The sequence below is a fragment of the Elgaria multicarinata genome, chromosome 15, assembly GCF_023053635.1.
Source record: "Elgaria multicarinata webbii isolate HBS135686 ecotype San Diego chromosome 15, rElgMul1.1.pri, whole genome shotgun sequence".
In the NCBI taxonomy this organism is placed as follows: Eukaryota; Metazoa; Chordata; class Lepidosauria; order Squamata; family Anguidae; genus Elgaria; species Elgaria multicarinata.
The window spans coordinates 26643405-26768894 of NC_086185.1; the positions used below are offsets into that span (position 1 = coordinate 26643405).

The 125490-nt window shown below is 46.2% G+C and overlaps 1 protein-coding gene and 1 non-coding gene across 4 annotated transcripts; one reads left to right on the forward strand and one right to left on the reverse strand.

Annotated features, from left to right (window-relative positions):
- Positions 1 to 12083: 12083 nt before the first annotated feature.
- MBNL3 (muscleblind like splicing regulator 3) lies at positions 12084 to 121482 on the reverse strand. 3 transcript variants are annotated; one of them, XM_063141592.1, is made up of 11 exons: positions 121173 to 121482; positions 82266 to 83492; positions 46757 to 46921; positions 40067 to 40267; positions 36740 to 36976; positions 30941 to 30994; positions 25165 to 25315; positions 21036 to 21071; positions 17970 to 18061; positions 14283 to 14356; positions 12084 to 12997 (listed from the first exon to the last, which is right to left on the reverse strand). In XM_063141592.1, exons 2-10 carry the CDS (start codon positions 82437 to 82439, stop codon positions 14300 to 14302), a joined length of 1167 nt encoding a protein of 388 aa, XP_062997662.1. In that variant the 5' UTR covers positions 82440 to 83492; positions 121173 to 121482; the 3' UTR covers positions 12084 to 12997; positions 14283 to 14299. The 3 variants fall into 3 exon arrangements, with proteins under 3 accessions (XP_062997662.1, XP_062997660.1, XP_062997661.1); XM_063141590.1 differs by lacking the exon at positions 21036 to 21071 and having other exon boundaries at positions 121173 to 121475; XM_063141591.1 differs by lacking the exons at positions 21036 to 21071; positions 30941 to 30994 and having other exon boundaries at positions 121173 to 121469.
- Positions 31745 to 31817, forward strand: TRNAA-GGC (transfer RNA alanine (anticodon GGC)). The gene has a single exon. It is a non-coding gene; the product is annotated as a tRNA-Ala (tRNA).
- Positions 121483 to 125490: the final 4008 nt, after the last annotated feature.

Consider the following 125490-nt stretch of genomic DNA (forward strand, 5'->3'; position numbering starts at 1 on the left):
ACAAGGAGGTGGGATTGTGCGCCACACCTCCTGTGATCCTCAGAATGGTCTAGGACCATGGGGAAAATCAGGATAACTGGGCAACCAGTTATTCCACGAAAATGGAGGGGTCATCCCTGGGATCCCCTGTGCATCATTTTCCCCCTGGAACAAAGTCTGGTGTAGACATGCCCACTGTTTGAAATTGGTTTAATATCCTGGTTTGTCCAAACCTAATAACCAAAGTTTCATGTTTCAGTATAGGGATGTTGGAGGAATGCGGTTGTGGCATGGAACATGATGATCTTTCATCAGATCGGCCCCTTGGATTTCGATCGTCTTTCCTCTACCTGACCCGGCTCAGCTTGCAGCAAGTTGGGACTGCTAGTGGATTTTTGGTGTTCTTTAATTTGCGTGAACTATGCAAATTTCGGCCATAATTTGTGCAAATCCTTACAGCCGACACAAAAAATGTAAGGAAAACATCTCTGGCGCTCGGGAAAAACCTGCAGCTTGGTCTTAAACACAACTCCTTTGCAGAAACTTCACTTGGAATCCTTGGGGTCGACTTCTAATATATACAGTATTTAATGCAACCTTAGACACAGCGAAGGTTGCATTTGATGAGTAAGTTGGTGACTTAGCCAACAAGGTATGGTTAATAAATTGCAGTCAATGCATCACAAAACGATTAAGGTCACTGTACAGACCCACATAATTTTAGCGAGCTTGTTGTGGAAAATGCACTTATTGCAGCCAAGTGGCTGTGCACAGTGTTGATTGGCTGTGGCTCTGTGTCAATCATCAAAGCCCCTCCTGGCCTCCTTGGAGCAGTTTTCCAGATGTTGAACTGAATCTTCTATATATCTATATAGCAGTGAATAAATGTTTGACCCAATACACACACACACACACACACACACACACACACACGGCGCTTCAGATGAGCAACAGCTCGAACATCAACCAATAAGATCTAAGGATGACTGGACTGGAATTTTGGCACTAGAGCAACTTCTCTAAAGATTCAGTGCATAAGAGAAACAACTTACACAGCATCCACAAAGTTGTGTTGTTGTTTCAATTTTATTTTCTAAAATACAAATTTATTTTGTGTGTGAGTAATTTCGGCACGACAAGCCTAAAAAGGAATCCAATCAAACAGGCCCCATGGAAGTTCAGATTCCAAAATACTGAAGACTGTCTCTCTCCTGCCCACCCCAGAAAGAAATGTACGTCTCAAGGATTTAGAACATTGATTCAACGTTGCCATTTAATTAAACTTTCTTCGCACCAGAGAACTATTTCAGGGTTGTAACTAATCAACCAGAGACTTAAAAAGTAAACTCCTATTTATTAAATGTGTCGATATGGGTTCATAAAAAACATAAAGAGATAATTTTATACACTTTATTAAAAGATCCAGAAAAATAATAATAAACAATAACAATATAGAAGTAACATAGGAAAATGAGTTGCATTATGCATGGTTCTAAAAAGCACTACAGCAATATAAATGTGGCAAAAATGAAAAGAAAGTCAAAGCATACACCCTGTCAATAGCAGCTGAGGGAATGATCTGTTACCAGCCTGGAACTAAGATATAGGAGTAATCCAAATTTGTATCATAATGGAACTATGACCCTAAACATCTACATTGGATGTTAGTTGCAATGATATCCATAGCATGGCTTCCCGTTTAAGTGCATGTAAGATTATGGCCAGACTTTTATGCAGTGTCTGCTGCTTCTCGCAGAAACTCATAGAGAGGGGAATCCTTGCACGCACAGCCTTGAAGAGTGTGTCATTTTAAAATTCTGTGGTACACCGATTACATTTAAAAGATTAAAGCCATTTCTTTAACATTATTCACGACTAATACTTTTTGTGTCAATGGAGGGGGGGAAATGTTGGATTACCTTGTTTAAACAATCCCTAGTAAAATTAAGAAAGTTTTTTTAAAAAAATGGGAACACAGTCTTCTTGATTTTAAATTTTCATAGCTGGGGTCCAAATAAATCAGAATGCATACTTTGTAAATTCAAATTTGGGATCAGGACCCCTTATTCGTCATGTGTGAAAGTTTGAAGTACGAATTTGAAATCTGGCCGAATTGGTGCGTGGGCTTCTTTTCGATGGATTTCTGCTGCTGCTGCTGCTGGAATGTTTTGTAGCAGAATTCAAATATAAATAGGGAAAATCAATCAGGAGTTTTGTCCCCCAAAATTCAATTTGGAGCCCAAAAATCATCTCCCTTAAATTGCCAACATTTCTACAGCTCCCAGTTTAATCTCCTAGCTGTGAATTTGCGGTTTTAATTGGCTTCTGAATTTTGACAGAACTTTGCGCTATCTCGATACCTCCTAGGCCACTCTTGGGGTTTGTGACTTTAAAGAAAAAGGCGAATTTGAACAAAAATATCGCCCACCCCATTACCGTTTGACGAACGGCCATATCATCCCCTCAGCTGCTAAGTTACAAGAGCCATGGCAACAAAATCATTTGGCTTCCACCACTATCAAATAGCATCTGTGTACAGTAATAAAGATCTGGAACCTTGTAAATTCTGTGTCAGGTAATTTCCCTCTGTTGTGTGTTTGGAAAAGACCACTTTGTTTTTGTCATTTCAATTGTTGCGTTGTTGTTGGTTTTGTTGGTTTGTCGGCATGTTTGGCTGCCTTCTTTCAGGAGGCGTGTGCCTTTCTGATTGTGGAAAATATGGCTGTGAAGGTCACTAGCAAAGGTTTTATTCTATGTGTTTGTTATGACGATCCCAGAACTTTTTCCCTTGAACACGGGCTCCATGGTTTTTATAGGCTCAATTTCAGATGATTATCAAAAACACCTCCAGAGAGTGCCCTCCTTAAATTTTCTCCCACACTTTTTTTTTTTTTTTAAATTAACAGAACTCTTACAGCATTTTTGCTGGAGGTTTTCACACACAGTCAGCAGTGTTGCATGTGTGAACACATGACAATTCAACACTTCACCCAAACCTCTAGAGTCTTATGCAAAGAGGGAGTTCGTGCATCACCCCCACAGGGAAATGTTCATTGTGTTGATACTGGAACTGCTTAGCCATTTTCCTCCAAGATCTCCCACAGAGAGAGAAGCATGAATTCTCTCTCCTCATGAGGCGCTATTGACTTGTGCACTCCTTTTTCACACATCCGTGTCATGTGCAAATTCACTTTGGGGGGCTGTTTCCATGTCACTTCAGGATGGTTAGGGGATTTGATGAAGGCCTTGCTCACACGCGGCTCTTTGAAGACGCATCTTTGTGAATAGATTACACCAAATTCTGTCACTCTTCTTTCTTTTTATGTGCTATATGACACTATTCTATTGGTTTATGGAGGATTGGCACTTAACTTTGCCTGGCTGACAGACTTGCTTTTGCTTAAGTGTGAATACAGACAACCATCTGCCAACTCAAGAGGCTGGACCTCACTAGCACCTGCCAACACTGAGAGAAGAATTTTACCTCAGAAATCCAAGGAAGCAAGAGAAGGGTCAAATTCTCCTCAATGCTTGCTTAGATGCTATAGCCGTCCAGTTCACTACACAGCTGAACATCTGCCTCAGCAAGTGACTACCTGGAAATTGGTTGCCTGCATTTACCTCAGGTCACTTCAAAATGGCCTAGAATATAGTGAACCCACTCTGCAAGCTTCCTGATACAGTTTCCCCTATAGAAATGTCTCCAATACCCCTCCAGTTTGTAGGAAACCAGTAATCGGGCAGCCTCCTCAGTTTTACTCCTCTCATTCTCAACTTGGAATCTCTGTAGCAATAGAAATGCTACCTGAGAATAGGGTGAGCAGTTCAGCCATCAGGACAGATGTGCCTATGACACTACTGCTGGATCTATGGGGATCCTCTACAGATAGCCAAGGGTATTTTTAAGTCCGAATATCCAATGGGTGGAGAACTGGAATTTAGCTTTGATTTGGAGAGTTGGGAGCTTGGGAGATGGGTCTTGTCAAAGGCCATTAGCCATGATGATTTATTGAGTCACCAAATTCAGAAGTGGTGTGCCACTGAGTACAAATTACCAATGGAGGCTGGTGGCTCCAAAGCCAGTGTGGTGCTGAATCCGTTCCGGGTTTCAGTCAGAACTTTAAAGGAGCTCTCCAAGGTGCAAAGCACCTTGGGGAGATCCTTTAGATTTTCTGGCAGGCTCTGACTGAAACTTGGAGTGGATTCACCACTGAGGGACAAACAATGCAAGACAGGTTGACGCTTTTGTGCCCATCTTGTACTCTGGATGGTGTCCTGAGCAGGCTTTTGGTCTAATTGAGCAGTGCTATTGTTATGTTCTTATATCCAATTTAGATTGGTGACAAAGCACATAGGGGGGAAAACCCTTTGCTGGTGACCTTGCTTTTTAAATTAAGCATTTGCTTCCCTTAAGTGATTTTCTTCTTTTTCTGAGCTGCAGGTTGAAGGTGACCCGGTATCATTCCGCTGTATTGTAAGCTATATGGCAAACTACAAAGCTTGTACAATAGCAATGCAACATCATGCGTTCAGATAAGTTTTATAGCAAAAAATCTCTTCCTTTTCAAAGCCTTAGTAATCTCTTTTACAAACTTTTCCTTGTATTATTACAGACTTTTTTTTTTTAATATATTCAAAATAAGTTCCAAGGATTTCTTTCGTGGACTATGTACATAAGTGCAAAAAGATGTGTCTCACACATTCGTACACTAACTGAATCAGTTTAACTGCAGCATATTGGTATCTTCAACACTGTTATAGGGTCATTCCACAATATTTTTTTCCTCTTATTTACAGGTTATTCTTTCTCTCCCCGCCCCTCAGTTCTGTTTTTGACATAATAACATAAAGGCTTCTAATGATAGAAATGTGATGTTTGGCTTTTACAGTAACAAAAACATTTTGTTACGAATTTACTAGTTTTGAAAACAGATAAAAGTGCACAGTTCAGAATTTGATTAATTTCCTGTATTCAAAACATGAATAACTTTAAGTATGCAAAACTCTGTTTCTGGGAGTTTGACTCACTGGGTTTTGCCTTGAGAAATCTTATGGGGCAATAAAAATTGAGGGCCAGTGCAAAATTCTAAGCAAATGTTACCTGCAACAAGTCCTATTGAAAGCAACAGTATGGAGTTTAGTCATGACTAACATTTGCTGAATTGTGCCTTTAAGACAATTTTGGAAATTGTGTCAATTGCTCATCAAATTTTGAATTGAGATTTCCTACATTTGTTTCAGCTTTATAGTATATGGAAATGAAACCAAACCTCATCTGTCTTGAGGCAGCCTTTATATCATCTAGGATAAAAAAAAATACTGTGGAATAACCCGACCCACACAACAATTTCTACAAGCTATAAAACCTGACTCTAAATCCATGTGTTGTAAACTTTTTGACTGAAAAAGTGACATAAAAGACACAAATCCAGCGTTCACATGGGACTTTGGGATTTTAAAAATATTCAGTCATATCTTTCTCTGACAGTATCGAACTGTACCTTAAACAAACCCATACTGTTACACATTACTTTTTTAAATTTACATGTGAAAATTTCACAAATAATGTATACAAAGGTAGCCATGTTGTAGTTTTGTTGCCATAGCAACAACAACTTAATATAATTAGTTAACAATGAATCTATCATTGTAGGAGTTACATACAAAGTTAATTCTGTTTTGTTTGTTTGTTCTTAAACTGTAAACTATACAAACTAGTTATGGACTGTATTTTGTTTTCTATATCTTGACATGCGCTTCAGTGTTGTTTTAGAAGATAACTAAATGAGTTGAATACATGTATTTAAAAATCTTAAACATTCTCTAACTCTCCTTCAAAAATTAAATTCATTAGTTACTAAAGATATAATTATATATATATATATATATATATATATATATATATGTATATATATATATATAAAAGCAATAATGAAAAAAAAATCTTTTAAAACTAACAATAAAAGAAATGGAAAATAATGCAACATGAATTAACGTGTTGTAGCCTAGTAACAATGTATTTTTTTTAAACTCTATTTACAATTATTTTAGGCTATCAACTAATAGGTTTTTTTTCTTTAAAAAAGTTATTACAGTCTTTAACATACAATATATTCTAAGGCCTTTATCAGGCACGTGGTAAAAATCAGATCATTAGCATTTTACATCCTTTCAGAAGGAAGGGGAAATTAGATTTTCCTCATAAATTTCACTTTTTTCTTCTTCAGTTGTATGCGTGTGAAATGTATTCGGGATTAAAAATGACGAGGGATCCAGATTCCTAACCCACTTTGTGTACTAAAGAGTGCTAGAGATTACGCTCAGATTAAGTAATAGGCCAAGTTGAGAATATACAGGAGAAGGTGAGCATATATCTCCTTACAAAATCTGATGCACCTACAACATTCAATATAGGTCATTCGGTTTGATGTAGCTAGCTAGCATATGAAAAAGGCCATTTTTACCAGGCTGTACTAGGCAACTAGAGCTGCAATCCCAAAACGCATCTACTAGGACGCACGTCCCACTGAACACAGTGAGATTTACTCCTGAGTAAACATGCATAGGATTGTGCTATTCACAGGGTGTTACTTCCTTACACGCCCCCCTTTAAAGAAACGGGAATTGTTCAGGTGGAACAGTGGCTAAATTGCCCTCGAAAGCAAACTCCCTCAAGGCCCACTTTTTACTACGTTTTCTCCTTGGGCCTGCATGGGCTTCCCCAAGTATTTTAGCCTGTGCCTAAATGTATGAGGAAATATCACTGCCTGAGGCTGCAATGCTAGGCACTATCCTGTGAGCACGCCCCATTCAAAACAGCAGCACTTACTTTCTGAATAAACAGCCCTAAGTCTGTGCTGTGAACCAGCGACCCTAACCCAATTCTGGGATGAAAAGCCTCCCAACAACTTCCCTAGAATTCCCAGATCTGCTGGTGAACCAGTTAGCGCTAGGATCAAACAGAGCGGAATGGAATTTGGACGTGCCTGAAGGGGGGCTCAGGCCCGTTTTTCTACAATAACAGCCCCACCCCACGCCACATTTCAAGCTGATTCAGAAACTGAGTTTCAAAGGAGTTGTTGACGTGGTGTGGGGGTGGAGGTGGGGAGTGCTATACTGCGTGTCTGGCCTTCGAAGGAAAACATATATCTGCAAAATTCCCACGATGGTGTGCACTCAAAATAGCTCTCCGGATTCCAGCCTGTGTGCATTTATTTTCTCAGTCAAGATGCAAGTGCACGTGCATTTGGAGGGAGGGGGGGAGGGTGACCCGCATGATGTGAAAACGTAGCGCCGGGAGTCCTTAAGCCTCAATGGTAAATATGAGCTTCTTTTGCTTCACCAAAGGTAGAACCAGGCAGCCACGTCGGTCCACGAGCGAACACTCAAAGTGCAGCATGCAGTACATGGCAGATTTAAGAAGATTGTTTGGGAGTGTCCGAAAGTGGAGCGGAGTGGACTGGCAGGGGTGTGGGAGGAGGAAAAAAATGTATTTATCTCAAATGCAAAAATCACACTATAAAAATTGGAACCCATTTCATACTTAACCAGAGAGAGGTAACCCTGTGCCTTGCAGATGTCTGGGATTACAACTCCCATTATCCCTGCCAATTGGCCATACTGGCTGGGATTTATGGGAGTTTTAGTTCAAAACACCTGGGGGGACAAATAGTTACCTACCTCTGTACTAAACGAATAATTAAAAAAATGTTTCGTGGCTGATAATGAAAAATGTGTTCCAATGCACAGGAATACTATTTTTTTCAAATGCTTCTCCTTTTAAGAATCCTTGTATTTTAAATCCCTCTTTCACTAGTTGTGTATGTACATTAACAATTTAGTAACATTTTTTTTAAAGATGTTTTTATTTCTTTTCATGGATTCTTTTCACTACCAATCTTCCCCTCCTCGAAACTGATCTATCAGCTTTTTAAATTTTCCCTCTGCAATGACCCGTTTTACTCAAGTTTCAGCATTTCTTGCATATTGTTTGCATAAGGCTGAGAGGAAATGGGCACACATACACCAATTATATTAAAAAAAAGAGTGCATGCGTGTTGCACGCAAGAGAAAGAACTTTGGATAAATTAAAAAGAATATTTCGGTTTGTCGAACTTGGGAAGCTTATAAAAAAGTTGCTAAAATTATACTGATTCGAATAAACTTTACATACATCTCTGTAGTCAAATAAAAGTTGAATCTGAGTTTGTGACATTTCATTTAGAGTCACCAAGCAGCTCAGTGACTTTGTAAATAGAACATACCTATTTAGGATTTTATAGTCTGTCGACTGTGTTTTCTTTCTTTCTTGAATAAAGAAGTCATTGCACAACAAGCTTTAAATAGTGCTACCCTCACAATGGCATTTTTAAAATCCCCACCCACCCACCCCCAACCCCTTTCTGTTGAATTTGGTGATGTCCCCAGTGCTTCAAGCTTTGCTTTTTCCTCAAAACACGTTTCTTACAAACAAACGTTAAATTTGCCAACTATTACTTTAAAAAAAATGGTTGTGGCACCTAAAAAACCGTTCTACCCTGAACATGTATTCCTGGACCTCCATATATTTGAGTGTGTGTGTGTGTGTGTGTGTGTGTGTGTGCATATATATGGGTTAAGTTGATGTGTAGTGTGTTTCAGGGGGTGCAAAAATTCCAGGCACACAGTAGCCCTTGGCGTCTTGTGCCTGACAATACACACCTGGTTTGCTGCAAGAGCCACGAGGCAGTCTTCTTCTGCTCTCTAGCGCCTTACGTTTTGCAAAACAAAAGTTGCACCCCTGATGTGTTACCTCTTCAGTGCTTTGAGACTGTGAAATGAATGCTGTGGGGACATTTTAGGCTTACATTCTATGCACATCTATGCACGATGTCATTGTTTTTAAGTATCAAACAAAACAGGAGGGAGGTTATGTCAAAGTGGCAAGATTACACGAAAAACCCATTATAGCACTGAAAACAAACACTCAACCTCCCTTAAAACCATAAAGCTAACACAAGCATATATATTTATATACATGTGTGTATATAAATATATACACACACATGTCCTTTCTGACTAGAGGAGATCAGGTATGTTCTCTGTAGAGGCACTGCCACAGGTTGTACAAAAGCCATCATTATTATTTTTTTAAATATACAAACATTTTCACCTAGGAAGTACTCAAATCCATTTTTCCCACTAACAATGTTACAAAACTGGGAAACAGAAAGCCAGTGCAGAGCAAAGATGGATCAGCTGTACGGTTGTTCTTTTTTGTTTTTGTTTTTTTAAAAAAGCAGGCAGGGATCTTGAATTTAAACTACCTGGGAATAGGCAAAGATAACACACACCTGTATTTTAAAGAAGGTAATTTGATGACATAACTTAAAACAACTTTTCCACTTCTCCCTGGCATATGGCCCTACAGGCCATTAACGACCCTGCAAAGTAGCACCAAAGTAACATTTTTCCTTCTTGTTCAAATACTTGTCTCCATATTTCCTACAAATTGTAATGTGATTTTTCCAGATATAGTCTGATTTCGTGGGGTTCAAACTTTTGATGATGAATCTCAGGTCATGGCTGATAATAAAAACAAACCAGGACTTTGATTCTTTGGAATTATCTACTGGGAGCAAAAACAAACATTTACAGTAAAATAAAGGGAATTATAAAATGTGAACGTCGGAGTTTGATTTCAGTGAATTTTCATTCAGTGTATTTTGTGAATTCTTATTCAGTTTGGAAAATGTATTTATCTCTGGACAGGTTTCTATTGACTTATTTATTTATTTATTTATTGCATTTCTATACCGCCCAATAGCCGAAGCTATTGGGCGGTAACTTGCATTTAGTTATCTGAAATTCCCACAAAATTGGTGATGTTCCAAAACATCTTTTTCAGAGATCCCCTACCACACATATACAACTAGAGAGTATTTTGCTTATGTTGATGGGAGTCTTTAAATCCACAGGGCAAAGCCAGCAGGAAAGTCACTGATTCAAAAGGAAGGAGCTGATTAAGAGTGGAAATTAATCAGAATCTAAGGCAGGACTTGAATTACCCACCTGTAACACAGGTGAGGAACTTGAAGATTGAGTTGTCTGTCCACATCAAGCTAGTCTGAGGATATTCCTCAATGGCTTACTTTTTGCAGACCACTTTCGGTGAAAGGCCTGTGACAACACAAAGATGTTTTCTGTGGAATGATCACATGCTGCTATTTCCCTCTGTAGCTTTGCCCTGCGTGCTCCCCTAATGTTGGCTGGTTTGTTTTGCCTGCATATAACGTATGCCCTTCTGCTCTTCCAAAGATTCTACTCATTCAAAGAGTGGAACGTTTCTTAGGCCACTCACAAGAAGTTCTATCAATATGGCGTTTGGGCACTGTTTTGTAGAACAGAGCCAGGGTATCACAATACTGTTGAAATGTCACTCTTCCAATGAGAGATAAGGAGCCAGGATCAATGCAATGGGGATGGACCATCTCTCTATTAGGACACTGAAATCTTCTCTTGGCCAGTACAGACCTATTCCCATTGTAAAATGCTTCCAGTAGTTATAATAACTCCAAATTCTCTGGAGAAGCTATTCAGTCTTGGAATTCTAGCTATACTACTACTCTTCTCTGTACTTTCTAGTATTAATGGCAGCCAATATATTGTTTTGTGTGCTGGGCCACTATTCTAGTTTGCTCTTTCTTTGTGGATCACCACATTACATTATGTCTTACTGCCACTGTGTGGGAGTCCTGTTGACTGATCTTCAGCCCTGAATAGCTGGATGTCAACTCCACTAGTAAGCAATGTTTCCTCTCCCTTTTCACTCTACATTTCTGTACTTAGCATGCAGAAGGCCCAAGGTTCAATCTCTGGATTCTCTAGGCAGAGCTAGGAAAATTCCGCCTGAAACTCTGGAAGAGCCACTGCCAGTGGCTGTCGACAATACTGCACTAGATGGACCCAGGGTCTGGGGCTGTCTATATGCCTTCAAAGGCCCGTGGTGGCTGAGAATTGGCGCTGCATCGGTTATACAATGCAGCTGCTGATTCGCAGCCACCATGAGGCTTTTCCCCAAAGCTGAGGTGTAAAAAAGTCAGGACTTACCCTGACTTTTTCTTTGGCAGTGAGGTCACCACGGCTCTTCTGCTGCGTAACCTCGCTCCGGAGTCGATCCAGGGGGGCTTCTGGGGCAGGTGGCAACCCTGATAGATCATCAGATGCTGGGAAGAGCATGGAGGGCAGGATCCAGTGCCCAGACACCCCACATTCCCTGCTGGCATGGGGATTTCCCACCCCCAGCAGTGATAAGATGGGGTTTCAGAAGCAAAGAGTAGCGAAGAGGCGCTGCGAAGACAGGGCCTCTGACTCAGTAGAAGGCGGCTTCCTATGTTCTATTGGAGGGCAGAAGGAGCTATATTTCAGTTGGGCATTTGTGTACTCCGAAAAAGACCCTTCAGCATATTCCTCACATCACTTTTTATCCTAGTCTCATGGACCAATTCAAAATACACCATGGACCAATGAGTTGAGGGACTGATGGATCCACTTCCCCCTCCTCTAATTCTTCTTCTTCTTCTCCTCTGATACACTTTATCATTCAGAGGATGCCAAATTGGCCAGATTGAAACACACAGGATCCTATACTGGCTCTCTGTGTTAGTCAACTCAAAATAACTAAATATTGTACTCACAAGTACAATGGATTAGAATCTTAACTCCATTCCTAAATTGCATTGCAAAGACCTTAAATCATGATTCTGGGTATATACCTGAAACAGCAAAATCTTTGGAGGAAAGTTTTAGCTCAACTATTCTGTACCTTGATTCTTTTGGTAAAGCAGCTTAAGGAAAGCAGTAAAATGGCTGCTCTTCAAAGAGTTTTTTTTTTTTTTAAGCTGCAAGGATAGTAATGAATGGAGAACCAAGACTCTTTTTGGTGCTACTTTCCTGGGTTAAAGCACAGGATGTGAGTGTGGGTCAGGTACATTTTTAGTGGAAAATGGATGATTTTCACTCCCAGTTCTGAATCCAGCACAGCAGAGTACTTTGATCTCAATGGCAAGTCCTCATTTTCAATGAATCGGCCATATATCTTGCTGTGATTTCTTTAAAACTGGGTCGCTAAAATATCAAGAAGCGTTGTGCGCCATTTGCAGCAGAAAATGGCACTTGAATGCAGAAATCTCTCGTATTTCCTGCCTGCCCTCTGAGTGAAAATCCTCTTGCCCTTGAAGGTTTGATCCGTTTCACACTCCGGCCCCTCCCTGGATCAAGGACTGCCCCTTCCCATAACTTGCAACTAATGTTTGAAGACTCCATTTTGAAAGTGGAATCAAGTTTTCAGATAGAGGCTTCTAAAAACGTCTGAACATTCTTTTGTCTTGCTTTCTGAAGCACACAATTCCTGTTTCCCACTATAACATTCTTAGCTTGTCATATTATTTTTAAAAAAGAAAAGAAAGAAGAGAAGAAAAACCCATAACAACCGCAGTATATGAAAATGTAAGACATTATGATAATGAAAAAAAAAAAAGGTGTTGAGTATACTTGATAATGATGTACAACTTTTCTCTCTCTCTCTCCGAACAAATCAATATAGACTAGGATGTAAACAAAACAGTAAGATAACATTTCGAAAACAGACGAACATTTATCCATCGACAATAGAACAATAAACCAATTAAGTCCATCGTGCAGAAGCACTTTGTCTTGATGGTAGTCAGGAAAAAAATGTTTTTTTTAAAAGTGTGTTAAAGTAAGGTGTTAGAAAAGTCTACTGTTACAGTTCTCTACTTCTATGTCTTGTATAACAGAGCGCTGTTTTGTTAATTGTTTTTCTATAGTGCTGTTTAAAAAAAAATGTTTGACATTCCCACGGATCAGTTTTTGGTTAACATGTAGGCTGCAAACGGCTTACTGTAGATGTTGGAGAGGATGGGCTTATAGATACAGAGAGCCCGGCAGCAGCTTCCAACCAAGAGAGAAAAGTCCAGGTAACTCCATGATTTCAGGTTCAGAATTTCAACATGGTTTGCTGGAAGAAGGAAAAACGGGAAAAAAGAAAGAAAAAAGAAAGACAAAGAAGACAGTGAAGAAAGAGAACAGTTGTGGACAACCAGCTGCCTCCATGATCAGGACAGCCTCCATAAACAGCCTTCCCTTGCTGTTGTGTCCAACAACTAATATTCAGTGGTACAAGCAGCTCGTGCAACAAAACAGTACAGTGTGGAGTGCTTCTATTCAGGGTTCTAGCCAGCCATGACCTCTTCTAGGATGCTCTATTCCATTCCTTCTCCCCCTGGGTTCTTTCTTCAACTCGTCAACACAAATTTAGTATTATTTGGTCAATGAGCATGCTTAATCCTCCTTGGGCTGTTTTGGGGAGAAGGGCGGTTGTCAGTTCCCCCTCGAACGATTTTTTTGTACTTCTAAATCTTGTTTCCCACTGGTCCTATTTTGGCTACATGGCCTTCAACACTCACCACCACAGCTTGCTATTAAAGGGTTACTGCTACTGCTTCTGAATATGGAGGACTTATTTAGCTATCATAGCCAGCAATTGCTGTGATTCTAAACCCTCCCACCAAAATGTGAGACAACAAATAGATTTGCTGTGCAACCTACAAAGTCTTTATTCAGTAAAAAATACCTGTTCCCACCTGAAGAGACTGTGAAAGCTAGGAGCTATCCTCTAAGCTTAATTGGCTAAACAAAGCAAAGCAGCTGTTTATCAACGAAATAGATTGCTGTGCTTGGCAAGACCTTCAAGGAAGGTCTTCTTGACCCAACTTCAAACATGTATCTAGTCTGGTGGACCGCCTCCCACCTCCTCTCAACTTCACCCACTTGACCCTGCAGCAAACTCTGGGATCTATCAATTCCAGTGCTTCCTCCCTCTCCGACAAAAGCTCAGTTCTGGGGGGAGGGAAAAGATGATCTCTGAACTTGAGCTTCCTGCTCGAAAAGCTCCTGGGAAGATTCCTCCCTGACTCCTGGAATTTCTTTCCCTGTCTTAGGTAAGCTTCTTCTACTTCTGCTTCCAAGTCTGACTCAGCATCTGAAACCAAACCAAAGAGACTGAGCCCCATCCTAAAATAGAATTCTCAACCCAACAACAAACCACGACTTCTCTTCCCGGGTTGTTTGTGGTTAACAAACCATGGTTTGTTAATGTGGCTGAGTTTTCACAACACAGCAACCCATAATTCAACTACCCATATCATGGGTTAGTGTTACGTACAAACCCAGGCTCAGACGGATAGTCATTCCCTCCCCTTTAACAAAATCATCACTGGGGTCAATACTTAAAAGGAACTTACTGTTCTGTTGCTTGCTTCTACATTTGTGAGACAAACATGCTACTGTTTAGTTCATCTACTGACAACTGGGATATCTGCAGTGAAAAATGGGGAGAAGAAAGGTTTCCCACAAAAATGTTCCCTTGATGTTCATGGTATTCACTTCAATGCCTATCAACAGTTATCTGGGAGCTCACTTGAAGTCAATGCTATAAGGACCCCTCTAATCCCCCCAAAATGTCAGGGGGCACTTAGAAGATTGTTTTTTCTTCTCTGGCAGAAGCCAGAAAGGGGTCAGTGGCTGTTGAGCTACATGGGGGTCATCTACACTAAGCAGGATATTCCACTATGAAAGCAGCATGAGAGCGGTATATAATAAGCAGGAGTGCACTGCAGGATCTACACTACTGCTTTATAGTGGTGCTGAAGTGCACTGACAACTGCTGTGGCCCATTGACACATCTACACCAAGCAGGATATAACACTATGAAAGTGGTATATGGTATGTGTCAATGCCTCTCCCCTCCAGTTGTCAATGCACTTTAATACCACTATAAAGCAGTCGTGCGTGGCTCCCGCCTTTTATATACCGCTTTCAGAGTGGAATATCCTACTTGGTGTAGATGAGCCCATGGTTGCTAAATCTGGAGAAGCCACTCTCCTGAACTTGCTGCGTATCACTTTTACCACATGGGTACACAGCCATAGTAGAAAATTTACATCCTATGTGGATTGGCACTGTATCAATTTAGTTTAAAAAGAACAACCAATTTTTAAACAACAACAACAACAAAACCCTGAACGTTTTAACAAAATAAATTCACGCCACAGCTAGACCGAAGGTTTATCCCGGGATCATCCAGGGTTTGCCCCTGCCTGAGCGCTGGATCCCGTGTGTCATCTAGATGAACAGGTTTGACCCCTGGACGATCCAGGGATAAACCTTAGGCCTAGCTGTGGCCTCAGCGAGCCTAATTAAAGCAAGATTTCTTTAGGGAGCATTACGTGAAACCACAAGGAAAAAAAAATCTTGCTTACCAGCAACGCTGGAAATCCACCCCACCCCCACCCCGGTCCAACATTGGTACTTCTGTTGATTTAAAGCCAGAAGTGTTGTGCGGCTGTTGGCACTAGAGAAAGGGGATGTTTGCTTGTTTGTGTACAGCCATTCCAGATGTGATGCTCCCGAATCACAACGTGCATCACCACTGCCCTAGTTATGTTTGTGTATCTACAAATGCTGCATTTGCAATCTCATCTTCCCCATCAAATTTAGTTATTCAATTGTATTTCTAAAAACAACAATTTTATTTTATTTATGTATTTGTTTCATTTCTATACCGCCCAATAGCTGAAGCTCTCTGGGCGGTTCACAATAGCAGCAAACTGGTGTAGAAGCAGGAGCCTTTAGAATCATAGAATCATAGAATAGCAGAGTTGGAAGGGGCCTACAAGGCCATCTAGTCCAACCCCCTGCTCAATGCAGGAATCCACCCTAAAGCATTCCTGACAGATGGTTGTCCAGCTGCCTCTTGAAGGCCTCTAGTGTGGGAGAGCCCACCACCTCCCTAGGTAACTGATTCCACCATCGCACTGCTCTAACAGTCAGGAAATTTTTCCTGATGTCCAGCTGGAATCTGGCTTCCTTTAACTTGAGCCTGTTATTCCATGTCCTGCACTCTGGGAGGATCAAGAAGAGATCCTGGCCCTCCTCTGTGTGACAACCTTTTAAGTATTTGAAGACTGCTATCATGTCTCCCCTCAATTATGCCTTGATGTTTTGTCTCAAAGTTTATTTCTGAGGCAGAAATGTGGTTGTAGCCAAAGACTCCAAAATACTTCTTATAATCTCATAATAGGAAAGCAAACAAAAACTTCCTAGCAACACAATTCACGGCCACAGTGTGTGAACGGCCCTTGAAACAAGCTACAATATCGCCCCCACCCCCTTAGGATCCAATCTTTTCTTTTAATTAACTAAATATCTTGTGCTTTTCACTTCTGCTTTCTTTCCAAGGCAGAGGAAACTGAAACACTTCAAGGAAGAGATACTTGATGTGATATTTCTGTTGCAGCAAAGAAAGCAGAAGTGACACATCTGATTCTCTCAAGGTTTAAAAACAAATACGAAACCACAACGTTGTCCGAGCCGTTTCACAGCATGGTTGGGATGTTCTGGCAGTGTTTCTCACTGATGGACTAGACCTTTAATGGGTCCGCATTCACCCATCTTCTACATTGAGCAGGGGGTTGGACTCAATGGCCTTATAGGCCCCTTCCAACTCTACTATTCTATGATTCTACATCCAGAACCACACACATACACACAAAAGCCATGCTCTAAAACCAATCCCAAATATAGAGAAGTTGCTTTTTTCCAAAGGACTCCATCCTTCATGGGGCACAGTGCTGACCACCCTTCAAGGCTGATGAAGTGAGTATGAGCATGTGTGTTGTGCCAGAACTCAGAGACGAAGCACACATTACATCTGCCACTGGATGCCACCAGTGAAGTCTGGTAGCTCTGATGTCACTGGAGTGGATTCACCACCCCACTGACATTGGAGCCACCTGCCTCTACTGGATGCCACTGGAAATGGTCAACATGTAACGAATAATCTGTGGCTGTCCTGTGTCTAGTTACTTCTCACATGCGTCTCCACATCTATTATATTATTATTATTATTGTTGTTGTTGTTGTTATTATTATTATTATTTTCACAATTTATAAACCGCTCTATTGCTAAAAAGATCCCCAAGCAGCGAACAATACAGGGAAAAAAGAATAAAAATCAAAATACAGAGGAATAAGAATATTTAAAATTCAAGTTATGCTAATAAAACTGCAACTGGTTATTCTGGGGGGGAAAAACTTGTTTAAATAGAACAAAGCAATGTTGGTGCCTGCTTGACATCAACAAGCAGGGAGTTCCGGAGAGAGGAAGCCAGTCCACTCAAAGTTCTACTCTGAGCAGACCGCAGGTCCATGCAGAACCACCAGGAGCTCCTCATCAGATGACCTCAGTGGCCAGGCAAGCTGATAAAGGAGAAGAATGCTAGGGCCTTTTTGAGGGTTCCTGGGCAAGGCCCCATCCATGTCCCCCTCCCTTCATGAGTTACCTTCTCACCCCCATTGTCACCAGGTGCATTTGCTCCTCCTCTTTTTTCTCATCCTTGCATCCTTAACAAGCAAAGAGCCAGGGAGCAAGTAGGCCATGGCATCTCCTCCTCCTCCTTCTTCTCACCACCACCATTATCTGGACCAGAGCGAGAAGCAGGTGAACAAGCAGGTGGCCATGGTGAGGAGGAGGAGCAAGTTCAGGGGACTCTTGGTAGCGGACCCCTGCTGGGCTGTGGGCCCTGGGCATTTGCCCAACCATGCCTTACCCTTGACGCCAGCCATGAGGCACACCGTCAAACATCTTATGAACATCAGGTCTCATACCAAGAGAATAGTGATACCTATGGAGATGATGGCTGCGATCTCCTACGGTAGCTTAATTTTACACGAATGGCCAAGATGGGGCTCATCTTTCAGGCACAGGAGATGAGCCCCATTTTTGGTGGCACCTTAAGGGTGCGATGAGTGTTCTAACCTCTATATACAACCAATGGCAAAAGACACTCCGCCCCTTATGGGATGAGGATCCACCACAGTGCCCAGCACATCTAAACATTGCGAAATAAAAGCTATTGAAAGGGCCAAACCTGATTGGCTGTAGCAGTTGCAGCGAAAGGAACGCTGGTGGCAGGTGTCGTTGTAGAGACAGTGGTGGGCGTAGCACCGTGCATCATGGGAACTTTTCAGTAGGGAGCCATGGAAGCGACATAACGGGAAGGCGGAGCGTGTATGGAACCATGGCAACACGTGGTGGGGGCGTGGCAGGATTCACAGCAACAAGCCATTGTGACATCATGGAAGGATACACCAGGGCGCGGCATGCATCCCCGATGCAAAGCAAAACGGCATCCGGGGTGGGGGTGGGGAAATAAAAAAGAGGGAAAAAAAGGGGGGGGAAGCCAATTACAATTATAATTAAGGAAAAGTAACTAAAATATTCTCAACAGTAAACATTTATAAGCAGAACAATGATGCATAAGACTTGAGGGGCCAAGTGTCCAAAGTTGGGGGCGAGGGAGGGAGGACACCCCCTCAACAGCCAAAGAGACCTCTCACTGGTGTGGGCAACAGTGGCCGTGACCTGAGTTGGGCCATCCAAATGAAGGTTCCTCTGGTGGGCAGACATGGGTGCCACATTGGTCCCCCCCCCTCCACCGACCGCTCCGAAAGATTGCTCCCCACTTAGGAATCCGAAGTACACGGTGCAACTCTAAGCAAGCGTTCAGACGAGACACTGTTGCTGCTTACAACTGTTCCACAGCGCCTCATGGCTGACAGCTGCAAAATCCCCTTCCGTGCGTGTTCCTTCTTGCTGCGCTACAGTTCTGTGAGAGGGACAGCGTGAGGACGGTGTCAGCAAATTTCGTCCGCCTGGTTCCTTTTGCAGGGCACGCCCCAATTTCTCCCCAAAATGGAGGAGGGGGTCAAGGAAGAGAGCATTTCCTTCGACATTTTGACACTTCCAGAAAATAACAGATGGAACGTGCGGGACGGGGATAGACTGAGGGGAGAGAAACCAAGAGCAATTCCACAAGGGGCCTGCTTGGAAGACTCAGAGGAACTCTGAGCCTTGACAGAATGTGGCCGTTCGAAAGCAGCATTATTAGTCAAGGGGGGAGGAGGGGGCAGTGATGTCCCAGGCCTCCTGATCAAAGCCCTGCTGGGTTCACAAGCTTGAGGCTGTGAGAAATAAAAGCCAAAGAGGCAGTGGTTTGAGTCTCTCTTGCACAAACGTTTAATTTTCACAATTGGTGGAACCGGGGAAAGCCCAAGCCCACGAGCTTCGACAGTTGTGATTATTATTTTTTTAATCCAGTGGATTAAACGAGCGTGTGACAATTTGTACCGAGAGAGCAGGGCAGGGTTGTGAAGTCTAGAATACAAACCTCAATAACAGGAAGTACTGCAAACTCTAAACTCTTGGTGCTTATTTCTCACTGAGGTCCTGAACTTATTTTTATTTATTTATTTATTTATTTAGTTTCTATGCTGGCCAATAGCCAAAGGTCTCTGGGTGTTTATAACAATTAAAGCCATGAAAATATAGCACGACGAGACGTCCTATAACACTTTTAAAAAGTCTTAAAACTTGAGTTTTGGCTCATCACAGTTTAGTCCAGGGGGACGGAATCTCTTTCAACCTAACGGGCATTTTGGAGAATTCCACACTTCAGTGGAAATACCAGCATATTTTAGCTTAAAACTCTTTCTGCTAGTAACGGAGGCCCTTTCTACACCTAAGGATTATCCAAGGAAAATGGAGGGGTTGTCCCTGCCTGCTCCCGGGATCCCCTGTGTGTCATTTGCATGCACAGGGATGATCCCGGGAAGATCCCTGGAAAAAAGGCAGGTGTAGAAACGGCCTAAGTCTGAGGAGAGGGATTTCTCTCTCTTGTGTGTGGGTGTAAATTGCACAAAATCCAGGAAACCACTAACTGATAAGTGGTTGGGGGAACATAAGAAGAGCCATATTGGATCAATTCAGAGGTCTATCTAGGCTAGCACTGTTTGCACAGTGGTCAACCAGGTCTTAACCAGAGACCAACAAAGCCAAACATGGAGCAACAGCACCCTCCCGCCCATGTTCCCCAGCAACTGGTGCACACAGGTAATTGGAGGCGGCACATAGTCATCAGGGCTAGTTAGCCACTAACAGCCTTCTCCTCCAAGAATTTATCCCGACCCCCTTTTAAAGCCATCCAAATTGGTGGCCATCACTACGTCTTGCGGTAGTGAATTCCATAGTTTAATTCTGCACTGTGTGAATAAATTTGGGTGTGTGTGGCTATCTTGGGAAACCCAAAGGCCTAGATTTTGCTTTTGCTTCTGGGCCTGAGGATTGGCACCCCTGGTTTAATGTGTGTGTGTGTGTGTGTGTGTGAGAGAGAGAGAGAGAGAGAGGGCTGCTCCATATAAAACAATCCTTGCACACAGAAATGTAGCATGGCAGAGAGCAGGGTAGGCTAGACACACTGATGTGTTCATTTTCTATATGCATGGAGGTGTGTGTGTGTGTTTAGCAGCATTGTCATATCATAGAAATCCCTATTGACAATCTCATCCAATTAATTATTTCAAACATTTCTCTCCCACCTTATCCTGAAACATTGTTCAAGGAGGCCTACAGCACATTCGCCAAACCCATCATCAACTAATAAATAGCAACATTAAAACGTATTCCCTAAAACGGCCATCCATCGTCGGTGAGGCCAAAAGGTGAATGGAGAGCGAGGGCAATGCTTCCAAGGGGAGCCCAGCCAATCGGGGATCCCATAGTGAACAGCATGACATCATGCTGCTATGTAGCCCAACCGATTTGGCTATGGAATGAGGGGGCAGGGGGTCAACAAAGCCAATTGAGAGACACACCAGCAGGGCAATGTGAATGAACAGGTGAACATTTTCGTGGGCATTCATTGCCGAAAACATGTCAAAAGAGGGGGTGCTTTTTGACACTAGTTTCAGCTCAGTGCTACTAATCAGTCATCAAATTTGCCCCCCTGCAGAGACATGAAAAGGGGTCTGGCACTCTCAGCCTGGACGACGACAACACTGGGTTTCAAGCATGGCGCCCCCCCTTCCACCTCCACCTCCACCACCAACGACACAACGTCTCATTCAGATTAGGAAGAAGTTTGTGGAGATAAACCTACCAACGCTTGCTGTGGGAGTCATGCACAGCACAGACCCTGCGCACCATGCAGTGAAGCGTGGAAAGATGAACAGAAGGGACATTTCATTAGTGAAGCAATTAACGTGTTAACAGATAAACACTCTTTTAATTAAAAGAAAAAGGAGATTATTTAGTTGTTGCTGCTGCAGCATCCATTGCGAAGGCACATGCAAAATTCAGATTTGGCATAATTGAATCAGACTTTATCTTGAAGATCATGGCAAATTAGAATAATTCTTGGATTCTTGGCATCAAGCTTTGTTTGAATGAGATTTGAACACACACACACACCGCTCCTAATTAACTTGGCCCACTTCATATTTAGTGCATTTTTGTGTGACTTACTGTCACAGGACCCTGGAGATATCTGCTGACCCCGATTCCGAATCAGAGCCGGAACAGCTGGATCAGAAAATGGGGGAGGAGCCTCCCCCAGAGCTCCCAGGCATTGGGAAGTATTCTTCACCCCCACCCCCCACTGTGGGGACCCAACTTTCCAAGGAGGAGGAAGAGGAACGTGACTTGAAAGACGCAAGAGCGTGTCACAAGTTGAAGTGGTGGAGTCAGGGATGGGGCTAAGATGGTCTGCCAGGATAGCTACTCTTAGAAGCCCTAAGGGATGGGCGTTGTTGGGAGGCAGGCTTGATCACTGGTGTCCATGGGAAAACTGATGGTGTCCACGGACAAATGGACAGCAACTTCATTACCCCCATGGATTGTCTTCTCAAATAGAGATCTTAGAATAGTCTTTCAGAGCCTGGGGAAGTTTGAGAGCTTCCTTGAATCCACATTATGGGAAGGCTTTTCTTTAGCATAATAAAGTCGTAATAGCTTGAAGCTTTGAGTCTCTGTTTAGTTGGCTGCCAAGGGGGAGGATGATCAAACACAACACACACACACACACACACACACATGAGATTTTGCAAACTTCTGCCACAGTCCAAAGTTGTACACAGGAAACACTGTGCAGCTAGAGTCTTCCCTGCCCAACTCCATGGGAAGGGATGTTCTGAGGGCACGTGAGCATTGCCTGGCCTCCGTGGGGCAGCCTTTCTTCATGCAAAACTTTGGCTGTGCACTTGGGGACTCTGCCAGGTTTTGGGGCTGCAAGCTGGCATACTTTTGTAAAGCGCCCAGAGAGCTTCAGCTATGGGGCGGTATAGAAATGTAATAAATAAATAAATAAAATACAGTTAGATGGCTCTCTCAGTCTGGAATGGCACGTTTCACTTGATTTGGGGCTGTTGTCTGAAATAACAGTAGCTAACCCTTAGGAGGGGGATTCCAACCTTTTAGAATGGGGAAAAATAGTGCAAATGCCAGGAAACCACTAAACTCTTCGTGGTTAGGGGAAAAGAGCATGGAATTGGGACCCCAGGAGGGCCCAATTTTGACCCTGAGGTTCTCTACTTACAAGTGCAGTTTTAAGAATCCAGGCCATAGCTCTGTGGGAGAGACCTTGCTTTTCATGCAGAAAGTCTCAGGTTTGATCCAGGTAGGGCTGGAAAAACTCCTGCCGGAAACCCTGGACAGCTGTTGCTGCCAGTCAGTGTCCACAATATTGGGCTAGATTCATCAATGGGCTAGATGGACCCATGGCAGCTTCCTCTGCACCCAGCCCTGGTAAAGCTTTCCTGTGATCACTGGTTATTTTTTGTGAACCGCCCAGAGAGCTCCGGCTATTGGGCGGTCTAGAAATGTAATAAATAAATAAATAAATAAATAAAATATTTTAAAATGTAGAATGGAAAGGTTACAACCCACATTTGAGTGTAAACAGCAGCTTTCAGGCACTGCATATTATTATTATTATTATTATTATTATTATTATTATTATTATTATTTTATTTATATTTATTTATATTTATTTATAGCCCGCCTTTTTCCCAGTACTGGGACTCAAGGCGCTTTACAAGATTAAAACATGTACAATTAAAATATATAAATATAAATTACAAAAGTTTAAATAGAATTAAACCTACAGTAAAATTAAAAACATGTTAATTTTTTAAAACATCTGTAAAAGTTTAAGAGGGGGGAGGATCCAATACATTAACACAGGTCCAGTATAGTTCCAAAAGCCTGCTGAAACTAAAAACTTTTTGCTTGCCTCCAAAACTGTAGCCCAGAGGGCTAATACAGGCATGTTTAGAGAAGCAGGTTATTATGAATTTGTAGTGGCGAGTGTCTTTTGGGGACTTGTATGCATGCCCTTTCCATGGAGTTAAGCGCTCATAATTCTGTGCTTTGTTTGTAGCCAAGATATAATTTTAAGCAATCACACCCTGGTAGCTAGCAAAGAATCCAGGAATCGGTTTGCGATGAATTTAGCAGAACCCCAAAGGGAGAAAGACAAGGCGAGAACTGGAGAAAAGATGTGGGAGCAGCAGTTCCATATGCCGTGTCTTAACAGCTCCTGCAAAGGAAACGTTAGAAGGCAAAAGCACCTTGGCTTTTATTCAGTGAAGGGATCAAAAGCCGCAAGGAAAGGAAGAGAAAACAGGCCTGGAAGGAACACCATTCAAAAGTTACCGAACGTATGTTCTGCCAAGTTCTCTACGTATGGGCTTCCTAAAAGCACAACAGTACACCTTGTCATTTCAGGCTTTAGGCTTATTTCGAGGGATATTTTTTAAAAAGAAAATAAATAAATCGACATGCATGCACTAAGCTTGGACAAACCAGTAAGATCTCTAAAGGAGTGTGTGCGCGCACATGTGGATGCGTGCAAGTGAGAGAGTGCATCTCCTAGGAACATCTCCAGCCATCTCTCATTGCAAGAACTATAGCAGAAGGGTGCAAAACCTCCAGCTGAGTCGCCAAAACCGGCCCAGCTGGAAACCCACTCTGGCTCTCTGGGGTTATTCGGAAGGCTCCACCCCCTTCTCCCGGTCCCGCCCCTTCCCACCACCACCAAAGGTTGGGTGGTTCCCCGGCTACTGTGCAGTTTTTCTGCCGTTCTAACAGGTTGAAATGTCTCTCCTATGTCTTTCTTAGTTTAACAGGGATGTCCGTCACTAGGAAATCCAGCCTTTTGGGGCTTGCCGGATTTCCACGGCGTCCCTGACTTGACCTACATTTGTGAGTCGTGGGTTTCTTTCCGAAACCCGGGAAGTTTTTCAGTTTTTTTTTTATTTGCATAAAAAGTGACTTGCATGAACTGCACCTGCGATTTATGCAAATAACGTTAGAAATTTGCGCAAATTCATTTTAGCACAATTCTTTAAAAAAAGGGAAACCCGCAAACTGGCCTGATCCAATGCAGATTGAGTTGGGCCAGTTCGTGGAGAAGCAAGACCAAGTCCAGGGGGCCGAGCTGATGAAAGCTCACCCTGCCTGCCCCTCCGAATGGATTCGTCTGACATCCCTACTTAGGACTCGATGGCCTTATAGGCCCCTTCCAACTCTACTATTCTACGATTCTATGAATTGGCAGTTCAGAGCTTTAAAATGTGTGGGTTCTTTGGCCCTGCTGCTCTGGCCTCGTCGCTTTCACCTTCTGCTCTGCTTACCGAGAGCTTCTCTGACAGGGCTTTGACACCCCCTGGAAACTTAACGGTACTTTTGGGTTCAACTGCAATACTTTTCTTTTTTTAAAAAAAAGAAGACGATCAAGGCTTGCACAAAGAGATGTTTCCAGGACTGCACGCCACTCACAATCTCAATTGTCTTTGAGGACCGAGAGCGGTCTTCCATTCTCAGCCTCTTGATCATCTCTGCAAGGTGACGAGGAGGTGAATTCCACACTGTCCTTCACCTCTTTGTGGTGACGCCATCTCCTCCTCCTCCTCCTCCTCCTCCCGAACTCAACGCCTGAAACCCCTGGGGGAATCTCCTGATTGCGCGCACCTGTCGCCATGCAACACCTGTGCAGAGCAGCAAATTGGCCTCTACCTCAGTTCAGCAGGGAGGGGAATTGTGCCAGCGCAGCTCGTTCCGGAAAAAGCAACCTGCTCAGCAAACAGCAAAGGCTGGGCGGCGAAGTCGCCGAGAGCAAGGGCAGACTGTGGTGTGTGTGGGGGGGAGGGCGTTTCGTGGTGGTGCACACCTCCCTGAACCCGGCATTTTCTCTCCCGTTAAGCAAAAGGAAAGAGCCCAAGATAACATACCTGTAGGGATAAACGTAGGTTGTTGCAACTGCATGTTTGCGAGGGCCTGTTGGTAGTGGAAAACACTTGGGTTGAAGACTGTAGTGGCACCATTGTTCTTTTCAAGTGTTGGCCTCTTTGGTAAAGGTTGAAGTGCACCAGGCGGCAAAGCCTGCAGAAGGGAAGAGCGGTAACCAAAGGCAAGGGCATGGGGTGGGGTGAACGAATGGGAGGGGGAGAGAGAGAGACAGAGAGAGAGAGAGAGAGAAAAAAAGAGAACTGATTTTAGACAAAGCAACGTTCAAACGAGACATGCTGTGTGGTCTGCAAATCACCTGCAACTGGGTTGGATCAAAAATGAGGCGGGAAATAGGCAAAACGTTATCCGGATAAGAGACAGAATTCGGAACTTCATGGGAGAAGCAGTTAGTGCGGATGGAGAAAATGAAATTGTGCCAATAAAAAGGAACAGGCGAATGAATGAGCGAGTGAATAAATAGGCCGGGCGAGTGCTCGAAAGGGCCCTGTCTTCACTACAAATTCAAACCAGGTTTTAAAGCAAATTTAACTGTCAGGGCCCCAATCGTAGGAAAGAAATGAGGACTCTTTCATGGAAGGAATTCTTGGCACCACCTCACTCTGCCAGAATCCTGCAACTCCCAGAGGTCTCTGGAAAAAAAACCAAGGCAGTTAAGTCAGTTTCAAATCGGTTTACATTTGTAGTGAAACGGTGCCCCAAACGGCAAAACATCTTGATTTGCCTGATATTAAAAAGAAAGGGCGACGGGCAAAAAGAAGAAGGAAAACAAAACAAAACAGGAATAATTTGTACTTTTGTCAGGGCAGTTGCAGGCAACAAGCATTAAAAAAAAAGGAACAACCCACAAAAAAGATTACCAGCTAAGAAAGGAAGGAAGAAAGGAAGGAGAGACAGCTATTAAAATGAGAAGATTAGCATGAGAAACAAGCGTAAACCGAAATGTCAATGGTGCTAGCTTTAGTTAAAGCCCACACATGTAAACATTGACCCACTTCGTGTGCCAGCAATTCATTCTTGGGATGTTGTGCAGCTGATGCACAACTGCTCCAGTTGCATTAGTGCTCCAGGACGCTATGCAAGAGCTATAGGTGTATGGCTCAGTCCAAATCTATTTCCCATATATGTTTGCAGGTATGTATGTCCACACTGCCCATGGATGAATGCCCTTTAATGGTTCTCTTATACTGAATGGTTTTACATTTTAGAATGTGACCTGGTTTGCACATGATAGCCCATGGTTCATTTAAGCAAGGGTTGTTGAAGCTTGGGTTGTTGCACAAGGAGATCCCAGCTGCGGTAACAAGCCATGGTTTGCTAACCTCAAACAACTCAGAAAGAGGAGCCATGGTTTGTTGTTGGGTTGGGAACTCTGGGTTGTTTTAAACCATGGGTTATGTGCAAACCCAGAACCATGGGTTGTTTCGCCAGGCTACAGAGGTGGCGGGCAAGAATAGTAAAAACAAAAAAAACAGCCATTCTATTTGCAATACTCTAGTTCCACAAAGGCATTTGGGATACAGTGAGTTAGCAAGGGAACAACCAACCTAGAGATTGAGAAAACAAACCGTGGTTTATTTGGTTGGCTGCCAGACAAACCCTGGATAAGACAACGAACCATGGGTTAACTGTGGCTTAAATAAACTATGGGTTAGTGTTATGTGTAGACCAGGTCTATATGTGTGCCATGTACATGCTAACATAGGGCATGTCTACACCAGCCATTTATCCCGGGATCGTCCCAGGATCATCCCTGTACATGCAAATAACACACAGGAGATCCTGGGAGCAGGTAGGGATGACCCCTCCATTTTCCTGGGATAATCCTTAGGTGTAGAAAGGACCAGAGTTCATCCAGCACTTGGGCTATTGTGGAACTGTGAGGATAACAGTGAAATTGTGTGTGCTTGTGGACCGTGGATTAAACAGAACAGGAAAAATGTGTTTCTGCTCCAAACTGGCCCTAAAGGAAAGTAAGGCCACAGCTAGACCTAAGGTTTATCCTGGGATCCTCCAGGGTTCGCCCCTGCCTGAGCACTGGATCCCCTGTGTGTCACCTAGATGAACAGGTTTGACCCCTGGACGATCCAGGGATAAACCTTAGGTCTAGCTATGGCCTAAGTCTCCTCTTCCTGTCATGAATTTACACCTGGTGTAGTTTCAGAGTTACTCCAGAATTATTATTATTATTCTTTAACAACCTCTTTCATAAAAGGAACCAAATATTCTCAGTATGAGGCTTAAGCAAAACAGTGTCCTGTTTTGGGCCGGCTTTAAGGAGGCAACCAGGAATGGGGAGGCAGATAGAGGTATGTGGTTAAGCTGGAACGGGACGGAAGAGGTTTAGCAAATTTTGTGATGTCGAGCCATTTTTTAATTAGAAAAATGCAGCATAAACTGCTGCCTTCCTTGAGCTCTTGAGATAGTCCAGGTCCAAATTTCGTCCTTTCTTTATTTGATTTGTACCCTACAAAGAAAAAATGGCACTCAAGGAGGCGATTTGTCAGTAGGCAAACATATGTGCAAGCCTTTGCATGTTTACCCAGGAGCAAATGTTCACCCAGGAGCAAAGGGAAGCCAATTACTGCAAGCAACACCTCCCCACTGTTAATCAGACAAAATGAGGAACGTGGGTTTTTTATTGGTCTTTTTTTTTTTTTTTTGCACCAATGCGTTTGGTCTAAGAATTGTGTAACAGACAAGAGTCTAACTCAATGCAGCCCTTTTGGCTGAACTGGATTGTGCATTAGGTTTTAAGTCTCAATGGCTAATTTCATCTGTTAGGGTGCAGGGCTATGCATAGGGTGACCACAGGGCTATGCATGTTTAGATAGAAAAGAAAAGAAAAGAAAAAAATAGAAATACTTTTTTTCCTGCCTAAACATGCATAGGCTTGCACCTTTAATTTCCTGTTGTGTGCATATGTGTGTGTGTGTCTACCATGTGATGCTATGAATCCCCCCCCACCAAAGTGGGTATCTTGGGTGTTTTTTTCTTTTCCCCTTGCTGGCTCTTCTTTTTCCCCTCCTGCAAGCAAATCTTCTCTTTTAGGCCTGTCACATCACAGTTGTCTAGTCAGTCAAACCTGTTTCACCATCTGATTCAGAGGGGGAAAGAATGCTTCCAGCCCCGCCTGTTACTCATCTCCCAAAAGAACGTGTCTCAACAGCAGTGCTGAAAGTCAAGGAGCCAGGGACGTTCCTTAACATGAATTGCACAATTGCATTGTGTAGATGACAGTCTCGCCTTCCTCCCCTGCCCGCCCACCCCCAAGCCTGCTCAAACTTTCATTTATCTTAACGCTTACAAACTTTGGGGCTCCAGTGAGAGAAAAATACAGAGCTGGGGTTCTCAGACAGAGAGGTGGCTGTCCTAAGTAGGGCAAGGCCACTTCCAGAGACATGGGCGCGCATGAGCGTCCCGAAGTGAAATATCCACTGTGAAATATCTACAGCTGGGTACACACCAACTCATTGAGTTGATTGGCAGCGCTGATAACCAGTAGAACAACGTCACCGCTTCCTTGGGGCCTTGTCCCTCCTTCTTTTTGCACTTGGTAAAAAGGTCTGGCCAGATTTTATGGCAGACCTGACCCTAAATCTGATGCATTTCCAAGTTACCCTTGGAACCTGAGAACCCTTGACATATATACAGGCGTTTAGAATGAGCAGTTCTTTGGCTGCCTGTCTGTATTTTACATGCAAGTTAGTGAAACCCCAGGCCTGTATGCTTAAAGGAACAGGCTAACGTAGACAACCTGGAACGAATTGGTTCCCCCACCCACCCCTTTCGTCTAAACACTTCATACGTTAAGGCTGTGCACAGAGTACAAAACCAAGGCCTTACACGAGGGGAAAACAGTTGCCAAGATGTCGTGAATGGGAATGCACGGAAGGAGCGTAAACTTCAAACAGTTTATGTAGAAACAGGTTTCACTTCAGTTTTCACAGGCCACAGGAGACTGCGCATCAGAGGAAACGGATGCTCCGTTCGGTTGGAGCTAGATGGGCGATGGCTTGGTTTTGTTTCTGGTTCTCAAATAACCAATTGTTACAGATTTGGTTGGGCAGATTTATTATATGCAACCTCCACTGACACAGACAGGATGCAGCGTGGAAAAAATTGGGGGCTTGGAGAATCCATTTGGCAGCGTGCGGTCAAAGTGCTTTGAGGTCAGGCTTTGTGTGTGTGTGTGTGTGTGTGTGTGTGTGTGAGAGAGAGAGAGAGAGAGAGAGAGAGAGAAAGTGGAGTTCTCAGCACATAGGTCCCAGCACAACCAGTGCTCTGTTGTCACTCTAAGTCTGGCTGACTGAGCTCTATGCTTGGATTTTAGCTCTTAGGGCCGAGGCAGGTGGGAATTACAGTCCAAAACATATGGAGGGCACCAGGTTGGGAAAGATTGCTGCAGACCACCACTCCCTAACAGGGTTCCCCCGGTGCGCAGCTGCAAAAAACGGAAGCGCCTTACCTCAGGCGCAGAGGAGAAAAGACCCCAGGGGCCAACATTTCAAACTGTCAGAAGTTTGGCCCAAATTTGGGTTGGTGGGGCAGGAAATCATGTAAGCAGGTATTGAGAACTGCATCTTGTCTTTCACATTTGGGCCCTTTTCAGGGAAGGAACTTACTAAAGCTTCTTACTCTGATGGGCTAGCAGCTGCGTCGCTCTCCCCAACCCATTTCCAGCATGCCCAATTCAGGGGGTGTCTCCCAGCTAACTGGAGCAAGAAAGGTCCATGCAGTTGCTCCAACTGATAATCTCACATACACACACACACACACACACACACAGCCTCTTTCCCGAAAATAACAGAAAAGTCTCCCTCAGTGTTGCATCCTGCAAATGAGGCCATGAACTTATGCGATGGAGGACAGCCTCAATCACAGGTCTGATCCCTAGCCTGCCCAGGAGACAGGTTTGGTAAAGAGTCCTCCTGGGAAAAAAACCCCCGAAGAGGCATTTATTGATTTGCTTTGAACCCTGTTTTTCTTCCTATCCAAAAAGTTCAGGACTGCATACTCTTCTTTTTTTTTTGTATTCTCCTTTCATCGACAGTGACCCTATTTTTAGACATAATAACAGAGAGGTTCTAGGGCCCAGGCCTGCCGTTTAAACCATACCAAACAAGCCAGAAGCCGCGTGCTCAAGCGGGGTGGGTGGGAACGCCGCACACCCACTGAAGTGTGGGTTGGGCTGTTGCTTCCATGCCTCTGGAACACCTTGAAGGTTTCCTCTGAGGCATTTCAGACCAAAGGTGTGAAACGGACCCCGCTGGGCTCCCTGTCGGGAACCTCCCTCCCCGCCCCCCCGAAAACGCAAACCCTGCAGCTGTCACTGTTTGAAAACGGCCTGATTGAAAAACGGTGATAATTATATTTGCTCCAAAGCTGCATCTGGTCTTTTGGGGGGAGGTGACGGTGTGGTGGTGGTGGTGGTGGTGGTGGTGAAGGCATCTGCTGTGATCGAAAACAGTTTCCAATTAAACGGGAGGGTTGCATCCTTGTTCTTGCAGGGCGGGGGGAAAGGAAGAAAGCCAATCGCGGTGCTGGAATGGAGAAGGTGACATTTCCGCCATCCAATGGGCAGTCTCCGTAGGTCATGCACAAAATAGAACAGATGATGAGAAGAAGAAGAAGAAGAAGAAGAAGAAGAAGAAGAAGAAGAAGAAGAAGAAGAAGAAGAAGAAGAAGAAGAAAGGAAATGTCTCCCATGCAATCTAAAGATGGTTACATGCAAAGCAAGAAGGTGAGAGGTCAAAGTACCAGGTCAAAGGTTGCCTCGAGGGGTCGCTTCATTGATCGGACAGTTGGCGGAGTCTTAATTAGCAGGCAGCGAGCACATGATGGTAATGAGCCAAGGAAGGGGGGAAGCACAACAACAGAAAACAGCAAGCAGAAGTGCGTCAAAAAGGAGAGCGACATTGTGGAGGTGAAGAGAAAAAAAAATAAAAATAATAATGAATGCATTATACCATATATTAAAAACAGATGTGACATGCACAATGCAGGGGCCTGAGACAATCCACTGGACAAATACTAGGAGGTCAGTTCCCTTGCTCCGTTTTAGGGGGAAGTCTACTCTGTCGGCAGAGCAGCGAACATAAGAAGAGCCCGGCTGGATCAGACCGAGGGTCCCTCTAGTCCAGCACTCTGTTGGCCAGGGACCCACAAACAGGACATGGAGGTCGCGCACGGCAAGATTTTCCTAGGAAGTTTGAGAACATGAGTGTTTCAAAGCTTACTGCAACCTTTTTTTCTTGTTTCTTTTTGGGGGCTATAATGCACACCTATGTTTCTAGTCCTCATGGAAGAGTGAGGGGTGTGTGTGTGTTTCTATGCTGTGTCCCGCCCCCATCTTAACTCTACCTTTCAGGGAAATTCCCTCCAAGCTATTTCCAAACCTAAAACCAGGGAAATGAAATGGCGCGAAATGGCACAAAAGCACACGATATGTGGAACGGCGTAATTTTGATGGCGTGGGGGTGGGGGGTGGCAGAGCTCGGAAGGGAGGATATGTCCCCTGCCTGTCTTGCCCTTTCCCCAAGCAAATAGGCTTGGGAAAAGGGAGGGGCTCGTAGCTCAGTGGCAGAGCTCCTGCTTGGCATGCAGAAGGTCCCAGGTTCGATTCCCGGCAGCTCCAGGTAGGGCTGGAAAAACTCCTGCCTGAAACCCTGGAGAGATGCTGCTGCCGGTCAGTGTCAGCAGTGCTGAACTAGATGGACCCATGGTCTGACTCAGTATAAGGCAGCTTCCTATGTTCCTAGTATCTGGAGGGTGAGGGGAAAAACCACAAGAAAATTCACAAGCCCTTCAAACAATAGCAAGAAATAAGGCAATTGGGAATTCCAGGCTTTTACGCTGAGCTTTTCATTGTTATTTTATTTTTTCTTTCTACGTTTGGGGGAGCTCTTTTTGCAGAGCCTTGCTTGCCAAAGATGCTCTGTGCCAGTCTTTGCCCATTTGCTGCCCTCCAGATGTCTTGGACTACAACTCCCAGAATTCCTGCCTATTAGGCATGCTGGCTGGGGCTGATGACAGAGCCCTTGCTTTGCATGTGGAAGGTCCCAGCATCTCCAGGCAGGGCTAGGAAATATTCATGCCTGAAACCCTGGAGAGCTGCTGCTGCTGCTGCCAGTCTGTGTTGGTAATACAGGGGTTGACTTGACTCTATATGAGGCATCTTCCTAGGTTATTCATCGGCTTTAACAGAAAGGTTTCCCTGAGCAATGGGCAGAGGCAATTTTTCGTGGCTTGAGTGCAGTGCACAGAGACTTCTTGCACAAGCAGTGATCCTCCCCCAGAAGTGTCCCCACATTTTGAAAAGCCTAACCAGCACTGGGAGGAAGCGATTTTCCATGGGGAAATCATAGTGCATGTGAAAGGGACGGCTCCCCAGCAGTGAGTCCCCCCTGAAAATGCTGCATGGGTGAGGGTGGGGAAAAGGGGAGGCCACAGACCAGATGGGGAGACCCCGCAGCTTATATCTGGCCCGTGGGCCCCGGGTTTTCCATTCCTGGTCCAGAGGGTTATAGCTTTAATTATCCTTGGTTACCATTTTTTACCTGGTGCTAAAAGCAGAGCTAACAAACGTCAGATGGGCTGTGTTTTGCATTCCTTTAATTGTATGTGTGTGTCTGTGTGTATTGGGGGGTGGGGGATATTTTAAAAATAAACAGCGCAACGTGTGTCCAGAATTGACCATTAAGCAAAAGTTTCAAGCCAAATGCTTCTTTCGTTATTCGTGCCCACCTTTCTGCTCCCAAAATTTATCAGGGAAGGGAGCAACCACTTCTTCAATCGCAGATTATTCTTAAACTATTTAGCCCAACTTCCTGGGTGTTTTCGAGATTTTAATCCTATTACATGTCTATCCTGCCTTTTTTTCCATTCAAAGGGGGGTTTAGATGGAGGAGTTTCCCAGGATGTCAATGGGCATTTGGACATTGACCAGACTCAGACCTCCTTAGCTTCAGCAAGCCTCTTCAGGATTGGTACATAAGAGATTCAAATGGGTGTCTACCAGGAAAAGCTGTGGAATGTGATTCCCAGAGAGGTTTTCCTGGCACCTACATTGAGCCGGTTTCAGCACCAGATGAAGACCTTTTTATTGTCCCAGGCATTTTAGTTTTTCAGTTTGATTTTATCTGGTATTGTAATTTAAATTTTTGCACCACTGATTATTTTGATATAGTAGTTTTAAACTTTTACACTTTCATGTTGTATTTTATCATCTGTATTTTATTGATTTGGCATTCTATGGTTTTAATTGTTGTGAACCAATTGGTTTTAATTGGGGGGGGGCATAAAAATGTAATAAATGAATTCATAAAAATAATAATAAAGAAATGCAACTTCTGCCCAGATGTGTTAGTATGATTGAGGCTTAAATTTTGAGGGAAAAATAGGACTTGTCCTTTTAATCTTTGATTTCAAGCATACGCACAAACCAGGTAAAGGACTTATGAGAAAAATGTGTCAGATTGTTTTTGAACAGGGGGCTGTCTTCATGGCACCGGGTTGGCACCACCTCCCTCTCAAACCCCACACTTTCCTTCTCCCGGGAGGGCGGTGGGTCATCCAGATGCTGAGAAAGGAGCACAGGGTTTCCGGGTGGCCATCCGGGTCCCGGAGTTGCCCCTGTCCTCTTCCTGGTGGAAGGCAACCAATCGCTGGTCACTGTCCACCAGGCTCCGCCCCCAGGTTGACCCCAGAGCGATGTCACAGCAGAAGCGCCATATTGACATCTCTCTGAAAAAGTCGGGGTAAATTCCCAACATTTTCAAATTGCAGCATTGCAGAGAAGCCCTGCTGTGACTGTGCAGCTGCGCTCGTGTGGTCTAACTGGCCTGCTGCACATCCGCATCCACTGCGGGCCTTTCCCTGCATACGGACCGCCCCCAGGACCGAAGACAGCCTTGAATGCAATTTGCAGTCAAAGCCTGTTTATGTCTGAGCTTGCAATGTGATTCGTCGGCCAAACCCACCCACCCCCCGTGTTCGACAGCATGTCTACGTTTGAAAAAATGCATATGAAAAAAGTGCTGAAACATGCTTTAATCAGTGGGAGAAGAATGCGTCAATTTTTAAAAGTGCACCCGAATTTTCATGCGAAAAGAACAAAAATTGCCATTTGATATGGATATGAAACAGAAAGAGCGTCAAAGTGGAAGTTCTGAAGCTCATTCTGTGAACCGCCCAGGGAGCTTCGGCTATAAAATGTATTTATTTATAAAAATGCAATAAATAAATAAATAAATTTGGGGAACTCTGATGAACTTCAGTTTTGCTTATACATACATCTCTCAAACCAGCTTTGTAAATAGCCGCTCGCCTATAATCACGTGGGGCGAATCAGAATTGCATTTGGGCAATACGTTTTAATTTCTTTCTCCCCCTTTCTTTCTCCACTTTGGCTACCAATGTGCCATCAATGGCTAATCCACAGGCACATCTGGGCAGACGGGGGCTTGTTTTTGGTCGTCTTGCAACGCCTGTGGACTTATTTCCAAGTCTGCCTCCAGACTCAAGAGGTCCAATGCAAGCATGACGCCTTGCAAAAAGAAAGAGAGAGAGAGAAGTTAATGAATAATGCAAGGCGATTTGCGTGGCAAAGCCTTGGTGACAAACGATCGATAAATATTTTAAGCAGGCTGGTAATAAGACAAGTTAAGTTGATGCCGGAAAGGGACGGCATGAATTAAAGATGCACTAAAGGCTGCCAATGTTAAGATGTCAGGAATTACGCCTGATTAACAAAGAGCCTGACAGCGGATTGCTCCAAAGGTACATTTCTGGGTAAAAGGGCTCCGACTCAAGCGTAGGTCATTAAGAAATGATCCTTTTGAAGACGAGAGGTGCCGTGGCGATATGGTCCTCGCTGAACACCTTGCTGATAACCAGGGGCGGTGTCGAAGTGAGTATTGCGTCACAAATCGGCTCAAGGGACCACCCGGCACTTGCTTTCTCTTACACGGATTGAATTGTTTTTAGATTTGCCTTTTTGCATCGATACGTTTTGTAACTAATTGTTTTCTCCGTCTCTAAGGTGGCCTTTCGATAAGTTAATGTTTATCGTGAGCTGCTCTGCGTAGAGTTTACTTAGGAAAGCGGCGTCTCAATACACCGATTAAATAAACAGTGTTTCTTTTTGTTAGTCCTCAAACTAACACCAGATGACCCTGAATTCTAGACTAATGAGGGTGAAAAATACATCTTTCTCCACGTGCCATTTTATAAACCTTTCGTTATGCACCCTCCCTTCGTTGCCTTTCCCCCTCAACTTCAAAAGCCCCCAAACCGTAGCCTTTTCTTGCATGGAAGAAGCCCCCTTACAAGAAAGGGCTTCATCCCACGGGCAACTGGCTGGCCCCATGCAAACTGAATGCTGGACAAAATCAGCCTTGGGTCTCATCCAGCAGGGCTCTTCTTACATTCGTGAACTCTCTGGGCGTTATGGATTCTTTGGGGAGGAATGGCAGTTTTATTTATTTTCCAACTCCAGCCTCTATTGCCTGACGGGTAATTATTTAGGCTGACTTCCTTTAAGCAGCTATGGCTGAGCAAGGAAGGCTTCCCTGGTCCATGGGCCTTGAAAGCATAATGTACTGGAGTTGAAGCAGGGCTTTAGGGCTGCAGCCCTGTGTCACCTGCACACAAATCCCCCTAAAAGCCACATTCGGGCAACAGCTTTATTAGGACCAACAAGAATGTCCCGAAAGCATGAGCAAACGCCTGAGTTTTCGGGAAATCTATTTAAGCGAAGCAATAAAAAAAGTGGGAGATCCAGAGGAGGCGGCATGATGGGAACCCCCCCCCCCCCAGGGGGGCAAATTTAATTTTAATATGGAGGGCAGGAGATGTTATGTGGACGAGGGATGCAATCCTATATATGTTGAGATAGAAAAAAAGTCCTATAACTGCCAAAGCCCTGCAAAAGTCCAGGTTGGCTGGGGAATGTTGGAACTGTAGAATGGTGGGGGTCTGTAGGGCATTTTGCTGAGGCTAGGGCTGCACCTTGAATTAGATTGGACTGTCCTAGGTGCAAGGGAGATTTCAGGTTGCACCGAGGGCTGGTAGGACAAAGGAGGATGTCTACTGTTACAGCCACAAAGCGCTGCGCAGTAATCCCGTCATTTCCTTTTCTTAATGGATTTTCTGCAGTAAAGAAGACGGAAGAAGCGGTGACTCTTCTGGAAGCTGATCTTGGAAACCCTTGAACCCTGCAGGACTTTCTTCCGAGTAAGCATGCGTACGATGGGGCTGTTCCTGACGGGATGGGACGGATCGTTCTAAACTTTACCATCCAGTGGCCATCTTCCACGGCCAGGTGACCTTCAGAGGTAGTAAGACTGCAACTCCTATCATTCCCAGTCAGCATGGCAGCGGCATTGGGATGATGGGAAGTGAAGTCCAACCCTTCCGGAGGGCACCGGGTTGGGGAAAGCTGTTCAAAGGCTATTAGGAAGGGGAGAAGAGGGGTTCATGAGCCTTCTCGCTTTCTTCCTTTGTGGGGCAAAAACACACAGTACTTAGCAATACCTTTGCTGGAGGCTGTTCTCTTACCATTGCGGCTGCAGCACTTTGATTCACCTGGTGTTGAGCTGCCTTGATTTTGGCTTGCAGGTGAGCAGGTGGATGGAAGTACTTGCATTTCTCCCTAGAACACCGCCCTTTGATGTAATCCATGCAAACTGTAACAGTGTTCTCGTTTGTGTCTATCATGGCAATATCTATCGGATGAGCGTAACGGCAATCGTTCTCACCACGCGTGCAGTTCCCGCGCTGGAACTCTCGGCAAACCTTGAAAGAAAGCCACGTTATTCAAACAGGGAACTCCAGCCAACCCACGCCCTGCGTTTCCCCCTCAGTGGGGGCCTGTTCAGACAACCCGCTAAGCCATGGTTAGGCCGCTAACCCTTTTGCAGCAAATGGTTAGTGAGCGTGTTTAAACCACGGTTATATAGCCACTGTGTTTAGGAATGGTTCACACAACCCGCTAAGTCATGGTTCACACAACCCGCTAAGCCATGATGTTTAGCTCAAAATGCTTAACCACCGTGGCTTAGCATGTGGTCTGAACAGGATCACTGTCAACACAAAGACGTCAGGAAAGGACAGGGGGACACTGAATCACAGGCCCCTGACTTATCCAAGGGTCACTTTTCGTCTCATGGTGAGAGCTAGTGTGGTGTAGCAGATAGAATATTGGATCGGGACTCGGGAGATCCGGGTTCTAGTCCCCACTTGGCCATGGAGCTCACTGGGTGACTTTGGGCCAGTCACTGACTCTCAGCCTACGTCACAGGGTTGTTGTGAGGATAAAATGAAGAGAAGGAACATATAAGCCACCTTGGCTTCCTGGCAAAGGAAAAAAGGGGGATATGAATGTTGTAATAATAATAATAATAATAATAATAATAATAATAATAATAATAATGGTGTCGCCATTCCAGATCTTATTTATTTATTGGAATGGGGGAGAGCGCTCTCTCTTTCCAAGGTTCCTGACCTTAAAGGCCTCCTTAAAGTAAATAGCAGTGATAGTCCTATTCAGACAGATGGGATTTCTGCTTATGGTCTTAGCTGGTGTTGATCCAAAATTTCATTGTGTTTGATTTATTTACTTTATAAATTTTATTTATTTTAAATTTTATATCCTGCCTATTTCCCTGAAAGGGTACGCAAGGTGGCGAACAAATCCAGCAATATTTAAAACCAATCTTAAGAACATAAATTAATAAACAACAAAAGCAACCATTTGATAACCATTTAGCAGGTAAACATCAGGGCTAAAAAAATAAAAGTATCCAAGTGTGTTTCGAAATGTAGACCAAAATATTGCATTTAGGTGTAAAAAGAGAAATCCCCGCCCCCTAGAATGGTCCGCATATTACTAAAATCTAATTTAGTTCTAATTTAAGTTCGTACATATTTATTCATAACTTTTCACCCCTAGTAACTCAACTGTTTTAGCCATTTTAGATGGGTGTGCGTATTTATGGGTATTAAAAACAGAACAAAATCCTAAACAGAGATTAGCTCTGGTGTTCCAAGCAAATTGGACGGGCTCATTTAAAAAACGTACAAATTTCAGATGGGTTTTAAGTTAGTCAAGCCTTTGTTAGAGGGCTTGGAATTCACAAGTAGAAAGCTGCAGATTGTAGAGTTACATCTGACACAACCAACAAGCCTGCTAAGTCAGCAGCCTTGTGTACAGGAGCAGTTACCCTTATACCAGGGGTGGGCAACTCTCTGGGAGCTTTTTGCCCCTACAGCCCACCCTCTGATGGATGTCGAAAGATAAATAAACTAATTTAAAAATGGTGTCTGTAGGCTTTACTGGGCACCAGAAGGATCAAAACTACCTTGTTTGTAAGCTAATTGTAGTCCTTTGGGTGCTTTGTAGCAGCTACGGTCCACCAAAAGAGTCAAAATTAGCTTGCAGAGGGGTCAAAACTACCTTGCAAACAAGCTAATTTTGGCCTTTTGGGCACTCCATAGCCATTATGGATGCCATTCATAGAATCATAGTATCATAGAATAGCAGAGTTGGAAGGGGCCTATAAGGCCATCGAGTCCAACCCCCTGCTCAATGCAGGAATCCACCCTAAAGCATCCCTGACAGAGGGTTGTCCAGCTGCCTCTTGAAGGCCTCTAGTGTGGGAGAGCCCACAACCTCCCTAGGTAACTGATTCCACCATCGCACTGCTCTAACAGTCAGGAAGTTTTTCCTGATGTCCAGCTGGAATCTGGCTTCCTGTAACTTGAGCCCGTTATTCCGTGTCCTGCACTCTGGGAGGATCGAGAAGAGATCCTGGCCCTCCTCTGTGTGACAACCTTTCAAGTATTTGAAGAGTGCTATGATGTCTCCCCTCAATCTTCTCTTCTCCAGGCTAAACATGCCCAGTTCTTTCAGTCCCTCTTCATAGGGCTTTGTTTCCTCGCCCCCGTTCCATTAAAAAGAAAAAAGAATTTGGGAGGCGGGTGCATCTACCTTAAACAATACCTTTAAACTCCCTTCAACCAACAGAAACAATATCACAACTAAAAAAGAGCCCTTCACGTCTCTTTCCTCTTGGAATTCGTAGCTGCTGAAACAGCAGGCACGGGCATTTCTTCATGCCTATAGAATTACACCGATTCCTGTATTCTGTGCTAGCCCTTCAGAGATCTGGGGTGGTGAGCAAGGAGGTTTGGACTGAAGGGGGAAAAAAAACCCTCCAGCTGGGATCTCCTGCCCATGTCAACAAAGTTTGTTGATTCAAAATGAGAACCCTGAATCAACAACCTTTTGCTGTAGGATTTCCTTGGTTTTGCAAACAAGTCCTGGGGATTTGAGGTCAGGTAGAGACAGTTCCACTCTATTAACATCACTCTCAAGGTCTTTTCCGACTGAACCTGCGGCCCCTTTGACTGTATTATTCGCAATAAAAAAACCCTCGGCCCAGGCGAGATGATGGAAGCCGAGAAGCAGTTTTAGGCAAACGGTGATCTCAAACTTATAGAAAGGAGAACGCTTACTCCAACATCAATAAAATTGGATTTAAGAGCTTCCTCGTCTTTCAGCTAGGAGATCAAATGTTATGCAAACTTGGTATGTGTTATCACAGAACCAATGTAAAGGAACCTTTAATTTTTGTGAACTGCCCAGAGAGCTTCGGCTATTGGGTGGTATAAAAATGCAATAAATAAATAAATAAATAAAATAAAATAAATAATGGAGAATCGGTTCCACGTTCTGATACAGAAAGCGGTTCAAAATCCTGCCCTGACTCTTGTCCCCGACCAGTTCCCCATCAAAGTTTTTCCAGTGCAAGCAGTAGCCTAGGTCAAATGCCCCCTACTTCCATTGACTAAGGCAAGTTTTATTATCCGAGACAGTGAAAATACCTCCAATTTATCTGTCCTCATCAGTTTCTGCCCAGCAGAGCCTCCCGGTACCGAAACGGCCGGGTTCCCGGACATCAAGACAGGTGCATTTGGTAAGAGCTCTGCAGGAACCAAGCCCATTCCAGGAGAAACGTGACCTAAGTAGGGACTAAACGCCATGGTGGGGCTAGTTGCAAGCGAAGGAGTCACAGCAAACGTCGTCTGTTGGGTAAAGCGGGAGACAAAGGACACAGGTGTTAGCCTGGCGCCTGGCCTCGGCATGTACCGATACACCTTAACCCCCATCTTTGGAAATGATTCCTTTAATCACACTGGCTGAGAAGAGGACTCCAGTTCCCAGTCTATTAATTTGCTGTCGTGGGCTTGAGACCCTCCCCTCCCTCTTCATTGATCCAAGAGTACGCAGCGCATTGCAAGCACACGGCATTTTCACTGGTATGGATGAAGAACAGCCACGATCGTTAAGAGCTTAATGACACAATTAAGGAAGCACCTTTGGGCAATTAACACAGCCCTCCCCCCCCCCAATTCACCAACGGAAGCGGACAATTCTGGACATGAGATGCATTGGAATGAGCCATTGAGGGCTTTCACGACTCAGGCAAAGGGCTACAACGCTTAATTTTAAAAAACGACTTGTGTAGGAATCAAAACAGTACTTCAATTCAATCACAACTCATTATTTAAACACATAAAGCAGACTTCCCTAACCTGATACCCTCCAGATGTTGGGAGTTGTAGGACAACACGTCCGGGGGGGGGGGGCAAACAGGTTGCAAAAATGCACTCAATAAAACTCGACAAAAATTATACGGAAAAGCATTAGGACACAAGTAAAACAATAATGAAGGAAAAACGACATCCAACGTAACAGACCAAAGGCCTGCTTAAATAAAGCGGCCTTTGCTGGCTGGTGGAACGACAGCAGAGTGGCCGTGAACTTATCCTCCCTCGGCAGCGAGTTCCACAGCTAGGGAGCGGCCACCAAGAAGGCCTTCTTTTGCGTTGCCACCAAAGACGACTCTGAAGCTAGCGGTCTCAAAAGAAGGGCCTCTCCTGAAGATCTTAAGAACTGGGCAGGCTTGTATGGAAAAAGGTAGTCTTTCTGATCCCAAACTGATCCCAAGTTGCCCACCTTGCCTTAAAACTCTCTTTAACAGCTTCTTAGGCCTTTGCTAGACCTACCTGAAAGTCTGGTCGGGAGGAGGGGTGAGCCCGCGCTGCAGCTAGCATGGGCAGTCGCTCTAATCCACATGTCAGATGCGACGGGCTAAAGGACAGCCCCGTCACATCCGCCATTTTTTATTTTTAAAGGGCCGGGTGCACAGGAGCACCAAAGGTAATTTTTTTTTTAAAAAAAACCCGTTTCCCCACTCCCCCTGGCCTCAACCTCCCCCCCTGGCCCTGATCTCCCCCCTTGGCTGTGATCTCTTCCCCTGCCCCGTACGCGGCTTCTCCCGGCTACGCGCGAGTAAGCCACGTAGCCGGGAAAAGCCACGGAATGGTCTAGACCTTCCATGGTCCCAGTGGAGCCCATTACCCCGGGGCAAGGGAGGGTTGACCTGTGCCTATACCCGGGATCCCCTGTGCGTCATCTGGAAGCACAGGGGCGATCCTGGGTATCCCCCCTTGTCTAGCAAAGCCCTTAGTCTAACATATCAATCAATTAAATGCTGCCGCCTTAATTTAACATTTTCTTTTGCACATACACCCCGGGTTTATGAGTTGACAATGCTTCAAATTCAGGCAACTACCCCGTTTGAGAACCAGTGATGGAGCACCATGTCACCAGCAAATGCTGATCTTGTTACTGCTGCATTTGCCTATACAGCGGTGGCCAAAATTGTGGACGCTTTTTGAAATGTTCCTGTTTTGCAACTTTGCATGCTTATAGAAAATGTTCTGTTTCATGAAATCCAAATGTTTATATATCAATTGAAAGACCTGATTCACGTAATACAACCATCTGGCTTCTTTTCCTGGGTGTCCAATCAACTCTTTTCTTTGGTGCCATTGTTCTATTTATGATGTACGTACGTACACTTTTGATTTGAGAAATACTTCAAATATTCACACCATCTCCAATTGCGCTTCAGCTACGGAACCAACAGCAAAACTGACTTTCCTCAACTTGAAACATGATGTATCGCAGCTACTGCCATGCGAATGGTCCCCGGAACAAGGACTGTGATTGGCCAAGTAGGGTTTGCAATTCCAATCCGCTTCTTCACTCAATCACACCTGTGTTTGTTTTTAGACTAAAGTAAGCGTAACTTTTTTTGTACTGCAGCTATTTGAATTCTGGTTTTTGTATTGAATTCAGCATGAATTTCTCTTTCAATTGATATATAAACATTTGAATTTCGTGAAACAGAACATTTTCTATAAGCACGCAAAGTTGCAAAACATGAAAATTTCAAAAAGTGTCCACAATTTTGGCTACCACTGTAGCTGTGTCCATTGCAAAGGCAGACAAACATCCATGAGGGAAGTGGATGAACATGCTGAGGGACTGGAGAGAGAAAGATTCCACTGAGCTTCCCTCTCCAGACTCAAAGTAGCAGTGAGATTGAAAGCGAGTCGTAACACTCTGAATTACTTCACTCTCCGCCCCACCCAACACGAGCACAGATGACTCAAAACAGAACTGAAGAGTTGTATGGTTTCCTTTTGTACAAACGCTGGCGGTTATCAAAGCATCTGTCCTACTTTTGCCAGTATTTCGATTGTTCGGTCTATTTTAAGGCCTTGGTAACCCGGTCATGGCTAATTGTGTTAGTCCAAATCCTGACATGCTCACGAAGTCTCAAGCTTTTCGACGTCCACCTGAGCTCACGGAGGTCTGGAGGGTTAAATCACTGTGCCACCCTCCCAGAAATGTGTGGGGTGGGTTTTTTTTTTTGGGGGGGGTAGGAGGGATTGTGACACCCTTGAATTTTAGACCAACTTTCCTACAGAGGTGTAGTCGCCAGTTGCTCATGTCTTGGAAATGAAAACTTTGTTTCTGCTCTCAAAACATGTGAGCATGGCTGGTTCAAAGCCCCAAATGCGAGTCAGCACGTGTCCACCAAAAACATTCGCAAATTGTCTCATTCTCAATTCTGGTTCGATTCCTGAAAATGTCTTAATTTTCACTAATTTGCTCCATGGACTAAATTAGTCATGCTTTCGTCTCCCTGTTTAGCTGCCGCCATTTGCACAAGCTTCCGAGTCTGCCTGGGCGTCTTTGCGGCCCATCACAAATAGCAGCTTTCAGAACGTATTTCATCACAGCCCAGGAATTAAGCCACTGTTGAAACTCCACGGGTGAGTTCGTATGATGTCGCAACAATCCAGGTGTTTTTCAAACCCTGTGTTGTTGAGAATGAGCAGGAACGAGCATTGAGGGGCCAGGGCTCTGCAGTAGAACACACGCTTGGCATGCAGAAGATCTCAAGTTCAATCCCTGGCATCTCCGGGTAGGTCTGGAAAACAATCTGCCTGAAACACTGCAGAGCTGCTGCCAACCAGTGTCAAGAATATTAGGTTTGATGGGCCTGGGGTCTGACTCGGCATGGCGGTTTCTTGTGTTCCTATTTGTCAGCTACCACCACTGGGTCACTACAGCGGCATGCGAGAGAAGTTAAACAACCCAGAAACATTTAGTGTGATGTCTGAAATAGGAATTTGGATTGTTGGGGAGAGATAACCCAGAGCTGGAACCCACAGCTTAAACAGTTCAGATGCCAGGCTAAACAACCCAGGGATGGATCATCTCTGGTTTGTTTATAGCTACTGGGAGCGATTGAACTGCAGGAGCCAGCTTGCTCGCTGGATCCTGTTTGTTCACAACAACCCAAGGTTTGGGGAAAAAAAATGCTGGGTTGTTGTGACTTGTGAACCAGGCCTATCCAATGTTAGTCTAACCTAAGTCCCATTCATTTCAATGGGTCTACTCTAAGTAGGATTAACATTGGCTATAACCCCAGGAGACCCAAATCATGGTTTGGAGAAGAAAGCATATCTAAGCTAGAATGTGGAGTCTGTAGACCTCTGACGGTCTGTTAAAGAGAGGACAATGAACCGAGGGAGGGAAGGAGGGAATGACTGTGGAGAACATGTCTTCCAGGAACCACACCCTGACAGCTGCAACTTGTGTTCTGAGATACTGACTCAGGGTGGTTCCAGATGGAGGGCGCCTAGTGCTAACAATGAAAAGTCATCGCGCTGCGATTCTGTCTGCTCCTCCCTCCTCAAGAGAAAAAGCTGGGGAAAACACTTGGGGTGGGGGAAGCAGGAGGGTTACAAATTGAAGACAGTATTCTCGAGGCCCTCTGCGAATGAGGCAGGGCGATTGCACAATAAAAGCCTCATCCGGAAGTATCCTGGGCAATTCTGATGCCTGGAATTCAGCCAGATGATGCAGATGTAAGTGGATGCCTTTGCCCCAGACTCTTCTTCTGGTCCAGTTACATCAAGAGGCCCTGGGTAGCGTGCAGCTAGCAGTCCAGCAGTACTCTTTAAAGGTATCAACCCATTCTTGAATCGCCCCAAGGGGCAGTCCAAGATGAAACTATCTTGCTTACAGGAGTAGCTCAAGTTCTGTTTTTAAACTTCTGTGTCTATGATACATATTTATACGTACAAGCCCCCAGAGGATAGGTTGGGGCATTGTTCCCCCCTTTCCCACAGCCCTATGCCAACAAAATACATAGAATCATCCAATAGTAGAATTGGAAGGGGCTTCTAAGGCCATCGAGTCCAACTCCCTGCTCAATGCAGGAATCCACCCTAAAGCATCCCTGACAGATGGTTGTCCAGCTGCCTCTTGAAGGCCTCTACTGTGGGAGAGCCCACAACCTCCCTAGGTAACTGGTTCCATTGTCGTACTGCTCTAACAGTCAGGAAGTTTTTCCTGATGTCCAGCAGGAATCTGACTTCCTGTAACTTGAGCCCATTATTCCATGTCCTGCACTCTGGGAGGATCGAGAAGAGATCCTGGCCCTCCGCATAGCACTGTGGGTTATTTTCCTTAACCATGGTTGAGTGTTTCATCTGAATACTAAAACCAGGGTTCACACTTCCCCTCAAGTGCCAATTGCTGGCTGGTTTCCTGATTTTCCCTTGTCTTTCTCCCAAGCCCCGCCTTCTAATAGCTTGAAATGTTTCTCCTAAAGGCTTAGTTATGGAAGATAAGAGCTTTAAGTAGGAATGCAATGAGCGTCCGACTGAGTCCAAGAGTTCTAAGCCCCCCCCCCAGTCCACCCTCCCCGGGCCCAGTTGGATGATCCCGACATAAACGCAGCCACCCCCCAACTGCTCGCCGTGCTCTTGTAAGCATTTGGCCGCCAGCTACCCATGTGCCAAAATCGCGCACTTCCTGTGCACCTGTGCTAACAGCGGCTTGAATGGCCCCACTGACGCAAGGGTAAAGGCGTGAGCGGGGGTAGGCAGCTGCGGGGCGCGCGCCCGCTGAGGCCAGTGCAGGTGAGTTGGCTCCCATCCCTTTTGCTTTCAGGTTCACCATGTCCGCCTTTGGCCCTCGCCACCATCAGATGCGGCCCCTGAGAGCTTCTCCAAAATTTAATTTGGCCGTCAGGCTGAAAGAGGTTCAACAGCCGTGACTTAAATCATCGTCAAGGATTGGCTGCAAGGACGGTTGCTGTGAACTATGGTTAACTGCCCCAAGTAATCCACAGCCAGGACCAGTTCCCCGGCTCTTCATCCTTCTGGCTCTCCAACCTTTTTACTTCCAAGGCGACAAGCAGCCTCTCCGATAACTCCTTATACATTCCCTCTGGGAAGACAGGTTTATCTTGATAACTTCCACGGTACTTGGGGGCTCTTACCCAGGTTTAAGGGAACAAACTATGATTAGTACTAATCATGGTTAAGCTTTGTACTTTCACTGGGCTGCTGCGGGTGCAGGACTCCAAAACAGCTGAGTAGGTGGAACAGCCCCAGTGATAAACAAGGTAACATAAATAAACTAAGAATGCTAAAACATGCAGTGAAAATGATTCATCAGCAGCCATCAGCATCTGGTCTTCTCTTAGTTGGAAACAGCAACACAATAAGTATCGATAAAGGAAAAATGTAAATCAATACACAGCACTATCAGTCTGATTAATCTCAATAGCGGGGTCCTGGTTGGTGTGTGCAAAATTCTTGCCCTTAGTGTAGATTGCAAGCGAGGAATAAAAATATTCCTTGTCTGTCGACTCACTTATAGGACACCGCCTATGTGCCTGTGGTTCCTTGCCTATAGAGCAGAGTGGCGCGGCGGAAGCGTGCTGGGCCCATAACCCAGAAATTGATGGATCGTAACCATCTTCTGCTTGCCTATAAATGGTATTAGGTCCAGATTTTTCCACAAGTAACGCACATCCCAGAGCAACGTCCTGCCAACCTTCATTTCACGATTCAGCACGTTAATTCTCACAATCCAAACTACTCCCTATGAACTCTAGTGTACCATGACGTCCATGCCAAGGTTAACACGAACCATGGCTAGCTCTAACCAGGGTGTGCTACCCAGCTTCTCACCCTGATTTCAAAGGCAGTTTAAAGCCAACCACGGTTAGCATTAACCTCGGTGCAAATGTAACACCACACTATTTTTCGCATTGACCCCTGCGAGTTGGAAGGTGCCCGCAACTTATCAAGACTCCGCAAGCCTAGCCAAACAAGAGGGTTATTTCGGAAACTTACAATTGGCTGTAGTTGTGCTCCGGGTAGCATGAACTGCATTTGCTGTGCAAACATGGCTGCTGCGGTCTTTTGCTGAATCAGGTTGTTGCGTCCGTTGATTTCGAGTTGTGTTTTTAAGTGCGGCGGAGGGTGAAGGTATTTGCAGTTTTCTCGAGTGCACCGGCCCTAGGGGAAGGATACCGAAAGAAACAATGAAAAATTTGGCCAGACGGAGGCCCTTTCTACACTTAAAGATTATCCCAGGCAAATGGAGGGGTCGTCCCTGCCTGCTCCCGGGATCCCCTGTGTGTCATTCGCAGGCACAGGGACGATCCCGGGATAAATGGCTGATGTGGACATGCTCGGAGAGAGTGCTGGTGATACCAACGGCCTTGCTAGACCTACTGAGGAATCCGTGTGGGAGGAGGGGCCAGCCCGCGCTAAAAGTAGCGCAGGCCGTCGCTCCGATCTACACGTAAGAAGTGACGGGCTGCTAGAAGGACCCGTCGCGTCCACCATTTTTTTTTTAGTTTAAAGAGGCCGCGTGCGCAGGATATAACTTGTTCAAAAAGAACAGAAGAAATAGAAAGGGAGGTGGAGTTGCACTATATGTTAAAAATACCTATCCCTGCACAGAAATACAGGCGGATGAGACTGGGAGCCGCGTCGAGAGCGTCTGGATTAAAATAAAAGGGGCTAGGAATAAAAAGAATATGATAATCGGAGTCTACTACCGACCACCCAATCAAGGAGAAGACGAGGACGAAACTTTTGAGAAACAAATTGCCAGTGTTTCAAGGAAGTGTGATGTAGTAGTGATGGGGGACTTCAATTACCCTGCCCCACTTCTCCTGTTTACTCCGCCAGATATTTGCTGTGCACAACTGGAATCAAAAAGACACCAGATGATCTTCTGCAGTGCCAAAATCTCCTAGGGGGTTTCGGCAACCGCGGCGGGGCGGGGGTGGCAGGCCTGAAGGGGAAACAAGGAGAGGCACAGAGCAGGGAGCGGGCATCAATATGATCTGTCACTTGAAGTGGTATAGTCTAACTTCAGGACTCTACCACCTTATTCCCACCCATTCCGCCCTCCCAATCTGTATTAAGAACATAAGAAATGCCAAGTGGCCCAGCGGCTGTTCACACAGTGGCCCACCAGCTGTCGACCAGGGACCAACAAAGCAGGACGTGGTGCAACAGCACCCTCCCACCCATGTTCCCCAGCAACTGGTGCACACAGGCTTACTGCCTCGAATACTGGAGATAGCACACAGCTATCAGGGCCACTTCTGAAATCTCTTCATTGGCTTCCAATTCACTTCAGAATCCAATATAAACTTCTCCTGTCGACCTTCAAAGCTTTTCACGGTCTAGCTCCTTCCTATCTCTCCTCTCTCATCTCACACTATTGCCCCGCTCGTGCTCTTCGCTCTTCTGATGCCATGTTTCTCGCCTGCCCAAGGGCCTCTCCTTCCCTTGCTCGGCTTCGTCCTTTTTCTTCTGCTGCCCCTTACGCCTGGAACGCTCTTCCAGAACATTTGAGATCTACAAGTTCAATCGCAGCTTTTAAAGCTCAGCTAAAAACCTTTCTCTTTCCTAAAGCTTTTAAAACTTGATGTTGTTCGGACTTTATACTGTTAGTTTTACCCTACCCAGTGCCTGTTTACCCTACCCTGTGCCTATTTGCATTCTCTTCCCCTCATTGTTTTACCATGATTTAATTAGAATGTAAGCCTATGCGGCAGGGTCTTGCTATTTACTGTTTTACTCTGTACAGCACCATGTACATTGATGGTGCTATATAAATAAATAAATAAATAAATAAATAAATAAATAAATAAATAATAATAGCCATTGATAGCCTTCACCCCCAGGACTTTATCCAACCCCCTTTTAAAGCCATCCAAATCAGTGGCCATCACTGCATTCTATGGTAGCGAATTCCATAATTTAACTCTGCGCTGTGTGAAGAAGTCCTTCCTTTTATCTGTCCTGAATCTCCCACCCATCAGCTTCATGGGATGACCCCACTGGGTTCTAGTATATTGAGAGAGGGGGGAAATGTCTCCCTACCCACATTCTCCACACTGTGTGTAATTTCTTCAAAGACTGCACTTCTTTTCTCAGTGCAGCTGCCCATAACCACAGCACTTGTGCTCACAAGGGCTAGCTAGCCCCACCTTTGCAACCCCCCCAAACTCCCCCCCCCGCATCTCATCTCCAGCCAGCCAAAGGCTCTCCACACAAGGGAGTATTTACAAAGGCCTGTAGCTGTGTCTGCAGATACCTTCCAGCTGAGGCACAGACTGGACCCATAAGGCCTGAGCTCGGGTCACTGTGTCTTTCGTACCAAATTTAGAATAAATCTGCTTGGATGTTTTCACATTTACAGGAAAACGAGGAGGGGGTGGCGGGAAGGGGGGGTGGATGGAGAGAGAGAGAGAGAAATATGCTACCGTCTTCCCAGGCGGTTTGACAACCGAGCCAAGATTGCCCTGGGAAATGCGTTGTTTCAATTGGCGTTTTTGCAGAGCGTTAAATCAGCTCGAGGGTCACGTGTGGCCGGACGGGGCGGGGAAGGGGGGGGAGCAGACTGAGATGTGGGCGATTTCGGCTCTCGGTGGCTTGGCCCTTGAATCAGCACGCCCGTGGGGGGGGGGGGGAAATCAGTTGGAAGCAACACGTTCGCTAGAAGGTGCTAATGTATTCAGGACAGACAGGGCCCTGAAGTTTCTTCCTCCAACTGACTTCTCTTTCTCCCTGACATTCTCTCTCTGTTCCACCAACAATAATAATGATAATAATATCCTTCTGCACCGACGGTGCAGCGCACTGCATGCCCAGTTTAAAAGAGACTTGAGCAGGGAGGCAAAGGACTTGTCTTCTCTGTCGGCCGGAGACCTCAGAGAACCGAGGTGCGCGTGAGTCGACGGAACAGGGCTGGACGGCCCATCGTTTGGGACGGCCGCTTCCGTTCTAACACTTGGAAGGGACAGCGAGTACAATTCTGAGGAAGCGAAACCAGCTGCCCAAATTGCATTTCTGAAAGGACTCTTGTTACATTCTGATCATATTTGTGGCATGCGTCAATTTAAAACTGAACAGCTCAGAGGCACATCGTATTCCCAAGACCGAATATGAACAAATTATTCCACAAACTCTCTCCGGCTCAGTTTTCCTCTCTCAAAAATACCAACCAGCTTGTCTTCTGGAGTGTAACACACATGGGTGCACACGTACACCCTATGCACCCTTTTTAACGCTGCTGTCTAAGAGTATTCCATGGTAAAAAGAACGGCAGCATGTGCATGGTTAGAAGTATGCACAGACGGCTTCCTGTTTCCATTAATGTTTTATATGTTGCAGGGTACCCTGTAATGCAGCCTGGCACTCTCCAAACGGATCAGACTACAACTCCCATCCTCCCCAGCCAGCCTGATGGGTGTTGTAGTCCAACTCATCTATAGGGCAGTAAGTTGGGGAAGGATGATCGAAATCCTCCTCTCTGATATATTCCGTTAATATAAATACCTACAATATTCATGTTGCTTGTATTTAGGGAAGGGGCAACGGCAGACGAAGTGGTGAATCAAAAATTGGGTAGGGAGAGGAAAAAGCAAAGCCCTCTGGAATAATCCTGCCATGGCCCGTGAGACGTAACCAGCCCCTTCCACGAGGCCCGCGGCATAAACTCTTCTCAGGCCAAGCGCCATCACCTGAAAACTTGAGGGAGGCTTAAATAAAACCTTTCCCCTGGCTATGAGGGAAACAGGTTTAATATTCAGGATCTGCTCTAAATATACTGTGGGAATACTCTGGTGTGGGTGTTTAATAACTGTAAGGCAGGTAAATGATGCCAAGCTGACACGTGGTATTTGGTAGCTAACAAAATAATAATAAGTTTATTGTCATTTAAAAGCTTTAAATCAAAATATAATACTTTCAATCCTGCCTGATCTAAGCTCTCCACACACCAACCACCTCACTCTCTTCACACCAATCCTAAATCCCTAGAATCCAAACCCTTCCTACTCTCCTCACACGCACTCAAGCTCACACACCCATCACAAACTCCCAACACGCTCCTTATATACTCCTTTCCCCCTCCCACCAATAACATCATAAACCACACCCACTCAGTTCTAACATCCCATACTTACCAGACATACTAATCTAGACAGATACAAGATACTCAATTGTGGGGTAATGCCACAGCCCTCACTTCCAAAATGTCCAGGTCAGGTTGCACCTCTAGACTAAGAGCCCTGGTGGATCAGACCAAGGATCCATCTTGCCCAGCATTCTGTTCACACAGTAGCCAACCAGCTGCCCACGAGAAACCCACAAGCAGGCCATGAGTGTGCAACAGCAGCCTCCCACCCATGTTCCCCAGCAACCGGGGTACACAGGCATACCTGCTACTGTCAAGAGTAGCAGAAAAACTACAAAGAGTCTTGTGGCACCTTAAGATGAACATATTTATTCTGGCGTAAGCGTTCGTGGACACCGCCAACTTCATCAGCTGCATGAAGTGCTGACCTCAACTTGGAAGGCTTACAGTATATTCACATGCTATGGGTGTATGTGGGTGTAAGGACATCAGAAGAGCCCTGGTGGATCAGACCAAGGGTCCATCTAGTCCAGCATTCTGTTCACACAGTGGCTGACCAGCTACCCACAGGAAACTTATAAGCAGGACACGGGTGCAACAGCACCTCCCCGCGCCCATGTTCCCCAGCAACTGGTGTACATAGGGTGTCTCTGCTTTTGTGAACTGCCCATTTTTGGGGGCGGCAAAAAATGTAATAAATAAAATAAATACTGGAGGTAGCATATAAGTCATCAGGACTAGTAGCCATTAATTTCCTTCTCCTCCAGGGATTTATCTAACCCCTCTTTAAAGCCATCCAAATTGGTGGCCATCACTACGTCTTGTGGTAGCAAATTCCATAGTTTTAACTATGCACTGTGTGAAGAAGTCCTTCCTTTTATCTGTCCTAAATCTCCCACTGGATTCTAGAATTTTGGGAGAGGGACAAAAATGTCTCTCTACCCACATTTTCCACACCGGGTATAATTTTGTACACTTCTATCAGGTCTCCCCTTAGCCTCCTTTTTTCCAAGCTAAACAATCCCAGCTGTTATAACCTTCCCTTATAGGGGAGATGCTCCAGCCCCTTGATCATTTTAGTGGGCCTTTTTTGCCCCTTCCTCTACATACTGTGTCATCAGAAGGAAATGCACTGCAAAGGGCACAACCAGTGATGGCTGCCATTCACAAAACATTGTTGGGTTATAACATGGACATCACTGGAATAGAGAAACAGAATCTGGAGTTGTTCTTATAACACACACACACACACACACACACTCCTTCCTCTCTCTCTCTCTCTCTCTCTCTCACACACACACACACACACACACTCCTTCCTCTCTCTCTCTCTCTCTCTCTCTCTCACACACACACACACACACACTCCTTCCTCTCTCTCTCTCTCTCTCTCTCACACACACACACACACACACACACTCCTTCCTCTCTCTCTCTCTCACACACACACATACTCCTTCCTCTCTCTCTCTCTCTCTCTCTCTCACAAACACACACACACTCCTTCCTCTCTCTCTCTCTCTCTCTCTCACACACACACACACACACACTCCTTCCTCTCTCTCTCTCTCTCTCTCTCACACACACACTCCTTCCTCTCTCTCTCTCTCTCTCTCTCTCTCACACACACACACACACACTCCTTCCTCTCTCTCTCTCTCACACACACACACACACACTCCTTCCTCTCTCTCTCTCTCACACACACACACACACACACACACACACACTCCTTCCTCTCTCTCTCTCTCTCTCTCTCTCTCTCTCTCACACACACACACACACACACACACACACACACACACACTTCCATTGCAAATCTCATAATCCAATTCCACAACTTTCCCTGCTTGATTGAATCTCCCCTTCAAGGTCACCTGGGGATGCACTTCCAACCTTCCTCAGCTGCCTACATCCGACGTGTGTGCTGAACATTACAGCCAAGGAGACAGCCTGCAGCACGCAGACAGAGAACATTCAGGCCCCAGAGAATAAACGCTGAAGTGCCACATTCATGAATACAAATAGCCGTTATCGTCGCCACTGCTGCTGCTGTGGGGACTCCAGCCCCGTGCTAAGCCAGAGATGTTGAGGGAACCCAGCTCTTCATTAAGCCTTTTGAGATAGATACACTCCGGGGATAAATCAGGTACGGTGGGGGAAATCGCCAGAACAGGCTCCTGGGCTCTGCAGCTAGTATTTATTCATATTTTGCCATCAGTGTGCATCGTGCTGTGCAAAGTATATACGGACAGGTCCCCGCCCCAAGGACCATGCAATCTAAAATTCGGCACAGGAGGAAGCAACAGAGGAAGAGAAGGGCAACGGAGGCCGGGATAAACAGAGGAAGAATATGCGATTACCGCTGCCACATGTACTTCGGGTTAGTGGCTATTACTTCTGGGTAAACATGAATACGATTCTTTTAGGTGAGCTACCTTGGAAGGGTTTTTACCCCAAAAGGCAGCTGACACTTACTCAAATAAAGATGCTCTGTAAATTTCATAGTTATGCCAAATAATACAATGTTATAGGCTAAGTTATGCAATTTATGTTGTTAAATAAGTTTAGGGTTGATGAAGAATTAAGTATTGCATATTTTTCAATCCCCCCACCCCAAATCAATTCCTGGCTGCCAAGGGAGGGGGGGAACTCTCCTGCCCCCCCCACCTCACAAAGCTTCCAAATTTGTTGGAAATTTTACATCTCTAGCACTGCACAGGTTGCCTTATACCTGACCTGTGGCGTATCTTGTCTGCCCAACCCAGTATCTTAACAGCAGCCTGTCTTCTGACAAGCTCTCTGCCATTGGTCCTTGACTCTTGTTTGCCTGATTCGGTTTGCAATCATGAACACCTTTTCTGCCTCTCGTACCTTTGATGCTCACCTACTTCACCGGGACCAAACTCTGCAAAACAGCCTGCGGAAAGCTAGGCCCCAGTCCTGACAGATGCACATGGAAGTCAGTGAATGGATTAATGACGTGTGCACTTGGAGAAAACTTTATATCAGGGGTGTGAAATATGCGACCCTCCGGATATTGCTGGACTGCAACTGTTGATGCTAAGGGCATGGCTAGACAAGGGGGTGGAGAGGGATGATCTTGTGATTTTATGATCGTCCCCCTCGTCTAAACGCGGTGTGCGACGTCCCGGGAGGATGTAGGATGTTGTGCCCACCATTTTTTAAAAAATCCAAAAAGGATCCTGCTCCTTCCTCCCACCCCTGATGGGCACAGAGTTCCTGAAGAGCTCCGTGCCCCATGCCCGGTCCTCACGAGGAGCTGGGGGGAAAACGGAACACCCGGCCACACATCCCGCGGCCTGAGACCGCGGGAAAAGTCGGGATTAAAGGGTAGGGCGATATCCCGGGGAATGGGAGGGATGATCTCTCCCTGCTCCCGGGATCCCCTGTGCATCATGTGGACGCACAGGGATGATACCCAGGATATTGCCCCGTCTAGACATGCCCTAACTGGCAGCAGCGGCTCCCCAGGGTTTCAGGCAGGAATATTTCCAACCCTACCTGAAGATGCTGCAGGGAATTTAACCTGGGACCTTCTGCATAGAAAGCATGTTCTGTACTGCTGAGCTACAGTTCCACCCTAAGCCAAGGTTACTGCTTAATCAAAATAGCCAGTGGTGAGGGGTGGAGATGAATTGAAGACGGTGCTGTTGCAGGCCAACAACATCTGGAGGGCCACCTATTCCCCACCCTTGCATTATAAAAATGAAGCCAACATGAACCTACCCGTGCACTGCGCTCAGCATCTAAGGTCCTCCTCCGAGTGCCTACTCTGAGGGAAGCTCGGAGGATGGCAACAAGGGAGAGGGCCTTCTCTGTGGTGGCCCCCCAACTGTGGAATGATCTCCCCGATGAGGCTCGCCTGGCGCCAACATTGTTATCTTTTAGGCGCCAGGTCAAGACTTTTCTCTTCTCCCAGGCATTTAACAATGCTAAGTTTGTTTTCTAGCAGACCCCAGAACTGTTGTTTTTTGAATAGATACTGTCGTTTTTATACTGTCATTTTTATGTTTCTGATGGTTTTTAAATTTTGTATACTTTTTAATGTTTACGGTTTTAACTTCTGTGAACCGCCCAGAGAGCTTCGGCTGTGGGGCGGTATATAAATATAATAAATAAATAAATAAATATTAACTGCTCTGCATACAGAATGCAGATTTTTAAAAGAAATATCAAGTAAATGTAACAGATATTTACAACGGTACAGCTTTGCCTCCTGGTGTGGATTTCTCATCCATTCTAGAACTGTACTTTTATCAATGCCCAAAGGCCGTGTGGTGTTCCCAAAGGATACAGTTTAAACAATTTGTATCAAAGCAATGTTATGAATTGAAAGAATGGAGTTTGCAGATTGACATTGAATTTAGCAGAGGAGGGGACGGGGCGGGCTGCAGAAATTCATAGAATCATAGAACAGCAGAGTTGGAAGGGGCCTATAAGGCCATCGAGTCCAACTCCCTGCTCAATGCAGGAATCCACCCTAAAGCATCCCTGACAGATGGTTGTCCAGCTGCCTCTGGAAGGCCTCTAGTGTGGGAGAGCCCACAACCTCCCTAGGTAACTGGTTCCATTGTCGTACTGCTCTAACAGTAAGAAAGTTTTTCCTGATGTCCAGCCGGAATCTGGCTTCCTGTAACTTGAGCCCGTTATTCCGTGTCCTGCACTCTGGGAGGATCGAGAAGTGATCCTGGCCCTCCTCTGTGTGACAACCTTTCAAGTATTTGAAGAGTGCTCTCATGTCTCCCCTCCATCTTCTCTTCTCCAGGCTAAACATGCCCAGCTCTTTCAGTCTCTCTTCATAGGGCTTTGTTTCCAGACCCCTGATCATCCTGGTTGCCCTCCTCTGAACACGCTCCAGCTTGTCTGCGTCCTTCTTGAATTGTGGAGCCCAGAACTGGAAGCAATACTCTAGATGAGGCCTAACCAGGGCCGAATAGAGAGGAACCAGTACCTCAAACTGAGAACGGCAAAGAGGCAGGCCAATTTCTGTTTGTGTTGTTGCATAGTTTAGAAAATCAACAGCCTAATGAACATAAACAGTTGCTGGATTTAAAAATAACAGCCCATCTGAGCTGACAATTTGGTTTCAATCTGGAAAAGCGATCGATGCCAGGAAATGTGTTACACATTTTTGCGTGTTTCCCTGAGATTACAGAATTAGAGACGGGAAGGTTACTCAGCCCAAAGATTCTCCAGTTTTCTTCTACTTCTATTTTTGGGCCGGCTGATAATAGCCATTCACCTGGGGTGAGTTAGTGTCAACTTAAGGTGAGCAGATGGAGACTTTTTGTAAAGGTCATAAGTGACTAACTTAGGAATGGAGGCTAGTAAAACTTTTTTCTAGGCTAGTAGCAGTACGATACAAATCTGCAAGGCCAATTCTGCACACCAACAGCATGCAGGGTTCCTTCCAAAGAAACATAAATCCAAACAGGGCTCTGCACCAAGGAGGTTACAATCAAACCTGAAATAGTGCAAAGAGACAGCCAAGGCAAGGAAGTAGGGTCTGACCAGCCTGTGCATCGAAGAGAAGTTATTTCCCCAGAGGGACGCCAAACAGGACCACCGGTTATTTGTACAAATCAAAGTAAGGGAAACCACCCTGCTCATTCCCCGCGTTCGCTGCTCCTAGCATTCTGGCATCCGTGTTTAGAAGCGGTGGTGCCCAACAGCATGGCACATTACAATGCACGGACTAGAATTGTATTCTCAGGGACAGTACAAGTTAAAATGTATTTCATTATCATTGCTGCTACAAAAGATAGAACGCCGCTATGGTGGTACCTTAATCAGAGAAAAGCAGGCAAACATCTCCTTTTTGTAAACTGACCCTCCCAAAGTTATTGCTCTGTTTTTCTCAGGCGAGGCCACGTCCTATAATTTTCTTAAAGACTCAACTACGGAACTTTCAACTCTGGAATTAACAAAACAAGGCAAAAGGGTTCCTGGCCCTATAGCTTACAGAGCAAAGCAATCTCATCCCTCACCCCAGGCTGCAGACCGGCTGTTCTTTGCTATCCAGCACAAACCACAAAACAACTGGTGTTGGGTTTTTTTGCCCTGACTCCAGGAACTCGCATGAAGCAACACCCCATCAAACAGTCTGCACTAATAAAGCCATCCTGGATATTCTCAAAATCTTCCAATCCCAAACCATTTACCTCCACAAAATCAATGACACAAACCTCGGCTCAGCTCCGTCCCTCACGCCTTATTTCCCCCCCCCTTTTTGCTCAGAAAGAAATCCGTTTCATCGATCCATCGATTCTAGATAACGGATAAGCCTGCCACACAAGTTCCAGCCAGGAGGCCAGGCTCCGCAGAGCGAGCGTGTCTAATGCCTGCAGGATGTGCTCAGGCTGACCTGGAGACCCAGAAACACGCCACCGCCACGCTTCCATTTCCATGCAAAGCCCTCAAATCTAATAACGGCGTTTCGTTTTTCTCCATGCGATGCCAAAGGAGCGGATTAACGGCAAATGCAATCACAGCTGCAGAAGCTGGAAGGTTAATTCCAAAAAGTACCCACCAACTAAATCTTCTCCCCCCCCCCCCACGCCCCCATTTCCTCCCAAGGCATTCCTAGAACAAGAACAGGCTAAGAACTCTCCTTCTAGAGAATTATTTGCAAGGTGTACTATGTAAGACTATCCACTTAATGCAAAAGGCTGTCCAACTAACTGCTACCCTGATGTAAGAGCAGCAAAATGCAGTGGTAGTCCTAGCTCTCTGAAATTGCTGCTTCCCAGGGTCGGCTGCTTACACCATTTTCTTACTTTCCTGGAGCTACCAAAAGAGATGAGTGCGATTCCCCCCCCCCCCATTTATGGAGGTTAACAGGACCCCCCCTCCAAAAAAAAATTCTTCTGCTCTTTCTAAATGTACGCTCACAAGGTGATTTCTACTGGGAATAATCTCAAGTAGCACCCAGTCCTGTGAATTTCCTAAAGCTCCAACTACCAGAATGGAACTTCAATAAAGTCGATCCTCCCAGAGTGCAGGACACGGAATAACGGGCTCAAGTTAAAGGAAGCCAGATTCCAGCTGGACATCAGGAAAAACTTCCTGGCTGTCAGAGCAGTACGACAATGGAATCAGTTACCTAGGGAGGTTGTGGGCTCTCCCACACTAGAGGCCTTCAAGAGGCAGCTGAACAACCATCTGTCAGGGATGCTTTAGGGTGGATTCCTGCATTGAGCAGGGGTTGGACTCGATGGCCTTGTAGGCCCCTTCCAACTCTGCTATTCTATGATTCTATGAACTTTAATCATTTTTAAAAAGTGCTGCTAGCTCTCATGGTGCAAAGGAAGGGATTCAACATACAACAGACCAGCATTTGAACAAAGCGTCTTCTATTTCCCAGTTCTAAGTAATCAAATTCAGTACATTCCATGGGAATGTATCACTGTGTCACCAATGAAAGCTTCCTTACCTCTGAGCAGTGAAATCCTTTAAAATATATTTTGGCATTTAATTTGTGGTGTGTTCCTAGTACTAAGACAGCAGTTGAAAGCTATATTTTTCATATGTACACTTTTTCTAAAAGGAGGAGGGTATTTTGGAAGTTGTGTTTGTGTGTGAGGGAATATATGTTTTACAGTTTATACTTCTTTCTGAAACAAACACAGTTACTTATCAAGGACAAAGAAAACACATTTTTAATTGTGCCCCCCATGGGGAAAAAAAGAGTGTGTGTTATTTCCTCTCAGACATTCAGTATTTAGCATCTTTATCCCTATGTTTTTAATCTGTAAACGGAGCATTTGATGACCGAAGAAAGGGGCTTTATTTGTAAACAAGCCATTGAAGTATCTAAAACGCGCTTCAAGATATACCCTTATTAAAAAAACAAAATGGGTCTGGTTCACGTTTTTTTAAAATTATTTTAATTATTTATTTATTAAATTTATATCTCGCCCCATAGCCGAAGCTCTCTGGGTGGTTTACAAAAGTTAAAAACAGTGAACATTAAAAAGTATACAAAATTTAAAACCATCAAAAATATAAAAACAACAGTATAAAACAGTATCCATTTTAAACAACAACAGTTCTAGGATCCATTAAAAAAAAAAACAACTTAGCATATGTTAAATGCCTGGGAGAAGAGAAAGGTCTTGACCTGGTGCCGAAAAGATAACAATGTTGGCGCCAGGCGAGCCTCATCGGGGAGATCATTCCATAATTGGGGGGGCCACCACCAAAAAGGCCCTCTCCCTTGTGGCCATCCTCCGAGCTTCCCTCGGAGTAGGCACTTGGAGGAAGACCTTAGATGTTGAGCGCAGTGTACCGGTAGGTTCATGTTGGGAGAGGCGTTCCGTCAGGTATTGTGGTCCCAAGCCGTGTAAGGCTTTATAAGTTAAAACCAGCACCTTGAATTGGGCTCGGAAATGTTCAGGCAGCCAATGCAAGCAGGCCAGAATCAGTGTTACATGCTCAAATCTCCCTGTTCCAGCTATCAATCTGGCCGCTGCATTTTGCACAAGCTGCAGCTTCCGAACCGTCTTCAAAGGCTGCCCCATGTACCCTTCCCATTCCATTCCGGCATGACAGACGATTAACTAAAAACTAGGCCCGTGCTAGATGAACCCAGCCCACCCATCTTGTATGGTGAACTGACACAGGCTCGAAATCTAAGAGAATAACGGGAGCGGGTGGTGGGTGGGGAAAGCGCAAAATAGATGTGATGGGGGCAGCCCTGTTGGTTTACTCATGTGTCTATTCTGTTCACATATAAGACAGCTTGTGTGTGTGTGTGTGCGCATGTGTGTATTCACCTTAATATTACCAGTTCCCACTTGACTTACCCACAGTTTATCACCCATCTCCCCACCACCACTCCAGCCTGGCTCTGATACCAGAAGTGATCTGTGCTGAAATAAAAGTTCCTAAAGTGACAGGCTATTGGAGAACTCAAGCAATGGGGGGACAAAGAGTTCACACACCCCTTTTTTATGTTAAAATTAGAGACACACATTTTATACATGAGTGGGGCAGACATGTGAACAAACATGGCCGCCCCATAGCATTTAGGCCTTAGCTAGACGTACCTGTTATTGTGTGACGGAGGGGTGAAGATCTCGCGATGTTTTTATCGTGAGATCCCCCCTCTGTTCACACGTGGCGCGCGACGACCTCAGAGGGAGAGGCGTTGCGCCCGCCATTTTAATTTTTTAAAGAGGTAGCAGCGCGTGCGCGCGCAAAAGGTAGGTGGTTTTCTTTAAAAATATATTATTTCCCCTACTCCCCCCCACCCCCGATGGCCGCAGTGTTCCTACGGAGCTCTGTGCCCCATGCGTGGGTCCTGGCTCCTTCCGAGGAACCGGGACAAACCGCTTTGCCCGGCCACACGTTCCGCAGTCTTGGGCTCAGCCTGAGACCGTGAAAAAACTGGGCCTAAAGTGTAGGGCGATATCCCGGGGCAAGGGAGGGTTCATCCCTCCCTGATCCCAGGATCCCCTGTGCATCATGTGGACGCACAGGGACGATCCCGGGATTTTGCCCCGTCTAGCTATGGCCCTAGTTTGACTGTAGGAATGAAAACAGCAACAACATTCCCCAAACCCAGGCTGAGAGGTGTCAAGCTTCTGAAGAGAGAAAAATACATGGCTTGGAAGGTCACAGATGGCACGATCCATCCAAAAAAGTAATGTTGTACAGACAGACTGAAGGCCATATAGGCCAGCTTCCTCAGGCCTAGCCTACATTTTGGGCTCCTAAGCTCTCATCTACTGAGACTGTTTCGTGCCAGGCCTAGGTTTTGGGCTCCTAGGCACAGATATCCAGCCTCTTTGTGCTCAGCTTATGTGTCAGGCTCCTAATCATGCCCAGCCTAAGTTCTGGGCTCTGAAATGCTGTCTGGAATGGATTCTTTATGAAGCTCGGCCTGTTGCGCTACGGCACGTGGGGTGAGAGATCACATAAAAGGCAGAAGCAAAGGAAGGCGGGATTCCCATCAGGGAGGAGAAAAGCATCATTTAAACACTGGGAATCTCGGTAAATCAATGGCAAGACAATGAAACGGGGGAGCGGGCAGGGAGGGGGAGCGACGCATGCAATTTGGTTCGGCCTTTTATAGCGCTGCTTGCGTGTGGCTCTTGAAAGGACTAATCTCCGTGTGACTATTTCCCCAGCTGGCTCCTCCAGATAATGTGTTATTTAGAAAGCCACAATCCTGTAATGGACGTGCGCGCATAAACCAGGCCGCCTTCTACTTCAAGCCCTCCCTACGAGCTCCCAACCCAGACGACGACAATAAAAGATAGGCACCCGCCATTCTCCAGCGACAGGCGCTCCCCGATGAGAGGTCACGGGAGGGCAAGCGGCAGGCGGAGTGCTCCATAAATAAATGCCATGCTTCAGATCACTGCCAGTGAAAAGTTAAGAGGGGCAAACAAGAGACGAAATGGGGAGTTAATGAGCAGGAGAGCGAGTTGAGGGGCTCAAGACGCTGCAGCCGGCTGGATGCCCGGTGGAGAGAAGCGAAAGGGGAACGGCTGCAAAATTTCGGCGGCTGGATTTCAGCGCGGTTTCGTTCCTGTAGGTATACAGGAACCAGGAGCGCAAACTGTTTGGAAGCCAGACATGGGATGCCTGGAGTGGATCTACACAGATACGTCGTTTTTTTGAGTCATTAAACGTATTATTTTATTACAATTTTATACATCCCCGGGCACATGTATTTATTAATACGTTTCTTACTGTTGTGTTGTCCGTAGATATCTGCTGATCTGGGCCACACAATGTATTTTTTATCTGTTTTCTCAAGTCCCCGTCTTCTTATTGTTCCTCCCACTTCCTCTTTTCTTCCATTGTCCCTCCTCCGAGAGAAACAGTGAAGGGTGGTGGTGGAGGAAAGATTTCCCCTCTTTCCACACCTGGGAGCTTTTCCTAAGCTGGAGCCATGGAGGGAGGGAGGCTCCAGGCAGGGTTACGAGATGTACTTTACTCAAAAGTAAAACCCATTGATTTCAACTGCTAACATGACCTGCTGCTAACATGACCTGTCTGTGCTTGGAGGGGAGAGAAACAGAGAGAAGGGGGGCTGGAAAGATTTCCCCTCTTTCTGCGCCCTTTTCCCCTAAGCACAGACCAAGGGGCAGCTTGTCATATCAGCGGTTGAGATCAGTGGGATTTACTTTTGAGTAAATCCACTCACCCTGCCTGGAGTCTCCCTCCCTGCTTGCTTGCATCTTCAAGTTCATGAACTACAGGTGTGCTGGTTCCCTTACTCAAAAGTAAATCCCATTGATTTCAACTGCTAACATCACATGCTGGCTTACCTTTGAGGAAAGCCCATTGAACAGAGAGAGTCTTACTTCTGAGTAAACACATATAGAACAATGCCCATACATGGAAGGGGGGAGGGAGGTTGCGGCTGCAAAGAGGAACACGAGACAAGAAAGAGGAAAAATGGCTGTTACTTTGGGCGTGGAAACACAAGAAACGTGCCCCGAGGAAGGTGATTGGCTAAGGGGAAGCATATATTAAAAAGGAAGGTTTCTTACGATGCAATCGGCCACAGAAGAGAAAATACAACGACTTATACCGATAAGATCAGGAAATAGAACGACAGAAAGGGTAAGCGACACAACGTTACAAGGCAAGCGTCATAGAATCATAGAATAGCAGAGTTGGAAGGAGCCTACAAGGCCATCGAGTCCAACCCCCTGCTCAATGCAGGAATCCACCCTAAAGCATCCCTGACAGATGGTAGTCCAGCTGCCTCTTGAATGCCTCCAGTGTGGGAGAGCCCACAACCTCCGTAGGCGAGGGAGAAAAGACTCAATACAGAATATAAATGTTTATAAGTGGTATATCCAGCTTAGTGTAGATCTCCCCCTGGAGTGTACTTCTGAGTTCTGTTCTCAGCCCAGGAGTTAGCAATCTGGTTCAAACTAGGGACCAGTTTGTACACCCCGAAGAACCAAGTGGTAAGCGGTTTCTTTCACTGCGACATTGTAGGCTGAAAGTGAGGGCAGCGTTGTTTCTTCAAATGTTCCCGCCACCCCCAAATCTAGGAAACCTCCCTGCATACAGAAACACAGCAAGTCAGGCAGACATCTGGGCTGAAACGTTCTCCCTGAGGTTTTATTTTTCTAGCATATGGAATTATATTTTCTTTTTAAGTTTTGGGAGAAATAGTCAAACATACAGTTCCTTCTACATGTTACAATCCAGGAACAATTTATCGTTACCATCAGAAACATTTTCCTGAATGTCCAGCCTAGCAAGGGTACACTGGCAATTGGTTGTATAAGTTTTCCTTTTATTAATTAAATCATATTTTATTTTATTTGCCCCCCCTCTACAAAATAAGGATGCTTCCAGACAGATGTCCCCTAGTGCTTCTAATCAAAAGAACACCATGCATCTTTTTTCTGCCTTAATGCTTTTTTTGTGGGGGAAGAAGAATACTGAAAAAAGGGTAGGGAAACATGGTAGCATTATAAATGGAGCGTGTGGTTGTCTGGACACCCCCCCCCCCCAAAATCCCTTAAATTGAATTGGGATAACTACACAATGAAAGCTTTTCTTGAAGAACCCAAAAGCTAAAGCAGGGTGCAAGCAACACAAATTAAACCTAAAAGCAACAACAATGGTAACCGTGGGAAGTCATAAATAATTGTGGCTAAACCAGGGCAAAGACGGGGGCGGGGGGATGAACTGAAAACATTCTCTTTAAAATAGTAGTTTTGCTCATCTCCTAAAAATCACCCAAAACACAGTTCTTTGTAGAGGAAAATGTTGACTTTGGGGCTGCTCACAAAACACACTAAGCCACCCTGGGTTAGCATGTTGTCTGAACGCAGGGCATTTTCCACAGAGTGGCTTGTTAGTCACCTTGAGAACCCATGGCTTGTTGCTGGGATGTTCAGAGTGGTTAACAAGCTCCCCTGCAATGCTTAACAAGCAACCCCCGTGGAAAACGTTCAGGCAACACGATAACCCACCCTGCAGAAAACGCACTGCGTTCAGACAAAACGGTAATCCAAGGTTCAACAACAACCCAAACTGGGTGGGTTTGCGTGTTGTGTGACTCTAGCAGTGTACGAAGATAAATGCCCCTTCAGGGAAAGTATAATCCACATCAGTGTTCCCCAGCCTGAGGACCTCCAGAAGTTTTGGACTACAACTCCCAGAATTCTAGACAATTTGGCTGTTGCTGATGGGAAGTGAAGTCCACAGCATCTAGAGGGCACCAAATTGGGGAAGGCAGATCTATGCCAACCTAGAGAGTGTGCTCACCATGATAACTGGGACTAAGTGTAGTTGCGCATGGATTCTGGAATTCCTTCCCTCCAAACCTTTTAGAGTTTATGGGAGTAAGAACGACATGCCCTCAGTGGAGCTCAATTCCTGTGTTTCTGGGCATCCCTCCAGATCATAAGCTCAGAGCAGTGACTCATACAGGAATGCAACAAGTGGGCTCCTCTGAGAGGCAGGAGATTCTGCTGGGCTTCTACATCAGGAGTTAACAGGATGCCACTCACAGCTGCTGTACAGATGCGGCAGACTAGCGTGGTCCCCATGGAGACTGCAGATAAACAAGAGCAGAGACTCATCCAGAGAAGTAACAGGCATTTTATTCTGTGTGGGTGGGCTAAAAAGAGGCTTTTTGGGGGGGTTAATTTATTTCTCATGGCACAGCAGCAGTTCATGACTGAGGCCACTGCATTCCAGGGCACAGTTTGGGAATTACCAGGTGATGCTTCAACAAGCTCTTTCCACTTAATGTCTGCAGTTCCACTGTCTTGGAAAACCTGCCTCTTCCTCCAAATTTGTGCTATTTCTCAGCCAGCCTGTTTTTCAGCAGGCATTGCCGGCCTCTTTCACGGAGTGACCTTATTAGTACCGATCATGTTTCTAATAATATCTGACATTGTAAGAGGGCCATCTGCTGCAGCATTTCACTTTTTTCAAAAACAGCCCCCCTCCCCCCTAAAGTATATTGTTTGATGATTTCCACCCTCATCGAATAACAGGGAGAAAAATACTGTTTGGGGGCAAATCACAAGCTGCTAATGAACCTGTAAAAAGGAAACAAAGGCTCCCAAATTCAAATGAACTCCCAAATCAGCTACAAATAAATCCATGTCAAGACTCTGACCAAAAGCAGAGGAAAAAACAAAGATAATTAAAGCTAAAAGAGCTGAAGATTTGTGTTTTGTTAAATATTTCAAATCTGATGAACGTTGACATTTTACAAGCCATTCTTAAATTTTTAGGCCGTTGGCAGGAATTACCAGGAATCATCTTTTCCCATACAAAATCTCAAGACTAATCAAGCATTTTTAGTAAATCACCAAATTTTTTTTTTTATAATTTACCAGGTGGGAATTTTCCAAGTCTTACTACAATATTGTCTAATATTTACTGTTACATCTCAAGAGTAATCAGACCCCCTTCATGGTCCATTTTCACGCCAATTCCCTAATTTACTGCTAAACTAGGGTGACCCTATGAAAAGGAGGACAGGGCTCCTGTATCTTTAACAGTTGCATTGAAGAGGGAATTTCAGCAGGTGTCATTTGTATATATGGAGAACCTGGAGAAATTTCCTCTTCATCACAACAGTTAAAGCTGCAGGTGCCCTGCCCTCTTTTAAATCTGGCCACTCTAGTACAGCTCCTGCACCTTTAACTGTGGTGATGAAGAGGGAATTTCACCAGGTTCTCCATATACACAAATGACACCTCCAGAAACTCCCTTTTCTATGCAACTGTTAAAGATACAGGAGCCCTGTCCTCCTTTTCATAGGGTCACCCTAGCTAAGCCTGACCATTTTAATGTGAAGAGAACAAAGTTGTTGCTGTGGTGTAAATATAAGAGGAACGCTGAATGTACTCTTGCGCAATATTAAAAGTCTCCAAATTTTGTTTTGAAGAAAAAAGTAGATTCTGTGAACCGCAGAAGTTCTGCAAACTGAGCAAGTTTTGACATTTTATTTGCTTAGGGCATAATTCTTTGCATGTTTAGACAGAAAAAAGTACTACAACTCCCAGCATTCTCCATCCCCCAATGTAAGAAAATGGTTTGCAGAGAATGAACTAACCAGAATAGCAGTTCACAATACACTCAGACTTAAGAACTGGGTAACATTGCTCTAGGATGTTAAATCAGCCTTTCTCAACTGGTTGCTCTGAAGATGTATTGGGACTATAACTTCCATCTTCCCCAGCCAGCACGGCCATTGGAGGACTCTTAGATTGGGGAAGGATGGCGGAGGAGTCCATGAAAAACTGTTTAAAGCATCCCTTACAAACAAGGCTGCGTTTTGTCAATGGAAGCTATCAGATCAATAGGAATGTAGGCAAACGAATCCCAGCAGTCCGTCAGTGGAACTGTTGCGGAATGTTATTTTTGAAGTGTGCCATTATGTCTGTAAACTGGGCCTTCCACGGAGAGCTTCCACCAGGATTCATGCCTGGAGGGGAACTTCACACAGGCGAGAAAAAAAAGCAAGTTGCTGCTGAATGATTTATGCCACTTTGATTTTAAGGGGGAGGAGAAAAAGAAAGAAAATGAAGAATGAACCTTAGCTAGGGCGGGATATGAGATGAAAGGTAAGATTTGGCAGCGTTTTTTGTATTGAAATGCAAAAAAAAAAAAAAAAAAGAGGAGGAAAGGGGAAAATTTGGCACCAGTAAAGTCCCCGGCAGGGACTGGCTGAACTCTCCAAATGGCAGTGAGAGGTGTGGAGAAAGCAAGCAAATCTCAGTTTGATACTGGCTCAACTGCTCTGCTCCTAGAGAGGTGGAGGAGGCATTATTTATTTGACTATTTATTTTTCCATTACATTTTTATACTGCCCAATAGGCGGAATTCTCTGGGCGGTTCACCACAATTAAAACTGTAAAATACCAGATATTTTACACACCAAAATGCAGGCAAGAAAACTTGCACTATTATGGCAGGGCTGTCGGTGTGCCCCACAATTCACATCGTTTGTAACACAGACACCACTCAATAAATGCAATTCTAAAGCAACAAAACCCTCCAATTTTGTGCGGAAAATAATTGATGGTAATCAATACACATCTGTAGAAATACACTGCTTTCCATGACTTTGTACGATTTGCATTCTTTATAATAGATGGACATTTTTTTTTTTTTTATTGGAAACCCCACTTCTAAACGGGGCAGACAAACATTTCAGTTAAATTCCTAGCAGATGACAACACGGAGATCCAGGAAGTCTCAAAAGTCCTCACCAATGAAATATTAATAGCGGATAAAAGCCCTCCCTTCCCAGAAGAATGAAGTTGCCATAGACCAAGGGATGACGTCAGAGCAAGCAAGCCAATGGCAGCCAGAGGGGGGCCTGGCACACTGTAACATCAAAGCAAATTTTGCCACAAGAGAGAGGCAGGAAGGTCAGAGTTCAAGGCTGTACGAATGCAGAGAAGTTTTAATGATCTACACCCTCTTTCGTTGTTAAACTAATTGGCTGCAGTTGGGGGAGGCTAGGCAGGGTATAAAAGTAGGACAGACTGCAAGGGAGCCACGCTCTAGGTGGCACAAGGAGCCACCTCTGCTGGCAAAGCGTCTCAGCCTGAGTGACAAACTGGCAAGAGGAACAGCTAAGTAGATGAGCAAGTTAAGCACCTGGGTGAGTTTAGAAACAGGGCGAGGCGACCAAGGCAGTCAACCCTCCCGTTCTTTTGATCTTACAACTTCCTAACCCCTATATATATTATAAAAACAAGTTGCGCAGGTAGAAAGCCAGTAGGGATGTGGGATCTATGCAGTGCACTGCACAGAGTGTCACATGTATGACTACTTGCCCACTGGACCGAATGTTGCGGGCAAGTAGTGCAATGGGACCACGTTCAGTGCGATGGGACCACGTTTAGTGCGATGGGACCACGTTCAGTGCAGTGGAAACACGTTCAGTGCGATGGGACCACGTTCAGTGCGATGGGACCACGTTCAGTGCAGTGGGACCACGTTCAGTGCAATGGGACCACGTTCAGTGCAGTGGGACCACGTTCAGTGCAATGGGACCACGTTCATTCCCTTGAGGCTAAAGTAGATGAGCGAGGCAGAGAGGTTTGTGGATGAGGCCTTCAGGGGTATGATAGCAACATTCCACTCCCAGAGCGACAGCTCCTTTGAGCATGAGGGTCTCCGGAAAAAGAGGGGAGAGAAATGATGAGACGGGAGCCCGTGTGGTGTAGTGGCTAAAATGTCAGACTGGAAGTTGGGAGCTCTGGGTTCTAGTCCCCACTCGGCCATGGAAACCCACTGGGTGACTTTGGGCCAGTCACAGACTCTCAGCCCAACCCACCTCACAGGGTTGTTGTTGTGAGGATAAAAATGGAGAGGAGGATTATGTACACCACCTTGGGTTCCTTGGAGGAAGACAGGCGGGATGTAAATGCAAAAATAAATAAAAATAAATGACATGGAAGCGACCCATTTCTTGGGGGATCATCTAGCGCTGAGGAGGGTTACAAATAGAAGGCGATAACATACGGAATAGGGATGTCCATTGTTTGAAAATCTTTTCTCGTTAATAGAAAGCTGAGCAAACTGCAGCTGCCATTGATCAGAAAACAACGGAAAATCTGATTCGATGCAGATTACACCATCTGGAAGCTCATCTGGAAGTACCCATGTCCTCTCCTTCGTGGAGGGATATCCCAGGCCACCGACCGTTCCATCCGAGGGCATGTGGAAGAGACAGTCCTGTGATGCCATAGTCCCAACTTCCAAAACTAAGGAAGGATGTAGGGCACGCAAGGAAAGACCAATGGGAACAGGAGGCTGCCACAGTAGCTCTGATGCAGAAGCAAACCAATGGCAGCAATGTTGTCTATCACTGGGACCGGCGCTGACCCAGGCGGACGACAGAGGCCAGCCTGTACCATTGGGCAAGAAACCAAACCTTCCGTAAGCATGAATGGAATGACACTGGAACTCACTACAAGATGTAGTGATGGCCACCAATTTGGATGGCTTTAAAAGGGGGTTGGATAAATTCCTGGAGGCGAAGGCTATCCATGGCTACTAGCCCTGATGGTTATGTGCTATCTCCAGTATTCGAGGCAGTAAGCCTGTGTGCACCAGTTGCTGGGGAACATGGGTGGGAGGGTGCTATTGCACCATGTCCTGCCTTGTTGGTCCCTGGCCGATGGCTGGTTGGCCACTGTGTGAACACAGCACTGCACTAGATGGACCCTTGGTCTGTATTTTAAAGTACTGAATCCGATTCAATTCAAATATGTGTATCTTACAAGGGAAACGGGTCCAGCACTTTTAAGTGCTGCCAAATCACAGTGAGAAGTATCTTCCCAGGGGCTGGGTAATGGAAGAACTGGTATTTCAGTTCACTGGAAGTTATACAACTTAGAGAAGGAAAACCCAGATTTGTGTAATGTTTGGGGACACGTTATGGCTCAGCGGAAAAGCATATTCTTTGCATCTAGCTGTGAGTCCTGCAAGATTTGTTCTCTGCTTTCCTGGCGCATTTCCACCTGACCTGGCAGGACAAGCCCCTGACTGATTCCAGCTACAAAGGCTGTTCTTGCTACTGAAGATGCCTAGAGACCAACAGAGTCTCAGGTCTGTTGCTAAGGTGCAAGAGTTAGGCCGTGGATAAGACGTATCCTTTCCGCTGCTATTTGGAAAATGTTTGTCTACTGTTAGGCGCTAGCAGGAATCATCTGTGGACTATTTACCATAGTTTATATTTATTTATACCTGTAGGACTTCTTGAATCTTGCTGACTTGTAGTTGTTAGTCATCTTAAAATGTAATGTTGTATTCTGATGCTGTGAGCTGCTTTGAGCATGGTGGAAAAGCGCCATATTCACAATGTGATGAGGGTAATGACGACGACCCAGGTTCGTTCCCTGGCAAGATCAGGTAGTAGGGAGATGGTAAAGATCTATGCTTGAGAGCTGGGTGAATAGCTGCCTGCTAGAGAAGGGATGGGGCAGAAGGTAGATCTCCAGATGCTTTGGACTTCAACTCCCATGAGCCCCAGACAGCATGGCCAATGATCAGGAATGCTGGGAGTTGAAGTCCCAGAATTTGGAGACCTACTTTCTGCCCATCCCTGAATATATGGTACTGGGCTACATGGACCACTGGTGACACTCAACAGAAGACAGCTTCACTTATTCATAACAAATCCAACAGTTCTCTGAAATGGAGGGGTCAGAGGTAGAGCACATGGTTTATATACAGAAAGTCCCAGGTTCAATCCCTGTCATTTCCAGGTATGGCTGAGAAAGACCTATCTCTGAGTCCCTGGACAGCCTATCCTTCCTCAACTTGGTTCCCTCAGATGTTTTGGGCTTTAACACCCATCCGTCCAAACCAGCATGGTTGGGTTGAAAACATCTGGAGGCTACCAGGCTGGTATAACCAATACTGAGTTAGATAGAGTAATGGCCTGGTTGATTCCTGTTATTAAAGATCTATACTGATAACTTCTTTCCAGTGCTGGTGTTGCTCTTTAAAGTCCTGAATGGTCAGGGACCGGTGTATTTGAAGGATGAGCTGGTTCCATCTAAGCTTGCCCAGGTGCTAACATCTTTTGTGGTGGAGGCCTTGCAATAGGTGTCCTGAAGGGCATGCTTTGCATGCAGAAGGCTCCAGGTTTGAACAGGGGTCTGGAAGCAAAGCCCTACGAAGAGAGACTGAAAGAACTGGGCATGTTTAGCCTGGAGAAGAGAAGATTGAGGGGAGACAGGACAGCACTCATCAAATACTTGAAAGGTTGTCACACAGAGGAGGGCCTGGATCTCTTCTCGATCCTCCCAGAGTGCAGGTCACGGAATAACGGGCTCAAGTTAAAGGAAGCCAGATTCCAGCTGGACATCAGGAAAAACTTCCTGACTGTTAGAGCAGTACGACAATGGAACCAGTTACCTAGGGAGGTTGTGGGCTCTTCCACACTAGAGGCCTTCAAGAGGCAGCCGAACAACCATCTGTCAGGGATGCTTTAGGGTGGATTCCTGCATTGAGCAGGGGGTTGGACTCGATGGCCTTGTAGGCCCCTTCCAACTCTACTATTCTATGATTCCTGCATTGAGCAGGGGGTTGGACTCGATGGCCTTGTAGGCCCCTTCCAACTCTACTATTCTATGATTCCTGCATTGAGCAGGGGGTTGGACTCGATGGCCTTGTAGGCCCCTTCCAACTCTACTATTCTATGATTCTATTCTATGATTCTATGATTTAATCCCCAGCATCTTCAATTCAAAGGAATTAGGTAACAGGGGATGGGGGGAGCCTTACCTTCCTGAGAGACTCTGGAGAGCTGCTGCTACTTAGGATGGAGAATATTGGGGTAGATGGACCAACAGTCTGACCTGGTATACAGCAGCTTCCAGCCGTTCTGCTACACAGCCTTCCTTCTCCACAAAATTATGCATGGTATGGAGAATGGGAATAGAGAGACATTTCTCTCCCTCTCTCATAATATTAGAACCCAATTTGGTCCTCGTGTGAAGCTGATTGGCGGGAGATTTAGGACAGATAAAAGGAAGGACTTCTTCAAACAGAGTTAAACTATGAGATTTGCTACCACAAGATGTAGTGATGGCCACCAATTTGGATGGCTTTAAAAGGGTATGTGTGGATAATTTCCTGGAGGGGAACGCTATCAAGGGCTACTAGACCTGATGGCTATGTGCAACCTCCAGTATCAAAGACAGTATGTACACTAGTTGCTGGGGCGCATGGATGGTTAGGTGCTGTTGCAGTTGGTTGGCCCCTGTGTGAACAGAGTGCTGGACTAGATGGATCCTCGGTCTGATCCAGCAGGGCTCTACTCATGTTCTTATGTATGACACTGTTTCTCAACCTCCAGGTCTGTATCAAGCACCCAGAACCAGTTTTCTCTTTGACAAAGAAATCCAAAGACACATTTTGAAAGAGTGCACGAAACATTCAGTGTAAGCAGTTTTAAATTAAACCTGTCCTTCTGCGAAAGCTGCATTAACTGCCACATCCTGCTATGACTAAGAAAACACGTTTGCTTATAGTAATTACTCAGGAAGCTAAATGGCTGGATAAAATTCGCTGCTGGGTCAAATGACCATACAAGATAGAACAACCAAAAACTCACGTTTTTGGTGAGCCACTTTTTTGCTGCTAGCTTCCATTGTGCACATGACAGCCAACGTTTTTCTCAGATCGTTTGCCAAAAGCTAGTGCTTTCTGAGCATTCCAAATTGGTGCGTCGGATAACAATCTGGGTTTGTGTGGCAAGCACATCAGATTACCAACTTCTTTCACACACAATGTGATCTGGCTGAAAAGTCAAGAAAGCCTTCAATCAGCTTTCCCCAAGCTGGTGGCCCTCCAGCTGCATTCAGCTGCAAATCCCGGCATTCCTAATCAGAAGGCCCATGAGAGCTAGGAATTCTGGGAGTTGCAGTCCAAAACATCTGGAAGGCAACAGGTTAGGGCTGGCTGGCTTAATCGAACAAACCTCGTCTCTCAATTTGCTTTGCAAACTTTGCAAACTTTGAGTGGTTCCTCAAAAAGACCACTAATCGTGGACAAGGTTCCCTTAAAGACAGCTTGCTCTGTACTAGTAATCTTCTGGTGTAATGCACAACTGCAGAAAAGTGTTAGATTTGTTCTAGATTTTGCACAGATAAAGCTGCGTTGTGTCGAGTCAGATCGGTAATTTTACTAACCCAATAGTGTCTACTCTAGCGTTCCAACTTGACACTAGGTATGGGGGAAGAATTTGTTCAGTTCTCATTTTAATGCGAATTAACTTAAATTCACACTTCCAAAGCACTACACAAACTGAAACTCGGCGATGCTTCAAAATTCGCAAGTTTCCGAATTTCACGGTGGAGTTCTCCAATAAAAAATATATGCATATCACAAAAAATAATGTTCAAATATGCACTATATTAGGAAAGCGGCTTGCAAAAATGTGTGCGTTGGGCGAAAACACACTTATGAATATTCATGCAAATGTAAACAAAAATTCTCAAAGTTCTGGACAAACCGAATTTAAGACTGGAAAAACAAGAAACCAAAATGGACAGACTTGTCCATCTCTACCTGGGAGCCTCCAGATGCAATGGGCTACAACTCCTATCATTCCAAGACAGGTTGAACAATCTGGGACTGTTTAAGCTTAGAAAAAAGGCGAGTCAGGGGAGACATGATGGAGGTGTACAAAATTCGGCACAGTGCTAAGAACGTGGATAGGGAGACATTTCTCTCCCTCTCTCATAATAGTAGAAGCTGGGGTCCTGCCATGATGATGTTTGATGGGAGATTCAGGGGAGCTAAAAGGAAAGACTTCTTCACACAGCGCAGAGTTAAAGTATGGAATTCTTTTTGACAAGATGTAATGATGGCCACCAGTTTAGATAGCTTTCGGAAGCTGCAGCTCGTGCAAAATGCAGCGGCCAGATTGATTTCGGGAACCAGAAGGTTCGACCATATAACACTTGCTCTGGTCCGCTTGCACTGGCTGCCTGTATGTTTCCGAGCCCAATTCAAGGTGCTGGTTTTGACCTATAAAGCCTTACACGGCTTGGGACCACAATACCTGATGGAACGCCTGCAGGCCCAATCCTACAGGGCACACACTGGCTAACAGATCCCACCTCGGCCATTTGGGAAAACGCTCGAGGCTCAGTCAGTGTGCAATGTGACCGAGGCCAGAGCAGCTGAGATTGACAATGAATTTCACTGACTTCAGTGACCCCAGTGGGTGTTCAGAGAGCATGGCAGCAACTGCCCACTACAGACTCAAAGATTGTTTTCCCTTTCCATGGTGCTCACACGCATCCTGGCTCTGCATGGTACCGGGAATCCCACGGAAGCCACGGAGTTGCAAAAGAGTGCAACGTGCATGCTACGTGCGAAGCATGAGAGGCCATGTGGAACAGCCGAGAGCTCCTGAAATATTAATGCGGCTTCAAGCTCGGCGCTATGGTAATTTTCCCTTCTGAGTTTGCAAGTTTGTCCCCAGAACACCCACCCCTTCCAGCAGCGAGAGCCTGATGCAGATGTGCAGAGAAGAAAGGCTGGAAAGGAGAGACACTCACAGGGTTTAAATAAACGCTGCCTAACAGATCCACAGGCAAACAGGTGTCTCACCAAGAAGGTCGAAGATGCTTTCCAACGGGGTAGGCAGAGGTCTTGGGATGACAAGTCCCATGCCTCCTGACCATTCCCCGTGCTGGATGGGGCTGATGAGAGTTGTAGTCCACAACATCTGGAAAGCATGGGGTTGTCTACCCTGTCCTTAGACTCTGCTAGTCCTCCAACCTCTTTTAGAAGTGTGGCACTCACTCAAAAGGCTTTGTGCAGCTGATCCGTCTTTTTTTCCTTAACAGATTTTTTTTCTCTGGTAAGGAAAAAGATAGAAAAAGTGGCTGGAGGGCTACAAACTGAAGCCATCATCATGTGGGCCGCCTGTAAAATTCTGTGAATGAGGCAACGCAATAAAAGCCCGGGTTGGAAGCACCTGTTGTCCTGAACTGTACAGCACTCTGCTTCATCGGAAGACCCCGAGTTCTAGTATGATGAGAGAGGCCGAAAAAGTTCTCCTTCTCCACACTATGAATAATTTTATTTATTCATTATGTTTATATCTCGCCTTTCTTCCTACTTAAGGAACTCAAAGTGACGTACACAATCCTCCTCCTCACAACAACGACCCTGTGAGGTAGGTTGGGCTGCGAGTTTGTGACTGGCCCAAAGTCACCCAGTGGGTTTCCATGGCCGAGTGGGGACTAGAACCCAGAACTCCTGACTCCCAGTCCATCACTCTAACCACTACACCACACTGGTGGTGTGGTGTACACCACTACATGCTCCACCCCCATTCACCCTTTTCCCTAAGCTAAATAAACAATAATTCTAAATAATCCAAACTTCTTGTTACGTATAACCCAGGACATTGCTGCAAGACAGATGAGATCCTGTTGGTGCTTTAAATCTGTCATTCCCTCTCGCGGTATTGTTATCTTTCTGTCTTTTTAACGATGCTTGTAAGCTACTGCACATACCATTTGTTCGGGGATTTGAATGGGACAGCTGCATTGAAATACTTTAAATATTTTAAGCACTCGATTGTTTTTCAAAGAGAGTCTGCTTCTGGTGATGGTGTGGACGCGGTGAGAAAGGCGGCCTGCATTCTTTTAAAATTAAATCCCATAGGTTGCTCCTGCTCAACTAAGTGGTATTTCTCTCCAATTCGCCCGTGTGCACTTTTAAGGATTACTGTCAGTTCAGTCACCTTAATTACATAGATCTGCCAGGATGTAACACGATCTGAAAGATGACGGCAGATTGCGAAGTCATAACCGCCACTGGTTTTCCCCTTTGACGCAGGGATCTATAGGCAACTTTCTATAAGGATGGAAGGAAGAGCGATGTTTGAGCTCACAAGGAAAATGCACACTTTTCCAACCATGCACCCCAAATGCGCGCTTTCCCCCAATAGGCTAAAGGGGCGGTTGGGGACATCTCCCCAAGTGTGCTAAAGTGTGAAAATGCAAGGGACAAGTGCACACTTTCAAACAAGAACGCAAGTCTGAGAAAGTGCAAACATTTCCTGGGAATTACATTCCTGCTCATGTTCAGAGTTGCGAATGGGACAACTTCACATGAGTTCTGAACGGGAACAAAATTCTCCCTGAATTTCTCCTTTCCCCATTAGCCAGAAAGCTTGACTGGGAAAAGGAAGCGGAAGATGATTAGTGCTTCGGTCACTGCATTCCATGATCCTTGTTTTTCCTAGAGGTTTGAAGGCCAGAACACAAACGTGCCCAAATTTGGGGGGGGGGGGGGCAAGAAAAGAAAAGTGATGCCCCTTTGGAGGTAAATTGCATCAGTCCTGCTTAGCAAGTCGAGTTGATTTGTTTCCAAGTCAGAAATCCACATAAGGAAACCAACATGTTCAGAGATAAAAACAGAGTTCAGTCGCTATGTTGGACGGCCACCAAATACGGGACTCAAACTGAATTGCTGCACAAAATATTTAGGCACTGAACAAATGTCATAAAAAGCAATGTAAACATATTAATCTTCTTATCCAAAATATTTGTGCTGGTGCTGCTGGCCGCAGCTCAAAACATTCAAGGACACAGCCGAACAAAGGGGGAAGCACACACACATTCTTTTTAAACAACCACAGTTTGACTCAACATAGTTTGAGCATCTGGGAATTAGCTATTGAATCCACATTAACAAGAGCAACGCTACAGGCTTTTCCGGTTCCTGCACTTCAGGAATAAAGCATAGCATAAACAGGACCATGAAGAAAGCATTGGTAAGACTATTTCAGAAGGGAAAAATGCCTGAGTGAAGTGGAGCACATCAGGTATCATATCATAGAATCATAGAATAGTAGAGTTGGAAAGGGCCTCAAAGGCCATCGAGTCCAACCCCCTGCTCAATGCAGAAATCCACCTTAAAGCCTCCCTGACAGATGGCTGTCTAGCTGCCTCTTGAATCCCTCTAGCGTGGGAGAGCCCACAACTTCCCTAGGTCATTGCTTCCATCGTCATACTGCTCTAACAGTCAGGAAGTTTTTCCTGATGTCCAGCCGGAATCTGGCTTCCTGTAACTTGAGCCCATTATTCCGTGTCCTGCACTCTGGGATGATTGAGAAGAGATCCTGGCTCTCCTCTGTGTGACAACCTTTCAAGTCCTTGAAGAGTGCTATCCTGTCTCCCCTCAATCTTCTCTTCTCCAAGCTAAACATGCCCAGTTCTTTCAATCTCTCCTCACAGGGCTTTGTTTCCAGACCCCTGATCATCCTCGTTGCCCTCCTCTGAACACGCGCCAGCTTCTCTGCATCCTTCTTGAAGTGAGGACACAATTGGACACAATATTCAAGATGAGGCCTAACCAGTGCCGAATAGAGGGGAACCGTACCTCTTCTTCCCTAGAGACGTGCTGAGCTTTAAGATCAACCTTGGAGGATTTCCTCTCTGTGCCGTCTTAGACCATTATAACCACGAAAGGCGGGGCCTTCTCAGCTGTGGCACCGCTACTCTTTCTCTAGAGATCCGTCAGGCTCTCCCTCCAATTTCTTTTAGGCAGGGGTTTCAAAATGTTGCATTGCTTTGCTTTAATAAATACTTTTGGACGGGTTTCGCCCCCTCTTTGGATATTTTGTATGTTTCAAAACTACCCCAGGGACAAAAGATGAGAATTTAAATAAGAATTTGAACTGAACACATGTGACCTGCAATGAAATGTTGCAGCGTGGAGGGCTCCTGCTCAGACAAATCCTCTTCCAGCATACCATTTCACCTCCTCCTTGTCTCCCCCGCCCCGCTGCCCCCATGCATACAGGACACTCAGCATTCTGTTATTGAAACATTTCTTTCTTTTTTACAACTCAGAAGAGTTTTAAGCTTCTGCAAACCTTAGGTTTCCCTGAAGCATGCTGATGCTTCCCTAAAGATTGGCACTGGGATATTGAGTTCGCTATTAGTATATGGGATTGAATCTCCCAGCTAATTGTGTCAATTTGGTTTATTATCATCACCATCATCATCATCTATTTATTTAGATTGCACCCTCAACACACTTGGCAACTCAGAAAGAACGATGAGAGGCAGAATTCCTGACAAGCCTTTAATGTTGGTTTCATCTGAGTATTGTAGAGGTGGGCAAACTGAGGTCCAAGGGCTAAATGTAGACTTTGATAGGAACATCGTTCTCCAAGTACGAATGTCCAAGAGTAGGATGTAAGTTATAAATTATATTATAAGCATTATTCCTCTTCCCTACCCATTCTTTTTCCTTGTATGCCATGACTATTTAGATTGTAAACCAGCGTTAAGCTCTGACTGCCAGAAACAAAGCCTTAAGAGAGACATTTCAAACTTTTAGAATGGGGGAAAAACTCCACAAAAGCTGGGAACCAAAGGACCACTAGGTAGGGGAAAGGGGTGGAGCCAGAGGAAAGGGGCGTGGCCATCTGGTGCACCCTCTGGGCTGGATTTGACTCCAGGGGGGCAGGATTTGAACATTTAAAATCAAACAAATAATGTACTTATTTATCATTTACATTAATGAGACGCCTATAGAACAAGCTATCAAAATGTCGTACAATGAAAAAGTTCCATATGGTCTATGAGTTTATACTTTTATTTTGTACTTTCTGGTCAACCAGAGACTGGCCATAGAAATCCTCAATGTCCGTTCATTATCATAGAATCATAGAATAGCAGAGTTGGAAGGGGCCTACAAGGCCATCGAGTCCAACCCCCTGCTCAATGCAGGAATCCACCCTAAAGCATCCCCGACAGATGCCTCTTGAAGGCCTCTAGTGTGGGAGAGCCCACAACCTCCCTAGGTAACTGGTTCCATTGTCGTACTGCTCTAACAGTCAGGAAGTTTTTCCTGCTGTCCAGCTGAAATCTGGCTTCCTGTAACTTGAGCCCGTTATTCCATGTCCTGCATTCTAGGAGGATCGAGAAGAGATCCTGGCCCTCCTCTGTGTGACAACCTTTTAAGTATTTGAAGAGTGCTATCATGTCTCCCCTCAATCTTCCCTTCTCCAGGCTAAACATGCCCAGTTCTTTCAGTCTTTCTTCATTATGATTCTTCCCTTGCATTTTTAGCTGGCAGGAATGTGAGTAAAGTTTTTTTTTTTTAAAAAAAAAGGTTCAAAGGTTCTCTTCCTGAAAAGCAACGAAGCTGCACTAACTTCCGGAAAAACCAGCCAGGCTTGAAGGACAGCTGGTAAATCGGCTCAGCCCTTTCAGTCCTGTCTCAGCTGCCCAGCAGGTATCCCCGGTATCCAGTTTGTAACACACACCTTCTAACTTCCCCCTAACAGTGCACAGAGGTGCACTATACCCTAACCAAACTCCAACGGGCAAGCTCTCCGGCCTATTAAATTCTCGAAAGCGTTCCCTTGGTTTCGGCCACTAACTCCCAGCAACAAGACCATATCAGAGACCTGTCCTTAAACCTCAGCCAAGGTGCCCCTTTGGCCTCAAAAAACAAACTGGTCTCAGTGTTAATCTTTTTAGTGTAAGGGGCCACCCGTACCTAGGCCTTGCTTACTTGCGCTGGTATCTCAGAGGATACAACCTCCACCCCACCCCGTTCAACTCAACACCTCTTCTTTGGAAGCCCAAGACACTTACAGGACTGGTCAGCGCCTACCTCAATGCTGGAAGTTTAGCATTTCTCTTAATACCGCCACTGCACCCCTCAATACATAATAACGTCCCTTAAAGTGGGATTCCTCAGGTAGGAAGCTGTTCTTCTAGGCATGGCAACTACTCTGGAGCTCCTTGAAGGTGAAGGCCTTGATACAACCTTGATCCCTCCCATTGTCAAAACCTCTTCCTTCACAGCCCCAAGCTGCTGCGTCTGGGAGTCAACATCTCCCCATCCTATCTGACCTGGAAGGAACATCAGAAGCTGCCTTATTCGGAGTCAGATCTAGCTCAGTCCATCTAGTTCGGTATTATCAGCACTGACTGGAAGCAGCGGCTCTCCAGGGTTTTAGGCAGAGGTTTTTTCCTGCCCTACCTAGAGATGCTGAAAATTGGACCTGGGAGAAGTTTTACCTGTCCTACCTGTCGATGCCGGGATCAAACCTGCAGCCTTCTGCATGCAAAGCAGGTACTCCACTACTGAGCTATGGTCCTTGGCCTACCATAGGAGTGGGGGGATACTGCCACCGCATCATACTCCAATGTGGTGCCTGGCAGATGTTTGGGACCACAATTCCCAGGATTCCTCACCAATGGCCATGGTGGCTAAGGCAAGTGGGAGTTGAAGTCCAAGAGATCTGGAGGGCACCATGTCTGGGGAGGCTGGTATAGTGATCAGAGGGGCTCACGGTGTCGGACTTGGACCGGTGAGGCCGAGGTTCCAATCCTCTCTCAGCCATGAGGCTCCTTTTGGGTGATTTTGGACTGGTCACTTCCTGACCTACCTGACGGGGTCGCTGTGAGGATAAAATGGAGGGAGGACATTACCGCAGCTCGGAGCTCTTTGGGAAATAAAAAATACCGGATTAAGCAACTCACGACCCTTTCCCTGTATTCAGTTCTGCAACGAAAGGCTGCCATTTCAAGAACAGCCAGCGCTATCACGAGATCAGAAAAGCAGTCAGTAACCAGTCAGTTGTGATTGGTTGGTAGGTAGCCAAAAAAGGCTGGGCCAAAGGCCAAAAGGGGAGGCATTGCCATCTTTCAAAATGGAAGGAAAAAAAGGAGAAAACCAGCTAACAATCAATGGTTGAGGAACCTGGAGGGATGGACTGAACTTAAGAAGAGCCCTGCTGGATCTGACCAAGGGTCCATCTAGTCCAGCACACTGTTCACAGTGGCCAACCAGCTGCCCACAGAAAATCCACAAGCAGGGCAGGAGTGAAACAGTACTCTCCTCCCCATGTTCCCCAGCAGGCACATTGCCCCTGACACTGGAACTGGGGGCACTATAGAGCCATCAGGACTAGTAGCCACTGAAAGCCTTCTCCTCCAGGAATTTGTCTAACCCCCTTTTAAAGCCATCCAGATCGGTGGCCATCACCACATGTTGTGGTAGTGAATTCTATAGTTTGACTATGCGCTGTGTGAAGAAGTCCTTCCTCTTCTCTGTCCAGAATCACCCACCAATCAGCTTCATGGAATGACCCCAGGTTCTAGTATTATGAGAGAGAGAGAAAAATGTCTCTCTCTCCACATTCTACACAACATGCACAATTTTATACACCTCCATCATGTCTCCCCTGACTCACTTTTTCCCCATGCGACACAACCCCATATTGTTGTAACCTGCCCCCATAGGGGAGATGCTCCAGTCTCTTGATTATTTTAGCTGCCCTTTGGTATAATGAGGCAGCTTTCTGGGTAACATGGGGCCCATAACTCTCTCGCAGCCTAACCCAGATCACGGTGTTGAGGATCCGATGGTATAAACATGACCTCCTTGGGTGAAGTTTCATATGTAGGGATTTATTAAAAACTTTGTATCTCCACATTTGATCCCCAAATGGGACACACCCACCCTCTCCCTCCAAAGTAGCTAACAATCAAGTAATAATAAAAATAAAATATAATAATACAAATTGACAACAACAGTCTCACAGCGGCAGAGAATAAAAGGCCCGGACCAAACTCAAATCAGACAAAAAGGATGGTTGGAATAACACAATTTTAAGCTGTCTACAAAAGGCAAGGAGAGTGTTCCGTAAATTAAATTCCCTTCTCTAGAAGAGTGAGATTCAACACTCTTTCCTCTCTCTAAGGATCCGTTCCTATAAGCCACTGAAGTTATTCCAACACAATAAGCTTTATTATGCTGCTGCTGGCCTTCCCACAGAATTCATATGGCAAGGCAATGCTGGTTGGGACAGAGGAAATGGTAGCAGCCGGTGTGAGCTGGCGGGAAAATGTGGTCATGTGACCTGCTCTTGCATTGTTCGAACGAGAAGGCGAGAAACCAATGACGAGAGCGTTCAAAGAGGCCAGCACAGTCTAAAGGAAGCCAAAAAGCAAGTTGCCAAGTTAAATCCATTTTTCTGCTGTTGCTATAGCAAGTTTATCTCAGGCCTTAGCTAGACCTAAGGTTTATCATGGGATCGTCCCGGGGTTGTCCCTGCCTGCTCCTGGGATATCCTGTGTGTCATTTACATGAACAGGGATGACCCCGGGAGAATCCCGGGATAAACTTTAGGTCTAGATAAGACCTAAGACAACATTCTTGCTTTTCTAGAACATGGATCTGGATGAAAAATATGGAGGAGCCACCGTCGGTCATCTCAACCCGGTTTGAGTGGCTAGTCCGATGGTAGACCAAAGATGAACCACAAGCCACAAAACGCCCAGTGCAAAACTCTTATGTGCCAATGAAGGCCCCAGGGAACCTTAAACAGGCCAAAGTCTCTCTACCAGCCTCAGTCTTTCTCATCTGGGTATATTAAAACTGACCCATCATACAGGGGTGGTGAAAAGCTCAGCAAGATAATACACGTGGAGCACTTTTCAGCACCGTGGTAGTGCCACACACGATGATTAGATTCTGTACAAGCACTTGCACACAGATCCCCTATTCCTCCCTCTTAAGCCATGGCGTTCCCCACATTTCAATTTATGGTGCTAACGTAGCCCATTGCTCTAGCCCCAATATTGGGCTACTGCGACCCACAGCAACTCAGCAGGTCCTGAGATGGAGGTCTTTGTAAGCCTGTCCAAGATTGTATAACTGGAGCTGTTGAGGATTGAGCTGAAGGCAGGGTGGGGAGACTTTGGGCCTACAAAATACATGGTAAATCAGCCCCCTCCTCAAAGCTATTGGGGAGTCAGGTGTGTGCCAGCACAGGGAGTTGATTTTCTTCCCAGGTTTGATACTTTAACCAATGACTGGTAGAAAACACCTCAATGCAGCAAGACCCAGGAAGAAAGGTGTTAAGGCAATCCTTACCTTGAGAGAGTCAAAGCAGGCGATAACGCGTCCGTTTTCCACGTGGCAACTCCGTGACGGGTGAGCAAACTTGCACTCTGTGTCGGAGCGAGAGCAAGTACCTCTCTGAAATTCTCGACATACTTCTAACGTCAGCCATTTTGTATCACGAACCAAAGAAACGTTCATAGCCATATTAAAAACTACCCACAAGAAAAAAAGGAAAAGGAAAAAAAAAGGAAGGGGAAAAAAAACGTGGGGGGGGGGGGGAGAAATGAAACCACACGTAACACCACCCTTCTTCCGGAGAATAGTACTGATGATATTTTAAGAGGGAAAAAAGTTTAAAAAGGGAATTCCAAGTTAAAAAAAAAAAGAAGTGAAGAGATAACTAACTTGTTGCTTTGGTAAAATTTCTATTCGTCAGCACTTAGGTTTCCATAGAACTCAAATTGTGTTTGTCGAAAACAAGGATTAAACGTAAAGCCAATCATAAAATAGAAATCTCATCAGAATGAACTCAAAAATCAAATTAGAGGCCAGCTCCTAAAAAGTGCAATTGTTGAAGTTAAAATAGAAATGTTATATATTTTTTATATATATATATATATAATATTTTGTGCCACTGCCAAAATTATTTAAAAATAACTGGCAGACTTTCCCCCCCCCCTTCCCGAATGATTCTGTGCTCTCCAGTTACTGCTTTCAATTATTCTCACACACAAAAATTCCCCCGAAAACAAAACAAAAAAACCCAGACAAGGCTGCAGGTTGAGCGGAATGGTTTCGTTTCTTGGCTGGGGCAAAACTCTTTTGACAAGTTCCTACACTTCCTTCTTGCTCCTAAACACCCCCCCGACAAAGTTGCAAGTATTCAAACCAACGGAAGAAATGGTATGATTTCCTTTTTTCTTTTGTTTGATTTTGATTTTGATTTTGTTTTTCTAAAAGAAGAGTTGAGTTTGCTACATAGTCAGGAGGAGGGAGGGGAAAAAATGGCTGAGCAAATTGAGTTGTAAAAGGGGAAGGGAAAAAAAATGAAAGATGGGTGAGTTGCCGTCAGGATATGAACTGCAAGCAACGCCAAACTTTTTTTTTTTTAAAAAAAAGACAGAGCAAAAAAAAAAGAGAGAAGGGAATATATATACGTATATATATTGTTTTAAAAAAGCGAGCGAGGCAAAGCCTTAGACAGAAATCCAAGCAGCGGTGATGACGCCAGCTTCAAGGAAGGCACTTTTCAGCAACCTGCAGGAAAGAAGAAATAGTATCAGCTAAGCCAAGGCAGAATTCCCACCCTGTGGCTTCCCATTCTTGCTCAGAGAAGCGACTGGAAATTCATTTTTAACAGGAAATCTCTAGATACTGACAGTGCGGCGTACTGAAGTCAGCCATTGTAGGTGGTGGTGGGTGGGTTTTTTTTCAAATAATAATTAAAAAAAAAGCGAGGGAGAGAGCGAGAACAGGGCATTTCCCACATACAGCTGTGCGTGGTAGCAAGGGAGCACCCAATCACATTTACCGTTGCAGCAGAAAGTCTGGGCAGGCATCCAATAAAAAAGATTGTTTCATATTCATCGACTTCTGGCAGGCGTTCTCTCTCTCTCTCTCTCTCGTTCGCTCTCTCCCACCCCCACCCCACCCCGCTCTTTTTCTTTTCTGTGCCCACCGCACGGAATATGCCTCCGCCTGGCGTCACGTCAGACAAGCCCCCGGTGCGTCCGCGAACTGCCTCCGGGTTCCCAACAAGGGCCCAAGCCAGCCCGGGTTCCGTTTCGTGCATGCCGCCACGGTCAGGAGAGGATGTGGCACGCAACGCTGCCGTCTGCCACCACTCCCTCGGTGCCACGAGAAAACTCTCACTGGCAAAGCTGGCATCCAAGAAGCAACGGCCGGGCGCTTCCTCTCCCCTCCCTCTCCCCCGTTCTCCCCCAGTGTAGGCGCACACGCGCAATCCCAATTCCCGCACCCCTCCTGCAACCCAGAGCGGCTGGTGGTGGCAGCGTGCCACGACCAGCACGCCGCTTGACAGAAATCTGGGTGGGGAAGCCGCAGCTCCAGGGCCCTTGGCAGACAAAGGAGGCCTCGACTGCCCATCTGTTCCTTTTCTCTCAACCATAAATCCTCAGGGAAGGAAGGGGACGTGTACACATACGTCTGGCGGAGGGGAGATCTCTTTCCCCCTCTCTAGCAAACGTTGACGGCCGGAAGCCTAGATAGCGGCGTACAAAGACCCGAAGCAGAGGGAGTCGCCACGGCCGCTACTGCCGGTCCGGCACTCCGTCTCACCCCATTAACCACTCTGCGCCCGTCATGTATTATGTTTAACCCCCTGCTCACTAGCAGACGCTTCGCTGCAAGGGTCTGTCGCAAAGGGAGAAAAAACCCTCGGATGGTTTTGCCTTCCTGGCGAAACCCAAAGCAAAAGCCGCAGAGAAATTTGAGCCTACACTGAAACAGAGGAGGGCGGGCAGGTCTTTTCTTGAATTAGCGCCTTGCCAACGACGGCATTTTGCTGCAGTTCTGTTAGAAAACGTACGTTCTAGTTCCAATGATTTTGCTGTATTTTAATAAAAAACAGAGTATATGCAGAGAGTTCCAGGTTCAATCCCCAATATCAGAAGAGCCCTGATGCTGGATCAGACCAGGCTTCATCTAGTCCAACACTCTGTTCACACAGTGGCTGACCAGCTGTCGACAATCCACAAGCAGGACATGAGTGAAATACCACCCTCCCACCCATGTTCCCCAGCAACTGGTGCATATAGGCTTTCTGTGAACCACCCAGAGAGCTTTGGCTACTGGGCAGTATAAAAATGCAATCAATCAATAAATAAAATAAATAATAGGCTGACTGCCTCTGATACTGGAGGTGGCACACAGCCATCAGGGCTAGTAGCCCCGGATAGCCTTCTCCTCCAGGAATTTATCCATCCCCCTTTTAAAACCATCCAAATTGGTGGCCATCACCACATTCAGGTAGGGCAGGAAAAACATCTGCCTGAAACCCTGGAGAACCATTGCTGCCAGTCAGTGTTGACAAAACTGGGCTAGATGGAACAGGGTCTGACTCAGTATGGCAGCTCCCCATGTTCTATTCTAGCCCTCTACATGTTTTGAACTTCAACTGCCCAAGCCAGCATGGCCAATGGACAAGAGTACTGGGAGTTGTAGTCCAAAACATCTGGAGGGCAGCAGATTGGGGGAGGCCAAAGTGCGATACCACTGTCTCCAATTGTTATCCCTAACTGCCGAATTTAGGACTTCTGAAGAGACCTGCTAAATCCAGCTTCCTGCTTCCCACAGAAGCCAACCAAATGAGCAGAAATCCACAAGATGGGAATTGACTCTTACTGCTATTCTGAACCCAGCAGCAACAATATCAATTCACCAGACAACAGAAAACCAACAACACAATTGAAAACGTTCCAAAAATAAGAGAGAGATTTAAAAGAGCCAATTGAAATGAGCCACTAAATGCCTTTGCCAGCATGTAGAAGGTCGTCAATGGGGAAGTGAAACAGGCCTCCTTCGGGAGTTTCAGAATCTAGGTGCAGCCACCAAAAAGGCTCTCTCGTTCATCCAAACTAGGCATATCTCAAGAGTTTGCTGGAACATCTAGAATGGCCTTCAAAGGGGATTGGAGTAGGCTGTACAGGAGGAGGAGGCCCTTATCTCTTGGCCCTAAACTATTCAAGGCTTTGGATTGGACCCAGAAACAAATTGGAAACCAGTCCAGCCATTTCCTTTCTGTATGTAACACCTGGTAACGACTGGGCTGCTCTGGACCAATTGTAATTGTAAAATATGCTTCAAAGGCAAGCCTATTCTAAAATTTATTTATTTATTTATTACATTTTTATACCGCCCAATAGCCGAAGCTCTCTGGGCGGTTCACAAAAATTAAAACCATAATAAAACAACCAACAGGTTAAAAACACAAATACAAAATACAGTATAAAAAGCACCACCAGGATCAAACCATGCAGCAAAAATTGATATAAGATTAAAATATAGAGTTAGAACAGTAAAATTTAAATGTAAGTTAAAATTAAGTGTTAAAATAGTGAGAGAATAAAAAGGTCTTCAGCTGGCGACGAAAGGAGTACAGTGTAAGCGCCAGGCGGACCTCTCTGGGGAGCTCATTCCACAGCCGGGGTGCCACAGCGGAGAAAGCCCTCCTCTTAAAAGGCTGACGTTCGTCACAGGTGACCTAACCTGAGTGAATTCATTAATGCATTCGTCCACATGAGCTCAGAATGGAGTTCTTTATTACGAAATCTCGTTCCGCATATACGAGCTCGGGGATCGAACATAGAATCATAGAATAGCAGAGTTGGAAGGGGCCTACAAGGCCATTGAGTCCAACCCCCTGCTCAATGCAGGAATCCATCCTAAAGCATCCCTGACAGATGGTTGTCGAGCTGCCTCTTGAAGGCCTCTAGGGTGGGAGAGGCCACAACCTCCCTAGGCAACTGATTCCATTGTCGTACTGCTCTAACAGTCAGGAAGTTTTTCCTGATGTCCAGCTGGAATCTGGCTTCCTTTAACTTGAGCCCGTTATTCCGTGTCCTGCACTCTGGGAGGATCGTGAAGAGATCCTGGCCCTCCTCTGTGTGACAACCTTTTAAGTATTTGAAGAGTCTTTATTACGACCCCAGGGATTGAACGTGGGAAAGCATGTTTAGCATGGAAAGCAGAGGCTCTACCACTGAGCCACACTTTATCTGATCCTTCTTCTTAAGTACTAATGTTGCATCCCCCCCAACCCAAAAATGGAACTTTCTCCCCTTGCACAATGCAAGGGGAACAGAGACAACAGCTTTACTGCTTCAGGTTACGCACTTGGAAAGAAGGGACGTGAGATGTTTCACAGTGTAGTGATTGGGTTTAAGTGAGATTTGAAGGTGGGGGAGGGAGGCTTCTCCTTGCCAAACCCTCCTTTCACAAAATGTCTGGCAATCCTTTGAAGGGGAAAAAAAAATCCCCGTTTGAATTTGGAGCTCCTGGGCCAACCAACACCAATCAGCGCGCGAGGAGGAGAAGGCGTGGAATCAACATCTCAACTGGCAGCTAGGAACAAAGTGGGTGCAGCGCTACAGACAAGCCATTACAAGCAGTTGCATGGGTGGAGGACAAGGTGGAATTTTCTTCGGAACTGCGCCGAACCAACCGAAAGAAGAATCTGGTGGCTTTTATTGAGGGCAGAAGCTCACTCCCCAAACCTGGAAGTGCCAATGGGAATAAATAAATACATCCTGTCAATCAGCCTGAACTTGCCAACAGCACAGGGAGATATATTCATTTAAAGCAGTGGTGTGCAACGGCTGGGGCCAGGGAGATCACATGGCTCCCACCGGGGGGCCGCACTCAGGCCCCCTGTAGCAAAAGAGGTGCAACTGTACTTCAAAGCACAATCCCGCTCTTGGGACCAATCCCGCTTCCATTACAACCTGTCATTTATTTATTTTTTGCTGCCGCTGCTGCAAATTCATCAGCGAAAGGGGGCAGTGAGGTCCGCCAAAACGGTCAGGGGAGGCACATGTGGCCACATCTGGTTTAAAAGCTTCCCGCACTGCATTTTATACATAAACCTGCGGTTTAAAACATGGTGCCCACGGGCACCAACGTGTCTGCAGACCCAACTCTCTGCCCTCACCTGATTTTTAGTTTGTTTAAAGCTTTTTAATTATTATTCTTTTAACAGGGAGACTGCTGTGTTGCAAAACAATGTGCTGCACCCCAGCACCATTTGGGCACAAAAGTGTGGCTTTTGTGTTTTGATTTTGTCCTCCGGTTCTTGGACAAGTCTCACCAGCTTGGCCTTCTGGAAAGTGAGTGTTTTGCATTACTGCCCACGTCCACCATTCTATGAATGGGCAGCCCCTCCCCTAAACATGGCAGCCATTTTGTGAGAGCGCCTACAGCAGCCTCAACATTCCAAATGTGCCAATCGACCCAAAAAGATTGGGGACCTCTGCAATAACCAAATACTCTCCGGCGGCTACAATTGCCTTAGATTCAAGCACATATCTTGCCCTTGGCCTGCATGACTCAGGTGTGTGTTCGTGTCCAGCATCCATCCTCATTTAATACCCAAAAGCAACTGCAGTGAGAAACTGGAAGCATGCAACTTTTTAAATAGGTCAGCTTGCGTCTCCTGCTGCCAAGTATGTTAAAGGCACATGCTTCATGTTCTATGGAAGCTAAACCGGCAATAGTTGCTTGTTGTCTGAACACTTCTCTTGAAACTGAAATTGTTGGGAACATGCAATTCCCCTATTGCAAGACTGTCATTGGTTTCCGATTTGTTTTCAGGCCCAATTCAATGCGCTGCTTCTGATCTTTAAATCCACGCATGGCTTTGGGCCAAGATAACTTTTCCCATATGAATCTGGCCATATATTAATATCTTCCATAGAGGGCCTCTGTCACCCCCCCACTAACACCTGATGTGTGTGTGTGTGTGTGTTGGAATGAGCAAGGAGGCCTTTCATGTGGATATAACAAAACTCTAAAACTCCCTGCCTGGGAAGCTGAGCTCCCGCTCCCTCTCTGACAGCGAAACACCAATCTGTGAAGATCTTTCATTTCAAACCTGCATTTACACAGCCTAGCCATTCCTTTTAGCTGCCCCGGCATTTCAGTCTTGGATTTATTTATTGAAATGCATATCTTGCCTTTCCACAAAAAATGCCGCTCAAGGCGGCTGATAATACAAATACCAAAAGCTGTAATTAAAACTTATAAACACACCCGCTGAAAGAGGCTTGCGTTACTGCCATTTATGATTGCTTTGCTATCCTGCTTAGCAAGCTCAGGCGTCAAACGCGGATCCTTTCGTAGACAAAGGCCTTAGCTAGACCTACCTGATAGTCCGCAACGGAGGAGGGAAGATCTCGCGTTGCGATTAACGCAAGATCCCTCCTCCGTTTACACGTGAGGTGCGACGACCTTAGGAGAGGTGTCACAGCCGCCATTTTTTATTTTTAAAGATACAAGAGCGCACGAACGGTCATGCGCAAAGGTAGGTCCTTTTAAAAAAAAAATTTAATTTACCCGCTCCCCCCATCCTACCCCCAATGGGCGCAGTGCTCCTGAGGAGCGCTGTGCCCCTTGCGTGGCTCCCGGCTCCGTGCGAGGAATCGCGTGGAGCTGGGTCAAACTGCGGCAACGGGCCACATGTTCCACGGTCCGTGGAAAAAGCTGGCCCAAAGTGGAGGGCTTTATCCCAGGGCAGGGGAGGGATCATCCCTCCTTGATCCTGGGATCCCTTGTGCATCATGTGGACGCACAGGGACGACCCTGGGGTTCGCCCCGTGATAAAGCCCGGTCTAGCTAAGGCCAAAATGGCATCATCCCTGCGCGAGAGGGAGGAGTCAAACAGTTTGCACCCAACTGTTTGCACATATCCTTCTTTCTTGTCCTCCAGCTGTTTGTCAATATTCACCGGCGAATGACCGTATTCAGACTTTACATATCTGTAGACCAATATAGCAGGAGGGAACCAATTCGGGGAGGCTGAATTAGCATGTCAATAGTTATCAGTACTTTTTGTTTCTTGCTTTCTTACATTTAAATGGGAAAGTACATGCTATTCCCTTTAAATATTTACACAGTTTCCAGTAAAAATACCTACATATTATAGTATTCAAGGGCACAATCCTCTATGCATGTTTAGAAAGAAGGAAGTCCTACAACTTCCAAATAGGCCCCAGTCAGCCTTGCATGGCTGGCTGGGGGCATGATGGGATTTGTAGGAGTTTTTTCTGCCTAAACAAGCATAGGATTGCACCCTAAATCACAGTAAACGTGCTTCTTCAAATATTTCAGGTCATAAATTTCGGGTGCATTGGGACAAAAAATTAACATGGGGTTATTTTATTCATTCTGTTGTTTATTTAACTTGAATTTAGTAAACATGCTAAATTAGCTCACTCCCTAGTGATTTTCCGATGCAAACTGAACATTTTCCTATGCAAACTGAAAAGTTTCCAATGCAAATTAGCCAGAGAATTTTCCAATTCAATTTCCGCCCTGGAAAACCCTCATCACTGCCTGGAAGAGGGCGTAGCTGACAGACGGGAACACTGAAAAGGAAGAGGCTGCTAGGGTGACCCTATGAAAAGGAGGACAGGGCTCCTGAATCTTTAACAGTTGTATTGAAAAGATAATTTCAACAGGTGTCATTTGTATGTATGGAGAACCTGGTGAAATTCCCTCTTCGTCACAGCAGTTAAAGCTGCAGGAGCCCTGCCCTCTTTTAAATCTGGTCACTCTAGTATAGCTCCTGCAGCTTTAACTGCTGTGACGAAGAGGGAATTTCACCAGGTTCTCCATATATACAAATGACACCGGCTGAAATTCCCTTTTCTATGCAACTGTTAAAGATACAGAAGCCCTGTCCTCCTTTCCATAGGGTCACCCTAGAGGCCACACTACAACGGTTTTGCTTCAAGTCCCAGTAGTTAGAACCTATTTCTGATTAGTCTTTCATTGGATTTTAAAGTCTGTCTTGAGCTGCCTCGGACATTCGATTGGAAAGGAGGGATATAAATAATTTTCAAGAAATAACATTCGAATAAAGCAACCAAAAAACCCCAACACCAACCAACAAAAAACACTGCAGTAATTTGGTAAAGGCGCCCTCCCAGCAGCGTGCAAAGGAAAGCCACTTCATGGAAGCGTCCGGCTGAATAAAGAGTTCTTCCTACAGGGGAGAATAGCTATAAGAAGCTGAAAAGACTTGGATTCATGTCAAATTCTGCCTGCCTGTCTGGCTCCCACTGCAGTCAGTCAATGGGCAGCAGAGATGAGTCTGAGAACTGAAGGTCACATTAAGGATGCTGCCGGCAGGATGAGTCTGCAAAAAAAAAAAAAAAGGGGGGGGGAAGCAGCAGCAGCAAGAGGTGACACAGGGACAGAGAAAGAGCCCACTTGCTAGGTCGTCAAATCCCTCACCGCTGCCCTGTGACTAATCCCTTTACAGCCACACAAGCACATGGTTTGCGGATGTTAATGGAATTCACGTCACACAGCGCTGGCACGGCCTGCCAGGAGGATCCTCTCTGACCCAGGTCACAAAAGAATTCAGCGCGCACAAAGGCGACGGCGTCCGCCCCCCACCCTCTCTGGGAAGCCTTCCCTATTCAAGAGGGATGAGATCTGGCCACATGCCCTTCGGAGGGGAATCAGGGAAACGCTTGTTCCCTGCTACGTGAACAAGAGATTCGGAGACGAAGAGCGCCTGCAGGTCGTGGCAGAAGGCTTTCAAAATGCCGACCTGAAAAGAAGCGGCCTCCGTACGAACGCTCGTTGCACGGACTTGCAATGAGGCTAAGAGACTCGTCGACGTTTGCGGCGGCGGTTTTTACAACGGCACAAGACATCTCGCTCCCCTGTGTACGAGAAGGCGTTCGGAATTGCAAAATTCGGTCCGCGTCAGGCAAGGTTTCGGAACCCAATTCGGAAGCCGTTCGCTCTTCGCGCAGCACAACGTTCTGCAAACCATCTGCTGCCACACAATGTGGTAAGAGGCCTTGAGAAATTCATGGAGGAGAAGAGATTGAGCAATGGCTACTTGGTCAGGGCCGTGGCTCCATGGTAGAGCTCCTGCTTTGCATGCAGAAGGTCCCAGGTTCGATCCCTGACATCTCCAGATAGGGCGAGAAAGAAATCCTGCCTGAAAGCTGGAGAGCCCTTGAAGCCAGTCAATGTTGACAATTCAAAGCTTGATGGACCAATGGTCTGACCCAGTAGAAGGCCACCTTCCTGTGTTTGGGTCTGTGGCTCAGCGGTAGAGCATCTTCTTTGCTTGTAGAAGGTCCCAGGTTCGATCCCTGGCGTTGCCAGATAGGGCTGGGAAAGAATTCTGCCTGAAACCCTCGGTGGCCACTGCTGCTGTTCAGTGTCAGTAACAGTGAGCTAGCTGGACCAAGGGTTGACACCGCAGAAGGCGGGTTCCCAGGTTGCGATGGCTATCGGTTCCTCCATCCTTCAGAGAGAGCATGCCACCAACCATCATTAAGTCAGCAGAACACTGGTCCATTTTGCTCAGTAGCATTTACTCCAGGGATGGGCAACATGGTGCCCTCTGGATGCTTTGGACTACAACTCCCATTAGCCCCAGCTAGCATGGTCAATAGTCAGGGATTAAGAGAGTTGTCTCCTTCAGAGAAGTCCTCTTTTGGTCAAAGGGCCGCTTCCCTCTCGCTTTCACCTCTCACCATCTCCTCTCTCCAGGCTTCTGTGATATCACAAGAGCTCAGTCTATCACTAGGAAAAGCTCAGAACATCCTGTAAAAACCTATATCGAATTCTACTTGTTGGCTGGGGAGAGTGGAGTTCAATTCCCCCATTCAACCTTGGGCCAATCCCTCCCCCCTCTCTCAGCCTAACCTACCTCGCTGGGTTTTTGTAGTGATAAAGATGTATCTGTGGTCAACAACAAGTGGAAGACATCGCACACTATATGTTAACTTGCCCTCTGTATAGGGACCCAAGAGAGAGACTCCTGAAACCGCTGCTGACATATGGAGGCATGAATGCCCAAGCAGAAACAGTTCTCTTCCTCCTTAGTGATACCAACAGTTATGTCACTCATAAAGTGGCCCTGTTTGCACTGGCAGCGAAAAAGATTAGGAAGAGAGAACTTGATAAAATTACTATAAACTGCCAGGGAGACTCAAAGTGCTGAGCAAAATGAGAGCTTTAGTCATAGTAAATTTAAGCTTGCCTGTATGGCTCTCTTGGTTATTTTAAACTGTTGTGTACTTTTATAGTTGTATGCTTTTCTATGGATGTATTTGTCATGGCCTTCGGCTAGCACAATAAACTGATGATTGATTGATTGATTTGTAGTGATAAATCCACGTATACCATTCGGAACTCAATGGAGAAAGGGTAGGGTTAAAATATGAATTCATAATAATATGAATTCATAATAATAAGTCCAGTTTAACTCCTTTCTCCCACTGTTGCCACCTGAATGGATGCCCACTTTCTGTGGAAACTTAATGAGTCAGAGAGGGAACGTTGGGGGGGGGGGGACAATATCAATGAATGCGTCAGTTACACCCTGAAATATTTTCCTACAAGTCCTTCAAAAATACAGGAACCAAATGTCAGAGTTTGGTAAGTGCCTCAAAATGGTGTCTGTCCACAGGAGGGCAGCTGGAGATTATACATGACGTCTGTGGCAACATCTTCCTCTCAATCAGAGTGAAAATGCATTCCTGTTTTAAACCAAAGGAGCGATTATATTAAAGCAAACACTCCGTGGGGCTGATTAGACACTTGGAATATTTTCTCCATGAACGTTCTGTACCCGGACACTCCCCTCCACCGTCCCCAGGGAAGTTTACTTAATTGAAGGTAGACCTTTGGCTGTTCAGGAGAAATAAAAAACCACAATTGTTCCTCAAGCTGGCTCCCCACAAGAAGAGCCTGTCCTTCCAAGCATTGCCTGAGAAGCCTTAAAGAAATCACAGCCAGGGGGAGTCAAACACATGGCTATGTGGCAGAGAGTCACCTCCAGCCTGGGACGGAACTCAACCATGGCCAGAGGACAGGAGTCGTGTCTCTGACCGCTTCCTGGGGCTTTCCACCACATACTGCAGAGTGTAACTTCTCTGTTATCAGTCTGTTGGTCCCGGAGGTCATGGGATGAGGTGCTCCCGGTGGTTCTGTGTGGACCTGAGGTCCGTTTGGGGTCTGCTCGGAGTACAACCCCAACTGTGGAACTCCCTGCCAACTTATGTCAGGTTGTTTTGTTTTAGTATCTGCTAAAGACATCTTTATTTAAACAAGGGTCTCCTGAACGGACAGCCATATTTTCATTGGTAGAACTTGATTTTAAGTATTCCGATTCTTTTTTTCTCTACTGTTTTTTTTCTCTACTGTTCACTGCTTGGAAATATTATTTAGATATAGAATATTTTGAAAATAAATGCATAAGCTGCAGTGCCACCTTTGATGCAGACAACGTTCTTAAGCTGTAGTCTTGCAGGGCTACATACTTTGTAGGTGCACCATATGTACTAAAAAATTATTTATTTATTTATTACATTTATATCCCGCCTTTTTTCCTCCAAGGAACCCAAGGCGGCATACATAATCCCCCTCCTCCACTCCATTTTATCTTCACAACAACATCCCTGTGAGGTAGGTTGGGCTGAGAGTCTGTGACTGGGCCAAAGTCACCCAGCATGGTGCCTTAAATATCATCAATGAAGGCACCTTGTAGATGTGTTTAGAAAGGTTGTTCCAGAGAAGAGGTGCCACCATTCTAGCAGGCTCGGTTGAGTTTTTAATTCAGTACTCGTCAGTATTTGCTTTGCACAATGTTGGCTTCCTTTTAAGTTTTTCTCGGTGGCCTCACAGCCTGCTGGTGGCACACATTGGCTTAGAGTAGATCTGGTTAGCTGCACAATGCCTTTGGACTGGTAGCGTTAGGCGTTCTCCATTTGTAAACACCCCTACCTATTGGATAATCTCTGAGTGATTGGCAAGGATTTTTGCGACTCCCAATTTTTTAACCGTAGCAACAATGAAATGGCTTCCCCCATCCCAAATTATACTGCCAAAATGAAGAACACTTGCTGTAACTAGAATTTTTTGTGCGGAAAGACTGTGAGCTCCGTCTAGTTTTTTTGTTACTCAAAACTAATTTCTGGGTTCAGAACTCTTCCATTCCAATTGTATGCCTGTTTTGCACCTGGTGATCGAGCTCCAGTTGATGGATCTTGAGGTTCTAGTAAAAACCAATGTAGATTCCACAAGCTTGAAGTGTGCGCTCCCCCCTCCTAGGGCACTTGGTTTGTAGAGGCGTACAAAATTATGGATGGGGTGGAGAAAGTGAACAAGATATTTTTCTCCCTTTCACATAATACTAGGACCAATGGGGGTCTTCTCATGAACATGATTGATGGGAGATTCAGGACAGATAAAAGGAAGGACTTCTTCACACAGCGCATAGTTGAACTAAGGAATTAGCCACCAATATGGATGGCTTTAAAAGCAGATGGGATAATTTTATGGAGGAGAAGGCCATCAATGACTACTAGTCCTGATGGCTCTATGCTACCTCCAGTACCAGTGGCAGTGTACCTGTGTACAACAGTTACTCTCTGGATGGTTTACAGCCTATATACCACTTGCTTGGATCCCTGGTTGGGAGGGTGCTCTTGCACCCGTGTCCTGCTTTTGGGTCCCTAGTTGACAACTGGTGGCCACTGTGTGAATAGAATGCGGTCCTAGTTGGACCCTTGGCATGATCCAGCATCAGGGCTCTTATGTTCTACCACATGATGCATTTTAAAGCTGAGGAAAGACCACAGTGTAGTAGCAGCTTTGCTGCTTTGCATGCAGAATCCCAGGTTCAATACTTGACATCACTTGCTACAAGGATCTTGGAAAAGACCGTTCTTTGCGGAGAGAGCCTGGAAAGTGCCCCGAGTCAGTAGACAATTTTGGGATAGATGGACAAATAGGCAGTTGATTCCATTCCCGGCTTGCAAAATGGCTTCACTGCATTCAATTTCCTGATGTCCAGCTGGAATCTGGCTTCCTGCAACTTGAGCCCATTATTCCGCCTCCAGCACTCTGGGAAGATCGAGAAGAGATCCTGGCCCTCCTCTGTGCGACAACCTTTCAAGTATTTGAAGAGTGCTATCATGTCTCCCCTAAATCTTCTCTTCTCCAGGCTAAACACGCCCGGTTCTTTCAGTCTCTCCTCATAGGGCTTTGTTTCCAGACCCCTGATCATCCTGGCTGCCCTCCTCTGAACCCCCTCCAGCTTGTCTGCATCCTTCTTGAAGTGTGGAGCCCAGAACTGGACCCAGTACTCAAGATGAGGCCTAACCAGGGCCGAATAGAGGGGAACCAGTACCTCGCACGATTTGGAAACTATACTTCTATGAATGCATCCCAAAATAGCATTTGCTTTTTTTGCAGCCACATCACACTGTTGGCTCCTATTCAGCTTGTGATCTACACCAACTTGAAGAAAACAATTGCTGGACAATGGGGACTTTGCAGGGCAAAAATGGCTAAGATTACGGCTGTTTTTAAGGCTCAATAAATAAGCAGGCTGGGAAGCAAGCTGTCCTAGGCAGCAGTTCCAGGAGGGCGGCAGCCAGTTGGAAAAGAGAATTTCCATCCTCGCAGGAAATGCCATGATTTCGACATTTGTTTATGACCTGAACAGTAATGAAAGGCCAAGTGATCTAAACCATTAGCAGGACAAGAAAGGCAGGAAGAAAAAAAAGTGCAGCGAAGCCTCTGTAGACGCCAAGCAGCAGCCTGCCCCACAGAGGGGGGACCGTAGCTTAGTGGCACAGCTCCCGTTTTGCGTGCGGAAGGTCTCGGGTTCAATCCCCAGCATCTCCAGTCAAAAAAGGTCAGTTAGCAAGTGACAGAGGGCTGCAACCCGTCAGAAGAGACAATGCCAATGGACAAATGGTCTGATCCGATCTAAGGCGGCTTCCAATGTCCCCCTGTTCCATCCCTCCCATCTCCCTTTAATCAGGGTTCTGGAAATTCTTTCAGGGCAAATTCAATGTTAGGGGAGAGACATTTCAGGCTTTTAAAATGGGGGGGGGGTCGGGACATGCAAAAGCCACCAAATGATTGGTCAAGGGAAAGGAGGAGGGGCCAGGGACAGGGGGCGTGGTCATCTGGGGAATCGTGGAGGGCCAGATTGTGATCCCCAGACGGCCAGATTTAGCTTACAGGCCAGAGGTTCAAGTCCCCTGCTAGGCTATTTACGGGTAAGGCAGGCTCACAATTGCAAATTTTATGGTAAAATAACCCTTGCAGACATATTTGCATTGTTGAGGTAACTGACACGCTTGGCCTTTGAAAGACACTAGCTGCCCTTGAAATAAGAGTTCTTTTTTTAAAAAAATGCATGGAAATAACTGATGTTGTGCAGTTTTTACAGATACGATGGTGTTTGCTTTTCTGCTCTGCTGTGAATATTTCTGCATCCCTAACGGTGCAGCCAAGAGCCATCTCAATGGTGCCTTAGCAAAAATGCCTTGATACAGTTGCTCTCAGCCTCCAATTCAATATCGTTATCTCCTTTAATTACACGTCCCGGAGTTTCTATAGGAAATCCGATTATTGTTCAAAAACTTGGGAGTTGTAAGGCAGCCTCAGCAGTGATATACTGACCTATTTTGAAATGTTGCATTCTTAAACGTTCAGTGTTGTGCCTCCCCATTAATTACATATTTTTTTAAAAAATGTTTGCGACGAAGACTTTAATCCCTATCTGCGGGAGTCAGGCAAGACTTTTCTCTATGAAAAGGGAGCATCTACAGAAAACAAACAAAAAAATCCCCTGTCAGCTGTCAATTCCTGCATCAACAAAGTCCCTATAAACATACACCAAATGTTTTTGGACTCTTTCTCTAGTCCAAACACGACTGTTCTGAATCTGAAAGGGTGCCCAGAAATTTGGAAACTAAATAGTGAGCTGACCAGATCCACCAAATCTCTCCCAGAAATAGTTTCTGCAGCTGAAACTCTCCCCACGGCCTGAGTTCGATCCCAGCGGAAGCAGGTTCTCAGGCAGCCGGCTCGGGCTAGGGTTTTACCGAGGTCGGTAAAATGAGTACCCAGTTAGCTGGGGGAAAGGTAATCACGGCCGGGGAAGGCAACGGCAAACCACCCTGCTATAAGGCCTGCCAAGAAAACGTCAGCGAAAGCTGGCGTCCCTCCAAGAGTCAGTAATGACTCAGTGCTTGCACGAGAGGTTCCTTTCCTTTCCTTCTCCTCTTCTCAGACTCCTTGTGGCTGAAGTTTTTCCATTTGCTGTCCCACTCTGTCCACCCACCACTACTTCTTTACTAAGTTTGCTACATTTATATCCTTCAATCCCAAGGTAGCACACAGGTTCCTCCTCTCCATTTTATGCTCACAACAACCCTGCAGAGTAGGTTAGGCTGAGAGTCAGTGATCGGCCCTAGTCACCCAGTGGGCTTCACGGCCGAGCGGGGGCTAGAACCTGGATCTCCCCAGTCCCACACTCGAACCACTGCAGCACGCTGGATCATTTCAAAAGCAGCAGCTTTTAAAGATCTTGCACATATTGCTGCTATGTGTAGCTAAATTAGCAAAACGTTTGCTCTATACTTGCGAAGCGAGCAGACGATTCAGCATTTCCCTGATCAAAGTAGTCCTACGTTATTCATTTTGGGTAGCTTTGTTGCCGTACCCCTGGAACAAATCTGGAAAAGCAGGGATTTCTTTGCAAATTGCCAAAGCACATGCGTGTGTGAGTGTGCGAGATGGGGGGGTACGAATGAGTGCGAGTACAAGAGGGGTTATATTTGGTCAGATTTAAAATCAAACTATGCAGCTACAGCCCCGTTAAAAGACACCTCGTTAAAACACAAAGTTGTGTTTCTTATGAAATTGCATTATTACAGGATGCAAGGCTTTAGGGCCGAGGGAGACTCATAAATAAATAAGAAAACTGGGACAATGTTCTGGAAATTGTCCAGGCAGGGCTGGATGAAGGCGGGGGAGTTCTCTTTTGACCCTAGTATTTTTCTATCAGCTCATTCTGTTATCTCTTCCTCCCTGAAATGCTGATCTCTCATTATCAGATGAAAGCTAAACATTTGTTTTTCACGGGGCTCTATGGAAAGGGCCGCTTATGACATTCCTGGGGCCTGCAAAAATAATAAGAAAAAGCCTCTCTCTCTCTCTCTCTGCATGCTGGAAAGCGCTTTGCTGGAAGGGATCTTGGAAAATATATCTTGGAGTCCTGGCTGAGGTAGACAAGGCAGCACAGCTCAAGGTCTCCTAGTTAAAGGGACAGTCTGTGTTTTAAAGGGGCGTCCCTCCCCCTGGGACAGCGATTTTCAAATTTCCTAGCTTCTGCGAACCTTCTACATCAACTCAATTAAAGCAGGAACCGCTCCAGATCTCCAGCACGTTGCAAAAGATTCTGGGTCACGCTGTTCTGGTGTTTTTACAGCACAAAGGTGCATCGTGATTTACAAATGTTAAAGGGTGAAGTCCCTGCCCCAATGGGCTTACAATTTAAAGTTTTGACAGAGGAAGGGCGTGCTCTAGGGCAGTGGCACAGAACCTCCTGCAAATTGGGGGGGGGGGAAAGAGAATCTGGCCTTATAGGGTTGCCCAGAAGGCCCACCCTCTTTCGTCCAACCACTGATGGTTGGCTAGTTGGCATCCTGGCTTTTGTTGTCCACACACACACACAAAACCCCATTCTGAAAGGATTGTCCTAAGCCTTAGCTACTGGCCACAAGAGCTCTCAGTGAAAACATGCTAGTATTTTTTGGGCTCCACCCTTTCCCCCTTCAGCCACGCCCACCAGTGGAAAGTGGCCCTCAAAAACTGCTTGGAAATGGAATTTGAACCCCAAACTGCGGGCAGAGGGAGATCAGAAATGGTGCGCAAGTCCCCATTCAGAGAAGCTTGTCCGTCATTCCTGATCTTCTCCCTGAAAAGATTCTAAAGGACATCAGGGTTCCTCAAAAGGCAGTTTCAAAACCCCAGTACAGCGGACATCACAATGTTACGGACCATAACGGGCATCCGCTATTTCCACACAGGACATAACAGATGTCTCTGATTCCAGCTGCCAGAACTCTGAACGCTCATTATTACAGTTAAATTCTGATCTCGCAATCCTGAGACGCAGACACACTTCCCATGAAAAAAGTAATGTCCTTTTCTACTCCATTCACAATCCATAGGTAAGTTTCAGGCCATGAAAATAAATAGATGGGGCAAGATGATAATATCTTGGTATCAAAGAGAAGGATATTTGTTCCTGAACAATTTCTCCAATATACAAAACACAATTTATTCTTGCGCAACAGCAGACCTGTACAGCTGCCAAGGTCACCTAGACCTCTCTCAATCTGCTGCAGAAATCACGGCTGCACAAGTTTTAACTCGCAGATGCAGTTTCATAGATATCTTTTCCATGCGTTTCCCCGGTCTGAATTCCCCAGGTGTAAGGAATCCCTGTTCACCGCATGCTATGTGTTCGCACTATGCTGTGTGTAGCAGCTTCGTCAAACCAGCGTGGTGGAGTGGCTAAAGCGTTGGACTGGGAGATCTGGGTTCTAGTCCCCACTCAGCCATGGAAACCCACTGGGTGACTCTGGGCCAGTCACAGACTCTCAGCCCAACCTACCTCACAGGGTTGTTGTTGTGAGGATGAAAATGGAGAGGAGGAGGATTATGTACGCCGCCTTGGGTTCCTTGGAGGAAAAAAGGTGGGATATAAATGCAACAAATAAATAATAATAATAATAATCAGGTTCAGAATGGATCTCTTGACACCTGAAGCCTTAAAACAGGGTAGATCAGCATTCCCCAACCCAGTAGGCTGGGTCTGATGAGAGCTGTAGTCCAGGGCACCTGTTTGGGGAAGGTTAATCTAGGTAGGGAGAGAGGTACGTAGACTGTAATCCATTTTTCCTCTCATTATGGCACTAACTTTATGAGTTTTCTCCCTGCATCTTGAGGGTGACGCAATCCTTCGCTCCCAATTACTGCTTCCAGAAGTTGCTTTTCCCTTTCAAACAAAGTTACGTAGAATGAATGGCTTGGTTTGGAAATGTTCGAGAGACACACTGGATGTCTAACATTGCAAATGATGTGTTTGTTGGAAAATTCTACCCGGCCACACCTTATGCACATAGCAGATTCCACAGTTCAACTGTGCATCATGCTAACATTGTAACAGCCACTGCTACATGTATAATATAATAATATAATTTCGGCAGTTATGCTAGGTGCTGTATGTTGCTGCCTTCCCCTACCCCTCCTGTGGCCACTACAATTAACGGGTGAGACATTCCCAGCTGCTGCCCTCCAGTTACATTGGCGTGCAACTCCCAGTCTGGGGATAATAGGAGATGTAGTCCAACAAATCTGGAGGACACCCAGTTAAGGAAGACTGCAACCAGCGAAACCTTGGGAACTGCCAATTTGGAAGGGAACCAAACTGAACATCTGGCCCACAAAAAGCCAGCCAGCTCCTTTCAGTCGCATAAACCGGTGAGATTATTTGTGGCTCCCTGGTGGTGTTAAAAAGCCCACGTCTTCTCATTGAAACAGTGGGAGAACTGCCTGGCTAGATTAGGGAAAAGGCCATCTGAGCCCCAAAACTGCCTTCTAGGTACCCACAAGCAGGTCACATGGGTAACTGAAAGACAAACTTTGCCTAGGGCCTTCTTGGTGGCTGCTCCCAGGCTGTGGAACTCCTTGCACAGGGAAGCTGGTTTGGCACCCTCTGTGCTGTCCTCCTGCCAACAGGCAAAGATTTTTTTTATTCAAGTGTAAACTGGTCTATCGCTGACGGAGATTTAATTGGTTTGGCGCTGTTTATCTATGTGAAACTGTATAATGGCTGGTTGCTAAATACTATAACCTTGACTTGGACTTGGTTTATTGATCTCTTCATTGTTGGGTTTTTAACTGCATTTTTGATGTCTTTGTTTTCAGGTTATGTTTTAATTCAGATTTTGTTTTTAATCTGTATTTTAGAGTGAGCTGCCTTGAGCTCCATATTTGAGCAGAAGGTGGGATGTAAATTGAATGAAAATGAATAAAATAAATGAAACTGAACGTCGGTCCTTCTTCATGGCAACCTTGTGCTCCATTATGACTCAGCTATGACTACCTCCTGAACATTATCAAGTGCACTGTGCCCACCCCTCCCCACTAGCAAAGGCCAGAAGCAATCTTGACCCACTGGTGATCTTGTGCACAGAAAACTACAGGCTGACTCTACATGCGGCATTTATCGTGCCCTCGTGATTGTTCACTCACAGAAGTTCTCGGGTCATTTTTACGACGTTGTCATTCTGATGCCTCTCCCATCTTTTTCAAGCAGGAATCCGCCATTTTGTAAGTCACGGAAAACGCAGTAATAAATCTAAATCGTGCAATATAGCAGCACCATCTGCTGGCGGTGTAAAGGAAACATATAGGAAGGAAATGGCAGAAACAACGGGGGGGAAGTGCGCGTATCGTGTTGATCATAAATCCGCAAAGACTCCAGAAGACAAAGCCCTAGTAAGGCTGCGGGATTTTTCCTTTACGTAGAGAAGCTTACAGATTCCCAGCACAGCCAGACTACGGTTTACAATGACCATCCACGGCATGCTGTTTCTGAAGAAGGAGCTTCCATTGAGCTGCGTCATCACGGCGAATAATTCAGGCTAAACCTCTCCTCATCCTTTATGTTTTATTGGTTTAAAAGTCATCTCTTTTTAATGTCGAAGCAACTGCTCTCAGAAACTCCCCTTTGGAGAGATCTTGGCCAGTTCTGAGTCTCTCCCAGATGTCAACAGACCTCGTAAAGCACACACCCCATTAAAAATAAAGGCCTTTGGTGCCCAATCAAGACACTGGTCAGTGTTTCTTCTCTCTTTGGGCTATTTTGGCTAGCCGTCTGTTTTGTTTAGAGAACGTTTTGTATTTTTAATCTGATTTTATCTGCCTGCTACGATTTGTCGAGAAGAAACCTGTCTTCAGACCCTGTTGCTGGGCTAATCAAGCAGAAGATAAACAGCAATGCGTGTGCATACATAAATATATGAATAAGTGCACTGTATTAAAACTGTTTTCACACAGCGCAAAATAATAATTGGGAGAGGGAGGGGTGAAGGAAGCCATTGTCGTAATTGGACCAAGGACCTGCAAGAAAGATGTATTGGCACTTAATATAGAGCCAACAATACGCTGGATGTGTACGGAACACAGATGTGGCAATGCTTCCACCCAGGAGGCATCTACAATATGAATTTATTTTTACTGTTTTATTTCATGATTCCTATCCTGCCTTTTAATTCCAATCAGGAACGCTCAGGGAGACTTTTAATACCCTTACAAAAATAGATGAACTGTATTTGCAGGGTGGCCCAACAACCAATGTAAGTCTCTGGGCGACTTACAGAATTTTAAAAGAATAAAACACAGAATTAAAATACGGTATCAAGACAGTAGAGAAGCAGCCTAAAAATGGTTCTTTCCCGCAGGATAATGAAGATAAAACAATAAAAACACCAAACATAAATTAAGCAGCCCAGACTAGAAAGAAAGCACGCATTTTCTAAAAAGCCTGATTAAAAAGGTCTCCATCTGATGCCAAAAAAGACCATAGAGATAGCATCAAGCAAAGCTCTCTAGAGAGCTGTTCAGCTGCCAGGGTGCCACTGCCAAGCAGACCCTTTCCCTAGTAACCCACCTCCTCACTTCATTTGGCAGGTGCACCCGGAACTGGATCTCCAGTGAGGATCTTAAAGGACTGGGTAGGCATAAAAGCAATGTTTGGGCTAACCTGTTCCCAAAGCCATTAAGGCCTTGAAAAGGTAAAAGCAGCACTTCACATTGAGCCTTGAAATGGACATTGAGCCAATGTAATTGACAAAGCATGATATAATATGCTCAGAATACCTATTTCCGTCTTGCCTTGCAGCACGCCTATTCTGAAACCACTGGAGTTTCCCCAGGACAACGCAATAGTCCAAATTACACTAAAATTGTAAGCAACTAATAAACACACACCCAGAAATTGAGATGCAATTTTAGAGCTGCTATTCTAATATTATCTGATATAAAAAGGGCCTATTTAGCAATACTGGCTAATAGGATTTCCTGAAGCCAAAGCTGCTAATTGGTGGGATATTTAAAATTTGCATGTTTATAGATGAGATAACTATGGTAAGATAACTAAGATGAAATTGCTTTGGCTTAAATATGTTGGAAAATCTGGTATGACTTACAGCAGAGTTGCCTTATATAGAGAAATCGTGGCAATACAGTATGTAGTACTGGAAGCAATAAGCACAAACCAGAGCCAGTTTAAAAGATGTTCAAACCAACTATTAGTCCTTTTATACACATCTTCAGAGAAGACTATCTGTTTAGCTACAAGCACCCTCCAAACGCTGGGTTGTACCCTTCCCAGCACAAAAGCCGGAAAACCTCCAAACGATTGGGGGGTTGGAAGAAAGGGGGTGGGGCAACGGGCGTGGCCTCTGAAAAGTCAGAAAGGGACTGCAGGCAAGGCAGATTTGGCCCTGGGCCGAAGGGACTCCTCGCTTGTTTTAAACTACAGAATGAAAATAATGGAAGGCAAACTCCTTGCAACGTTTCGGGATGTACAGTCCCCCTTCAAAGTCTCTTCCCACTTCTCATAGAGGCTGAGTAATAATCCGAAGGGCAAACCACAGCCCTGACCACCTTTGCATTTCCACTGGCTGCATTTTCTGGACACTTTTCAACGGCAGCCTGGCATCGTGCACATTACAGAGCGGTGTGGCCTAGACATTCCTGAAGTATCAGGTGGGTGGGTAGCTATCTTTCCAACTGCGAGGGGGTGAGCGTCACCACTGAGAAAAATGCAGGAGCAGGGGGAGCCGCCGGCATAAATAGCCGGCCCGTCACAGCTCCCTGGAATGGGGGCGTCTGAGGGTTACTTGGTGAGGTCATGGCTTTCCATGTAGAGTCGGAACATTCCCTTTCTCACACACACGCACGCATGGACACAGAGAAGCGGCTTTTAAAACCCTATTTATTCTGCACAGCCAGCTACTCCTCCGTCGGAGTGTTGCGCTCTTTGAACTGATGTACAGACCTCGGCTGAAACTCCGTTAAGTCAACTGGACTGCAACGTCTGTTGCACGCTTTGGCAGGATTCTGCAGACTGTTGCCTGGTCTAAACTGACCTTGATCATTTTCCAAGACCTTAATCCTTTACCTTAAGGGCAGGGAACACACACACACACAGCCTCCCGTTATGGTGTGTCCATGTACCTGTCTCACCTTCCCCCATTGCCAGATCACCCACACATGTTTCTGATCACCCAGAATGCCAACACAGTTTACAGACTAACACCCTAAAAATCCACTTTTATTTATTTACTTTATTTATTGCATTTATATCCTGCCTTCCCACCCCCTTCCGAGGGACCCAAGGCATTTTATCCTAACAACAACCCTGTGAAGTAGGTTGGGCTGAGAGCTCATGACTGGCCCAAAGTCACCCAGTGGGTTTCCATGGCTGACTGGGGATTAGAACCCGGATCTCCTGACTCCCAGTCCAACACTCGAACCACTGCACCACGGTGGCTCTGATGCTGACTGTTCTTTAAATATATGTGCATATGTCCAAATTCAGTTAGGGAAAAAGAATGTACGCTTCCCAGAGAGACACGTTCTTACTTCCACAAGATATAGCGATGGCCACCAATTTGGATGGCTTTAAAAGGGGGTTGAATATATTCCTGAAATCTATCAACGGCCTTCTAGTCCTGATGGCTATGTGCTACCTCCAGTATCAAAGCCTATATTCACCATTTGCTGGAGAACATGGGTGGCAGGGTGCTGTTCACCCGTGTCCTGCTTCTCGGTTCCTGGTCGGCAGCTGGTTGGCTACTGTGTAAACAGAGTACTGGACTAGATGGACCTTTGGTTTGATCCAGCATGGCTCCTATATTCTGATTGCAAATGTATTGTAACCACATAGGCCCAACAATGATAAGTTTATTTTCTACTAGGAAGTCATGCAGTGATATCCCAGTGGCTTCCTCTGCTCCGCTTTCTATTCAAGGAGTAGTTCCCCCGTTTGTGGAGAAAGGTTGCCAACTGTCCCAGGAAAACTTAACCTGGCCTGCTCTTCTGCCTTTAACTGCAGCTTGATTTGCAGAAACCAGCAGGTGAAACTTCCAAAGGCATTGAGATAAGCAAAGTCACCTGCTACCATCTGCAGATTACAGAACAGAAGCAAAGACTACTTTTAAAAAGAAAAAAGTTGGCAACCCTGTTTTAGAGAAACAGAAGCACTGGTCCACATAAGTGAATGGAATGCTGATTTTATTTTATGTGGGAGGTTAAAATAAATTTGAGGAGAGGTTGGGCAGTGTTCCATTAAGGCATAAAGACAAGACGGAAATTTCAGGTTCAAGGGAGTCTATCTCTGAACACCAAATGTTAGGCAGCAACGACAGGGGAGGAGACTCCAGCCTTCCTGCCCCCTGTGGGATTCCCAGGGGAACCTTCCTGGTTACTGGGGAAAGCGGCGGATGTCAGTGGAGCGGAGGATCTGCTCCGAGTTCCAGACAGAACTGCAGAGCACTTGTTGCATTGAGCTAAATTTCCCTGAATTTCCCCTGCAAAAGGTCCGAAACGCATTGGGAACTTTTCCTTTCGTTGAATAAAATTGCGTTTGGCTTGTGTACAGCCTGGTTCACTTCTCCTTCATGAGATCTCAGGCATTGGAAAGATAAGACCAGGGAAGAGCCCTGCTGGATGGACCCACTTAGACCAAAGTAGACCCACAGAATCACAGAGTTGGAAGGAGCCTACAAGGCCATGGAGTCCAACCCCCTGCTCGATGCAGGAATCCACCCTAAAGCATCCCTGACAGATGGCTGTCCAGCTGCCTCTTGAAGGCCTCTAGTGTGGGAGAGCCCACAACCTCCCTAGGTAACTGGTTCCATTGTCGTACTGCTCTAACAGTCAGGAAGTTTTTCCTGATGTCCAGCCGGAATCTGGGTTCCTGTCACCTGAGCCCATTATTCCGTGTCCTGCACTCTGGGAGGATCGAGAAAAGATCCTGGCTCCCCTCTGTGTAGTCCTGCATCTTGCTTCCCACTGGTGGCGGCTGGTGGCTCCGATGTCGGTGAGGCGGTGAATCTATTTAACCTCCTTTCTTAAAGCAGTCACAATGGATGCTGCTTTTGAGGGAGTGTTAACTGTTGTGCTGGAATCTATTTGTCTGCGGTTCGAGTTGTGTATTTCCATACACTGACCTATCCTGCCCTCTGTAATCCAGTGGACGTTTTCCGAAACGCTACCTTGGAATAGAGCCTGAAAGCTAGATTTCCCCTAAGGTAGAATGTTACAAACCCAAACGAGGGGGCGGGAGCTGCGTGGTAGAGCCCCGGCAGCATCTCCAAGGACAGGAAAGACACCTGCCTGAAACCCTGGAGAGCTGCTGCTGCCAATCAGTGTTGACAACACTGGGCTAGATGGACCCAGGCTCTGATACGGTATGAGGCAGCTTATACCTGGGGGTTGGACTCGATGGCCTTATAGGCCCCTTCCAACTCTACTATTCTATGATTCTATGTTCTTAACTTGCTATGCTCCTGATCCACAGCCACGAAACTCACTGCCACATGGGCCTTGAGGTTGCCCATCCACAGCGAGCCCCTGGGCAGCAGACTGAGCAGACACAAAGGTCACCGGGTCACAATTTCCCCCACTATGGTGAGAGGCATTGCATTTCTATTTCAAGTATAACCATTACTTCCAAATGTGCATCCGCATGCCCCAACCAGCACCTGCAAATCGATGCCTCCCTTTTCGTTGATGTCTGTTGGCCACCGCCTAACGGACCATGCTAGCCCAGAGAGGCCAAAAGGCTCAGCGTGAATATGCTGCAACAGCTACAGCAGTAGCGGAAATCAACAGAGGGCGATTTGCCCAGCAGGGAGGTGCAGCAAGGCGAAGCGTTTTTACCTGTTGAATGACAGCTTCAAGGCCGGTAGGTAAAGAGACAGAAGTATTACAAGTCTCACAAAGCAGCAATTCTACCCAGCCTTGGGGTGTGTGTGTGTGTGTGCGTGCGTGCGCACATCTTTGCAGACAGACTTTATTTGAAGCAGTTTAAACCCTCCCCGCCCAACCCACCACCCTATTTGAATGGCAATTTGAGTTTTGCGCTTTAGAGCAGCGGTCCCCAACCTTTTTGGCACCAGGGACCGGTTTTGTGGAAGACAATTTTTCCACGGACTGGTGTGTGTGTGTGTGTTAAGGGGATGTTTTTGGGAAGCCCCACCCCCCACTCCAGTGTCCTGGCTTCGCTTCAGCTGGGTGGGCACCCAGCTGAAGCAAAGCCAGGACGCTGGGGTGGGCGGGCGGCTTCGGAACGGCGTGCCCAGAACTCACTCTCCCAGAGTGGCTTCTGGCCGGGCGCGCCATTCTGAAGCCGCCCCACCCCATCATCCTGGCTTTGCTTCAGCTGGGCAGGCGAGATGGCACCCCGCGCCCAGGTATGCTGGGGTGGGTGTGGGTGGGTGAAAGCAGCTCACCTGCGTGGCCCGGTTCCTAACAGGCCACGGTCCGTGACCCGAGGGTTGGGGACCCCTGCCTTAGAGCACCTTTTAACAAGGCAGCCCTACATACATTTATAGTCATTGCAGGTAAGGCTGCAACCTTGAACACACTTACTAGAGAGTAAGCTGCCTTAAACAGGGTGGGGCGTCAGAGTAAGCATGCATAGGATTGTGTGCACATGGGCAATGCCCCCAAGGGTGTTTTCTCCACACAAATGTTCCCTTTGGTCCCGCTTTTCCCTGCTGCAACGCATATGGTTTTTACCGAGTTAAAACATTACATGCAAATATATATTAGTCAATAAAAACTCATCATCCAGGACTTTTCTGCCAGGCCTCCGCCCAAATCCACGTGACACCATTAGGGCTTCTGAATACAAATTGTTCTACTTGCTGCTTAGCACAACCCCGCTGGCCGTCTATGAGAAAGGGCGTGTTAAAGAGAAGAGGGGGGGGGGGATATTGCTGTAAATAGAGAGGCCTTGCTTTTCCAAATGGAAGTCGGAGGCTATCTGGCAAAAAGCGTAAGGAACACGCTGTACCGAAGGGGTCAGATGAACGCGTCGGCTGAGCAGGGGAACATTCGCTGAATCGTTAAATGGAAAAACACAGCCACTTCTGCCCCAAACAGATTGTGAACAGGAAGTAAAACGAAATTAACCAGCCCTGGCCTTTTGTGTCAGGAACGAGAGCAGCGAAACCAGCATTTCCTGACATTGCTTGCCTTTGTTCTACCGCTCTATGTTTTGCACGTGTGTGTGTGTGTGTGTGTGTAGTATTTTTTTTTAACAAAAAAAGTATTACTTTTTAATAGTCCCCAATCTGCACCATGCAAATTCCGGAGGGGTTTGTCACCAGCTTTTCTCAGCCCTGGCAGACCGTGAACAAATACATTCAGAGAGGCAGGAGAAAGCGAATTTTTGTGTGTGGGGGGGGGAAGGTTAGAAAAAGACCGGGGGGGGGGGGCCTCGTGCAGAATTCCTGCCTCTGGTACCGTGCAACATTTTCCCCAGCCCAAAGCAAATGCTCGCACCTCTCTGCGACATTCCGCCCAAGGGCTCCAGGCCTCCCGTTACGCCCAGGAGGTGCGGACTCCATTCCGCATGCCTCACCGGTCAGGCACGCACCCCGTTTCGAGAAACTTCATGTCACAACTTCTTGCTTTGATTTTACAAAGTGGTGCTTGCCCAGGCAATTGGTTTGGAAGGTCTCTTTCTCTCTTGCGCGCGCATTTCAGACCAGCCTGCCACGGAGGTCAAGGAAATAAAAAGATGTCCGTGCTCCTACCTCACCCTTCTAAACTCTGCCACCTTCTCAGGGCGTAAAAAGAGCTGTTGTTCAGAGGCCTGCATCTCCTTGCGAGAAGCTCTCTTTTGCCCTCATGGCACCGGGCCCTGACCAAATGTTTTGACGGTCTCCAAATACCCCCGGAGTTTGGGGCAGTGAGCTGTGGGGGTTGGATTTTGTTTCTTTTGGCCACGCCAAGAACAGAACAACAAGCGGCAGTCGGCAAAAGGCAGACAAATCTGTCAGGAGTGCAGCCAAAACTCCCAACTCTTTCTCCTTTAAAAAAAAAAAAATAAGGAGACAGAAACCGGCCCTTGATCATGAGGCTGCTTTCAGAGCTGAACAGAGATCTTATTGACACAGCTTACGGCCTTCTCCAAGGCATTGGACAACAGATCGGATTACACACACACACACACACACACACTCATTCGCCCTCATTTTAGGCCCCAAAGAGCCTCTGGGCACGAACCAGGAAGCCCCCTCCAAGTGACTCACATCAAGCAGCTGAGGATCTCCAACGCAAACCAAAAGGGCACTGCTGCGGAACGAGGAAGGAGTCAAGGTGAGTAACAGAGACCTCAACTGCGGAGTTCAAACCGGCCACCGGACCAAAGCCATCACCGGCCGACCCTCCTTTGGCTGGCAGCTGGGAATAAGATGCTTATTTGTTTACTTTATTTATTCGTTAGATTGCTACATACTGCCCAATAGCCCACGCTCTCTGAGCAGTTCACAATCGAAACCGTAAACTACAACACGACAGGATGCAGTGTAAAACATTAAGAGGAGCATGTAGAACCAAAGGAAAACCCAGCAGCAGTTACAGCCCAGGGAAAGCTGGTGGGAAAAGGTGTGTTTTCAGGAGGTGTTTCAATGCACGTGGGAGGGTTTTCCAGCGGGCGGGTGCCACTACAGAAAAGGCCCTGCCGTCGAAGTTCTTCACGGCAGCATTCCGTTTGTTTCGGAAGATCTTAAATGTCACCTGGATATATATACATGGGAAGGCAGTCTGGTCCCAAGTCGTTTAGAATCATAGAATAGCAGAGTTGGAAGGGGCCTACAAGGCCATCTAGTCCAACCCCCTGCTCAATGCAGGAATCCACCCTAAAGCAGCCCTGACAGATGGCTGTCCAGCTGCCTCTTGAATGCCTCTAGTGTGGGAGAGCCCACAACCTCCCTAGGTAACTGATTCCACCGTCGCACTGCTCTGACAGTCAGGAAGTTTTTCCTGATGTCCAGCCGGAATCTGGCTTCCTTTAACTTGAGCCCGTTATTCCGTGTCCTGCACTCTGGGAGGATCGAGAAGAGATCCTGGCCCTCCTCTGTGTGACTTATATCCTGCCTTTTTCCCTGCGAGGAACCCAAGGCGGCGTACATAATCCTCCTCCTCTCCATTTTATCCTCACGACAACCCTGTTGGGCTGAGAGTCTATGATTGGCCCAAAGTCACCCAGTGAGCCTCCATGGCTGAGTGGGAACTCGAACTCAGATCTCCTGCTCTAACCACTACACCACACTGGTATAAGGCTTTATATAATAATGAATAACCTTGTACATGGCCTGGTAGCTAATAGTGAGCCAGGGCAGTTCTTTTAGCACAGATGTTATGTGAGCACAGCTGGGTGTCCCAGTGATGTTGCAGAACAGTCTTCCCCATCCTGCTGTCCCCCTCGCCCACCGATCTTGTGAACTCCAACTCCCATCAGCCCCAGCCAATGCTCAGAACTGCTGGGAGTCAAAGTCCAAAACATCTGGAGAGCACCAGGCTGGGAAAGGCAGTTACAAAATAACAAAACACCAACATCTACGCTGGCGATCAACACAATGATTGTTTCAAGGCAAGGAGCAACACGTTTGGCGCATCAGGGATAACGCAAGAGCCAGACGATCAGAGCAAATTTGCACATTTTTGCTATAATTTTCATATATGTGGGCGGAATCCATTCACCAACCACTTTCACAGCGCCAAATGAATTTGTGAAGAGGCAGCCAAGGTGGGCTCTGGGAGAAATATAGCCTTTATTCTCCAGTTTTCCCATTCTGAAATTGTTACCCTTGACTATATATATATATATATTTTTTAGCCCTTCTAAACATCTGGAGCAATCGATTTAGATGCCGCGGACCAAAACGACACAAACTGTGGAATTCAAGGTTGCAAGAAGGACACACAAGAAAACACACTTGACAATAAAAGAAACGTTAATTACCAAAATGTAAAACTTTCATTGCTCCACAGAATTCCAAAGGTGTGTGGGCTTGTGCGGGAGTGGGCTTTTGCAGCAGCTGCCAACCTGCACCCTTATTTATTTAACCTATGAATACATCACATTGTGCACGCCATCTTTCTGCTCAGGGAAGCGCGTTGCGCGGGTTGTTCCATTTTCCCTGCAAGGTAGGCGAGGCTGAGACCATGCACTTGCCCATGTTGAGCCCCAAAACCTAAATAGAACCTCCCTGTCCAAAAGCAGTGTACCTCTAAATCAGGGATGCTGCCAGGACAGGATTTGGGGGCACAGGTCTAGGGCCCCACTCAGCAGAATGAACGGGAGGGTTGTCTCTCACTCACCCAGCAAAGCTTGCTCACCACATTTTTATAGAATCATAGAATAGCAGTTGGAAGGGGCGTATAAGGCCATCAAGTCCTTTTACAACTTCATTGGCTGCCAGTCCAGGTCCGGGCCCAATTCAAAGTGCTGGTATTGACATTTAAAGCCCTAAACGGTTTGGGGCCAGGTTATTTGAAGGAACGCCTCCTCCCATATGTACCTGCCTGGACCTTAAGATCATCCACAGGGGCCCTTCTCCGTGAGCCCCTGCCAAAGGAAGTGAGGCAGGGGGCTACTAGGAGGAGGGCTTTCTCCGCTGTGGCACCCCGGCTGTGGAATGAGCTCCCCCTGGCGCCTACACTGTACTCCCTTTGTCGCCAGCTGAAGACCTTTTTATTCACTCAGTATTTTAACATTTAATTTTAACTTAAATTTAAATTATCCTGTTTTAACTCTGTATTTTAACCTTATATCAATTTTGCTGCGTGGTTTTATCCTGGTTGTGCTTTTTATACTGTATTTTGTATTTGTGTTTTTAACCTATTGGTTGTTTTATGATGGTTTTAATTTTTGTGAATCGCCCAGAGAGCTTCGGCTATTGGGCGGTATAAAAATGTAATAAATAAATAAATAAAATCGAGTCCAACCCCCTGCTCAATGCAGGAATCCACCCTAAAGCAGCCCTGACAGATGGTTGTCCAGCTGCCTCTTGAATGACTCTAGTGTGGGAGAGCCCACAACCTCCGTAGGTAACTGATTCCATTGTCGTACTGCTCTAACAGTCAGGAAGTTTTTCCTGATGTCCAGCTTTTGAGTTAAGTTAAGTAATACACACTGTCAATTTGAGGCTGTAAAGCACTGGGCTACGTTGAAGGAATAGTAATAACAATACTAAGAATCTAGGGCTGCCATGTTTAAAGCCAGCCTTTTACTGCCTGGTGCATTCCAAAGATGTTGGAATACAACTCCCATTCTCCCCAACCAGCATGGCCAACAGCACTGGAGAGCACCAGGTTGAAGAATGCTGGTAGAACAGAGACCAAGCAACTAAAAAGGTGGCCCTGATTAATCAGGCAGCATCTATTTAAATATGTATTTTAATACAAGTATTTATAAAAACCACAGATGGCAAATGCCACCTTAAATGAGGCATTTCTCTCCTTTTTTTATTCGGCTGCAGCACTGAAAATATGCTTTTGGATACAACCCAATTAAAGCCAGGAATTCACTATTTATTCTCTTGCTCATTTTATGCAGATCCAAGAGGGGGGGGGGGGAAATCCCGTTACGATTTCGCTCTCGGCGTTTGGATAAAGCACCTCAAGATACGGGGCTAAAATGTTTAATGTGTAATTTCACCGACGTGGTGGCACTGTTTCCCGAAGCGTCCAAGGAACTGTGCTTGTACATCTTGACATATTCTGTTATTGACCAAACTGGATTGATCAGCATGGGTAGCCATTAACATTGGTACTGATGTTTAATTTACAGTATTTTAATTCTGCTTTCAATCATGACCACTTTTAGGAATTTAAGAATGTAAGAAGAGCCATGCTCAATCAGCTCAAAGGCTATCTAGTTCACACTGGCCAACCAAATGCCTATGGGAAAACCCACAAGCAGGATGCGACATGGGTGGGAGAGTGCAACAGCACCCTCCCACCCATGTTCCCCAGTATACAGAGACACTAGGTAATACGTAGACATTCAGGACTAGTAGCCCCTGATAGCCTTCTCTTCCATGAAGCTGTATAATCCCCCCCCTTTAAAGTCATCCAAACTGGTGGCCATCACCACATAATAATAATATTAACATCTTGGGGAAGCAAATCCCATAGTTTAACTCTGTGTGAAGAAGTCCTGCCTTTCATCTGTCCTGAATCTCCCACCAATCAGCTTCACGAGATGATCCCATTAGGCTCTAGTATTATGGAAGATAAATTTTTGCCCTACCATGCATCATTTTGTACACCTCTCAATGTAAATTATGTTGCTACACACACACATACACACGGAACACGTGGCTTGAGAGGCTGCCAAGGCCTTTCGGCTAGATGTAATTGCGCCATGTCCTGTTCCAGCTTTTTCCTCACGTAGGTGAGAGTGCTTCTTCTAAAGCCAAACGCCCGTGCCTATGAGCTAAAATGAAGGAAAGTAGGGCTCCCTGCTTCAGAAATATTGCTTGCACCCATTTTACGAATTCAATGAATTGATAAGATTTTCTTAAAAACAGGCTGCAGCCCTATAATAACCTGCTCTTCGTGGTAGGCGCAAACTTTGCCGTTTATCAGATAACCTTTTTCTGCACATATATGGGGAAATACAGCCTCTCGGACCTCTCCTGAACCCATCAGTCCTTCTTTAGGCCAGAAGGACTGAAGTGCCCTGGCACCTGATGGTCCGCCCAGTTTTGACTCCACGCGGCTGCCGTCGGCTGGGATGTAAGGCAGCCGTGGTCGTCTGCTCGTCCTGCTGGCAAGCTGAAACCGCAGAGCAATGACAACTCAAGGAGAGGGAGAGTGGAGTTTTGTCTGCCTCAGCCCTCATCAGCAGCATCGTCGTCAGGTGAGCTCTGCCCTCGGGAAGCTGCGTCGCTGGCCCGCCGCGGCGCTACAGTCAGGAGAAAATAAAACCGGTGCAATCTCGAGATCTGCGATTCCAAGGGCCGTATCGATCTGAACGGGAGAGCACTGTGACTTCCACGTAGCGCACGGGCAGGAGGTTCATGTGAGGGACGTCCAACTTCTGCTTTATTGTCAAACCACCCCCTGCAAATGCCTCGCAGTCAGTAGGATCCGGCCTGTGTGACAACACCACAAAGCCAAGTCAGAGTAAGGGCAATACCTCCTGCCCTCGCTCTGTGGGGCAAACTTTATTGCCTTGTTTCACAGCACCTAAGCTCCAAAATGGCCAAACACCGGGAAGGTTTGCATGCATTGCAGAGGATGCCAAAGGTATTTGCAAACCCACCCACCCCAATATAAACTCACCCTAAACTCCAAGGAAGTACTGCCTATCTCTTTACAATGCTGCCGGTGCAGGAGAAAAGCCTGCCTTTCCATCCTCTGCCTTCTACCCTTTGGAGAAGAAAGCAGTGGCCAGTACCTTCTAGTTTGTTGACTGCAATGAACCTGTGCGTACGGGAAGGCAAACCACTCTCCCTAACTGTTTCTGTTCAGGGTGACAACGCGAGCCACAGGTACAGTCTCATCTCCAGTGCTTCTCCTAGAATTTATCAAGGGTACTGATATGAATCCACCCAATGTTGATCCAAACCACTGGTCCATCTAGCCTCTGGCTGCCAGCTGCTCTCCAAGGTCCCTGGCGTAGAGACGCCTTTCTGGGCTCCGCTCTCACCCATCCCTTAATTGCAAGATGTTAGGGCTTGGACTCGGGAGCTACCCGTGAAGCCGATTGGTGGGAGATCCAGGACAAATAAAAGGAAGGACTTCTTCACACAGCGCGTAGCTAAATTATGGAACTCACCAGCACAAGATGTAGTGATGGCCACCAATTTGGATGGCTTTAAAAGGGGGTTGGATAAATTCCTGGAGGCAAAGGCTCTCCATGGCTACTAGCCCTGATGGTTGTATGCTATCTCCAGTATTCGAGGCAGTAAGCCTGTGTGCATCAGTTGCTGGGGGACATGGGTGGGGTGTGTGTGCTGTTGCACCATGTCCTACTTGTTCATCCCTGGCTTATGGCTGGTTGGCCACTGTGTGAACGAAGTGCTGGACTAGATGGACCCTTGGTCTGATCCAGCATGGCACTTCTGATGTTCTTACCCCCATCCCCAGTCTCCTGTCCCATTGCTGCTGCATCATGCGGTGGTCATTTAACACCCAACCTCCCCCGGACAAGTTAGCCCCACGTGCAGGGTAGAACTCACAACAAACTCAACCGATGATGCTCACGAGCGACACACCTGCTTGCCCACAGTCTTGACTGTGTGGGCAGGAGGACAATTATATGGTCGAGGAGCAGCCAGTCTGCATTTAACGGGTTTCGGAAGCCCTGAAAAGCTGCACCCACCCACCCACCCAGGTGTTAGGAACACAGGCAGCTGCTGCCTTATGCCAAATCAGACAACTGGTCCAGCTGGTTCAGTATTGTCTTCACCAGTCTTTGCCAACCTGGTGCCCTCCAGATATGTTGGACTGCCTGATGGTAGAGCCGGCCCTGGATACTTTCCTAACCCTAAGCAAAGCTGGCTGAGGAACGGAAAATAATACAAAGTGCTAGCCTTGTCCCTTTAAAGCCGAACGATGGAATCCTATCTGTGTTTTAGACAGTCCTACAACTGCTAGCGTGACCTTGCCAGCTATGCCAGCTGAGGAATGCTGCAAGTTACTGGACTTTCCCCCCTAGCTAAACATGGATAGGGTTGTGCCTTAAATGGTCTATGCTGGGGCGGTCAGACGGTAAACCGGGAGCTAATCGTAGACTTCAGGATCATTTTCAGCTGAACAGCAAGGATTTGACTCCCAACCGCTTATTTTTGATCTCCATTCATATACTGACACTGGTTTTAAAAAAGCCATCAAGGCGGGGTACAGCAATTTAAAACAATAACTCAACAAAACCATTAAACATTGTACTGTTAAACTTATCATTGGAAACATGAAAACAACGACATAATTTAAAAGGCGCAATTCAAAGGATGCGCCTTCACACCCTTTCTAAAAGCCAAAAGAATGAGGGCCAACCGTAGTTCTTGAAGGAGCACATTCCAGGGTTTGGGAGCAACACAGAAGAAAGCCCCCCCCCCCCCAAAAAAAAGAGATGTGCAAACACAAGGCTTTATCCCACGGACCTGCTTCCCTCGGATTATCCCCGTAGCGCTAAGCGTTTGCGGTTGTTGTTTTCGCTACTGGGCGACAGCGATCCTTTGCATACCAGGAAGAAAGTTAAAGGGGGGAAATGTAAAAAAATCATTAAAAGTCAATGGATTACCCAATTCAATTCAAATTTGGTATGCTTAAAGCTCTCCCTAATATCTATTACTGTGCCAATTTTGGTGTTTTTATCTTTAAAGCTTACACAGATGTAAGCATTTCTTTAAAATACTGCTCCTGCACCCCAGCGGTGGCTCGGAAGATACGCTCAAGAAATAGGGGCTAAATACGGCGAATCTTTTTGCTTTATTGCACAATTAACGCAGGATGCATGGGAGTCCTTCACAATCAAAGTAGATTATAAAGTGGAAAACTTCGGAGTCCTCTGCATGCAATTCGCAGTGATTGCACAGTATAACGCTGGTGTGATATCACACACACAGGTCAGTCCAGTATAGGACTCATTTCGTGCAGCTGGTAAATGACTCATCACCTCATTCAGTCACCATGTTGCACTCAGTCTTGTTTGCTGGATCTAAAGGTTCAAATAAAGGAACGAAGTTCCTACAGGCCTGATGCCTGCCGACATCGGTCCAGGCCTTGGGGTACCCTTCCACACGAGCGTTCATCCCCTTACTTCCCTGGGCCTTGAGGTCCATCAGGGAGGCTCTTTTGCAGGTTCTCCCAGCTGGTATTTGGTGGGTGGGCACCAGGGCCATCTTCTCTTGTAGCTCCTTCCCTATCATCATCATCGTTATTATTAGTTATACTCTACCTTTTTCCCTCTTGCAAGGAACCCAAGGCAGATTACATGGTCCTCCTCTCCATTTTATCCTCACAACAACCCTGTGAGGTAGGTTAGGCTGGGAGTCATTGATTGGCCCAAAGTCACCCAGTGGGCTCCATGGCTCAATAGGGACTAGAACCCGGATCTCCAGAGTCCCAGTCCAATATTACACCACACTGGCTCTTTAAGTCTCATTCTGGCTAGCCTGTGCAAGCTTTTAGAGCAAGAGCCAAGACTCATTTTTGACAGGCTTTCCACGGTCTAATCCTGATGCTTCTTCGGAGCTGGCCCGAGCCCTCTTTGCCTAGCCACCATGGTAGTTTTGTTTCCAGTGGACACTGCTGTATTGGCCTTATGCTGAAGCGGGTGTGGGAGAGACTGTAAAGTTTTGCAAAGTGCCTTGCAAACCAAATCAGTCTGAAAAGCAGGCCTAGAAAATGTAAGGAAGTGAGGAGGTAAGAAAGGGTGGATATAGGAGTTCAGAAACTGGAGGGGGGTAGGGGGCTGCTACATCCCACAAGGGAGTGAGTGAAATGGGGGGGGGGAATGTCTCCCCGTCCAAAAACACACCCATTCTGTCTATTTCAATGTATTTCATCATTTTACAACAACAATAAACCCCAAACCAGGCTGTGTGTCAGGCATCCCAACTAAACTAAAGATGGCCACACTTTCTACTAGGTTAAATTCATACTAAAATCTTGGGACAAAAAACACCACAACATTCCTTTAGCTAATTCAACTCCAGCTCGGCGACTGGTGGTCAAGAGCAGGTCACCTTGATTGCATCTCTTTGGGAATATTTGAGGCTGGGCCTAGCAATGCAGACCACTTACTACATCTCACAGTCCTTTGCCACACACATGCCTGCCAGCTTAGGACACCACAGGGACCCAGTTGGCTGTAGCCCAATGAAAATCTGAATTTAATAATGCCACCGAGGAAATACGACCCGTGACAGGGTGGAGTAGACGTGTACCCAAATCTTAGGTTTTCAATTTCAGGGCATAACTCTCCAAAGTAAGGCATCTCAGACTAAGCAAAAGGGCTTCTGAACAGGTGCAGAGTTCACTCCCTCCCACCCAGGGGGGTCAACCACCAGATTGACCAGAGAGGAAGGAATTCGTTTCCAGCCAGACTTGCTTCTCCAAACCCTGCTTAGTCACTGCTCCATCACACAGGGAGTTAACACAATCGCTCCCTGCCTTTGCTTCTCCGCCGGTGTTTTCCTTCCTCAACTTACTTCCTCTTTTCAGGAAGAGGAAGTGCACAAGAAGCAGGAGGCCCACTGAGTCCGCTGTTCTAATGGCGCTGCTTCTCCTGCACACAGCAGGAGAGAGCAGCTATTCCGTGTTTAAAAATACATCGGACTTAATGAGAGTTTTTGTGTGTGTGGGGAAGAAGGCCAGGAGAAGCGGAAGGCGTGGGGGAGGCAGACGACGTCATGTGAGGGACCTAAGTAAACTCCGTGAGTGCCCAGTAACGAGCGCGCAATAAAACGCTTGTGGGATGGAGCTTTTTGGCTACACCGCGGAAATACGGCTAGGCGGGGAGGGGGAGCAAAAACGGAGTCATAGGTGTGCGTGGTGGGGGATCCCAACCCCTTACCAAAGCAAGCTCAGTCTTAAAAGGCCCGGAGGGTTTTCTGCCTGCTTGCTCCCCGCTCCAGAGCTTTACGCCAATGGCCCACTTCTCCCCTTCCTCCTCCTCCCGCCCTGCAATGATTCAGCAGCCGTGCCCAGGCGGGCAGCAGGCACAGGCGGCCTGGCGAGAGCTGTCATCGCGGGCGGGCGGGCGAGCCGGCAGGGCCCCCCTCCAAGGACTCCGGCGCCCGCCCTCTCCAAGGCGCGCCTGGCACTGCGCGCCGCCGCCGGCCGAAGCACCCGGGGGAGGGGGAGGCGGCGGCCTGGCCGCCACGGCCCGCCTGCCCGCTCCCGCGAACTCCGGCGCACGTGGAGACGGGGAGGGAGGCGGGCGTGGGTGTGCGAAGGAGCCACGCCGCCAACTTCGGCGCGCTCCAGTCCCTTTGTTTCCAGGCAGACTACAGTGCGGTGGCAGGAGCGGGCAAATGCGCATGTGTTTGGGACTGTGGTTGGTGGGGGCTTGCCTTTCCTCTTCTTCTTTTTTTAAAAAAAGCTTTGCAAAAGATCCTTTCCAAAAAAGAAAAAGAAGGAAAAAAACCACAGACCTTCCCCCCCGCCACGACTCTCCTCTCTCGCTGCGTCGCTTTTGCAACATCAGCGGCGCCGGGGAAGCGACACCTTGGCGAGGAGACGCCAAAAACCCACCCACCGAGCGCTCCGGAGACCCCGAAAGGATCCATTCCTCGGCCTCCGTCAGATCTTTCTGCCTGGCTTGTTTGTTTGTTCGCCTGGAGACTCTCCGGGCGATCAAAGCAAATATCTAGATCTTTCTCGGCACCCTCCCTCCGCCAAACATGGAAAGTTTATTGCATTTTCTTCCATCTGTCCGTTTAAAAAGCGGAGCGTAAGGCAGGAACGAAGGCTTGAGAAGCTAACTTTAAGGCAAAAAGGACCTACGCAGGAGTTTTTTGGGGCTGGCTGGCAATGACTTTGGGGGAAGGCGGGGAGGAGGAAGAGGAGGAGGAGGAAGGAAGCTGAACTAAAAAGTGGGGGAAATCATGATCAGCCGTCATTATTACACGTTCCCCATAAAGAACGTTGCCAATTGTTTTCAAGACTGCAGTTACCCACCACGGGCAGAGTTCACTAACGTCAAACCAACCCGATTGCTTTTGCTTGTTTTAAAGGAGAGGTTCCAACTGCCTTTCCTAACCTACCAGTTTCATAGCGGGAAGCGAGGCACTGTAAACATTCCGAGCAGAAGGGAAAAATAAAAGAGGTTAGTCATGAGACCTCGTGAAACCGACAAGAAACAAAACCGAAAGATTCGTTATGAAGCCTCTTCTCCCCCCCCCCCACGCCCTCATTTTGCAAACCTCAAAAATATTTAGGTCTGAAATAGATGATTATTTTTTTAAAATGGTTCGTATTTCAAAGCCACGCGCATTTACGCACCCTGGCCCCCGTCTGTCTCCTCTGCAGCTATCTGACTAAATAAACAAAACCGACCAGCAACCTGCCAAGATTTGGAAACGAATGATAATGGAGGTCAAATGTGGACCGGGGGGGGGGGGGGATGTAAGATCCCTCGGAACGAGATGTGGTTTTGGAGAGAGCCGCGTCTGGCCCCTTCGCGAACGCGGCGTACATTTTGCGAACAGCAGCCCAGATATCAAGCCGATTATTCCTCCCAGCAGCAGATTCCAGGGAGGAGCGAGGCGGGGGGGGGGGCGGAAGAGAGAGAGAGAGAGAGACAGCGCCGCTTACCTTATGCTTCCCCGCTGCTGCTAGCAGAAACCCGCCGCTAGGACGAGGGCCAGCAATCCGCGGCAGCGGCCCATCGAGGCGTCGTCGGCGTGGAGAAGCGCAAAAGCCGCGGCGCGCAGCAGCTGCGGCGCCGGCGACGGGGGGGAGGTTTGGGGTGGCTGCCTTGGCTGTGGGCTCTTTCCTAGCATGGGTGTCTCATGCATACCGCCATTTTAAAAAGGGGGAGGGAAAACGGGGGAAGGAAAGGGAGGCAGGCAGGCAGGCAGGCAGGCGAGAGCGGGGAAAGAGCGCCAGGCGTCTGGAAATATCATGAGATCTAGCAGCAAATCAAATCACGCCCCATGGACGGGAGGGGAACTTCCTGGCCGGGAGGAGCCGCAGCAGCACGGGGAGGGGGGGAGAATATGTCAAGCAGAGGCGAGGCCAGCAGCCGCGCTGCCCCAAAGAAAAAGGCCCGGAGGGGGGAGCCTACGTCTGGCTGCTCTGCCCCAGGCCCGGTGCCAAAAGCGCGGCTCGCCGTGCCAAAGCGCACCAGCCCCAAGCGCAAAAGCGGCAGCGGCGGTGGCGGCTCTCCGGCCGGGCTGCCTCCCTCGCTCCCTCCCTCGGCCTGGCTGGAGATGGTACGATCCGCGCCGAGAGCGCCTCCTCGCCTGTTGGAGCTGGGCTGGCTGCCTGCGAGGCGGGCGGGGAGGCAGCGGCTCGCTGCCATAGCAACTCGGCTCCAAGCCTGCCCAGACTCTGGCGGCACGAAGCTATCAATAAGCTCCCTCAGGTGAGTCCGCAACAACACACCCGGCCGCACAGCGGAATGCAAACACATGCACCGGGGTGGGGTGGCAGAAGCAGCAGCCCCCCTCCTCCCCCGAAAGCCGTGCCTTGCGGGCAGTCCTCGCAAGAGCAAGGCAGCCTGCGCGCACGCAAAGGAATCGGGCAGGCAGAAGTTTGCGCGCCGCTCAGATCGACTCAGGCGCAGCCGCCACAGGACCTTTCCTCCGAGATCCAGGGCAGCTGCTAAGCGAGGGGCTGGGCTGGAGGGGAATCCCTGCCTTTTCCCTGCAGAATGAATTCCTCGCAGCCACATGACGACGGGGAGGAATGTGACCTGGCCTAACCGACATCCCCAAAGGACTTGCCATGACCAGAGACCTGAACGCATGATGCTCAAGATGAAAGGCCACCCAGGGATTCCTGCATGAGTGCGCCGAAGAGGGCTTTGCCGGAATGCAGCATCAGCTGGAGCCGCTGGGGGGAAAGCCCCCCCCCCTTTCCCACAGCCCCTCCAGCTGATGCTGGGCTCTGGCCACGTCCAGACAGCATCTCCACAATCCATCTTAAATGTATATCTTTCACTATCTGCCACTTCCAGTCTTAAAAACAAAAGTCTACCTTGGTTAGAATTTCAGAGGGGAGTCCTGTGTTAGACATTTGTGGTCCATCAAAAGCAAAATGAATTCATCACAGCATCATTTTTTTCGTAGACTAGGGCTCCTTCCTTGGGTGCATCAAGGGTTATCCTCAGTTGGCGGATTAAATAAATGACATACATTTAGAAAAACAAAAAAACAAGTTGTAAATAGTGAGAACTGTAGGCAATAAAATGCAAAGAGTAGGACAATTCTCTTTCTATGCAAATATATACAAGATCAGATTAGAGTAGTCCATTCAAAACAGTAGTGGTTAGTGATTAGATAAACCTAATGCACTAATTTAACACCTAAAGAGGGACAATGGTTATCACTGGCCTGTTCAGAAGACACTTAAACCCTGCTGGTTACGGCTTTTGGTTAAGCAGCAGGGTTTAAGGTGTTTTGTGCAATGCATTTTGCTAACCCTGCTCACTCACTAACCACAGTTGGACCATTCTGCAGCAGGGTTAGCGGCTCTAAAGATGGCTTAAAGTGTTGTGTGTGACAGCACGGCTTGTGGTTAGTGCTAATCCCAGGGAACCACAGTTTCGCTAATCACATAGCCTGAAGTGTCATCTGAACAGGCCTGTGTTGTCTTTCAAGTGAAAGACACCCCCAGTTTTGATTGGGGCCATACTCAATGGAATCAGATTTGCTAATCAATTCTAGTCCAGCAGTTTCATGCTGGAAAATGTGACCACATTTATAGTTAAAGTTGGCTCTTTTCCACTTTTCATCTATCCCAGTGTTAAAAGAGTTTTCTCCAGCAACATTTTTCAGGCTTTAACCACACCACCCCCGGAAAACATTCTATGCATGGCTTGGGGAAAATGGCCATTAATTCTGGTGATTGGAAGCAGTTTGGAAGCAACCTACAGTCTGCAGAATTATGTGAGGGTTGTATAGGCTTCAAAGAACTACCACCGGCTGTGTTTATATGACATGACAGCCCCCAGTCGAGGGTTGCATAGTCATAATGGTGGCCTGCTTGTATTGCAGGTTATTGTTTTACTCTGTACAGCACCATGTACATTGATGGTGCTAAATAAATAAATAAATAAATAAAATAACGGGCTGCTGTGTCATCTGAACAAGCTCAATGAGAGTACTTCTTGGTAGGTGCAGCCAGTGAGGATGATCAGGGGTCTGGAAACAAATCCCTAAGAGGAAAGACTGAAAGAACTGGGCATGTTTAGTGTGGAGAAGAGAAGATTGAGGGGAGACATGAGAGCACACTTCAAATACTTGAAAGGTTGTCACACAGAGGAGGGCCAGGATCTCTTCTCCATCATCCCAGAGTGCAGGACGAGGAATAATGGTCTCAACTTACAGGAAGCCAGACTCTGGCTGGACATCAGGAAAAACTTCCTGACAGTTAGAGCAGTACAGCAATGGAACCAATTCCCTAGGGAGGTTGCGGGCTCTTCCACCCTAGAGGCCTTCAAGAGGCAGCTGGACAGCCATCTGTCAGGCATGCTTTAAGGTGGATTCCTGCACTGAGCAGGGGGTTGGACTCAATGGCCTTAGAGGCCCCTTCCAACTCTACTATTCTATGATTCTAACTGCGTAGAATTCTGTTACTGCTAGGAATTCCTGACCTGCATAGCAGAGGTCACTCCAGGACAGATTGGTTACAAGGACCAGCTGTTCCCTCTTCACATGCTTGACAAATTAATGGGTTCGTAGTCGGTGGAGTATATCTTTTTCCTGCTTTCAGATTTATTTCTTCAAGTTAATGCTGTAATGGCTCAGTTAAATCTGTCATGCACAGCACGGGCAACAGCTTTGCTCCCCAATTTCCAGCTATACTTAGTTGGGCACATACCAATTTGAGTTGTTTTGGCCAACAATTCCCATCAGCCAAAAAATGCCTGGGGAACCACAGGTTGCCTATGCCTGATGTAGAAGAAAGATGGGATAGAGATGTTTTATCTGATATTTGTCCAGTGTTATTTGGGATGGGTGGGTGGATTTTTGTTTGGAGGTTGCATTTAAATTTTCTAAACTGCTCTGGAATCTATCCTGATGAAGGCCTTGATATGAACATCTTGCATACATTGCATAAAATAAGTAAATAGTGACCTTAAGGTCAGAAACAATGCCGTTCACTCTGAGTCTGCCTAGCAACTTGCCGAAAAAAGGGCTTCTATCATTCTCAAGCCCTTCACGGTTGCAAATCAGCGTTCAAACTGGATTCGGGCCATGAGCAGCGATGAGATCCCAACTCCCAGGTGGGCATTTTGTTTACCTCTGAATACAAAGACCGTTCGTTGCATATAATTACTGGAGTTCCGCTCACTCGGGAGATCCAGCTGGGAGCACGAGCCATGTTGCAAGGCCGGGCCAAGGTGTAATCAACGGAATGAGAGTGGAAACAAACGCAGCGTGTTTGCACACCTCCTGCCTTGGCTGCCCACTGTGAACACTGACGGTTTGTCACAATTCCAGTGAAAAGCAAATCCTAAGAAGGACGTGAGCTGATGGCCTGTTTGCAACATCTCTCTCCTGAGAACGACCCTGCAACTCACGTCAACATCTACCACATTATTACAAACCCCAGTCATCTGCTCTTCGGAATCCTTTTTGGGCGTGTTGCCATCTTCTTGAGCAATGGCTGCTTCTGCACTATCTGCTGAGTCCATCCTAGGTATAATTGTTTCACACACACACACACACACACACAAAGTAGCTAGGTTCACTGTATGTAAAATGGCAAAGTCTGTATTTTTGTAACGCCTTTATTAGGCCGACCAAAAGATCACCAAAAAAACGTGCAACCTTTCAAGATCTCCAGGCAAGATGTTATAAAAAGCAGGTTGGGCCGGCTGGGTGGGTGAAGTCACAATGTTCACAGTATAATTGCTGATGCTGGAGGATGGGGAGCTGCAGGCAGCAGTTTGAAATTGGACCTG

Excerpts from the sequence above, each read along its gene's own strand:
- MBNL3 (XM_063141592.1), bottom strand. The coding sequence starts at position 82,439 with ATGGCTATGAACGTTTCTTTGGTTCGTGATACAAAATGGCTGACGTTA. Across the intron at positions 46,922-82,265 it reads CCTGCTTTGACTCTCTCAAG|GGCCGGTGCACTCGAGAAAA; the intron begins GTAAGGATTGCC and ends TCCTTCCCCTAG. Across the intron at positions 30,995-36,739 it reads AAAGTGCTGCAGCCGCAATG|ACTCCGCCAACTGTCCGATC; the intron begins GTAAGAGAACAG and ends CTGCTAATTAAG.